Here is a 141,622-nt window from a genome sequence, read left to right on the forward strand (position 1 = left end):
GCTTTGCCTAGATATGAAACGACAAGCACTCGGCAAAGGGTGTCGGTGTGACCTGAGTAAGCTCTTTACCGAGTGTTCTTGTTTGTCGAGTGCTCAACACTCGGCAAACAAGAGCTTTAACGAGTGCCTTTGTCTCCCGAGCGTCTGGCACTCGGCAAAGCTTTCTTTACCGAGTGCTATACTTGACTAAGTGCGGCACTCGAACAAAGAGGTGCTTTACTAAGTGCCCAACATTTTGCATTCGACAAAGATGTTGTGTGCGGTAGTGCAGGTACGGTATCCCCCTGCAGGAGAGTTCCTCACGCCATACATGTCCATGTCCCTCCACAAAATGATGAGGCCAAAGCATGCCCTGCCACCTTTGCATGGAAGCTGCTGCAGCAACACCCGGAACCTAAAAGGGTGCCGATCGACATGCGAAATGGTACGGGAACATCCTTGATGCAGGCATGGGGGAGTCGTTGGCCCTATAGAGTCGCGGTGAGATTGGCAAGTTAGAGATAAATGATCTTAGGCTTACCTTTATGGAGTTTGTGTTTAAAGTATACGATTTTGTAATAAGATTGTTCATGTGTTAGCTAAACAAGTCAAACACGCACTAGTCGGAGATGTGACATGTGTAATACCGACGTGTGTGCGTGATTTAGTCTTGTTTGAGGTCCGGCTGTTTTGATATGAAATGAAGCCAAGCTTGTCTAAAAAAAACGACAATATGTCGATATACAGGGAATATTATACACGATAACGTATGGGAATGCATGTTTCGGGTCTCCCCAAGAATATCACTATCTTTACAACCAAATAATACGAGTAATAAAAAAAATCTGCGTACATTCAAGTGGGCATCAGACAAAAATAATTTCGCTATTTATATTAGGAGTTAGGAGCTTAAAAAACACTCAACCTCCACTAGAATCATGTCCGATCTGTTCCCTACCTGCCTTCAGTGAATCTCCACAAACAAGATCCATATATACATATACCTTTTCAGAAAAAAAAAAGATCCATATACAAATGCGCTCCCAGCGGCCAGCACAATTGCCAAACAATGAGACAAATGACCACTTTACTGCAGTGGCGTACAATGAGAGTTTGGAAGTTTGGACTTGTATGTGTATAGTAGTAGGTGGCAGGGTTGTGCCTCCGAATTCAGCTGCTGCTGGTGGTCTCGTCGCTAGGGTTCGCCAAGTGCCGCCCATTGCGCTTTACCATACTCTGAACCAGCCGTGGCCCTCAGTTGTTAAAGGGAGACCTAACCTAGTGCTTTCTGTAAGTACTGGCGGTCCCTCGAATCATGATAGTAGTTCAGTCTGAACCCTGTTCACTTCGGATGGTTGGGACTTCACATTCAGGTACTCCACTAAAAGACACCTTTTTTCTCATCTTCTTCCCTCACCAAATGATATAATAAAGGTGGAAATATCAAGCATATACTACAGCAAGTTTTAAATTATAAGTCATTCTATACTTTTTTAATAAATAGATTTTAGTACATATCTAGACATACATATATTATGTTTAGATACACAGTGAAGAAAGTACTACTGTTTTTGAGGAAAAAGTAAGTACTATTGTGATTTTTACCGTTCGTCCACTTACAGAAGCAAACATTTTTTATCCATAAAACATGCATGGTCACGTGTCAGGCCTTGTTTAGTTCCGAAAAGATTTTGGATTTCGATATTATAGTATTTTTGTTTTTATTTGACAAATATTATTTAATTATGGACTAACTAGGCTCAAAAGATTCATCTCATGATTTACCGTCAAACTGTGTGATTAGTTTTTGTTTTCGTCTATATTTAATGCTTCATGCATGTGCCGCAAGATTTGATGTAACAGGGAATCTTGAAAACTTTTTGGCTAAACAAAGCCTCAGTTCGCTCCATATATAAACAAAAATCGGTGGGCAGATCCTTCGTGTGTGTTTGTTTGCCTACAATGCAACCTGCTATGTTTGTTTACAGTGACCAGATAAGCGAGACTGGAGATGATGTTTATTTGCCTAGTTTATATGGAACTCATCCAACAAAAGAGTCAGAAAACAACTACAAATTAAACGGCTTAAAAAAGGCCTAAGAGAGCCCAGCGTGTGACCAAGTCTATGAGAAACGAAAGGCTCACAGGTGCTTTAAGCACCATGCATGCGGCCAAGCTCCACATTGGTCCAGGCAAATAAACACACGCTCAGTTGCACCGGGGAGCCGGACCAGTTCTTGGCTTTGGTTCAGGGCAAACAAAGAGCGGGCGTCCCACGGCCTGTAAGAAATGAAAGTCCTGATGTGCATGCAGGCTCCATGCTAGATCAGACATATATATATATATATATATATATATTCATTGACATTTCCGAAAAGTCTCTAAAAATTCAGATAAATTTTACTACGGAACAAAGGGGAGGACGACGCTGGATCAGCGAGCCTGTGATAGTACGTACTCCTCTCTGAAAAGGCATGGCATTGTTTCAACCAAAACGCATGATTGTCAGAACCTTTTCCCTACAACATCCTAATGCCATCAGGACAGGCCTTTAAGAGTTGATAGAAGCAACTTCTAGGCTGATGCTGATGTGATGAGTATATATCATATGTGGCCCAGACCAGGATGCTCCAAATCCACACGTACCCCACACGTCGGGCCCTCACCAACCAGCGGTCTAGCAGCCCATTTCAACGGTCCCGTTTGGATCTCAACACGTCGGGTCCACACTACCTCTTCTTGACCGGTATATATCAGGTCCAGTTTGGATCTCAACGAATTTCAAGAATCTAGGGGGGGGGGGGGGGGGGGGGGATCATAGAATCCTGTTCATCAAAAAAATCATAGAATCCCAAAATCACAGTATTCACAGCACTGCAAATTTCAAGAATCACGCATGGTATGTTTACTTGTTTAGCGTAGCTTAGACTCTCACTCTGCTAATGGCTCTAGCAGTGGAGCCAAAGGAGCCACAACAAACAAAACGACCAAGGTGGAGAAACACTTGTGTAAGGATTGGAAAAGAGCAGGAGCCGCTTTGCATGTGTGGACTATGAAGGCGAAAAGTTAGTTTTTAGGGCTCCGCCCAAGTGTTGTGGCTTTGTCAATGGAGCTACAGAGTAGACACCTTGCTAAAGGGGCTCTTTAAGCGTGTGTTTGGTTCATACAAGGTTGTGTTTATCCCGCAAATGGTGGCTCACTTGTGCGGGCAAGTAGGGGGTGCAAATGAGTGATGATTAGGTGCACTTCTAAACCTCTTTAGTTCAAATATTTATACTACTTCTCCAAAAAATTTAAGAAGTAGTACAAATATTTGAACTAAAGAGGTTTAGAGGTGCATCTAAATATTACCCCTTTGCACCCCTACGGGCAAGTGAGGGATAGCCATGGAGTCCGACGTGCAAGGAGAGGAAGAAAGCATGATGAGAAAAAGAGAGAGTGACATACGGGCTCCATGTACCTTCATTCTCGTCTAACCAAGCCAAAAATGAGGGATGATCCTAATAACCCAATTAACCAAGCACGAAATGAAAGCAACGCAATAAAAAATAAAAGGGAGTCAAACCAATCCACGTAAGGAATTGTTGTAGAAGACATGTTATGAAAACCCTGACCTTCATACAACTTCATACAACTAGGACCTGGACCTCACCGTTTGGAAGATGTACACCTGAGCCCAATTACTCGCAAACGTAGCATACATGTACGCGTACGTCGGACCAATTTATTGCAAACTGAGCCTCTCTGATTGATACAGGTACAGGTACTGGTACTGGTACTGGTAAAGACGTGGCAATGACTACATGTACGTACAAAACCCAAGTACACACACCGTATGCATGTATGTCTACCGTTGTCCTCTGATACCGCTGCTAGCGTTACGTACCGCGTCGTGTAGCGGCGTCAGGCAGACACGTTAACGTCATCGCCCACCACCAGGTGTTTCCGTGTCTGCAGTTGCAAATTATGCTGCCCTGTGTACCCTGTACCGTGTACCCGGCCAGATGCATTGCATGCATCATCTCTCCTTTTTTTTTCAGATTGTTATTAAGGCGCGTCTTGATTTGATTTTATTTGGTTGGGTTGGATTTTACCTGTTTTAGTCCATCATATCCGTCCTAAAAATGTAATTCTCATTTTGTAGACAGTAAGATGATTTTAAGTTTGATTAAATTTATAATAAAAAATACTAATATTTATAATGCCGAATACATATTGTTAGATTAAACATAAAATAAATTTTCTCGGTAGTAAACTTATTTGAAAATATAAATTTTAATATCATTTTTATATATTGAGTTAAACTTAAGAAAGTTTGATTTGATTCGAATATAAAATTACTTTTTTAGTGGAAGGTGACTAGGTGAGTATATTTTTAATATAAAAAGCTTGGCTGGGAAAATACTAGAGCCATTTACGAAAGGAAATTTCAACTCGATGCTACATAAGAAAGTTCAAAATTTCCATTGCCTTATACGGAAGAGTGATTTGTTTCAGTACCAAATATATAATTCTCTCTTTTCTTTACGATGTCCTTTTATATCACTTGAAGATATCATGATATCAATCTACCTATAGCAGAATATGGATATCTACCTCTAGCATCAGCAATGAATTACAGATAAAATATAGATATTTTGGTTTTGTTAGCGTGTGAGCTTCTCGTGGATATATAGTATATATAGTTTTTTCATAAAGAAAACTATTTGTTTTTTGGTCTATTTTTTGGAACTTTTAAGGCATTATGTGTTTGTAATTAGGTCTCAAAAAAGAGGCATTATGAAATCAATGTAGCTATAGGCCCCACATTTCTATCTCTAACCATTAATGTAGTGGTTTGATTTGTGACGTCTCAATAGATGTGTAAGTTTGTGTGAATCGAATATTATTAGATCTACAAACATATACAAATATATTAGGAATCCTAAAAGACTTTTGTATTATCATTTTATATATTATATATAGAACTTGGAGAAATTATGGCACCATTACATCTAGCTATAGTTGCAGACCATGTACGTCTATCTCTATTGGCAACAACTTTTAGCTAGAAGACCATGCCATAGTGGCAACAACATATTGTAGCCAATAAAAAAACTAAATGTGGTAGATTGGTTTATGAATCTTTTTTTAACAAGTCCTACTAATTTATAAACCTCCTTTCTTTACACTGTCTTTTTTGTAGCACTTGATGATATCATGATATTAGTCTTGCATGTCTATCTCTAACATCGACAATTTGATAAAATATGACTCTCTTTCTTTGCATTGATGTCGATTTAGCTATAGCAGACCATACATATGTATCTCTAACATTAGCAGTAAATAAATTGTAGATAAAAGACAAATGTTTTGGTTTAGTTTTAAGCGTATACAAACATATTAGGAGTCCTACTTATTTAAAGACTCCTTTTTTATTGCCATTTTTATATAGATAGAACTTGGAGACATTATGACATCATCACATCTAGCCATTTTTATATAGATAGAACTTGAAGACATTTATGACATCACTACATACATATAGCCGCAGACCATATATGTGTATCTCTACTGGCAGTGACTTATCTAGCAGCAAAAAAAATAAATGTAGTAGATTTAAATTATATGTGTATTATATTGGTTTATGAATCTTTTCTCCAAGATATTTTTGTATGACTTGAATACCTTGCCTCCCACGGATGACCATATTTCTAGTAGTAACATACAGTAGCCATAACAATAAATGTAGTAGATTGATTTATAAATCTTTTCTCCAATATACGCTTGTATGCTAGTAGTAACAACATACAGCCATAACAATAAATGTAGTAGATTGATTTATAAATCTTTTCTTCAAGATACGCTTATATACTAGTAGTAACAACATACAGTAGCCATAACAATAAATGTAGTAGATTGATTTATAAATCTTTTCTCCAAGATATTGTATGACTCAAATACTCTGGTTGGAGATGGTCATATGTTATATAGACGACACTACTAATATAATAAAACCTTTCTTTTTATCGACCATATCAACACATAATTGTGTATCTGCTAATTGACTAGTCTGGACAGAACAACAACCATGGTGAGTTTCGGTAACTCGATGGCCTATTTTTCAAGCATTTCGCTTGCTGCCTTGTGTGAGGCTGCTGTGGCCAAAACGTATAGTAGACCAGATCCAAGCTATAGAAGAAATTAAAAAGTTACTACTAGAAGACACTAACAGAAAAACAAATTTTTTTGGAAGCACTTAAAGAAGAGTTACTACTGCTATCACTAGAGGACAATAACAAACTAAGAGAAAGAAGAACAAAAAAAGAATCTTAGACCAACTGATAGCGTAGACGCGAAGATAATCACCGAGAGTTTGTTTGTTGCCCACTGTTCACTTCTAAAAACTGACGCTTTTATGGACGTCGTGTGATGTCCGCTAGCAGTAGATGGTGTGTGCTCCGCATAGGCTAGGGTGGACCGTGGCTAACCATCGGGGACTCGGGGCTGCACTGGTTGCGTGGCGAGCCAGAGAGATAGAGATAGAAATAAAAATAAAAACAAAAAGATGTCACGTCTCTAGCGCGGCATGTGTATCGTCGCATGCAGCCATGCAGGAAGGGTGAGTAACACCACCACGCCTTTTGCCTGGCACACCACAAGAGACAAAGATGGTTAGAGCTACAGCAAACTGTAGCTAATTACCATGGTTTGGTGTGGGTTGAGTCATCATGTGTTGCTGTGTGCTGCAACCTATGGGCTGATCTGTTATCCTCCTGTATTTTTTTTTGCAACTAAGCCCTCCTCTTATGGGACTTTTTAGTCAAGTACTTTAGTCATTAACCTGTCCACCCTCACCACCAAAGTAAAAAAGTGGAAAAATAAAAAAATATCCATATTTGAAGAGTTTACCCTACTTGTTAGTCCATATTTTTTGAGATATATATTATTTTTAGTAATCTGAAAAATAACCTAACAAGTGGTAGAAATGGTGTTCATATATTTTATGTCATTTCTATATATGTTTTCCGTTAAAGAAATCATATGTCTAACAACATTGACCGCTTATTGTCGTGTGTAAGAGAATAAATTCTTCTCGATAATTGAGGATAACGGCTATGTCCCCATAGAGAACATTGTCTGTTCTGACTCCTTGATCGGTCATTGTCGTATATACACTTTATAGCAAGAGCATCTAATGTATGTTCCGCCAATTTTGGAAACGTAGCAGAACATAGAGCTAACATGCTTTGTCATATACCACATTCTATAACGAAAGCATCTAACGTATGCTCTGCTAATTTCGGAAACTTTGTAGGTAGAGCTAACATGGTTGACGTAGTTATTACAAAGACTGCTTTGCTTCGATCAAGAAAAACCAATGCTCGAAGAACATCATAATGGCAACTAATGGATCTCCGTCACGTGCTCTCATCACATCGGCATAGTAATAGTAATTAATGTAGCAAACGAAATGTGTTACTACGTTAGTTGAGCAGATTTGCCTACCACGACGTTGGTACGTTGCATGGTTTTTCCATGCAAAATGTAACGTTTCGTGCGGAACACGTGTTGATACGATAGAGGTCCTCTTTGGCGGGAGTTTTTTTTAAAAGCTCTAGTTCCGGTTCCACTACAACTCTAAGTAGATCTCTGCGGTATGTCAGAGACGGCTCGTTGAGTGAAGCTCGTGTGAGCGCCGGAGTCCTTTTTAAACGCTATAGGAAAAGCCTCTCCATTGCGCGGCTTCTCCCGCTAAAAAATGGATCATCTTCTTCCATAGTTTGGTTTTGTATACCTTGATTTAACAACACTATAAACACTATATTTTTTCTTTCTCACACTCACTGCCATATACTTCTACCTCTTCTCCAGTTAGACACCTGTTATTTTCTCCAAAAGCTTAAAATAATAATTACCAGCCAAGTGGAATTTACATAGGGACCTGTTTATAAAACTAGAATTCTAAAACTAAAATACAGAAAAACCACCGTATCAGAGCCTATTTAAACCACACTTTGGGCAGTGATCTTTCTCACAACACAACACCATCTCGGAGAAGAAGAGCCTTCTCCTCCCCTCACAAAAAAAAAGAAGAAAAAGAGTCTTCTTCTTTCTTCTCAAGAACAAGAAGAAGAAGACGACGAAAAGGGCTTCCTTCGTTCCGCTTGCAAGGCGACCAACCTCAAGGAATAGAGGTACGCATGGACTCCACTCCACTCTTTTCCTACATGTGCTTCGCTTTCGTGTATAGCAGAGTCGGTCATAGTCTCAGAGAGAGAGAGAGAGATGTGAGGGGTAGTCAGGATCCAGGATCGCATCTTTTTTTTTTTTTTTGTGGGGGCGTCTCTCTCCTGGTCGTGGACCACGCCGCCGAGTGCCGATTGACTGCAGGCGCTCGCTTAACAGCCTTGGTTTTCCACAGACACGGACTCTAATAAACAGCCGAAGGTCTGGCCTGCTGGGTTTTTTTTTTTTTTTTTGATGAGATGGCCTGGCCTGCTGTTAAGTCCGTCTCATGCTCGACTGCTCGTGCGTCTCCAGGAGTAGATTTATTCAATCCATTCCTTGTGTGAGGGGGAGAGTGTCAAGTGACAGTATTTTATTGCGAAAGTTGCCTATATTTGAGCCGATCCTGTGATCGTCCCCCCTCTCTCTCCGCCGAGAGTGGAGTGGAGTCGAGGACGAGGAGAGGCAGACGAGACCGACCAAGAAATGCTCCCTTCGCGTGCCGCCGTCACTGTTCTTCTCCTCCCTCCCTGATTTCAGTGCTCTCCTCTCTCATATCACCAGCAGATCTGAAGCCCATTCCGTCGGAGCCTGCGGCGGAGCGTGAAAAGTCGGCCACCATGAGTCGCGAAGATATCCTCAAAGTCCAGGTGAGTTCGTTTGTTTGGTTGCTTCAGTTCTTCCCAACTCGATCAAGCACACGCATTCCACGATGCATGACCATGGTGATTTGCTGTTGCCTGCTGCAATTTCGTGATGTTTTTTTTCTGTCTGTCTGTCAACAGACCCTCGAGCTCAAAGTTCCTATCCACTGCGATGGATGCCTGAAGAAAGTGAAGAAGATTGTCCAAAAAATTGATGGTAAGTTTCTGGATTAAGATCGATCTCTTTAAAACCGCGAATTTCTTGCTTTTTTTGTTTTTGTTTTTGTTTCCGTTCTTCTGTGTTCGTCTTCTTCCCTCCTGGCTGCTGCTGACGGCGCCAGGGGAGAGTGAGATGAGATCAGAGGGGGTGTGTTCAGTTCAGCTGGAGAGGATGCTCTGTTCTTCTCCAGAACAGAAACGATCCATTTCCAAAAAAATACAATTTTTGTTCTCTCTCGTTTTCGTCTGTTCTGAGTGGAATGTATGCGCTGGAATGGTTTTGTCGTGCAGGTGTGTACCAGAGCAGCGTCGACGCGGCGCTGGGGAAGGTGACGGTCACCGGGCTGATGGACCCGGAGACCGTCATCACCAAGATCCACAAGTCCGGCAAGCCGGTGCGCGTCTGGGGAGAGAAGCCTGGCGTGCCCCTGGAGGTCCAGCTTGAGAACCTCAAGCTTGGCAGCGGTGGGAACGGGAAGGGCCAGCAGCAACCCAAGGACGATGGCGGCAAGGGCAAGCAGCAACAGCCCAAGGATGCTGGTGGCAAGGGCCAGGCCAAGGACGCCGGCGGCAAGGGACAGGGCCAGGGCAAGCAGCCCAATGGTGGAGCGGGTGGTGGTGGCGCCGGTGCCGGCGCGAAGGAGGCGAAGGTGGTGGCGCCGCCGCCGCACCCGCAGCCGACTCCGTGGATGAACATGCAGGGAATGAAGTTCCCTCCGCCGGAGGTCATGCCCATGGGCGCCGGCAAGATGCCGATGCCGATGCCGTTCCCGGCGGCTTCGACGAAGGCGCAGGCCGCGGCGCCCAAGGACCCGAAGACGGTGAAGTTCGACCTCCCCGGGGGCGATGAGTTCGGGGACGACGACAGCAGCGGCTTCGGCGACGAGTTCGACGAATTCGACGACATCGATTTCGAGGATGACGGCCTCGACGACGACCTCGACCTCGACGACGACCCCGCCATGATGACGAGGCCTATGGCCATGCCACCGGCTGCCGGCGGTGGCGACAAGAACGGCGGCAACGGCGGAAAGAAGGGTGGCGGCGCGCAGCAGCCGCCGCAGAACGGCAAGGGTGGTGGCAGCGGCGCCCCGGGCGGCGTGAGCCAGCCCGGGCAAGGCAAGAAAGGCGGCGTCCCCGCCGGCGCCGGTCTCGGTGGGCCCATGATGGGCGGTGGCGCGCCGCCGCATCCGGCGGGAAGCATGATGATGAGGCCGCCCCACATGATGGGCGGCGGCGGCGGCGCGGGTTTTCCCGGCATGGGCCCGATGGGCGGTGGCGGGCCCCTTGGCGGCATGCCGATGGCCCATCCCCAAATGGGTGGCCCCGGCGGCGCTCACGGCAAGCCTGCTGGCGGCATGCCGATGAGCGGCCTCCTCCCCCACATGGGTGGCGCCGGCATGCAGCCAGGCGGTGGTGGCGGGCACGGCAAGCCGGCTGGCGGCATGCCGATGGGCGGCCACCCCTACACGGGTGGCGCGGGCATGCAGCCGGGCGGCGCGCACGGCAAGCCTGCTGGTGGCATGCCGATGGGCGGCCACCCCCACATGGGTGTCCCCGGCAGCGCCGCGCACGGGATGCCTGCTGGTGGCGGTATGCCTGCTCCTGGGTTCTTTCCGGGCAGCAGCATGCCGGCGGGGCAGGAGATGCTGGCCAAGTCCCAGCTGCCACCGCAGCAGCAGCAACAGATGGCCGCGGTGATGGCGCAGCAGCAGCAGCAGATGGCTGCCATCATGGCGCAGCAGCAGCAGCAGATGCTGCTGAACGGGCACGGCCACCACCACGGCCACGGCGGCCAGGGGTATCCACCACCGCCGGCAGCGAGCGGCAGCTACGGGTACGGGTACGGCCGGGCGCCGATGCCGCCGCAGTACCCGCCGGCGGCGCCGTACTACTACGGGATCCCTCCGCAGCGTCACCCGCACGACAACCTGTTCAGCGACGAGAACCCCAACGGGTGCTCGGTCATGTGAGGCGACGTCGGTCGCCGGCCGGCGGCATGCTGAATGCTGATGCTCTCTCCGGATGAGAAACTGAACCAGCTGCAGCCAACCGGAAGGAGGGGAGGAGAGCTCAGGCCGTCGGAGGTGATCACCGTGCGTGGACGTGGATGGAAGCAGGGAGGCGATCGGCAGCCACAACCGCCACCCCAGATTTCCCTTTTCTAAATTTCCCTTTACTTTTCTAGTTTATCATTTTCAGCTTTAATTTACTTTTCTTTTTTCTGAACAAAAAAAAAAGAGAGCAGCTTCCTTGGATTGGAAGGTAGGTATAGTAGAGTAACTATGATAGTGGTGATAAGAGATGATGATGGTGCTTTGGTGTGAGCTGAAGGAGGAGGGAGGTGATGCTAGCTGATAGCTTGCTTCCCTTCATTCTTTCTTGCTCCATATAATGTGATGATGATGATGGTGGTGGAATGAATGAATGAACAATGTGCAAAAACAAGGTTAAATGCCAAGCCATGCCATGCTATTGTCGCTGTGTGTGTGACTTTTTTGTGCTGCTGTGTGGTCTGTGAGTGGAAATGGAAACGGAATGCATCATGCTCTGGAAGGTATAGGTAGAGCTTCTTCTCTACACCTTGGCATGGCGCATGCTAGTGGAATGCAACGTTGTCAACTATAGCGGCCGCCTGCCCTCTGCCTGCCTGGTTTGGTGTGTGATGTTTCATGGTGGTGGTGGTGGTGATAATGGTGGCAGCCAGCAACGAACGGAGCCTGCCGGGCCGTGGCGACCATGATGATGGCGGGTGAGTGGTGATGGCGACGGCAGTGGTCCATGCCATGCCATGCCATGCCATGCTGCCTTGTTGACTGGCCAGTGCAGGCAGCAGCTGCCCTCTCGCCGCAGGGCCATGGCATGGCATGGCATTGCAGTGCTTTCTCCTGCACCCTGCACTCGCATTATTGATGCGGGTAAAGAATTGGCATGCTCCTAGAATATGAAAGAATGTACAGTAAACAGTAAACCCCCTCCATCCTCCACTTGTATGACCCACAGGCCACAGCAATGGTCCCATTGCTGCCTTGGATTACTCCTACATTATATACTGTATTTCCAGTGAGAAAAAGGAGAGCTTTGCAGGAGAATCCATCCAGGGTCTGGACTTTTGAGCCTTGATTGACCATTTGACTCGTTTTGCTTCATCAGGTACCGCTGCAGGACGCCATTAGTTTAGCATCTGTCTGATGGAGCATGATAGGGCAGGCAGGGCAGGCGGCAGCAGCGCTTGCTTGAGATTCGGTGCTGCTTGTCGCGCATGGCCGCCGCTGTGGATGTGGTGGATTCCTCACGCGCCGCTGCTCCCGTATCAGGGCGCCCAATCACTCGCCCCCCGCGCTCTGTGGGCAGACACCCATCATCACAGGCACGGATTAGATTAGATTAGATTAGATTATCCCAACCCCCCACACACACCATGCATCAGTGGACATGCCGTGCCATGGATTAGTGTCGCCGGTAAAGAATGCAGGGATTTTGAGGGAAACTGTACAGGAATTTCACGCGGCACCAGCAGGGAACGCCGCCCTCGAAATGGGGCTTAAACTAGTGGGGATTTCCTTGGACATGCCGTGCCATGGATTAGTGGTTTGCTTTGCTGCTGCCTTGTTGACTCTTGTAGCTCCTTGTTGGTGTCAACTCTCAAGTCTGAACTTGAGGATCTGTTCAGAAACAGTAGGATGCTCTAAAAGCAGGCACAGAGTTGTTGCTACGGCTGCTATGTACTAGAGTGGTGTGGACAGTCCACCACAGCTCCTCCCAAAAGCATATAGCCATAAAAAGGGGAGGAAGGATGGGATCTGGGCATTTGGGCAGACGGTCCAAGGGCATGTTTTGCGGGTACACTGAATCATTAGCAACGTGGGGTCCGCCTGATGATTGCTTTGAATTTGCTTGCTTCAAAGCCATAATCTATCTATCTATCTATTGTACTAGTATTCTTCTACTATAGTAGGCCTGAACTGTGAATGGGACTGGGATTGGGCCTGGGCCTCCGATGGATCGATGCCTCGTCGGCTCATGCAGGCACTAATGCGGCGTGCTGCTGTCTCCAACGCAACGCAACTATGGTAGTGGTAGGGATACTCCTAGGCCACAGCCACAACCAAACATCGTCAGCAGAAGACGGAATTTCTTGAACCGTGAGAGAGAGGACAGAGGATAGCCATGCTTCTGTAGGGCGTAGGCTTGCTGCGGCTGCTTGCGTCACCCACGAATTTCTTGAACCATCGTGCTTCGTGCATGTCGGATGTGAAGAAGAACCTGCAGGCCTTGTTTAGTTCCGAAAACTGAAAACTTTTCGATAACGTAGCACTTTCGTTTGTTTGTGACAAATATTATCCAATCATGGACTAACTAGGATCAAAAGATTCGTCTCGTGATTTACAGCTAAACTGTGTAATTAGTTTTTGTTTTCGTCTATATTTAATGTTCCATGCATGTGCCATAAGATTCGATGTGACGAGAAATCTTGAAAATTTTTTGGTTTTTAGGATGAACAAAATTTTTTGGTTTTCAGGATGAACTAAACAAGACCTGAGCGTTGATCCACCGATCCCGCTGCAGGCCAGTCAGTGAGCAGCGCACCATCAGGGCCTTGTTTAGTTCCAAAAAATTTTGCAAAATAGGAATAGTATCACTTTCGTTTATATTTGACAAATATTATCCAATCATGTACTAAGTAGACTCAAAAGATTCGTCTCGTCAATTCCGATCAAACCGTGCAATTAGTTTTTATTTTTGTCTATATTTAATACTTCATGCATGGGTCTAAAATCATGTACTAAGTAGACTCAAAAAATTCGTCTCGTCAATTCCGACCAAACTGTACAATTAGTTTTTTATTTTTTGTCTATATTTAATACTTTATACATGGGTCTAAAGATTTGATATGACGAAGAATCTCAAATTTTTTTGGCAAGTTAGGCCTTGTTTAGTTTGAGAAAAATTTTGGATTTCGCTACTGTAGCACTTTCATTTGTTTGTGATAAATATTATCCAATCATAGACTAACTAGGATCAAAAGATTCGTCTTGTAATTTACAGGTAAACTGCATAATTAGTTTTTGTTTTCGTCTATATTTAATGCTTCATGCATGTGCCGCAAGATTCAATGTGACGGGGAATCTTGAAAAATTTTGGAAACTAAACAAGGCCTTAAACAAGGCCCAGCAGCGTCGGCGTCGCGCCGCGCGCGATCTATACGTCGCCGGTCACGATCCGGTCTCCAGTAAAGTCAGCCATCGCCGGCACCCATCGGCCGGCCGGACCACATTTTATCTTAGGCAAGTTTGATTAAGTTGGCAAGTGTTTGGTTGATAACTAAGTTTAGGTATAATTTTTTTAGGCTCCACATATCATAAAGTTAAAAAGTGTGGCAAGATTCTTTTAGGCATGGCAAAGTGTGGCAACCAATTTGCTAGCAATACTTTTTGTGGCTTGCCACACTTACCTAAAGTTAATTGTGGTAAACCATGCCTAGCAACCAAACATGCCTTTATCAGAAGACGGGTCACGTGCAGGGATGTACTATACTGCCTTGACGACCTGTTGACACAAATACTGGAAAAAGGACTGCTGTGTGTACTAGGCTACACTGCATTGTTTAAGAAAAGTGCATGTTTGGATTACTGTTATGTTAGGTCTTGTTTAGTTCCGAAAACTGAAAAGTTTTTGGAATTGTAGCTTTTTCGTTTGTTTGTGGTAAAAATTGTCTAATCATAGACTAACTAGAGTCAAAAAATTCGTCTCGTGATTTACAGTCAAACTGTGTGATTAGTTTTTGTTTTCGTCTATATTTAACACTCCATGCATGTGCCGCAAGTTTCGATGTGACAGGAAATCTTGAAAACTTTTTGGATTTCGGGGTAAAGTGAACAAGGTCTTAGTAGTACAGTTTATGTTATGAAATAGTACTCTGTACTACAAATAAATATTATTGTTCGTGTGAGGTTGTGAGAAGAATCTGTCAACCATTTATTAATATTTTTCTTTTATAATAAAAATCGACTTTCTGTCATACCTTTCGAGGACGGCACCAGCTTCGGTCGGGCCACGTACGGCCAGCGGGCGATGCCGCATCGGAATGATGGCCACGACGGGAAGGACACGCACGCACGGGCAGGGGCAGGGGCAGGGACGACACGTGAACGCGCGCCTGACGAGTCATGCATGATCCATGCACGATGAACGCGTACCCGGCCACGGCCAGCGCGCGATGCGGCGACGGTGGACGACGCAGCCACACCGGTGCACACCCGGCTCTACACAACCGTGTAGGGCAGGCACAAATGGGAAGGGAGCAGCCACAGACACGTACCCCACCTAATGATACGAATAATGCCTGGCCCCACCTCTGGACCCCTTTCCTTTGACCCTTTTTTTTTTCTTTTGACCCCTGGCCGGCCAACGTCTCTCGTTCGTACTTCTACACTTCTTCTTCTTCTTGTCGTCCCGCGCTACCGTGCATCAATCAATCCATCTGTTGCACAGTGCTGTCGACCGCGTTCTCGCGTCATCATCCATCGTTGCATGCCTTTTCTTTTTCCCCACAAGGCCACAAGTGGAGGCAGCACGATTTTCTCATATTAAATGTAGGTAAAAAAAAAAACTAATTGCACAACCTAATTATAAAATGGCAAGACAAATCTTTTAAAGCCTAACTAGTCCATTATTAACCATAATTACTATAATAACCAACATGTGCTACTAATCACAAATGAATTTAAGATAGTAGCTATAAATGGACTGATCACCGTTTGGAAGGGGTTCAATCTAGTGAAATCCTCACAGAATTTGACCTTGCCACCGCCCTCCAGGCGAGATTGCTGCCCACCACTCGCTAGACCGACAGCGAGGATGCCTCATGGCTATAGCCGCGGACTCAATGCCAGCGCTATACACTGCATCCTACCTTGCTACTGTTGGAGAGTAACACTCTAGGAGATATCGGTTTTCATGATGAGCTAATTAATTCTCTCCTTTTGTGAATTTTGGTGTTTGAATTCGGTCCTTCATTATAGAAGTAGTACGCATCGTTCCCCTTCTCATAGTGTACATCAACATGCAACTACTATATTCTATTAGACAAACTATTATTATAACTGTACTCAAATCTATCAAGTTTCAAGCATCACAGTTTCTTGTAGAGTTATAGTTTGTTTAGTTGGACTTTTGAACCTACTTTTGTTTTTGCAAAAGCCAACTAAATGACTCAAAATGCACAGCTACTTTAGGCCAAAAATAGCTTTTACTCTAGTACAAAACTGAAAGCAGCTCCTCTAGCTTTTAGCTGTTTTTGGAGAAAAAAACCAATGTGCGACTGGTTATGAAACGACGAATCGTTATTTTCTTCTATTTTTGTTTGCACCTTCGAGACTACATGGGGCCTACGACGCAATGAGCGGCACCGTCCCCTGTGCTTTCTCAACTCTAGTCCGGTCGCCATCTCCTCCCCTTGTCGAGCAGCAGGCCAAGGCTGGCAGCAGATTCGACACCTCCTTCCTCAGCTCTAGTGAAGCCTACACCCAGGTGTGTGGGAGCTCTACCTAGACCAGCTTGCGGGACCTCCTTAGGGAGGCCCAAGCTGCCACGCCCCTCGTCGCCACGCCTAAACGTGCCGAAGCTCTACCCCGTCGCCTAGCCCCAAGCGCATGCTCGTCGATGCATGTGTGTGAGAGAGAGAGAGAGGAAGGAAGAAGGTGATGAATAGGGTCCACTTGTCATTGACAGAGGAAGAGAGTTGAGAGCTGTGGGGTATGGATGACATGTGGGGTCACTCAACATTTTTAGAAGCCGCAACTGCTCTAACCAAACAACCTTCTGCTTTTCCCATAGGCACTTTTCATAGCTACATTTTCAAAACCCATAGCTCACAACTACTTTTTCAAAAGCCACAAGTTAATCAACATCGTGATTAAGTAGTGCCCCAACTTTAAGATTATGCTTGTGCTTCCATTTGTGCATTAGTAAACAAATTTCAAATTTGTTAAATTGCCCGCAAACCTTACATTCTACTATTGATGATCCTAACATTGTTGTAGGGGTCGACCCAGTACACAAAGAGTGGGGGCATGTGCTCCTACCCAAATTCTTGGTTTGCAAAAAAAATATTCCCTCGTCACTCAAATTTTGTGCTAATTTTGTCCCTACTTTGTTGTCTTGGGTTTGGATACTGCTTATAAATTGTAGGCATATTTAGATCCAAAATCTTTTTGGATTTGGGTACTGTAGCACTTTTGTTTGTGTTGGACAATTATTGTCTAACCATAGACTAACTAGGCTCAAAAAATTTATCTCGTAAATTACAGATAAACTGTGCAATTAATTAATATTTTTATCTATATGTAACGCTCCATGCATGTGCCGCAAGATTCAATGTGACGGAAAATCTTGAAAAGTTTTCGGATTTTGGGTGTAACTAAACAAGGCCTTAGTTGTTTAGGGTTTATAGTTTAGGGTTTAGTGAGTAGCCTCAACTGGCAAGACATAACTTTTTATAATTCTCTCATGTGTCATTCGTACTTATCGAGAGCATACCTATAAATTTAGTATTTTATATGTCTATTTGATCTTGCGAGTGATCTTGCTTTATGCATGTAACTAAAGTTCAAGCCGGTGTGAATTTTTGTGTTCATTAAATTATTTGGATTCCCCTCATATTTTGTTTTTTATTTAATATTTTGTTATGCTCAATTGGGTTTTATTTTTTTGTAATTTTATACTTAAGTAAACTTAGATGATCCAGTGGTACATAAACGCTATTCAATTTATGTGTGTTACAGTGTGAGATTGATGTACATGCTGACATTCATGTGTAGAGTAGCAAGTTAGTAAACCAACTTATATGAAATGGTTTCAAACCGGTTTGAGAAGCTAGATGCACTCTAGTTTGGTTTAAACTAGCAAGTGGTTTGGTTGGATTTGGATCAAGGAGCAGAAACGGCCGGTAGGGTGGCCTGGACTATAGGTGCACCTGAACGCAAGAAATTGGTCTGATGGATTTAAGAAATGGTTTCTAGACCATTACCAAGGCCTTGTTTAGTTCCGAAAAAATTTCAGATTTCGATACTGTAGCACTTTCGTTTGTTTGTGACAAATATTATTCAATTATGGACTAACTAGGATCAAAAGATTCGTCTCGCGATTTCCAGCTAAACTGTGTAATTAGTTTTTGCTTTCGTTCATATTTAATGTTTCATGCATGTGACACAAGATTCGATGTGACGGAGAATCTTGAAAACTTTTTGCTTTTTGGGGTGAACTAAACAAGGCCCAGGTTCGCTCGCAGCATGCATACAAAAAATGAGACCGCAGCCTGCAACATTCTCATAGCTCTTCTTCTTCTTTCTTCTTCTTCTTCAACGGATCGCACGAGTGTAGTGTAGACATTGTCTTGTCTAAGGCCGGCTCGACACAGTCCCTTGTCCACTGTAGAAAAAAAAAGCTTTCCCCTTCAGATTTTACCACAGATTCAACGCACGACTGAGGCCTTGTTTAGTTTACCGCAAAACCCAAAACTTTTAAAGATTTTCTGTCGCTTCGAATCTTACGACATATGCATGGGACATTAAATATAGTCGAAAATAAAAACTAATTATACAGTTTATCTGTAAATCACGAGATGAATCTTTTAAGCCTAGTTAGTCTATGATTGGATAATAATTGCCAAATAAAAACAAACTGCTACAGTACTAAAAACCCAAAAATTTTAGGAACTGATTCTCCAAACGTGATTTTTTTCCAAATTCTCGAGCACTACGAATTTTATGGTACATGCACGAAATATTAAATATATGTAAAAAATAATTAATTATACAATTTATCTATAATTTACGAGATAAAATCTTTTGAACGTAATTAATTTATAATTAAACAATAGTTATAAAATATAAATAAAAATAGCACCGTAGTCAAATCTAAAATTTTTCACCAACTCAAATCATGAGACGAATTTTTTAAGTCTACTTACTCTATAATTAGACGATGTTTGTAAAATAAAAATGAAAATAATACAACATCGAAATAAAAAAAAATAGATCTAAACAATGGCGTGTGTCAGTGCAAGCGAAAGGGCAGTTGCTGTGGCCGTGCCTGTATTTTGCGCGCGTGCGTGCGTGGCGTGGGTGCCTGACTGCTGACTTGCCATGTACGGAGGGAGCACTGTACAGAATCTTGCACGGAACCATGCGCGAGTTGCAGACAGTGATGAGTGGACGCATAGTAGTACGCGTCACGTCCATGCCGGGTACGCACACAGCAGCACGGCGGTACCTAGCGATGGCGACGGGCCATACTCCTGCTGCCTAAACCCTGCGACCAGGCCCGTGTTTTTTGGCGTAACAAAACTCCGTGACATCGGAAAAATGACCGACCCCAAACGGTCCTTGTTTTGTTCATCCTACAATTCAAAAAAAAAAATCAAGATTTTTCATCACGTCAAAATATATTTGGTTCCCTTTACTAAATTCAGCTAAAACTAATTTAGCTACTATTAAGCGACCAGTAAGACTAAACTATTCTATCTTCTTTGTAGTTAGTGTGTTTAAAAGTTTAGCTACTAGTTTAACTTGATAAAATTTAGGAAGAGGAACCAAACAAGACATGAATCTTACGGCACATGCATGGAGAATTAGATATAGATAAAAAAAATAACTAATTATATAGTTTGTTTGTAATTTGTGAGACAAATTTTTTAAACTTAGTTCGTCTATGGTTGAATAATAATTACTAAATACACACAGAAACATATCTAAACAAATTTTATAACCAGATACCGAGTCCAACAAAATATATGCTAGCTTCCTCCGCCTCAGAGCAACTCCAGCAGTAGCCCCAAAAACTAAGCCACCACTTTTAATTTGGGTGTTCTCCCTATTTTTTGGGACTTAACTTTTTTACTTCAACTCCAACAGTAGCACCTAAATTTGGGCTTCCGAACCTATTCCAGAGAGAATGACAGAAGGGACCCACTCGTCATTATCTTTTTCTTCTTCCTCTTTCTTCTTTCTTTGGACAGGGACACAATTAGAGCATCGAGCCGGTTACCGTAGGGTGTCATGCACATGCAAGGGAAGAGAGAGAGAGAGAGAGAGAGAGAGAGAGAGAGAGAGAGAGAGAGAGAGAGAGAGAGAGAGAGAGAGAGAGAGTGCGCTGGGGCTAAGACACGCGACGAAGGATGGGGGTTGTCCTGTTAGGCCAACAGAAATGGGGTCTGGGGAAGAAATATGGGTGCCCAACCAAATATGGGGTCTGGAGTAGGGGCTCTGTTGGAGTAATATTTTTAGCCTCGATATCCATATTTAACTATTGGGGTTCAAGTAGAAGCCCTACTGGAGTTGCTCTCACTAACTGTTAGTACCATTGTTAGCTTGCTTACTAGCATTTTGTCAAGCACAGCCATAGCCCATAGCTTAAAAAGACATGCATGCATGTCATGTTATTTATATCGATTTACTAGTTACATAAATTGTCTTTAGATAAGATGGTTTACTGGTTCGTGTGGCTGTCTATCCAAATCAACTAGAATAATGAGTTCGGTGTCTTGTGGCATATTAGTTCAGGTTTACGGATGTCTTTCTAGGAAAGACATGTTTTTTAAACGGCCTATAGCAAAATCCATATTTTGACAGTGTCCTCTGATAAATTTTGCTTAATAAATACTTATAAGGTACTTATAAACGGCCTCTATTACAATGGTCTCTGATCGATCACACAGCCCCACACAAGCCAAAGGACACCCCAAATGCGAATTGAAGCTAGCTGCATAGAATTAGAAGGTGAAGAATTTTCTTTTGTTTAGCCAAGAAAGAATTTTTTTTCTTTGTTTAGCCATGGCTCAGCCACATGGGCCACGGTGGCTCACAAGCCGCCGGTGTGGCTGGTCAGGTCCGGTCGGTGCGTGCCTGGGCCTGAAATGCAATGCAGCTGATGACGGAGGTGGAGCAACACGGGACATCTATGCGTTGGGCCGTCCCTAGTGCGAGTCCAGCAAACAGGGTAAATTCCACAAAAAAAAAAAACAGGGTAATTGTTTCTCAAAAAAAAAAAAAAACAGGGTAAATACCCAGTCAGCAGCCGATTAAATACTCTGACTGTCTTGTGGACATCATCTTTTGCACTCTCCTTGTTAATCTGGAGCACAAATATGTCGATGCTCGTTTAATCATATGGGAGTCATGTAATCAAATTGCTCCCAATAAAACCCTTCAGCAGACAATATAATAGCCTGTTTGCTTGGCAGAAAAAGTCGTGGTAGAAAGTACTCTTTTGCTAATTTGTTGTGAGAGAAAAATACTGCTAAATGACTGACAAATTCATTAGATAAGCTCAAGTGTTAGATTGACACTATTTGCTCCAAGACAAATATGGATATTTCAAGTGCCATGTGGCGCGTTGTTGGTACACTTTGTACTTCAAAATTGGTGACGCAAACCATGAAGGGTGGAGCGTGGGGAGGCCGACCGCGCGCCAGGGTGCTGCCGCTAGTGTTGGTGCAATGTTGGTCCTATGCGTGTTGGTGTCGCAGCAGCACACACCGTTGGGGAAGGGGGGTCGAATGTTGCTTGCTGGTATAGGAGGGAGGCACGATTGTGCCCTGCTGGCTGCTGGCCCCGGCCTCCTTTGGTGGCGATGTAGCTCCGTCCTCTACTGCCAGTAACTGAGGTCCCTCCAGAGTCTCAATGTCGATGGGTCGAGCACCCGCCCTCGTCCGTGCCATCGGGTGACGGCTAAACATCCATACCCCACACGCCAGTAGTAGTAGACTTGTGTTGTGCCTATACCAATACCCCTTCAACCCGAGCCAAGGCCTTTCGCAATGTAAGAGTACAGTCTAAAATATAATAGGTCCATAGCTAAAAAGAAGGCATCACTCTCCCTAGGTGGCAGCGTTATGGCACTACTCGTCGGGCCCAACAACATTAACACATTTTGTCCTTCTCCCCAAGCCTGGACACAACTCTACTAGTAGAGAAATATTTTGCGTGATGGACGAAATGAATTTTTGGAAGTGGACAATCCAACCGCCTCCGATCAAAGGTCGTCTTAAATCATAGTACCATCGAGGCAGTTGATATTCCCGCCTCGACTAATCAATAAAAAACCAAAAAAATGGTGAGCCCATCGATGGAGCCCGTAGAGCCCATTGGTAGAGCCCGCCAAGCCCATCTGAGCACCTCGGCCGCCGCCGCTCTCTAGACGTCTGCGAGCGCCTGCGACTGTGCCGCCGCATGCATTAGCAGTCGCGAGCCCTTGGCGCCAGCACGTCGAGACCACCGTCGGATCTCCGCCACCGCTGTTGGCCTGCTTACTCCATGATCTAGATCCGGCTACCTGCTGCATCATTGGGCTGCCCGCCACCGCATCTAGATCTGCGCCACCGCAGCTCCTCAGGGCCGCCACTATGGTGGAGGGAGCTCGACGCCGAAGAGGGAGAGCCTTGCCCTCTAACTTGACCGCACCGCCAGCCCGCACATAGTTAGTCCTCGCTCTCCACAAGGAGGAGCCACCAGTGCCGCTAACCCACTCGCCTACAAGTGCAGCCTGCGCCACTGCTGGGACGCCGCCTATATGGGCCGTGCGTTAGGGGCTCCGCACCGGGACACCGTCGGAGAGATCGCACGAGTTGCCGAAGGTAGGACAGAGGGAGAGGAGAGGGAGTGGGTGTGTGGGACAGCGGGGCGCCGGTTCGGGAATCGCGATGGAGAAGGGAGGTGCACCGGTCTCGTTTCGATTCGGGAGGGAAGGGGCGACTATGGCCCTTACGCTAGAGATGGAGATGATAATTGAATGAAACCCTAGCTCTGTATATATATACGATGAGCATGATGTTGGGCTCAAATGGGCTGCCTAGGCTACGAGCTAGGCCTGTATTTTAGGACCGTTTAAAAGTAGTCCATGCTAGGCACTTCAATTAGGTTGTGGCTCGGAATCTCCAGCAACGATAATATGGTGGTGTAATAGAGAACACCAGCCATCCTGGTGAAGAAAGGTGATGGTCGGCATGCGCTGATGAACAAGGGTTTTGACACGGAAGGCGCTCCTCCTCAAATCTCAGCTGTTCGAGCGATGCACGATAGTTGTGGTGCGAATAGTGGAGGTGGAGCCCAAGCTCGCACATGTTGGCGAAGGTGCTATACGATATCTGGACTCGGTACTTGCGACGGCAGCGGGCTCCATGGAGCCGCAAAATCTTTGTAGAAATTTTGCCTCTTCATTATTAGGCATAGATTTCTACTTCTCCATTTCATCTCCCATGTTTATCAGTTACTTAAAAAAGTGTTATGCATAACCTTAGAAAAATTAGATCTTAATTTAATACATGTGGCATTTTTGCCCCGTAACAAAGAGTGCTTTTGTAATTTTTCAGCTAGCTGCTTATGTTTTCCAATTATACCTAAAAATTCTAAATAGTCCATGCTCTATAATAATATATAGTACGAAAATTATCGCTAAGTCTCACAGCAACACGCATGAAATCCTTCTAGGCGTTGTTTACTTCACCTTAAAACCAAAAAATTTTCAAGATTCCCCGTCACATCGAATCTTGTAGCACATGCATGAAACAATAAATATAGACGAAAACAAAAGCTAATTACACAGTTTAGCTGTAAATCACGAGACGAATCTTTTGATCCTAGTTAGTCTATAATTAAATAATATTTGTCACAAACAAACGAAAATGCTACAGTACCGAAAACTTTTCACTTTTCGGAACTAAACAAGGCCCTAGTTTTAATGATGGTGTGACCATAAATTTATTGGGAAGGCAGGGATGACAGGAGTGTTGGGGAGCGGCGGCTCGTTTCTGCCCGCTCCGTTCCTCTGCCGCCTCTCCAAAATCCCCGTGCGAAGCAGGCGGCCTGCGATGTGCTGTGCGCCCTCTCCACAACCACCCCACGACCCGACCCGCGTGCTGCTGCAACCTCTCCAACGTGTGTTCCAGCGCCCAGTCTTGTTTGACTCGCCGTTGTGTGTTCGTTCTCCTTCTCCCGCTGCATTTGCTACTGAAATTGACGCTCCAACTGCTACGGCTGCTGCAACCCCACACTACTGCCCAATCCGCTACTGTTCATTGTTTTCCAGGCAGGTACAGTTAACATCATGGTACTTGGTAGTTGGTACGGTGGACAACTGTGCCACTGTAGATTTCATATGGTGATTTAGGCCTTGTTAACTTTTCAAGATTTTCGATCACATCAAATCTTGCAGCATATGCATGGAGCATTAAATATAGACTAACAAGACGTTATTCAAAATAGAGGACAAAAGGCCACAGGGCTGCTTGCCACGGCTTGTTAGAGCTGTTCGGCTGATGGTTTTGCGGTAAACCGGCTGCTATTTTATTGTTAGAGAAAAATACAACAATTGATATGCCGGACTGATACCGAATAAAGAATGTTGAGTCTAAATGATATAGAGTTATCTATAGAAACTATGCATTAGACCTGTCCTTAGCTACCATATCATCCGATTCTATGGACAAAGTTTCTTTGTTGAGGGCTGGGACTTACTAGAACATTATATATAAATATATATTATTCAGTGATGAACAAATATAATAGGAACCCAAACGTAAAGCATTGGCACTTAAAATACCACCATACATGTGATGCGTATCAACGTGCAACCTTAGGTGTTAATTAGCACCGAAAGATAGTCCGCTTACAAATCTAAACTGTAAATAACTTTCATCTAAATTATAAAATACCTTTCATTATGTATTTTCTCTTTTTTTGTGGCCATCCGTCGGCCACCACACAAAACGTTGGTTGTTGCCTCTAATCTCCCAACAGATCGAGACATTTCTCACTATCAAACACACCCTTAACCATTAGATACAAGAATTGTGGTCCGTATCTTCTTGTCCTAGCTCTTATCTTCTTCCCATTTAGGTCAAGATGTTCAGCATTATTGTGTGGTGAGAAATTTGACACCTAGTGGCAACTCCTATTTTTTGACGTCCTTAGCATATACTCCCTCGCCCCATAGAATGCGTGCCGATTAAACTTTTTTAGATTGTGTCTACAGAAATTATATATATATATATATATATATATATATATATATATAGAGAGAGAGAGAGAGAGAGAGAGAGAGAGGATAATTCCTTTTTACTTCCGGTAGTAGTTACTCCCATGTGTATATCTCTAGATTTTTGACATATATGACCCGATGGAGTGTATGTAGACGAAGTATATGATCATAGTAAATTATCTAAGGTACTATGTATGTTAAGTATGCATGTATACATAGAGTATGTGGTTATACTTATTATATATACTACAGTAGTGGCATTTTAGAAATATATTAAAAATATGAATTTCTTTGAAATTTTTTCGCGTGGTAAGATCTAGAGTATATTAATATGAGTATATGAACATACTTAAACCGATAAAAAAATATAAATACATACGTAATGTGTTTTATTGAAGATAAGAGTAATTACTCCTGAGAGTACGGAAAATTATATATATATATATATATATATATATATATATATATATATATATAAAACACACTAATCGTTGCCTGAAATAAAACAAAAATTTAGACGTCTGAAATTTAGCAAATTCTAAAGTTTAACCTAGGCCTTATTTAGTTGCTAAAGAATTTTACAAAAGGCCGTGTTTAGTTCCTCGATAAAAAAAATCGTGACACTGTAGATTTTTCGTTTGTTTGTGGTAATTATTGTCCAACCATGAACTAAACTGTGCAATTAGTTTTTATTTTCATATATATTTAATACTTCATGCATACGTCTAAATATTTAATGTGACAGGGAATTTTAAAAATTTTATGTTTTTGGGTGCAAGTAAACAAGGCCAAAATGGTGAAGATTCTCCGTCACATTAAATCTTACGGCACATGCATGAAACACTAAAAATAAATAAAAAAATAACTAATTGTATAGTTCACCTATAATTTATGGGACGAATCTTTTGAGCGTAGTTAATACGTGGTTGAACAATAATTATCAAACACAAACGAAAATACTACAATAAACATTTTGATTTTTTTCCCAATTAATAAGGCCCTATTTAACATGTTGAAGGTGTGCGGCAAGGACATAATGATTGCGATTGGACAACTTTTTCGAGTTTGCTACACGTGGCCATGCTGCATCGCTACTGTAGCTATTTATGTACAGTACACTCCATGAGCTTCACACCACGAACCAGACAGGATTGGAGTATTGGACCTACCACCATGGCGGCCGCCGGAAGTGGAAACCGGGACGCCGGCGGCGGCAGCAACGCCACGCCCATGCACGTGGTGATGCTCCCGTGGCTCGCCTTCGGCCACATTGTCCCGTTCGCGCAGCTGGCGCGGAGGCTGCTGGCCTCCTCCTCCGCCGTCCGCGTCACGTTCCTCACGGCCGCCGGGAACGTCCCGCGCGTCGAGGCCATGCTGTCCTCTGCCGCCTCCGCCGGCGGGGTGGCCGTCGTGCCGCTGAACCTTCCCCGCGTGCCGGGGCTTCCAGAGGGCGCCGCCAGCACGGCGAACCTCTCGCCCGAGGGCGCCGAGCTGCTCAAGGTCTCGCTGGACGCCGCCAGGCCCCAGGTGGCCGCGCTGCTGGCCGAGCTCCGGCCGGACGCCGTGCTGCTCGACTTCGCCACCCCGTGGGCCTCCCACGACGCCGCGGCGCTGGGCGTCAAGTCGTTCCACTTCAGCGTCTTCTCCGCCGTCGCGTGCGCGTACCTCGCCGTCCCCGCGCGCCGCCCCGACGGGGCCGGAGCGGGGGCGCTGCCGTCGGCGCACGACCTCTTGTCCGTCCCCACTGGCTTTCCAGCCTCCTCCCCGCTCGCCGCCACCGGCGTTCCGGCGTACCAGGCCACTGACTTCACCTACATGTTCAGCAGCTTCGGCGGCAAGCCCTGCGTCCATGAACGCCTGGTCGCCGGCATCCAGGCCTGCGACGGCGTCGTGTACAAGACCTGCGCCGAGATGGAGGGCGCCTACGTCGAGTACCTTGCCGCCCAGTATCGGAAGCCCGTGCTCATGGCGGGGCCTCTGGTGCCGGACCGGCCACAGGGGGAGTTGGACGAGCGCTGGTCCACCTGGCTGTCGGCGTTCCCGGACGGCGCCGTCGTCTTCGCGTCGTTCGGCAGCGAGACGTTCCTGCCGCCCGCCGCGGCGATGGAGCTCCTCCTGGGGCTCGAGGCCACCGGCCGCCCGTTCCTCGCCGTGCTCAACTGCCCGGACGGAGAAGCGGTCGTCGCGCCGCCAGGGTTCGCGGAGAGGGTGGCAGGTAGGGGCGTGGTGTGCTCCGGCTGGGTGCAGCAGCAGCACATCCTGCACCACCGGAGCGTGGGGTGCTACGTCACCCACGTCGGGTTCAGCTCCGTCGTGGAGGGGCTCGTCGCCGGCTGCCGCCTCGTGCTGCTGCCCATGAAGGGCGACCAGTACCTTAACGCGGCGCTGTTCGCGCGCGAGCTCCGCGTGGGCGTCGAGGTGGCGCGCCGCGACGAGGACGGCTGGTTCGGGCGGCAGGACGTGTGCGACGCTGTCGCGGCGGCGGTGGCGGACGGAGGGGAAGGGGAGGCGAGGAAGTGGGCCGACTTCTTGACCGACGACGGCGTGCAGGGAAGGTTCGCCGACGAGTTCGTCCGGCAGCTCAGGGAGCTCGTCAGTGCGGCCTCGAGTTGATTGAGCGCTCGACGCCTCGACCTTGTGTTAAATGTACGCTTTATTCTCTTGTGTAACGCGCTGTCAAGTGTCAACTGTGATCACCGCTGGTGTGCACTTGTATGTTCCCTTTCTTTTCCTTTCTTTTTGTGAAGTTTTAAAGTCTATACTCCTTCACATATCATATTTCAATAAATCAATTAATTATTTTATGACTCGCTGAATTCATAAAAAAATACTATTCAATATTTATACATCTAAATAATTTTACTATAAAAAGACATGGCATGTTGACTTAATTATTCCGCCACGAGTTACATAAGGCCTTGTTTAGTTCACCCCGAAATCCAAAAAATTTTCAAGATTCCCTGTCACATCGAATCTTACGGCGCATGCATAAAGTATTAAATATAGACGAAAACAAAAACTAATCACACAATTTGACTGTAAATCACAAGACGAATCATTTGATCCTAATTAGTATATGATTGGATAAGATTTACCACAAACAAACGAAAGTGCTACAGTGCCGAAATCCGAAATTTTTTTAAACTAAACAAGGCCTAAGTTATTTTGAACAAGACGGTGTCTAAAGACATGAATAGATATATGTATCGTTGGGGTTAAACACTCTAAAATGTACTGTGAGGGCAGTCTTAACGCACTCTCTCTGTCCCTGAAAACTTTAATTTTTAGAGTTGTCTTAAGTTAAATTTTTTAAACTTTGGTCAAATTTTAAAAAATGCTAAAATTTATAGTACCAAATTAGTACCATTAGATTTATTATAGATATTTTTATAAAATACTCATTTTATGTCATGGATATTGATATTCTTTTCTATAAAATTGGTCAAACTTAAAAAAAAAATTTGACTGACACGAATTTTAGAAATTGAAGTTTTTAGGGACAGAGGGAGTAGATTTCACGGGGGTTTATGCACATTAATAGGATGCCATATGAGCAGAAATTTGAGTTTTTGTATGTATTAAATAGGAGAGAGAAGGAAAACATTTGCTAGAGACGAGATGAGCGAGCGTTATTTCTAAAACCGAATGAACCTGGCTGCGAGCCTTTCTTCGTTTCATCCTGTGCGCGAAGAGCTAATCATGGACATAGCCACCGCTACCACAGGGGATGGCGGTGTGGGAGGCCTCTACCGAAGGGGAAGGCGGGCTCTGCCAACCGCACGCACAGAGATCCGCCACGCACGGCTCCGAGGGGATGGCGGGCATGAGATCCCCTGCTCCTCCTTGCCCTCACAGTCTCTCTGCTGCTCGTGGCGGCCGTCTAGCGAGGCATGGTCAAGGGGCATGACAACGGTGGTCATCTCTGCAATTGGGTATGGGTACATGATACTAGTGTGGGCATCCCACGGCGACAACTAGTGCGCGGCTGCGCAGGCTCCTCACCGTCTCGCCGCACGCGCCGCTGACCACCGCTCTCGTCCGTAGCCTGCGCGATGTCGATCTAGTGTTCGCCGCCGAAGTCATCGCTAGAGATATGCCGACATGGCTGACAGTACAATGGCATGGCTCATTTTTTTAACTGAGAAGCTCCGTGTCGTGTCTCCTAGGTGACTCGGGGCGACACGCCACGCCGCCACTCGCCCAGCCGCCGCAGGCCAACTTTGGCAGTCGTCGTCGCGGCTCCGACTAGCGATGGCAGTGGCCCACCGCGGTGCCCCAATTTTGCCTGGATCTACGGACTCGCAGAAAATGGATAAAAACCCTACCTGGTTCATTTGGGCTGACGGCGGTGGACAGGCTTGTGTCACCAACCTTCTTGAAGGCATCGTTGAAGTTTCGGTCCATCGAGGGAAGGCTGAGGATGAAAGTCCTGCTCGTAGGTTCTCCAACATTGATTGGCGTCTGGGGCGTCAATTTCCTTCATGAAGGCATCGCTAGAGCACCATGGCAAAAGAAGAAAATCTGCCCATCGCTCTTTCCCATGTGGTAACCCCTGGTCGTAGTGCTGTGCCTAATTGTACTTCATGCTTCTCCTCACTTGGTATGTCCAATTGTTGCTTGTTGTAGCTGTAGTCGTCGCTTAGGCCCCTTCTCATGCAGATGCTTTGCTACTGGGAGTGTGTTGGCCCCGCTCGCGGATGTTTTTGCCGTGTGGATGGTATTATTGCTTGTGCGGATGCTTTGCCGCCGGTGTTGTAGAGGATGTTGTCGTGGAGGTTGTGCTGCCATCGACGTGTGCCTCCCATGGAGGTCCCCCTCGCTCGTGGTCTTGAGGGCCACCTACCCTTAGTGACTCGGAGGAGTGCATGGCGCTTGCCGCATTGTTGGTCATAGCCGTTTCGGTGGATGCTTTGCCGCCGAGGTGTTCTGGTGGATGTTTTGTCGCCAAGGTTGATGTGGTTGCTTCGACGAATGCTTTGCTGTCTAGAGTTCTTGCGGATGCATTGCCGTTGTTTTATTTACGGATCCCACCACCGACTGCTACCAATGTGTTGAGTTTTTCTATATTAGGCTCGGTTGTTGGGGTTAATCATGTAGCTTGACCCCTCTCTCGTGCTTCTGAGCCCATTTTTCTTCTGTCACGTGTGTTAGTTTTTAGTGATGTATGTGGGGTGGTTTGCTTAGGCTTACCAAGGTTCACCCACTGTAATGTCTTTGCTCTTCTCTTTAATGAAAAACGTGTTTTGCACAATCTCGAAAAATGACCTAACTCTTATCGGCTGTGTCTAAGCCGTTGCTGCAGCTCCTAGGTGGGCATGACATGGTCCGATGCGTGAGTCGAGTCGTGCCAGAATGAACTAAAGCATGGATACATGCTGAGCATGTGTTATGTGGGCCATTCACATAGCGTATCGAGATATGTGTCATTCAGAACAGTAGGATTTGACATTGGGTAGTATGTATAGCACGAATCTCAAAACAATTTTGAATAGTGCAGATAGGGCATACTGAGCATGTACATACTATATTGTGATACGTTATTGACCATGAACCCCTCAGGTCATGTCTTAGGCCTTGTTTAGATCCAATTTTTTTTGGTTTTTGACAGTGTAGCATTTTCGTTTTTATTTGACAAATATTGTCTAATCATAGAGTAACTAGGCTTAAAAGATTTAGCTCATGATTTACAGGCAAACTATGTAATTAGTTTTTGTTTTCATCTATATTTAATGCTTCATACATGTGCCGCAAGATTCGATGTGACGGAGAACCTTAAAAAAATTTTGGTTTTTGGGTGAACTAACCAAATGCCTTAGACTGCGTTCGGTTGCCATAATTTTGCCCCTGGAACTATTCCAGCTTATCTAAACTATGTAAATTAGTGAAGCAAATCCATCTGGAATCATTCCAGTGACCCAAACCGGATCAACCGAACGAGCCCTTAGTCGGGCCTGGGCCGTGCTGGGGATGATGACCTATTTGGCTCCCGTGGCATCGCTATCCACGTGTTTCCACGCGTCACCCACTCCCGTTCAAATAAATATTTTGCCGTGCTTACGCTGCATTATATAGCCTGTTAAAGGATCCACCCCACTCCATCAGTTTCGCCACAAACAGGAACCGGACAGGATCGGAGTTGCACAGCCATGCCGACCGGCGGAGGAGGCAACCGCGACGACGTCGCGCCCATGCACGTCGTGATGCTCCCGTGGCTCGCCTTCGGACACATCGTCCCGTTCGCGCAGCTGGCGCGGAGGCTGCTGGCCTCCTCCTCCTCTGTCCGCGTCACATTCCTCACAGCCGCCGGGAACGTCCCGCGCGTCGAGGCCATGCTGTCCTCCTCGGCGTCGTCCGCCGGCGGGGTGGCCGTCTTGCCGCTGCGCCTGCCTCGCGTGCCGGGGCTTCCCGAGGACGCCGCCAGCACGGCCGACCTCTCGCCCGACGGCGCCGAGCTGCTCAAGGTCGCGCTGGACGCCGCCCGGCCCCAGGTCGCCGCGCTGCTGGCCGAGCTCCGCCCGGACGCCGTGCTGCTCGACTTCGCCACCCCGTGGGCCTCCCACGACGCCGCGGCGCTGGGCGTCAAGTCGTTCTATTTCAGCGCCTTCTCCGCCGTCGCGCTCGCATACCTCGCCGTCCCCGCGCGCCGCCTCGACGGGCCCGGGGCGTCGGCGCGCGACCTCATGTCCGCCCCCGCTGGCTTTCCCGGATCCTCCCATCTCGCCACCGCCGGCGTCCCGGCGTACCAAGCCGCCGACTTCACCTACGTCTTCACCAGCTTCGGCGGCCAGCCCTGCGCCTACGACCGGTCGGTGGCCAGCACTCGGGCTTGCGACGGCGTCGTGCTCAAGACCTGCGCGGAGATGGAGGGCGTCTACATAGACTACTACGCCGCCCAGTTCCGGAAGCCCGTGCTGGTGGCGGGGCCGCTGGTGCCGGAGCCGCCGCGGGGGGACCTGGACGAGCGCTGGGCCACCTGGCTGTCGGCGTTCCCGGACGACGGCGCCGTCGTCTTCGCGTCGTTCGGCAGCGAGACGTTCCTGCCGCCCGCCGCGGCGACGGAGCTCCTCCTGGGGCTCGAGGCCACCGGCCGCCCGTTCCTCGCCGTGCTCAACTCCCCGGACGGCGCGGCGGCAGTCGTCCCGCCGCCGGGGTTCACGGAGAGGGTGTCAGGGAGAGGACTGGTGCACACCGGGTGGGTGCAGCAGCAGCACATCCTGCGCCACCGGAGCGTGGGGTGCTACGTCACCCACGCCGGGTTCAGCTCCGTCGTGGAGGGGCTCGTCGCCGGCTGCCGCCTCGTGCTGCTGCCCATGAAGGGCGACCAGTACCTTAACGCGGCGCTGTTCGCGCGCGAGCTCCGCGTGGGCGTCGAGGTGGCGCGCCGCGACGAGGACGGCTGGTTCGGGCGCCAGGACGTGTGCGACGCTGTCGCGGCGGCGGTGGCGGACGGAGGGGAAGGGGACGCTAGGAAGTGGGCCGACTTCTTGACGGACGACGGCGTGCAGGGAAGGTTCGCCGACGAGTTCGTCCGGCAGCTCAGCGAGCTCGTCAGCGCGGCGGCGTCCAGTTGATTGAGCACTAGACCTTGTGTTGTACGCTTCTTTGTCTTTATTTATTCTCTTGTGATCACCGTGCTGGTGTGCACTTGTATGTTTTAAGTTTCTGGACTTATAAAACATATTAGAGGCTGGCCTAACACACCTACAGTATGCTGATGATAGAGTTATTTTGATGGAAAAGTTAGATTCCAACATTTCTCTCTTTCCTGCTATGAACTTATGTCAGGCATGAAAATCAACTATGAGAAGAGTGAAGTTTATGGGGATAATTGGTTTGGTGATACAACCTTGAAAGTTGAATTTTGGCAATTGTTTCAAATCTGTTCAGATCCTGAAGTAGAGGTGTCTAATGTGTGGCAAAATGGACAATGGTTACTAAACTTCAGAAGAACCCTCGATGATTTTCTACTACAAGAGTGCAATAGGTTGCCGATGTTGTTGAGACGGATCCAATTATCTTCAGGCAGAGATGAGGTTGTTTGGGAACTAGAGAAATCAGGTAGATACACAATCAGATATTTATACAGATTATTATCATTTGGAGGGATCAAATGCTCATCTCAATAAAATTTGGCAATGTAGAGATTCCCTTAAGGTCCAAATCTTTCAATGGATGGTTTATCATCACAGGATAAAAATACAATGTCGAGTGCAGCTGAAGCGAAGAAAGTGATCTGGGTCACCATATTGCAAGAGCGGTGATAGTTTAGAAACATCTGAACATATTTTGTTTCATTGCCCAATTGCATCTTTCCTCCGGACATTTTTTCATTTTGTGCTGGGTGGTCTAGATCACCCAACTCTCTTGAAGCTCTGTTTGTAGAGGTGATAAGCAACCTACATGGAGGGTTGAAGGGCTTGACTTTGTTTCTTCTGTCTGGATAGTTAAGTTGGTTTTTTTTTAGTTTGCTGTAAGAGGTTGCTCAGTATTTTCTGGTGTCGAACGTTGAGGTTAGTCGAGAGCTATTTTTTGTTGGGTTCAGGCCTTTGATCTACCCACTGCTACTTGTGCGTTATTGTAAACTGGTAACCCCCGTGATGAGATCGGGGGTTCAATTATAAGCTTCCTAACAAACCTGGGCTGAGCCTTTGATCTAAAAACAAAACATTTCATCAACATTTGTACATCTAAATAAGTATACTGTAACAATATATAGCATGATAAATCTAATGATCCTTATTTGATGTCATAAATATTAATATATTTTATTACTTCTGTTAACATGTTATGAGTTATACTAGTTGATTGTCAAAGATTATTGCCTAAAATTCAGGCAATTGAAATATAGCAACTCCCTTATATTTGGACAAATCTGAGACTGGTTGACTTCTTGACATATGAGATGTACGCTTATTTTGAAATGGATGTGGTATCCATTATCTTGATATTTAGTCAATAAAATAAGCATCCATGTTCGTTAATTAAGTTTAGAAATTATCATGATAGTAGAAAATAAAAACAAAATAAGCATATAATATATACGTGTGTCTACGTGTATTGTGTGGTGTGGTGTGTGCGAAAAACTCTAGCATGGGCCCTACTTAAACCGCATAGATAAATATAGATGCTTAGGCTTAAAAGACAACTTCATCAAGATCCCTACTAGAGACCTCAAATTTGGATGGCCAGCCAAATCCTTTCTCCAACCCACATTCTTGTGGCTCTAGGCCAAGCCCAAACCACTGGTTTCACGCGACTCCGATCCTCCGGTTGCGCGGACGGCTCCTCTAGCGTCGCGGGGCTCGCTCTCACAATGCACGTGACTTCCCAACCGTGCTTCTCCTCCCGACAGCGCGAGTCCGTCCCCTCCCATGACGACATGATGCCCCCGACAAGTCACGCTTGTTTTGGTGGAGAAAGTCAATGCCAATCAGTCCCATGTGTCATTTTCAGTTAGGCCTTGTTTAGTTCCGAAAACTGAAAAGTTTTCGGAACTATAGCACTTTCGTTTTTATTTGACAAACATTATCTAATTATAGAGTAACTAGGCTTAAAAGATTCATCTTGTGATTTACAGATAAACTGTGCAATTAGTTTTTATTTTCGTCTATATTTAATACTTCATGCATGTGGCGTAAGATTCGATGTGACGGAAAATCTTGAAAAGATTTTGGATTTCAGGGTGAACTAAACAAGGCCTTAGAATGAATTTGGTGGAGAAAGTCAATGCCAATCAGTCCCATGTGTCATTTTCAGTTAGAATGAATTTGAGGGCTCTATTTTGAGGGCATCCCTGGAGTGCAGTCTGGAAAATATAGTCTTCAAATAAAAAATAGGAGCCCTATTTAGAGGACTAGTTGATCTGATATCATTTTATTTAATATTTACATGCTAGACAGTTACTCGCTCCATATAGGATTTAGATATTATTTAGGATAGCTACACGGTCTCCAAAATACAACTTTGACCTCTTATTTAAAAGTATTTAGGAAAAAATGATACAAGTATACTTTTATGAAAGTATTTTTCAAGATAAATCTATTCATATAATTTTTATATTTGCAAACTCAACAATTCAAAAGCTATTGATGATTTATATTTCCAATATTTGACTCAAACCTTGTTCAAAATGACTTCTAAATTAAAAAAACTTTACAAGTACAACTGAAGTGCAGTTATAGGGCGTTCATAAATACCAAAATATTTTTTAATACATAACCAACAAAGTCATCTTGGAAACTACTCCCTCCATACCAAATCATCATTTCAACTTTATTTGAGAGTTAAAACATCTCAAGTTTGATCAAAATTTTAGAGAGAATTACAAATATTTATGACCATATGAAAAGTATAATTAGTAAATAATTTAATTATATTTATTTGATATCATAAATGTTATTATTTTATTATTATATAAATTTTATCACACTTGAAATGCTTTTACTTTCCAAGACTTATATTTAGGACAGAGGGAGGTATTTTGCTCAACATACTCCCAAAAATTTGTATTAGTTATTTAGAAAAAAATCAACAAAATATAAAGGAAAAGATTCAAAACTAAATACGGTTGGTATTGACGAGAGCTACATTTTTATATAAATTTCATCTTGTTTGACTCCATACGAAGATATATTTTTTCTAGGTAACATAGACACTTGCGCTTAATATGCTATTGAAAGTTTGTATCAATATTTTAAACAATCTTAACGACCAAATGAGAAAACTGGTATATCTTATTGGCGGGCTACAGTTTCGATATAAAAAATCGGTCTCATCCTCATTGTACGAGTTAACTACTTTTGTTTTTTTGCATGCTGAACCAATTCTGGGTTCAATCCCTTTATGTATTCGGTTAGTAATTGCTGACAATTCAGTATTGTTGTAGTAATGGAAATCCCTATTTCCTCTAAAAAAATTATAATTTTTTAAGGTGGGAACAGACCCTTCCTTCTTGCACGCCAGCATAGCACACCTTGCCACGCTAATGGTAGGGTGGTTATTTCATACCACGCTATTCGGCATGCCAAAAAGGTTAGATTCGGATAAATTATTTTTAAAATATTAGAAAAAGGTTAAATAAAATCCCCCCTCTCTTCTCTTCTCGTAACAGACTCCGTTTCTCCGGTGAAGGTCGGGATGTTTACTCCGTAATTAAAGAAAAACTCCATTTCTCCATACTATCGTATCTGGGCTAACTCCATTTCTCCATTTCTCCTTCACCGAAGAAAACACCGCGTGGGCCAAGCTCATGGATACCCATTCAGGGCCCAAGTATTACTGGATGGGCTTGCCTGTCGCTTCTGCTTGTCATTTCCATTACTCGCTTCAGTGGCTGTACTTCCTCAGCTGAGCCCTCAGCTAGCATCTCATCTGATACAGTAAGCTCTTCGATGTTTGATTTAGCGTATATATAAGGCTACGGCTACCATCTCTCTCTCCGTGTTGTGATAGCTAAGGTTTACGAATATTTGGAGCCTGTTCGTTTAAACTTATGGGCAGGAACAATAATCTGCATCCATGAGGGAGAGGGGCCATGCATCACACAGTGTGACAAGGAAAATGGAGAAACAAAGCTTCGTTATCAGTACAGATTACAGCACTTCATCCATGCATGCAGCTATGCTCAGCACCTGGTCTCAGCTAAGCTCTCAGGTTGTTCCATGTAAGTCGAACAAACTAGGGATACAGATGCACACACAACAACCAACAGCTAGCACAGAAGTCCTGACCATGCATGCCGGCAGTACGCACTTCTCTTTTATGGGAGGGAGATGATACAGATAGATCAGCATCAGTTGCATGCCTTGCCGTTATGTTACATTACACCACCATGGCTCCATGTACAGAGCTTTGCATTGTCCTCCCCCGGCCGTCCACGCCTGGAGACGGAGATGTGATGATCTCCTAATGCAGCGCTGCAAGCACTGTAGACCCTTCCACCTGCAGGTACAAACAAGTTCATGTGGGTTAACATGAAAAACATTGCACCAGACAAATGTTATAGGATTTTGCGGCAAAGTCACCGAGCACAATCATTCTCATGCTCAGCTCCCCGTTCTTCAGTTATGCTTCGTTTTCAACTCATGGGCGACTAAACTGTGTGTCCATTTTAACCTCTGAATCTTAAATGCCCCTTACTCATGCATAGGTACGGTATTCTGCAAACAGAGTTGTACGTAACTCTGAAACCCATGTTCCTTCTTGTGAGTGCCCTGATATGATACTTGTATTATACACTCCCTAGATATTGCGTGGCCGATGCAGGTCTGACGAACTATATGTAACTGGATTATTCTTCGAGAAATGAACCGAAAAATGTCTTGTTTACCTGGAAGGTTGCACCACAGACTTCTTCTTCATCTGCAGGAACAGCAGTCACCTTGTTCTTGGGGTTCTCGTAGCACTTCAATCCTCCAAGAGCATTAGAGTAGAAGCAACCTGCGGCCGGCGTGAGATGATTATGATGAGTGAAAATGACCACACTAATTGACAACCCTCTAAATGTGAATGCTGTGGAGTCACTGCTTGATGATGAGCTCGATCACAATATACTACCTTGTGGGAAAGGCGCAAGCGATTTGCCACACGATCCTTTGAGCATGTCAATGTCATCAGAGAAGGCGACGCAGCCATCAGCAGTGATGCCCCAGAAGAGGGGCACCTTGCCCTCCGGGTCAGAGGCGACGAGCAGGGAGTTGGTGGACTTGTCGAAGAGCACGAAGGCGTAGGTGCCGGCGAGCTGCGAGAGCATGAAGCTGGCCGGGTATGGCGCCCTGTCGCGGAGCGTCTTGTAGGCCTCGATGACGAGGAGCACCTCGTTGGCGCCCTTGGACAGCCCGTACTGCTGGCTCAGCCGCCCCAGGTTGTCCAGCACCCCCTCGAACAGGCAGAACACCTCGTCTTTCGCCGCGAACGACCTGGATGCATGGTCAAGCACAAAACAAACAATGTAACCCTCGCTCCTGCCGTGTCAGTGATGCTGTCACTGTTAGTAAAGTTAATTACCAGCAAACCATGAAGTTATGGACACTAGTTAGGCCCGTAAAACGGCTCTGAAAATGGCATGGTGTCTAGGTGTTTGGTTGAGGTTGTTAAAGTTTAATCGGTATTGTACTATTTTCGTTTTATTTGAAAATTAATGTCTAATCATAGACTAATTAAGCTCAAAAGATTTGTCTCACAAATTACTCTCTAGCCATGTTTTTAGCTTTGTAAATACTCTACATTTAATACTTTATGCATGTATCCAAACATTCAATATGACGAGCGGTCAACTTTACCGCCCGTAACCAAATAGGCCCTGTGCTTCAGTAGCTTGAGCTTCATTAGTATATACTTGATTAGTTTGGTTGTTCAGAGTTTAGATTAATTGGGTGGGACATGACACTTGACTTTGATGCAGAGATGTGCATGATGCACCTAACATCGAGAGTTTAAGCTTTGTTCTTGACAATATGGAACAGTTTACAAATGTTAAACTTGTATGGGAAAGGGCTAACAAGATGTGAAGTGCTCACACTGAAAGAAAAGGCAAAAACTGCTGGATGGAGTAAAGGGGAAGGAGTGGGAGTTCCTTGGATGCTACTTCTTCAGTGAAGCAGGCTAATACGATAGGATAAGGGTACAGGGCAAATCAGGCCCCACAAATAATCATGAACCAGAAAGCTTTATACTTTTTTTTTTCCAGATCTGTAAGCTGGGTGCAGTCCACTACCATACCAAGTGCCTGCTCAAAAATGTCACATCTCGTTGTAGAAAAATGGTGAAAAAAAATGTTTAAGCAGCAGTAGGTAGATTACAAGGCGTACGCGTCGCTTTCCTTAAACGACGATTAGCTCACTGATCGGAGAATATGAGGCAGCAGGGCTGCTCCATCGTCGTCGTTTGTTGGCAAGTCAGTTTGACAGCGACGCCCCTTGTGTATGGAGGAGGAAGCATGATAGATGTGGACGTGCAATTTGCACCCTGTCCATTTGTTTTTCAGAAAAAGTATGGCCTCCGTTCATGGATAAATAATACTACTCGATCGTAGTACGTGATATTTTTTTTATGTCCACGTCAAACTTGTAGACACTGGAGGGTAGTGTAGCTAGCTTTCTTAGACCTTGTTTAGATTCAAATTTTTTTTTAGATTTTAAGACAATAGCAATTTTGTTTGTATTTGATAATTATTATTAAATTATAAAATAACTATGTTTAAAAGATTCGTCTCAAAAATTACAACTAAACAGTGTAATTAGTTATTTTTATCTATATTTAATACTTCATACATGTACCGTAAATGAAGAGAAATCTTTAAAAGTTTTGGGATTTAGACATATTACTCGTCCCATCCGTCATGGGCCGGCGTGGATGGATGTATCCCTAGGATAGACCACCAAGCTCAAAATCCTTTGTCTCGAAGCCAAATGTTTAGTGAATGGTAAAAAGACCACCCAGTTCCTTAAAAAAATTAATGAGTGTATTTTCTTTTTAAAAAAGAAAAAGATAAATAACCACACTACTAATAAGGAATCTAGATCGCTTTAACCGATGGTTTGGTGTGGTACCATCATCTGGTTGGTCATTTCGCTATAGTAGTTAGCGATCGAACACTTCTGAAAAAAGAGAGGGGGAAAAATATCATGCCTTGAAGCTTTAAAATCCCACTGAGATTGGCTAGCCTTAGCCGTGAGCCGCAAATCCAATCAAGTGCAGTGTCGTTTTCTCACGATTATCATCGGGTCAGAAACGATGAGGAAGGAGGAGGGGTCGGTACTCGGTAGCTTGGTCCTACCTACAGCAACGGATCAGGTAGTCCGTCCATATATACAGTCCATCAATATCAAGGTCTTGTTTAGTTTGTGAAAATTTTTAGCTTTAGCTATTATAATATTTTTATTTTATTTAGTTAGCTATTAGTATTTAATTATAAACTAATTAGACTTAAAAGATTCGTTTTGTAAAATATATAATTAGTCTGTTTTATTTATATTTAATTCTATATACATGTGTCAAACTCGGGCCATGTTTAGTTCTTAGAGAAAAAAAATTTATGATACTATAGCACTTTCGTTTGTTTGTGGCAACCATGGACTAACTAGGCTCAAAAGATTTGTCTCGTAAATTTCGACCAAACTGTGTAATTAATTTTTATTTTCGTCTATATTTAATACTTCATACATGCGTTTAAAGATTGGAGAATTTTGAAAAAAATTTGGATTTTTTAAGTAAACAAGGCCTCGATGTAATGAAATGAAAAGAAAATTTTTAGAGCGGCCAATTTTAACTCGATTTATTTATTGCTCACTCTCTCCAAGAAAAAGGAACACGCCAAAACTGCCCAATTATTGCCACACTAGTAGTGCGTGGTTATTCAGCGTGGATAATTGATTCATCATCTCTGACTCTGTTTCATAAATCCTCTAAAACTCAAACTTAATTTAGCTGCATAATTGTAGTATAATACTGGTTGTTAAACAAAACAAATTCACTCCATGGCCTTGTTTAGTTCCAAAATTTTTTGAAAAACCGACACCGTAGCACTTTTGTTTGTATTTAGTAAATATTATCTAATTCTGGACTAACTAGGCTCAAAAGATTCGTATCGTCAATTTCGACAAAACTATACAATTAGTTTTATTTTCATCTATATTATCTATGTATGCGTATAAAGGCTCCTGTCTATTTGTCTCTACTGTGCGTGTGTGATGTGACGCGTGGACGGACGCGGTGGGTGCGTGGGAGTGCGTGCCGTCGTGTGGGACCACGTCTGTCAGTGACAACACCGCTAGCGTTCATGACTTTGGCTGCTAGCCTGCTACTACAGGACAAGAAGAACAAGAACAGACTACTCTGTTTCTCCTCCTCGTAACGACGACGAAACGAACCCGGAAGTAATTCAATCTAGCGACGCAATCAAGCAGACAGAGACAGAGCTCATGGTTGGGGGCGGTGGGCGGTGAGCTCGTGAACCGACGACGAGCAGGAGCAGGAGCAGGAGCTCTGCATCCATCCATGGCAGGGCAGGGGAAGGCAGTATATAGTACCTTGGGCGGAGGAGGGCCTGGTTGGCGTTGGAGTAGGCGAGGTGTCCGAGGTCGGCGGCGAGGCGCACGGACACGGCGGCGGAAGGGCAGGTCCCCAGGAACCTGGCGACGAGCTCGGACGCCTTCGTCTTGGGCGACGGCGTCCGGCTCCCCGCCGCCACCAGCTCCGCCGGCACCTCCACCACCTCGCCGCTGAACACCGCCAACATCCTCACCGGTCTCGATCGATCGGCAACCAGCCACCACCTGCACCCGCCAACACCCTACGGATCCGACCCGATCGCACTGCTCAAGGCACCAGCAGGCGGCAGCAGCAGCAGCAGCACCGGACGGAGTGAATGCGATGCGAGGGGAGGAAGGCGAGGGGAGGTGGCGTTATATAGCCGGAGCCGCGACCGCGAGCCTGAGAATGGGTAGCCCGGTAGTACCTCTCATCCCGGCCCGGCCCATGCCGCTTTGGCTCCATCATCTAGGTCTACATGCGAAAAGATTTTGGATTTCGCTACTGTAGTATTTTTGTTTGTTTATGGTAAATATTGTCTAATTATAAACTAACTAGGATCAAAATATTCGTCTCGCGATTTACAGATAAACTGTGCAATTAGTTTTTATTTTTATCTATATTTAATGCTTTATGTATGTGTCCTAAGATTCGATGTGACGAGGAATCTTGAAAACTTTTTGGTTTTTAAGGTAAACTAAACAAGACCCTAGTGACGTGGCGTTGGCGCGGACAGGTGGGGCCCAGCTGTCATTACATCGAATTCTATGCATATATGTATGAAGTATTATATATATATAATAACTAATTATACAGTTAGTTTCGGGTACTCTAACATTTTCGTTTATATTTGATAAATATTGTCCAATCATGAACTAACTAGATTTAAAAGATTCGTCTTATAAATTACAGTCAAATTATATAATTATTTTTTGTTTTTATCTATATTTAATGTTTTATGCTTTTTACGACAGGCCTAAATAGAGACCTTCTTTAGTTTGCAAAAAATTTCAAGATTTCCCGTCACATCAAATCTTTGGTCGCATGCATGGAGCATTAAATATAGACGAAAATAAAAACTAATTGCATAGTTTACCTGTAATTTGTGAGATGAATCTTTTGAGTCTAGTTACTCTGTGATTAGACAATGTTTATCAAATAAAAATGAAAGTGCCAAAATTTTTGCGAGCTAAAAGCCTCGTTGCCACCTGCCACCTGCCGAGGACGGAGCCAGCGGCGGCATCAGGCGCGAGTACGTACGTGTGAGTGTGTGGCCCCGCACGGCAGCAGCCAGCAGACGCCACGCATGTCGTGCACGAACAAACAGCAGAGGCCACGCGGCCGGCCGGATGCGGGAGACGACGACGGTACGCCTGAGAGCAACGGGCCTCGTGACCGCGTCCATCGTGGTCGGGTCGGGGAGCGACCGAGGCCGCGGTGCACGGCGACGTACGTCGTACGGGTGCGCCGGGCCGCCGCGCGCGCGTTCCACTCTCTGTGTGCGCGTGACACGCTGACACGTCTCTCTCTCTCCCTCCCTCACCGGTTCCACCCGGAGGTGATACACAAACACAAGTACTTCCTCCTTCCTAAATTATGAATTATTCTAATAATCTTTTTAAAAAATAAAAAACAAATTAAATTTGACTAAATTTATATAATAAAATAATAACATTTAGAATGACAACTAAATATCTTTAGTTTGATTCTTGATCAATTATATTTTTACGGTATACCACCTATTTAAAATAATATATGATTCTTTTTATAATTTTTCAAATTTTGGAATGGAGAGAGTAGAATCGGAATAATCGACCACCTAGCTTCCTTTGATTTGCACAAACTTTGATGGATTTGGTGAATGTTGGAGGCCAGAGTATTATATTTCTTAATTTAAAAAATCTCTCAAAAATTTGTAAATCTGCCGAAACAAATATTTTTCATATAAATTTCTCAAATAAAGGTTTTGGTGTATATAGTATAAAATAATGGTATACTCCATCCGTCCCAAAATAATTATCGTTTCGCTTCTTGAGAAATAACTTTGACTAAATATATTTTAAAAAATATTAATATTTATAGTATATAATTAGTATTATCGGAAAGATCTTTGAATACAATTTTTTAATAAATTTATTTAAAGATGTAAATAGTATATATATTTTTTATAAATCAAGTCAAATTTATAACATATTTGAGGCGGAGGAGCACATTGCGGAAGAGAACCAATGGATAGGATCCAGTTGCTGTTAGCTAGGTCCCCACGACGCCAAAAGATGCAGCCATCGGTTAATCAGATGAGCATCTATAATTGTTGTCAGAATAACTTGAGCAAAGCCGGTCGTATGTTTACATCAAACAATCTATTTCAATGATTTGGTTAGCCAATAACTTCTGAAGAACCAAGTCAGTCAGATTATGTGAATAATTAGGGTCTGTTTGGTACGACTCATCTCCGGCTCTAGCTTTGCCTCCTTCGGAGGAGCTCTGCCAAACGTTTTCTAGAGAAGCCATTTTTAACTAAAAAAACAGAGAAACCGGAGCCATTTTGACGAAGCCATAAATTATAGCTTCTTTAAAACGGTTCTGACTCCTCTAGAGAAGCCTCTCGGAGCAGTGCCAAACACCCTTTTAATCTCATTGTTGCTGGACGTGACATGGGAGCTTAGTAGTGAATTATCTCGTAAACACTATAACTTTGGTATGTGCATGGCAGGGCGTATCTCTATCCAAAACTGTTTGGAAAACTTTAAAAAATAATTTCAAAATCTGAGAGCTTAAAGTGTGTTTTTAAGAGTCTAAACAATTTAAATGGCCAAAGTTTCAATGGTAATTTTAAATCCCGTCTAACTATATTTTGATATAAAGTTTGGCTTCATTTGACTTTATATTTGAAAACATTATGATTTTTGTGCAATGCCTATTTCTGGAGGCAAGTCACAATTACCATTACCAAACGTTTCTGAAATTGATCTCTAGAGGTCTAACACCTCTGAAAACTGAAAATAGAGGGTATCTAAAGGTAGTGCGTCTCTAGAACCATATATAGAGATTTTTTTTACTTAGCCATGCTAAGAAAAAGAGTGACACACATCTAAAAAGTCGTTTTTTATAGTAGTTTATGTTCATGGTTCGTAAGAACAATAAATTACTCCATTATTTTGACCTCAAATGTTCAGTATGATTGGCAGTGAATGACTAGGCTAAGAAGGTAAGAACAAATGAGCTCATGTCTGGCATGATATATGCTGATAGTTACATACTCACCGCTTAAAGAAAACCCAATGTGCCACTGTGCGAGATGGAGTGGCGTGCTGCATCAGCACCGCTTGCTAATTGATCAAAACAAAAGGAATCTTGAAGAATATTCTTGCGGTGACCAAGGAGCAAGGATTCATTGAGACACGATGACGTGGTAGGTAAAAAAAGATAAGATTTAAATATTTGCACTTTTCATTGAGCTCATTCGGCTATTTCTTGTGGCTATCTAGGTTAATTCTGGGTGGTGTGTATACTTCGTCTAGTCACCACGAAAGTGATGTGTTCTTTTTTTTTAAAAAAAAAGTGAACCAAACTTCAGTTGATTTTGCTACCATATGCTATTCATCTCATACATATGAAGATGAAGCGCAAACTGTATATAATACTCCTACCTCACATTGTAGTTTCCTCACCTTATAAAACCCAGCTTATTTTTTCTGTAAACGTTTGTGAAGTTTTTCTCTCTTTTTGTTCAAAATTTCGTCTTTAACAAGTTCAGCTATATGTGTCTACTTGAAGAGTACACCCACTGTCCAAAATAAGTGTTGTTTTAGATTTCTTACCGGCCAAATTTTACTAACTTTGACTAGATTTAAAGAAAATATTAGCAAATTTATATTTCCAAATAAGTACATTATGATTATATATTCAAGAATTAATATAATAATACATATTATACACTATAAATATTAATAATTTCTTAGACTATCTCCAACAATCGTCACCCAAAATACAAGACCCATTTGTCTTTTGGTAGAGCTACAGATAAAAGGTTCCATATCTATTTTTAGTCTTCTCCAATAACAAGACCTGAAAGACAACACTCTCTGCAAATGAGTCTCGAGGAGAGAGGATACTCAAATTTGGGTTATGCCTCTCCTGATACATGTCTTCTGTATAGGTACTATGTTGGAGGCTATAGGTATTGTGTTGGAGGGTTTGAGTTCCCAAATGAGTGTCCTATTGGAGACAGCCTTATATATGTTTGGTTAATATTAAAATTATTTGATTTGTCGGAAAGTGAGAATGACACTTATCTTAACATAGAGGGAGTAAGAGTGAGCATCTAAGTTAAATTAATTGGTTATCAGTCGGGTCGTACTGAACATACAACGGAAAGATTTAAACCAATGGGCGTTGTTGTCAAAAATAAAATAAAAACAATGGGCGCCCTGGATATGTGATAAGGCAACGGCCCACAGTTTGTGATATTTTTTTGGTACTCGTGGAGGACTACAGAGAGAATCTGGCAGCCACATGTGCAGTGTATGATTCAGTGCCGTTCTGAATTTTGTTTAGCTTCGCTGATCATGTTCATCAAGTTTATTCGGTGGTCTAGTAGGTAGTATATGTACACACTGCAAAGTATCGGAATCAACGTGATGCAGCACCGTCGCGTTTAATTGCTGTCCCCCATCCCATCTATGGTGGTTCCTAATCAAATCAAATTCCAAGTGCTTCAACTTTCCATCTCCGACTCTGCAACCACAGTTTTAATTTGTTCTTTCGTCGTTTTATATATATAATACTTGTCGAACTGACCGTGGTACCATGGAAATGCTTTACTTGAAATGCGACAAATTATAAAAAAAAAGTGCTCTAAGTAGAGGGAGTTTAATTCTCATTTTAAATGAATTGTTTATAGTGTGGTAAGAGATTAATAAACAGAGATGAAATAAGTTTTATCTAAGTGAAACCATTTCTGCACTATTTTCAATACAGCTTGTGTCTTGCATTTGAAATAGCAAAATGAAATAATGCATTGCAAATAGTACCATCATTTCAATACCTTACGCTTATATATGTGTCAATTTTGAAAATATCAATACAAAACTCTCCACTTAAAAAATGTTCATTTCTATTGATAGGCAACTCCGTCCTTTTTCGCTTGTCGGACCTAAAATTCATCCAAACTAGGGGTTTGGAGGAGCAACTTGACAAGTGGCACGGCTAAGAGCAACTCTAACCCACCTTCTAAACAAGTCCCTATTCTAAATCTAGGGACTTGATCAAAAAATCAACTCGAATCCACCTTCTACTTGGACTCCCATTTTCCATGCCCTCCTAAATTATAGTTTCAGCCCCTCACATCTAAAACCCCCTATCCTATTTGTTTAGGAGGTGGGTTGGAGTTGGGTCTTAATTTAAGCCCCTACTTTTTTTATCATAGCATGTAAATAAAAATTTAAGGGCTTAATTTAGGTATTTAGATTGGAGTTTCTCTAAAGTGATTATTAGCCTATCCAATCACCAGTTCACCACAGGGCCTCCAAGGTGATGATTGCTGCCCTCCGGCTGTCCGGCAAACGCAAAAGGTTAGAGACAGAAAAATAAAAGCGAGAACCTTTATATCATTTATTCATTTTTCAACATGTGTATTCATCAATCAGATAGGGTATATATACAACTTGGAGTTGGAATGAATTAGAAAAAACTTGGGAGTTGGAATGTGACTTGGGCCTTGTTTAGTTTCGAAAACTTTTTGGTTTTCGGTACTATAGCACTTTTGTTTTTATTTAGCAATTATTGTGCAATTATAGACTAACTAGACTCAACAGATTCATTTCGTGATTACAGGTAAACTGTACAATTAGTTTTTATTTTCGTCAATATTTAGTGTTTCATGCATATGTCGCAAGATTTAATGTAACGGGAAATCTTGAAAAGTTTTTGGTTTTTGGGTGAACTAACAAGGCCTTGACGACTTGTACTGCATTTCCTTGCCTAATTTGGCGAAATACGTTACTGCTGTATTCGAGTAATCACAAGAATAAGCGACATTCTAGACATCGACGCTGTTATAAAAACACAATTTGGACCACTACTCTCTTTTTTAGATGCTCCTTCTATCTCAAAATAAATTAGTTCTAGAACCATCCGAAGTCAAAATATCTTGAATTTAATAAACTTTATGAGAAAAAGGACAACAACATCTGTAACACCAAATGAGTATTATTATGAAAATATTTTACACTAATTTGTGACATAAATGCTGGTGTTTTTTAATAAATTTGATCAAACTTATTTTAACTTAGTATAAGTGTTTAGAAGTCGATTTAGTTTGAGACGGGTGGATTCATTTGTATAACTAAATCGACGTCTAAACACTCGAGTTTGCATGGTCTTTTTTGCATCTCTCTTTGGCAATTGATATTCTCAAGGAAATATACTCTTAGAATCATTTTAAAAAGCAAAACATTTTATCTAAGTATCTTAAAAATAATTCAAACCAAATATTTCGATGTATCTAAACTAAATAATTTAAATGTCATTGATGTGTGTATTTTTTTAATGCCCGATCAAAAATGTGAACTGAGCGTGGTTGGGTTCTACCCAGGTTCAAGTCTCCGACTTGGCATGAATATTCATATTTTTCTGGATTTATTCTAGGATTTAACGGTGTTATTCTTTCTATGATAGGCAACATGTCCGTCGACAGCGAGGCGTCTGTGGTGACCTCATCAATTTCGAGATTTGTTGGACCAACTTGGTTCTTCGAAGGTGCCCATAGGGGTAAGATGAGTGTGCGCTCGTGTCTATGAGCGTCTGCGTCGGTAGCTGAGTCTCGCAAAAAAAATATTATCTTAAATAACATGTTTTTTATAATAAAATGGAGTTAATGAAACTAGTACACTTCAAATACCGATCTAAATCATAGCATCTTCAAATATTGAAAGCAACACATAATTAAGAAACAGCCTGTAATTGTGGACTTGTGGTTGATTGGCTTGAGACAAGGAAAAAAAAAGGCACTTATATATTCTAATAACAAGGTACGATGTCTGTGAATGCTATGTGCCCATAGTTTTCAGCCAAAGGTTCCAAAAACCAGACCTTTCCCTAGCTGCAGTCCACGATTATCCCAAGGCGGCGCCGATGGTTACGAATCCTACAATGTTTCTTCTGCATGTTGATTCCTTGTGGCATGCATTACTTTAACCCTCTCTTTAATTTTCGCCTACTTGTAATCTGCACTTATAGTACGACATGTTTGGGTTTGATGCACATGCGTCCTTGTGGCAGGCAAAAGAAGACTTAGCAAGTCAGCATATCATTTGGATGCTTATTAGGAGTGGAAAGGGACAAAACAAGCGGACTGAAGCAACGAAATGCTCAGTGCCTCAGCCCTCAACATTTCAGCAGCCTGTAATCTGTTGCTAGTTTATGCAGAAAGTAAATTCTGAAGAGAGGATGCACCATATACTAACTTCTTTGTATTGTTTGAACTAGCGTTCTGGTCGATTTGTAAACTTTGGCTTTCTCTATTTATTTTCTCCAAACTTTATAATAATTGGATGTGTACATCCACGCATGTAGAGGCCGGATACTTTATATCCATTATCTAAAAAAACTAACTTATTTGTCTCAGAAAAAAGATGTAACTTGAGGTTTCATCTGAGTTAAATTTATTTAAATTGAACTAACTAACTTCTTTGTCTCAGAAAAAAGATGTAACTTGAGGTTTCATCTGAGTTAAACTAATTTAAATTGAACTGAATTTGTAAAAAAACAATATGCGATAGATAATATTATGAAGATGATGTATTAAATGAAAAATCTAATAACATTTTTCTAATACGATGGGTATTGAAATTTTCTATACAAAATTATTAAGATAGTTTAATTAAACACTATTATAGATTTGCATCTTCTGACAACGGGGTTTGCAGGGAGCTAGGATATATGCCCTGAAGAACAGTGGCACGGCAAACAAAGGCCTTTGAGAGACAGATCTGTGGGTGGCCACGGCCCACTGCCACTTGCGTGCGCTGGCGTTGAGAAGGCCGACAGGCGACAGGGCCGCGCGTGACGCGTCACGTAACAGGTGATCGATTGGCCTGGCCCAAAGTTCGTAAGCACACAAGCTGGCCCAAGTTTCTCCAAAATCGTGCGCCCAGCTTTGACTTTAGTTCCAATTTTTTTATTTGTATTTAATAAATACTGTGGACTAACTAGCTCAAAAGATTCATCTCATAAATTATAGGTAAATTGTGTAATTAGTTTTTATTTTTATCAATATTTAATGCTTCATGTATGCGTCTAAAAATTCGATGTGACAAAAAATTTGAAATATTTTGTAAAAATTTTTGGAACTAAACAAGATTACAAGACCTTTGTGTGCTTGTGTTAGCTAGCAATTTCTTTTGATTTTTTTTTGCAGAAGATTTGTTTGTTTCTTATGAGTTATATATATGCCCGCAGCAAGAGCCATATGTGCTCTACACAACTCAAAAGCATGGTTGCTAAATGAACTTTTACAGAAATGTCACAAACTCTGAGTTCTCTTCTTCGGCTGTAACGTTTGTCTTTTATACCAAAAAAAAACATTCTGAAATACTGTAACGCTAGGGGATGTGGAATTGTGGATCGTGACCTTGGGGTTTGTTTACTTCCACCCAAAATCCAAAAACTTTTTAAGATTTTCTGTCACATCGAATCTTTAGACACATGCATGGAGTATTAAATATAAACGAAATTTAAAACTAATTGCACAGTTTGGTCGAAATTTACGAGACGAATCTTTTGATTCTAGTTAGTCTATGATTGGACAATAATTACCACAAACAAACGAAAGTGCTACAGTATCCCGAAAAAATTTCGTTGAGGAAGTAAACAAGGCCCAAGAATGAAGTCCTTTTTGACCCATAGCTATTCTAAAAGTTTGATTTTCCTCTGCCATCTTTAAAACTTGACAATACTGGCAGCGTCATTTGTCGGCGCCATAGCTCTAGGCACGATGGGTTAGTTTTGAAATAAAAAAATCTAGTGTCAGATTTAAAAATTATTTTAAAATAAAGTGTTAGAAATAAAAATCTCACCCGTCTGCTTGGTTTCGTTCGTCATGTCGCCCACGCGCCGCGACTCAGTGCTTGTTTAGTTCATTTTTTCCAAAATGAAAACGTAGCAATTTTGTTTATATTTGACAAATATTGTTTAATTCTAGACTAACTAGATTTAAAAAATTTATCTCACAAATTACAGATAAACTATATAATTAATTTTTATTTTTATCTATATTTAATGCTTAATGCATATGTCTAAAGATTTGATGTGATAATAAATCTGAAAAATTTTATAAAATTTGTTGGAACTAAGATCTTGTTGACTTGATGAAATGAAAAATTTTCGACCATCGTAGTATTTTCGTTTATTTATAATAAATATTTTTCAATTATAAACTAACTGAGTTTAAAATTTTTATCCCACGGTTTACGCTATATAATTAATTTTTATTTTTAACTATCCACCGCGGCAGTTGCACAAGCACCACAACCGACGGCGACCCCTGCCAAAACTTACCTCCCGTGTCGCCTCTCCTGTCCTGCCACGCACGGGTTTCGGTTGGGCTCCCTTCCGTCCCCGAGGGGAGGGAGCCAAGCGACCGGCCGGGGGAAGCAGAGGCAATGGCGCCTGGCTCGCCGTTGAAGCGCCCGGAGCGGCGGGGCTACAAGGGCCCGCTACGCGAGAAGGCCGTCCCCACGGCGGGGCTAGCCGTGGCCGTAGCGACCGCCGCGCTGCTGCTGCTGCTGCTGCTGCTCTGCGCCGCCGCGCTCCGCTGCTCGCCGGCCATCGGCTGCGCGCAGTCCGCCGGGACGACGCTCTGGGCCAGCGGGGTCTCCGTCGCGGCTGAGGCGGACGTGGCGGCGTCGGCGTCGGCGTCGGCGTCAGCAGGGAAGAGCGACGACGAGGGGCAGTGCGACCTGTTCGATGGGGAGTGGGTGTGGTCCGACGGCGGCGGCGCCGGAGGCGGCTACCCGCTCTACAGCTCCGTGGACTGCCCCTTCCTCGACGTCGGCTTCCGCTGCGCCGACAACGGCCGCCCCGACGCGTCCTACACCAAGTGGCGCTGGCAGCCGTCCCGCTGCCATCTCCCCAGGTTGGTTGGTTGGTTGGTTGCTCGCTCGCTTGCTTGGATCCGATTCGATTCCTATCACCTTTGCTCGCCTCAACTCGATGCCGGTTGCGGGTTGCCGCACCCCTTCCATTTGCTTGCTTGCTGAATTTGGGGGTTCGACGTATAGGTTGATTTGATTAATTTCAGAAATCGCGGTTCGTTTGGTATGCTAGTAAGATTGTCACAAGGATCAACCTGGGACACGCTACATTGGTTGAATTTTCTGCCTGCATTGTTTGTTCAGTCCGTCTAAACTTGTCGGTGCTGAGTCTGACCTACCAACTTCCAACAAGGATCCTTCAGTGCTTACTAGGAGATCGAGCACTCCGTACTTGATGCTAGTGGAATCTGGATCGTTGGATGCCCGGTTGCCATTTGGTTATTGGAACACGAGACTAGGCTGTCAACGTCTCAATGGTCACCTCACGTGGGACATCATAGCAGGATTAGGAACTCGATGCCATTTGCCTGCCAATCGGTCACAGAACAGTGTTTAGTTTGTCCTGGGGAAGATACTTAGTTAATCATACGGTATTCTTTAGTTATTCGGCCTGTCATATGATTTTGCCATCTTCCAGTGCAACCTTTCATGGGAAGGTGGCCTCTTCTTGTTATTGGTTGATCCTGTCTGTTTTCCTTTTTATTAGTATTGTTATTATATATGTTCAGCTCTCCTTCCTGGCACACAAAGGGTTCTTGCTTATGTCCTTGGTGACATGCAATTCTACCTGTACTACTGTGTTACTTATGTTTCACAGAGCTAATAATAGGGACTGATCGTGTTGGCTGCATGCCAGCAACTATGCTAGCGATGTGGACTGATGTAGCACAACTAAAGCTAACCCACACCGGATTATGCTGCTGCCTGCTATCTGGTACCAATAATTGGGCATGGCTTTAGTTTCAAACTGCTGATCGTGACATTAAGTACAATTATGATAGAAAAAAGAGGAATTACAGTAGTAATCTGTGTGCTGTTATTCGTGCATAGTTTTGTGGCCTTGTAAATCATGTCTATCTGGTGCTTGTGGTTTAGGGCCAAGAAACTACAATAATTCGGTTTTTTTTTTTTGCCCTGACTTTGTCATATTCTTTCTTTGGTTTGCTAGATTTGAGGCCAAAAGCATGCTGGAGAGACTACGGAACAAAAGAGTAGTATTTGTCGGTGATTCAATTGGAAGGAACCAATGGGAGTCTCTACTTTGCATGCTCTCTACTGCTGTTCATAACAAGAGCACTATATATGAAGTTAACGGCAGTCCCATCACGACGCACATGGGTTTCTTGATTTTCAAATTTAGAGACTACAATTGCACCGTGGAATACTACAGATCTCCATTTGTAGTCCTCCAAGGTCGTGCACCATCTGGAGCCCCTGAGATTGTTAAGTACACAATTCGAGTGGATGCCATGGATTGGATGTCTGACCGGGGTAAGTGGAAGGATGCTGATGTATTGATCTTCAACACTGGGCACTGGTGGAATAATGAGAAAACAATCAGGGGGTAAGCTTAATGTCTTGGTATACAGTGATGTTAAGTTCAGCTAGTTCTTATGTTATAAGTAGCTATCACGATTTCTTGCAATATTGTTTGGATTTAGTTGAAATTTGATCATCCTGTTCAAGAATTCACCTTTCAATTTCAGACCTAATGTATTTCACGTATGATTCGCTGCTAGCTTTTGGAGCAAATCATGTGATCCTCAAATTACTAAGAATATGGAATGCTGGGATGTTGTTATCGATTTCGGATCACCATAGTCACTTGAAGCTACGTTTGCTGACTCACTGTTATGTTTCTTTGTCAGGGGTGCCTACTTCCAAGAAGGAGATGAGGTGAAAATGGACATGACTGTAACAGATGCTTACAGAAGATCGATACAGACATTGTCAGATTGGCTTCGCAAAGAAGTTAACACAAGCAAGACTCATGTCATATACCGCACATATGCTCCTGTGCATTTCAGGTCTGTACAATCACCAATTCACCGGTGATCTTTCCTTCTCTGTTTGCTTGCTGTCTAATGATTTGATGACAACATTTGAGCTTCTTTATGTTCTAAACTTAACCATCTGACTGAAGAGTGCTTGAAGCCTTGAATAGTACATTACATGCCTTTTTACTTTTTTGTCCTATAAAAAATTCTATGGATGAGCAAGATGTGTTTCTGGAGATATGTTAAATTGCCTCTTTAACAAGAGTGTATGATCTGCAGAGGTGGTGACTGGAACACCGGAGGGAGCTGTCACCTAGAAACTCTTCCGGACTTGACGCCGGTCGAGTCGCTAGATGAATGGGCTGAATTTCTTCAACCAGTGGATGATTTTCTAGGGAACAACAACCTCAGATCCAAGGTTGCTGGTTTAGACCTGCTGAACGTGACGCGGATGACGGCTCAGAGAAAAGACGGCCACCTCTCGGTGTACCTGAGCCCTTCAGGAACCGTCCCCCGCTACAAACAGGATTGCAGCAATTGGTGCCTGCCTGGAGTCCCTGATGCCTGGAACGAGCTCCTTTACGCCCTCGTCATGAGGAGACATCCGAGGATGGATGGAAGTGTTCCCCTCCATGGCCGTATGACTCTGAACTCTGGCTGATGATGTGTTCCACTGAACACCCTCCTAAAGTCTGAAGAGCAAAGAGGGAGGTGGCAAACCCATTGGCATAGCAAGCTAGGATGCCAGAATAGCGAGGCGCTTTTTTTTTTTTTTTTGGTTGGTGGGTGTTGGTATGCAGTAGTAAGATGCACCTCCCTGCTGTTAGCTGGGGCTAGGGGGCTACAGTGAATGATGTAAATATATATAGCAGCGGCGGTGAAATTAGCAAAGGATAACGCTTTTGACTGAAGCGAATCTGTAAGCTATATTTGCTTCACTACTCAACCCCATATCTGCAAGAGAAACTGTTTCAGGGGTAAAGTGTGGTTTGTATTTGAAGGACCTATCGCGAGGCATGAAACATGAAAAGACAACACGACGCCATCCCACCCGATCCAGTTGTTTAGACTGACAGCGCCTCCCGTGCTTCCACGTACTTAATAAAGAAAAAAAACACCAAAAAAAAGATAAATATAAGTACTCAAATTATAAAATTGTGCAATTAATTATTATTTTTATCTATATTTAATGTTTTATATATGTGCTGCAAGATTGTATGCGAGGAAAATCTAAAAAAAATTATAATTTTTTTTTATTTTACGATAGATGGGTGCTGTTGGTTGTCAGCTGGCCTATAAATAAAAGAAAACAAATGGGCACGCCTTCCAATGAGCTCCAGCGGGCTTTGTTTAGTTTTCAAAATTTTTTAAATTTTTTTGTTAAATCGAATTTTTAGATGTATGTATATATTAAATATAAATAAAAATTTAATTAACTATATAGTTTGTCTGTAATTTATGAGACGAATCTTTTAAGCTTAGTTAGTCTATGATTAGATAATAATTAATAAATATAATAGTCAAACTCAAAAATTTTCACCAACTAAACGAGCTTGAAAAGTTTCGTTGATTTGTTGTAAAACTGGTAGATTCGGCTATACTACATAATTCTAAGCAAATTAGGATTCTGATCATTTGAATTGCAAACATCAATTCCTATGTTTCTCATTAATCCCCATATCACCCATCCTTCTATTCCTCCATTCGAAACAAACAGGATACAGCCCAGCCCAACAATAGTATCTCTTAATCCTTTTAATTACACCTATATATTTTGAAAATTCAGTGTTATAAATTATGCCTCTATTTATTTCTTCCTGCGTTTTTTTCCTGCGTTTTTTCATTCTACTGTTTTCTCACAACATTCCTACTTTTCTCTGTTTTGCATTTCCTGTTCCAAGGGCCTGTTTTTTTTTCCTACCCGGCCCGGACGCACTGCGCCGCCACCCACGTGCCTGCCACCCCGCCTGCACACCGCCCACACCGACCAGCGCCGCCGGAGGACGCACCGGTGCCGCGGCCCGCCGGCGACGGACCTCCATCACCGCCACACCAGCGACGATCTGCAGCTCCGACGTGCCTGCAATCAGTGTCCTCCATCACTGCCACAGTGCCACGCCTGCGGTGGTGACTCAGCGGCAGCCCGGCGACCTCCAGTGAGTTCAGTTCCTTCCCCTTCGACTTGTTCGGCAGCCGGCGGCCCTAACCTCTATCGATCTAGTCTTGTTAATCTTGTTCTTTGATTCGGTTCTTGTTTGTTTTTCCTTTCTCCTTCGGTCTTCCATGATCTTCCCCCAAGGCCCCAAGTAGTTGGCAACAAGAAATTCGAGCAGTGGGTAGTGCCGCTGCCAGCGTTAAATTCTGTCACGCACAATCTGCTGATTGTTGATTAGGTCCGCAGAGACGACCAATCAACCGTGTACTTGTTATAACTGTTATTTATTTATTTATTTATTGGAAAAATGCCGTGTTCGCGTGTCCATATCCGTGCTGGATCCGATCCAGCCAAGGAGCACATCTTTGCTGATGTTTGGCAAGTGCTTCTGGCGGTTGTTATCAGTGTCCTGAGAGGTCAGTGGTTCTGCTGCTCTGCTCCTGGGTTCTGTAGTGACCCCAGTGGCATAGCTAACATCCACAGCAGGAGTGGAAGCCTATGATATACGGTACTCTATTATCTCTTCTCCATCCCAGAAGCCAGATATCCTACTCCTTCTGATTTTTGGAATTAGTTGGCATCCTTTGTTTGTAGGTATTATCAACTGCAATGACTGAATGACCTGAGTGCACTTTTGATCAATTAGTGCAGCTAACATTTACTCTGTGCAGATATATTACAATATAGTCTGCTGATGTATATGTTCACTACAATTTATGTGTAGGCTATTCTGATATGGGCCTCTGGAAGATGTTTGCATTGTTTGCCAATCCATGGTAATGAACAACCTAGATCATGGGCGACTTCTAATTTGGGACACTGATCTGGGGACAATTAGCAGAATCGTCACACTACATGGAATTATCTTAGGCAAACATGATCGGATCATTGGGTCACGCAATCTGCTATCTGGGGACGATCACCAGCACCATGACGCTGCGTGGAATTGTTTTAGGCTAACATGATCAGATCACCGAATCATGATTCTACAATCTCTTCTCTATGTTTGATATGATAAATCACATCATATAGAAATTATTTAGTATGGATTTATCATGACATCATGCTGTTATTGTTACTTAGCTCAAGCAGGGGATTGAGAGCCCCTAGCATATTAGTAGTAAGGACTGCACAAATAGCTGCCAATTTTCAGTGTTCACATATGGGTGAACAATGAACACACTAGTGAATCCTCCACCACAACACCCGCACTCCATCTCATCATTGCTTATTTCATTCTTTTTTACTTGTTTCTGAGGAAAATCTTTTTTTTTTATTTCATTTTCACTGTGCAGATAGAAGTGGGGCTTGTGTGGATATGAAGGAATAAGTGGCCATCTTAGGAGAATTTGGAATGACAGAGGGCATGGAAAACCTGCTACCTGAAGATGTACTCACCAACATCATCCACCGTCTTGCACCACGCTACCTTGCCATATCCCACTGTGTTTGCAAGACCTGGTGTACCATCATTGATGCCCACAACCTGCTCCGTGTAGACCTCCTCCCACGGTCGGTGTGTGGAATCTTCATTAACTTTAATGAGTTAAGCATGTCAGAATTCTTCTCCCGCCCCTCAAAAGGCCCAACGGTATCTGGCAACTTTGACTATTTGCCTCTCAGCTCCCGCATCATAGGCCACTGCAATGGGCTTCTCTTGTTTCACAAGTATGTGGTTAACCCAGCCACACGACAGTCAGCGCCACTGCCCCCATGCTCAAGCCCAAATATTGTCGTAGAGCACTTTTTCCACAGGGAGTACCTTGTTTTCGACCCCACATTGTCACCGCATTATAAGGTATTCATGATCCCTGAGGTCCGACGACCCAATGTGAGGTATACCATGTTGAATTCAGATGACAAGTTAGACCCTGCAATAGAGGAATTAGAATGGCCACCGTCGCCTTGCATCCTGCGTGTGTTCTCATCAAGGACAAAGGTGTGGGAGGAGAGGTCGTTTGTTCGAGAAGGGGAGGCTGCAGGGAATGTTGCTGACATGTGGTTGGATCACCCATATGTTCCAGACACTTCTGTGTATTGGCGGGGAGTACTTTATGTATATTGCCAAAACAAGTTTGTTATGAGGTAAATACTCACTTCATTGGCATTGTCATTCATCTTTGTACCTAGTAATGAAACGAAAATTCAATTGTTGTTTATTAATATTTCTCAAATATTTGATTCTTGTAGAATATCATTATCAAATGGGAAATATCAAGTAATCAAGCCACCTTTAGATTGTAAGGGGATGGCATACACAAATCTTTATTTGGGGAAATCAGTGAAAGGGGTGTATTGTGCTGTGCGTCACTTGGCATCCCATTTTTCGATCAATATTCTTGATGAATCGAGTGGCAAAATGGAGTGGGTATTCAAGGATTCGTGTAGTATTCAGCCATGTGAAATAATTGACGGGCCTGGACCCTGGACTTTACAAGATATTAACAATCAGGAGCAGGGATTTGAGTATGAAGATGGTAACAATGAGGCAGTGGTAGAGGACAGGTTTGAATGGGACTCGGATAATGATAATGTTATTGAGACCAACAGCAGGGGCAAGTATAACTCTGGTGGTTATATTAATTTTCTTGTTGACACCAAAAGGAGGGGCAGATATAACTCTGGTGGTTATATTGATTTTCTTGGATTTCACCCTTACAAGGAGGTTATCTTCTTGAGTGATACGTTGAGAAGAGGATTGGCCTACCACTTAAATAGCTCAAAGATTCAAGACTTGGGCAACCTCCGTCCAACAAATTATGGAACAGAGGTGGGCATTCAGCCATTTATACAAGAGTCTTTTCCATACACACCTTGGATGGGATGGTTTCCAGAAGACAATTAATTTCATCTGGAAGATTACGATGTATTGCATATGAGGTATTGGTGCTCAGGACAAGCTGTGAGGTGCAACTTGAGAGTTCGGACCAGCTGAGTTTCTCAAGTTGTTCATTGTATCCAATAAGAAAATTATTTGTTGTTAGACTACAGAACATGGAACCTGTCTGCTGTTACTGTTGCATGGGCTCCTGCTATTTCTGCCTCCGTATGCTTGCTACAATGGAAGTTTAGATGTTACAAATCAACAATTATGGTCATTCTTTTTTTTGAATCTTTTTTTTTTGCAAGACCTAGTTACACATACAGACACTCATATAAGTACATTCATCTCTATAAACGCACACACGTACCTTTTACCCCTATGAGCACTTCCGAAGAAACAAGTTGGACCGGTATATTTTAAAATTGACAAAGTCATCACAGGCGTCTTGTTGTTGATGGATACATCGCCTACTACTGAAAGGATAACACCATTAAATTTCAGAATAAATCTATAAAAATACGAGCACTCGTGTCAAGTCGTCGTGTAAGTCAGAAGAGAACGTCGCATTCATGATGTGCGATAAGTCCCATACTCAATTAAAAGTTGAACATGGTAGTGTTCAAGTTTCTAATCCCACGTCTAGCTACGTAAACATGTATCGGTTTAGTTTTATTTATCCAGATCAAACCTTTTAACTTGACTTTTATTTATGGAAAAATGCATCATTAAAATAGTTTGTTAAATCCATCGTTCCATATGGTGCCTTCCTGTTAGAACCATTCCAGATGATTCTTTAATTATTGGATGGTCTTGCTTCTTTTTTCACTTCAATTTTCACTTTACTTTTTATGCTCTTCTTCTTCTTCTTCCGTTTTTTAGAAAAAAAAGTTTGCACTTACTTAAATGTCATAAAACAAGAAGGAATATATGGTTTTGCATGAAAAATCAAGCTGATGATAATCAGTTTGCCAGAGATGCATGCCTTGTTTAGTTCCCAAAAATTTTGCAAAACTTTTCAGATTCCCCGTCACATCGAATTTTTAGACATATGCATGGAGTATTAAATATAGATGAAAATAAAAATTAATTACACAGTTTGGTCGGAATTGACGAGACGAATCTTTTAAGCCTAGTTAGTCTATAATTAGATAATATTTGTCAAATACAAACGAAAGTGCTACTATTTACATTTTGCAAAAAGTTTTGGAAGTATACAAGGCCATAACGAGAAACTCGAACAAGGGTGTATATACTCCACACTCCACAGCTCCCTGCTTCTCAAGGAAGCGGCTCCAGAGGGGGCCCCGCCCCGCCCAAGTTCACTACCCGACCCGCCGCGCCGCAGTCTAGAAGTCTCCGCCGGCCGTCCGCGCTCCGCTCTCCCCACCCGCAACCCATGGCTGTCGTCGAAGAAGACGCGGCGCCGTCTGCAGATCCCGCCGCCGGTGAGCCCCCCACCCCTCGCACCCACGCGTGGCTGCATGCTGGTGCCCAGTGAATCGGGTGCTGTTGAATTCTTCTTACTTTCTGTTGGGAATTTGGCTGGGCCATTTGGGGGATCAGAGCAAAGTTGGGGGGCGCTCGTACTTTACAGCAAACGAGGCAGTTTCGGATCCCGCCCGCGGTTTGGCAGTTTGGAGTCCAGCGCTGCCGCAGTAGCACTGCGCTTTTTTTTTCCTGAATTGCAGACTCTCCTTGCAGTGTGGCAATTCGGGATCTGTTTCAAGACGGAGAGTCCCTGGTTCTTGACTTCTGCTGCTTTCTGATTCTCAGGTTCCAGTGATAACGAGATCACAGTGGAAGAGGCTTCTTTCGTGCATTCTGAACCTCCCCAGGATGGCAGCGCCCCACCCGTGGTTTCCTCTGACATGGAGGTGCTTCATGACAAGGTTAAGAAGCAAGTCATCAAAGAAGGCCATGGCAGGAAGCCGCTCAAGTTCGCGACGTGCTTTGGTGAGTATGGCGGAACTGGTTGGTTCGGTCCATATGCTCATGCTCCGGACGTCCAATTTTAGGATGTATGCTAATATGTTGTGCCTTACATGTTTCTTACTCCTATAATAATGGTCTCTGGTATGTGTTTTGTTTGAGCGATCATGGTCATGAGATGCTTTGGCCTTGTTCACGCTCTGCAAATAACAGCTAATGGCCGAAATGTGCATATGTAAACAGATTCTCTTGGTTGCTTTCTCACCAAAAGACAATACCTACTTTGCATGTAAACTTGTGGAGCTTTATTGTGCCTACGCCTTCCTGATACTCTTTTGCATTCATTGAGTGACAGTATCTTTTGCCGGTACCTGTTCAGTTTGTAGCTCAAATACTGATGTCAAGTTTCAAACATCAGGTTTCATAATTTTTCTATTTACCCAAAGTGACCGATGTCTCTTTTCTCGTTCATTGAGTACTGATACAGCAACACCTATTTCAAAACTTTGGATCTTATCCTGTTTTGTCCAAAAAGCCTAATTCAGTCGTCACACGCTAATTTACTCATCTGTTTGCTATCGGGTGGAAGCACACACATCTATTTTGATTTTAGCACAAGTGATAAGTGCTTCAAAGGAGAACAGCGGTGAATTAATTTTTTTCTTTTCTAAACTTCGTGTTGCAGTGCACTATAGAGCATGGGCTCAAGGATCGTCGCATAAATTTGAGGATACCTGGCAAGAGCAGCATCCAATCGAACTGGTACTTGGAAAAGGTGCCACAACAATGACTTCACTTATGTTATACTCAATTTTGCTCTGCTTCATGCATTTCATCCATCAATTCAATAAATTCAAACATTTTACTTTGTATGCTATTATGGTTTTCTAGTACAATGATGATGGTTCTTACTGAGGATTCTGTGTAAGCAGTTATGCTTCCAGTAACTTGCCATGCCTGCTACTAATGGTTTAATATGTTGTAAGATGAAAGAGTGAAATACGCATAGTTCTCATTTGCACCGCACCCTTTTTATGTTGCATTGCCAGTAATCATACTGTTACTTGGTAACTATCTTAGGATCATATGGGCAACCTCAATAGTACAACAGTGTTTGTCAGTGATAATTGCCTATGGGGTAACTTTCTAAAGCTTTTTCCTCCGTCAACAGAGAAAAAACAAATGTCTGGTTTAGGCATTGGTGTTAGCAGTATGAAAAGCGGGGAGCGGGCACTGTTGCATGTTGGTTGGGAGCTAGGCTATGGCAAAGAAGGAAGCTTTTCATTCCCAAATGTCCCTCCAATGGCAGACCTGGTTTATGAAGTTGAACTTATTGGATTTGATGATGTTAAAGAGGTAGGCAAACAAAGTTCTACTGCCTCCACCCCACATAGCACTTCAATTATTTTGAAGGGTAGGCTGAGATTATTCATATCGGTTAGCATTACTTTTTCAAGTTGGAACTTCCAAATCATGATAAACTGTGAATCAGGGTAAAGCCCGAAGTGACATGACAGTTGAAGAGAGGATTGCAGCTGCAGACAGGAGGAAGATTGAGGGCAATGGATATTTTAAAGAACAGAAGCTTGAGGAAGCCATGCAACAATATGAAATGGTTAGTGGCATGCTATACTTTGGACATGATTATACTAGTAGGATCCAGTAGATTGTAGCCGTTGGTAACCTGGTTGTTACCAGTTTGTGGGTTGGTTGTACTCTTTTTCTGCTTAAGGAAATACACGTCACTGGGCGTGCTCTCTCTCTCTCTCTAAAAAAAAAGCTTATTCTGATTTCAGTTGAACTTTTCTCTTTTACAGGCGATTGCATACATGGGAGATGATTTCATGTTTCAATTATTTGGAAAGTACAGAGACATGGCCTTGGCTGTGAAAAATCCATGCCATCTCAATATAGCTGCATGTCTGATCAAACTGAAGAGATTCGATGAAGCTATTGCGCAGTGCAGCATTGTATGTTACTCTACCATGCCCATGAATAATTCAGTCTTCAACTCACGATTTACATTCATGAGAGTACATTTTTGCAGTTTGCATAGACCTTCGAAAAAACTATACATGATTGTATGTTCAGATAGTAAAAGCATGTCTTTTTTTAAAAAATGACGTTAAAATACCTGTAGCAACTAAGCTCATATGGCCAAAATGAATTCAGATATCAACATGCAAGTTTCTGCATTAGAATTTCAAACTACTGATTTGCACCTTTTCAGCCCTTTTTCAAAAAGGTGTTGGTTTCATGATGATTGATCAATTGAACAATCCCATGGTCCTAATATAAAATTACCCTCTGTTTTGTCTGAAAGAAAAAGAAAAATTTACTCTTTGATGGATGATCCTTTTTGTAACCATATTCTTCAGGTTTTGTCAGAAGATGAAAGTAATGTGAAAGCACTGTTCAGGCGAGGAAAAGCTAAATCTGAACTTGGCCAGACAGAATCAGCGAGGGAAGATTTCCTGAAAGCGAAGAAGTACTCCCCAGAAGACAAGGAGATCCTTCGAGAGCTTCGTTTGCTCGCAGAACAAGACAAGGCTCTGTACCAGAAGCAGAAGGAGCTCTACAAAGGTCTCTTTGGGCCAAGACCTGAAGTGAAACCAAAGAAGGCAAACTACCTGGTTGTTTTCTGGCAGTGGCTGGTGTCATTTTTTCTTTATCTGTTTAGGATGTTCAAACGAAAGAAAGAGTAGGATGCTTTACCAGAAAATTGTGTAGAACTGGTGGTCAAGATGACCAAACTTGTACTATAAGATTGAATTTTCTGTAGAGCTGTCGATTGATCGGGATAAATAGTTGTTATGAACTCTCCACGATGTTGTGTACTGGCCACCTTGGAGCCATACTTCATGCGTTCTTTAATCTGAAGTTCAAAGGCCTTGTGTATTACAGTTTTCACATTTAGATTTTGCTAGTAATAATGCTGGTGTCATTTAATTCTTTCATCTGGAGCTCTAGATTTCATTCTCTTGTTGGATGCTGTTGCGATAGAAACTGCTGTTGCTTGCAGAGGAGCACAAACTCTCAGTTCATTGCTATGGCATTACAAACATTTGAGTGCAAAAGCAGCAGGCATATGTCTGAACACATGCTCCTGATGCATCAACAGAGAATATATAAGATCAATGTACCTTCGAAAACATCTAAAGAATAAAACAATGCAGAAGATGAACGCATCGAGTTTGATTCCAGTATCATCATTATATACCAAACAAACAGTAATGCACTCATTTGAGTTTTCTTCTAATCTCTTGATCCACGGTATATGTTAGATTTACTGATGCATGTTTATTTTATTTTATTTTATTTTGAAACGATACCTGATGCATGGAATCACAGACAATAAAATGCTGTGAACGACAACAGGAAAACACAAAAGCTTAAAGTGTAGTAATCATCTCAAACTCAAAGATCAGTAGTTTAAGATGATTGATTTTACCCCTCGGCGTGCAGAATTTCTTAATATATTATGCAACAAAATGCAGAAACTTCTATGCTACATATTGATATGTAAATTGTTTGCGGCCATAGTATAATTTTTGACTTCCTGATGAAAATGATGTACCTTTCAGGCAGGGACTTTTTGCTTGGTGCTCATATTCCTCCCTTGAAAAGACTAGCATTAGTGGAAGCCTGAAGTGAGCAGTTCTACTCATCAATTTTGGAGAGACAAGCCCCAGCCCTCATTATCTCACATCCTAGCTAGCATCTGGAACTATGGGCATACCTGAGTTTGGAGTGCATCCACTCTTTTCCATTTCAAAAACCAGATTGTCAGACTCTTCGAACAACCCTTCTTTTATGAAATTTTCAACAGTAAGTTACAACATCTGGGACTAAACCATGCGCAGAAATAGTAGCAAACAAATCAATGGCAGCTTTCTTTCTGCCACTTCGGAGCAAAGAACAGATCATATTTGAAAGTAATAATAAAATGTCAAGATGAAGATCCCTACAACATACTCTTCAAACATTTTGAATACATCAACACAATTATTATTGCCAAGCCCATTTAAAGTTGTGCTTTGCTGCAGGTACTCCAAAATAACTGAGCCATCTATTTAACTATATCTAGATGGCTATGATAAACCATTTAGCGTCGATTCACAATGGTCACTGGCTACCGTCCATGGAAACACTGACAGAATAGTATGTTAATAAACTTTCTCCCAATTAAACCTCATCAAATATGGCAAAGCTACAAGGTCTAGGAAATGAAGCAAACGTGCAATTAGCCCCATCAAATAAAAAACAGAGGTGATAAGAAACAAAACGAAAAACAGGCTCAGATAAACAATAGCAACGGATAGAGGGTACAGTATGATTTCATTATCCCATCTGCCCATTTGAGTGGCATATAATATGACAACTCCCAACTGCATCGCAGGAGTTTTAAATTGCTAAGCAAGTCCTATGATAGCACCATAGGAAAAACTGCTCATTTGGCAAAGCTATAGGATTATACATAGCCAACAATTTTCGGCCTAGTCAAAAATCGGCAAATGCCCTAGTAGACAAGGATCTAGTCATCCAGCTCAATGATCTTCACAACTGACGAATCTCCCACTTTCTGGCAAACAACGACACGGTCATGGGACTTGATCACACCAGAGGCTTTGCCATGGTCTAGAGCAACCTTCAGAACTGACTCATTTGTAGAGTTGGTTGATTCAGCCTGAAACACACAATGAAGATTGATTAATACCATGTAACCAGACAATCATACCAAAACAATTTGCAGCGCATAATAGAAATTACACAAAAACACAGCAAACAGAAACTTGTCTCTGCTCAGGAGACTAAGACATAATAAAGGTCTAAGGTGCAACAAGAAGCTAAGTGTTTGCGTCAAAAACAAGAAGCTAAGTGGGATTGTCACTTCAAGCCTTCTCAGTGTACTAGGGGTCCCTAGCCTTCTCCTATAAGTTATATAGACAAATAAACCAGCAGAGATTTTTTTACAAAAAATGGATATATTTTGATTAACCAAGCTATCAGACCATGTTCTGTTTTAGAAGTGCAGTGAATTGCATTCTAGTGTTCTTGCCTTCAACCCTTTTATGACATACAAAATTTTACATACTCAACCAACATAGATGAATAGGAAAAAAAATGCTAGTCCAAGAATACAAGGGCTACAGGGATGTGATTGCAAAATCTTTTCACCCCCGACGATGCTAGAAATGGGATGCTCATGTGTACAAGTTGGCAAATCCAGCCAGTATGTGTTGCATACACACTTAAAAGTAGTGAACTGAAAAACTTTTGTTTACTTACTGGATGCCGAGGATCAGCAAGCATCGGAAAGAGGCCTCTAACTATCAGTGATTGTCTTGCCTGCAAGAAAAAAAACAACAAATGAGTTAAATGGTGCCAAATATCGGCCTTGTTTAGTTCCCAAAATATTTTGCAAAATTTTTCACATTCCCCATCATATCGAATCTTGTGGCACAGGCATGAAGTACTAAATATAGATAAAATAAATAACAAATTACACAGTTTATCTGTAATTTGCGAGACGAATCTTTTGAGCCTAGTTAGTCCATGATTGGACAATATTTGTCAAATACAAACGAAAGTGTTACTGTTCATGTTTTGCAAATTTTTTTGGAAGTATACAAGGCCACAAGCCTTTCTTCTCAAAAAAAAAAAAAGCATTCAAGGTTCTTAATTCTTCTCAAACAAAGTAATGTCTCTTTTAAGCATTGCATGACATGTTCAATGTCTACAAGAGAAACTTCACAAGACCAATGTTACCATTCACAAAAGAAATGATCAGCATGCTAATAATAGACAAAATCTGCATTGCATAAAAAGGAAACATCTAACAGGAAAGATCACAAAGAATATAGGAGTTCACGTACCTCAAAAGCACCAGTGAAGCTCCATTTCAGTTGGTTTGTCTTCAGACGAGGAATGACAACAGAAAGAACAGGCATGCTGGGCCTGTACTTGGCGATGAGCCTGCGATAATATATAGATATACATGAGATTAATTCCCACTAATTGCAGCCCTGTATAAGCATATTCGTTTCTACTGACCTTGCAGCCCGTCCAGAAGAGGTGAAGCAAATGATCACTGAAGCCTTAACTTTGATAGCAGCTCGCACCTAAAAAGTAGCAAATGAACAATCTTAGACTACAAAATCTGTGTTTTGCAAACATTAATTAAAAAAAAGACTGGAATCTGAGAAGCACATAGATCTTACTGCTGAGGAAGCAATGGACTCCAAGTGGGTCATGGGTTCTCCCACATATTTCACAGTTCGCTTGAAGTATAAATCTTGGTTGAATACCTTCTCAGCCTATAAGACAATTGACAAACATGTATAACTAAATCAATGACGACGCCAAATTTGCAATTAAGTAGCAATAGTTGTTGAAAATGCAACCCATGCAACCCTATCTATAAAACATAACAGAAATTTCACCTCAGCACAAATTCTGCCCACTGTTGAAATAGTCTCGACTGGATATAAACCTCGGAGAGTCTCAGCACCAAGGAGAATGGCATCGCTCCCTGCAATTAAAACCATTGTGAGTCATGATTGAACTGCCCTTTTCAGTGCACTAAGGACCAGCTGCATATCAGGCCAAAAGATCTGAGTATACCCAAGATTTTTGAAAAGCAACAAAAAAATTTAAACAACTTACCATCAAGTACTGCATTTGCCACATCAGTTGCCTCCGCCCGAGTAGGCCTGAGGTTGTCAGTCATACTGTCAACAACACGAGTGACAACAGCAGGCTTTCCAGCCATGTTGCACTTGTGAAGAGCAGATTTTTGAAACAGAAAGACCTGCAATATGGAGAGTTGGAGTGATAAAGATCAATGGCTGAATAAACTAGTAGTAAAATATATACAATTATTGCACCTAAAACGAAACAGAGAAAATACTAAACCAGAAGTAAATTTAAGGTTCATGTGTGTTCTGTCATATCTTTTCTCGATGCCAGGTATGGCACTCAATTCAATTCTGGTAACAGAGCCAAAAGTCTTTGAGTATAAGACCATGCTAGGACAGTTTTAAGGAAAAAAGAATAGTTGTGGCCCTGACCCACTTCAAATCCACATAATACCCTAGGTCTGATGGAGCCCAGATGTGAGGGGGTCTACTATGTGACCACAAAGGCACTGAAGCTTAAACCCAGTGTTTAAATTGTGTTATCCTCAACTGCTAAATTAGTAAAGGTAAACAACCTTCTCAGGTGGAAGATCAATTCCCAGATTCCCTCTTGACAAAATGATACCATCTGCCTCAGCCAGTATTTCATCAAAATGGTTCAGGCCCTGCAAAGAGATAAGGAGTGTATGTGTATTTGAAGGGCAAACAAATGGTAGCTAGCTAATAATGTAATAAGATTTACTTGAAAATACCTCAACATTCTCAATTTTGGCAAAAATCAGAGTTTGGCTTAGATCGCCCAATTTTGACAGGAACTCCCGTGCCTGTGTTAACAAACAAATATTAGCACTGTTGACATCATTCTTATTAAGAATCGTACCCAAACAAACAGTAGATAGCGCATCAAATATAGCAATGATGCCTTTTCATTACAGAAATAAAGGCGCTGCTTAGAAGCACAGCAATCAGAGAGGACAAACAGAACTCAAAATGCATCCACAATGCAAGTTGTTTACCTGCCGCACATCCTCTGCATGCCTTGTGTAAGACAGAGAAAGGAAGTCAATCTTATTCGGAGTACCCCATTTTCTGATAACCTGAAAGTAATTCATGCATGTAAGTCTTAGGATGGGCAACAGGACAGGGCTGCAACTCTAGAACAAATCTAGTTGCGTCCACAAATTTTCATGTTGCTAGAGGTGAAATTCTTGAAGAACGGGGACGGTTTCGATTTTTGAAGCAACAACTACACAAGGACTTTGAGAGTAGTTGCTTACATCCTTATCCTCATCAGACAGGGTGGGCAAGTCAATGTGAATCTGGGAGCAATGCAGTGTGAACAGTGACCCAGCCAAGGTGGCTGTGTTCTTGATTATACAGACCACATCATCTCCTTTCACTTCAGAAACCTACATCGTCAGTAAGATAGAAGAGTTTCTTTGTTATCAGAAAATGCCAAGAGCAAACATAATCCTACTGAAAGACATATGAAACAAAACATACAAACTGCTCAAAGATACAGCATGCCAAAGGCTTTTTACCTCCAACCAAACTGAAGTAGTCTCACTGCCAGTGAACAAGTATTGTCCCACGAATATTGTTGCCCCCGGTGTCACAGCCTGTTAGGAACAAAGTTTTTTTTTGAAGTTCTCTATGTATGTGGAAACAAGATTAGAACACTAGACTAATCGAAGGACATCACAGCGACATAGTGCATAAAATTAACCCCAAAAAAATCTAAACTTGGTAGTCAGGGCATGGTCAACTAGCGCCTGCCACTGATCTCGTCAAACAAGTATAAATGGAGCATAGGATATTAGATCTGATGATGAGTAGAACAGCATCAGCACGTGGTAACCTTGGCGAGTCCAGAGAAGTTGATGGGCAACAAGCTGGAGGAGGCTTCTTGGCCGCGGTGAGGGGTGAGAACAACCGTGCCATTCTCCTCGAGGGAGATCGTGGTCTCCTTCTTGTTCACCACCTGCAGCTCAGGGCCCACGGTGTCGAGCATGACCTGGTAAGCAAAGAGAGATCGAACTGTCAGCCCGTCGCGCGCGCGCGAGAGAGAGACCGCATTGGCCACACTGTTGGTTCGTTCGTCCATTCATTCAGAGCTTCTTTTTTTTTTGTAGAAAAAAAATACAGAGAGTAAGGTAAGCTTACAGCGCAAAGCTTCTTGGTGGACTTGATGGCGAGCTTGAGGTTCTCCAGCGTCTCCTGGTGGTACGCGGCGTCCCCCCACGAGAAATCGAACCGCGCGACTGCAATCGTCGTCAGAAGAGGAAACCAAACCAAACCAAACCAAGTAACAAATCAGCTCCACTGCTCCATCGCGAGCTTGGGAACGGCATAGAGAGAGACAGAGACAGTTACCGGACATGCCGGCCTTGAGGCAGGCGGAGATGGTGTCGACGGAGCGGGACTTGGGTCCAAGCGTGCCGACGATCTTGGTCATCGCCGGGAAGAAGCTCTGCTCCAGAGACCAGACAGGGATCCATCCGCCCGACACCAAACGAGACCCCCCCCAAAAAAAAAAAAAAAGAAAAAAAGTCGGTCAGTTTTCTCAGTTGATGTAGGGTTCGTCGACCGATTCATCAGCAAGGAGACGAATCTGAACATGACGGCGGAAGGGGGGTGGGATGGGATCGCGCTCGGCGCCGGTGGTGCTTACAGGCTTGGAGGGCTCGAGGATGGACGCCATCCGGATGGGCTCCTCGAGGAGGAGATTGGTGGAATGCATCCTGACGGCGGCGGCGGCGGGCGGCGAATCTTCCCTCTCTTCTTCTTGTGCTGCAAGGAAAAGGAGGCGGAGGCGGAGGCGGCGGTGGCAAATGGCGGAGTGCGGTCCTCCTCGGCTACCCTGGGCTCGCTGGGTTAAGGGTTGATTGGGCACAAAAGGAATCTGCTTAATAGGCCGGGCGGGCGACGTGTCCCTGCTTCTCGAGCGGCGAAGCGCCTGCCCCTGCCCCACGGCATTTTCCAATGGGCCCAGCTGCGGGAATCGGGAACGCTGACACGCCGATGGGTCCTGACCGGTCACCGGCGGCCGCCGCCGGTTTCCTGCCTCTGGGGTCCGGACACATATTGTTTTTTTTTTTTTTGATGAGACAAGTCCGGCCACATGCTGTGTCGTCGTATCGTATCCAGGCCCGGGTTGGCCCGGCCCAGACCAGACCAGCCCAACTAACAGCGGCACTGTCAGGCCCGGGTTTGGCCTTGTTTAAATAAAATTCTTTTTGAATTTTGACATTATAACACTTTCATTTTTATTTGATAAACATTGTCCATAACTAGTTTAAAAGATTTGTCTCATGGTTTACAAAAACTGTGTAATTAGTTTTTTATCTATATTTAATGCTTCATTCACATGCCGCAAGATTCGATGTGACGGGGAATCTTGAAAAGTTTTGGTTTTTAGGTGAACTAAACAAGGCCTTAGCCCTTTTTTCGCTCACATAGAATTTTCGGCCTTATTTAGTTCCCAAAATTTTTTAAAATTCTTCGTCACATCAAATCTTACGGTACATGCATGGAACTATAAATATAGATAAAATAAAAAACTAATTACACTGTTTTGTTTATCTGTAATTTGCGAGACGAATCTTTTGAGACTAGTTAGTTTATAATTGAACAATAATTACCAAATACAAATAAAATACTATAGTAGTAAAAATCTAAATTTTTTTCATGAACTAAACAAGGCCTTCGTTTTCATCAATCATCACGTGCTTCATATGTTCCCATGTCCGGGTCAATTCCAGTCCTCGGCTGCTTTGACGATTCTTGGGCCTAATTTAGTTTCGAAAAAATTTCGAATTTCGGCACTGTACTATTTTTATTTTTATTTAACAAATATTATCTAATAATAGACTAACTAGGTTCAAAAGATTCATCTCGTAATTTACAAGCAAACTGTGCAATTAGTTTTTATTTTCGTCTATATCTAATGCTTCATGCATATGCTCCAAGATTATATAGTTGCATGTAATTTGCGAAACGAATCTTTTGAGCCTAGTTAGTCTATGATTGGACAATATTTGTCAAACGAAAGTATTGTTGTTTATATTTTGCAATTTTTTTCCAAGTAAACAAGGCCAAAAGAGGCAGCAAAACATACGATTCCACACCTGCACCTCAAGATACTAGGAAAAAAACACCTTTTGAAATTGATTTTTTATTTTAAAAAATGTTTTCAATTTGAACGAGAAATTTAAGTCAATATCATTGAGAGAGAGACATCCTACTAATGTCGGCTTAGGCTCTGTTAGTTCCCCACCTAAAATTTTTTCATCCATCTCACCGAATCTTTGGACACATGCATGGAACATTAAATGTACATAAAAAAATAAACTAATTACACAGTTTGGTTGAAAATCGCGAGACGAATCTTTTAAGCCTAGTTACTCCATGATTAGCCTTAAGTGCTACAGTAATCTACATATGCTAATGATAGATTAATTATGCTTAATAGATTTGTCTTGCAGTTTTCTAATGAGCTATGTAATTTATTTTTTTATTAGTTTCTAAAAACTCCTCCCGACATCCTTCCAACATATTCGATGTGACACCTAAAAAATTAGCATCTCCAATCTAAACAGGGCCTTATGAAAGAACTTGTAAAGAGAACAGCATAGCTAAATGGCTACGAGATTTGATAAATAAAAAATAGAGGCATAGCATCCTGCAGTCCTGCCCTCCTGGCTCCTGAGCACGGCAGCACAAGCCCGCGACCCAACCCAACCGATCATGTCGGCCCAGCGTGCTTGTAAAGCAGCCCAGAGTGTGAGCGGTGGTGTGTTTGCATCTTTTACACCTAGTTAATCTATAATTAGACAGTAATTATCATAAATAAAAGAAAATGCTATAGTGTCGTGAAAAAATTTCGGAAAAAACTAAACAAGACCTAAAGAAATTTACAAGACGACGGCAGCGAATTTGCAATTCAACTTTTGAATCCTCAAGCCATTCATCGCCAAACTTTGAATCTGCTTCTCCTATCCATGTCTCCTTCTTCCTCCCCAAATTAGCCACCGCTAGTAACCTGGCATCAGACTAGCAAATCCTGGGGTACGTCAACTCCAAATGTCTTTGCGATCTTTCATGAACTCCATACGACAGCAGGCCACTAGCCGAACAATGCGAAGAGAGGCCTTGTTTCCTTCCAATTTTTTTTTAGATTTTGATATTATAGTACTTTTGTTTGCATTTAACAATCTCTATAATTAAAAATTATGGAGAGGACCCGTCTACTACACTCATGGTGAAGCCACAACTTCCAACACTTTTACTGTGTCATAAAAGGTTATCCCATCAATCCAGGCCCCACTCACCCATGCATGCAAAATTGTTTTAGCGAATTAAAAAAAATCACAAGTCTTAAACCGAAGATATAAATTAAATTTCGATTACACCATTAAATTTCTTATAACAAATCCTTTAAAATAAGATCACACATGGATATATTTAGATAAAATTTTATTAAGGAATATTTATCTCTACAACTAAAAATTGTGGAGAGGACCCGTCCACAACTCACATCCCTTTGGTGGTCTTTTTTACTGCGCGATGACATGTTATCTCATCAACCTAGGTCTCACTCAACAATGCATGCAAAATTGTTTTAACGAATTAAAAAAAGTCATAACTCCTAAACCAGAGATATAAATTAAATTCCGATTGCACCATTAAATTTCTTATAACAAATCCTTCAAAACAATATCACAAATGGATATATTTAGATAAAATTTATTAATGAATATTTATCTTATAAAGATAAAATATTTTCTTTTATTAAGTAGAGACAATATTCTAGGTTCAATAGACAATGTTTTGTCTTTGTAAAAAAATGTTATCGATTTAGAAGAATAGTATTTTGGTTTTAGGTTTATGAAACTGATATTACAGTATAAATACATAAATACATGACATAGATAAAAATAATAATAAAATCTAGAGTAAAAAGCATAAGATAAAATAAAAACATAAAATAGAGAAAAATTTCAATAATATCAAAGGGTTACTTTTCAAATATCGTAAATATATTTATAGAACATTAATATCACTAAATACATCATACAACATCATTAAATATATTATAGAACATCACATATATTATAGATTACATGTATACTAAGTAAACACCATAAGAAACATCATAGAACATCATATATATGATACGTAAACATGACATAACACAACATAGAACACTAAATATATACTACATAAATATCACATATATATAGAAAATAAAAATAAAAAATAAAATTACTAAGACGAAAAATATAAAAACAAACATGATTAACAAATGATAAAAAGTGCATAGAGCAAATAAAATAAGTGAATTATTTAAATAAGGATAAAAAGAAGATTAAAAAGAAATAAAATATAAAACAAGAATGAAGAAACATAGAAAACCTAAAAAGAAAAAAATGAAAAAGAAGAACAATGAAAATAAAACCAAAAGAAAATAAAATAAAAGGTAAAATTAAAATAAAAAAAAGGAAAGAACAGAAAATAAAATAAAATCAAAAACCAAAAACTAAAAAGAAATGAAAAAGAAAGAATATAGACAAAAAAATGAAATAACAATGAAAAAAACAGAGAGTATATGAATTTTAAAACCTGTAACAACGTACGGGCATTAACTTAGTTATTATTCTATTATAAACTAAGTAGGCTTAAAAGATTCGTCTCGTAAATTACAGACAAACCGTGCAATTAGTTTTTGTTTTCGTGTATGTTTAGTGCTCCGTACATGTGCTGTAAGATTTGATGTGCCGAAGAATCTTAAAAAGTTTTTGAAATTTGGGGTGATCTAAATAAGGCCAGAATTGTCTTGTTTAGTTCACCCAAAAACCAAAAGCTTTTCAAGATTCTGTCACATCGAATCTTACAACACATTAATAAAGCATTAATTATAGTTAAAAATAAAAACTAATTATATAGTTTGTCTGTAAATCACTAGATAAATCTTTTGAGCCTAGTTAGTCTATAATTGGACAATATTTAGCACAAACAAACGAAAGTGGTTGCATATCGGTCAAGATCCATAAACCATCTAACAAGCAGGGAAACTGCATGTTGCATCAGCTGCAATAGTGCGCAGCACTCCATGAATCCATTCTCCTCAATCAGACGCGCAAAAGCCGGAGGAGAAGAATGTGTTGAAGATCCAAATCCATACATGGGAAGAAGATGCCAAGATCACACAAAAGAACACAGAATCTGGCCCATGACATCGGACAAACTAGTAGCTGCTGAGGCGACCACCGTCCCCGTCGTCCGTGGTGACACCGATGGACGGCGACGTGACGGACACGTCCCTGTCTTCCTCCTCGGGCGCCGGGGACTGCTCCACGGGCACGCTCTCGATCATCCTCACCACGTCGCCCATGGACGGCCGCTGGTCTTGCCGCGGCGCCACGCACGCCAGCGCCACGTGCAGCAGCGCCACCATCTCCTCCTCGATGTCCCTGTACCGCAGCAGCTCCACGTCGAACACCTCCGCCGTCCACTCCTCCCGCACCACCGACCGCACCCACTCCGGGAGACCCATAGCCGTACCCGCCCCCTTCTTGTGCGCCTCGGGCGGGGCTGCCGCCGGCGGATGAAGGTGCTGCGCCGGCGCCTTGCCAGTTAGCGCCTCCAGGATGAGCACGCCGAAGCTGTACACGTCGGACTCCTGCGACAGCCGCTTGTTGTCAGCCTGCTCGGGCGCCATGTAGCCGCCCAGGCGAGCGATGGCGTGCGCCGGGCTGAGCAGGAGCGCCAGCCCGAAGTCCGCCACCCGCGCCGCCCCGTCCTTGTCGATCAGGACGTTGGTGGACTTGACGTTGCCGTGGGGCACCCCCGACGTGCGGTACTCCCGGTGGATGCACGCCAGCCCGCGCGCCGCGCCCAGCAGCAGCCTCACCCTCGTCGTCCAGTCCAGCGCCGACTCGCCCGACATCTTGTGACCTGCATCGTCGTCGTCGCGATTGATTCGTGTCAGGTCCAGGTCGATCACGCAACGGCAATGACTGGCGGCAAACAAGGTCGCCGGAGAGGGGACGGTAACCGTACCGTGGAGGCGGTCGTGGAGGTTGCCGTTGGGGAGGTAGTCGTAGATGAGGAGCTTCTCCTGCCTGGCGTAGTAGAAGGCTCGGAGCGGGACGAGGTGTGGGTGGCGGAGGCGGCCGATGAGGTCCATGTACCGGTGGAACTCGTCGCGCGCGCAGGGGTTGGCGTCGCGGAGCCGCTTCACGGCGACCATGCGGCCGTCGCTCAGCACGGCGCGGTACACGGTGCCCAGGCTTCCCCTGCCCACCATCTCGGCCGACGCGCGCAGCAGCTCCTCCAGCTGGAACCTGCAGCTTCCGCGCTGCCGCCCCTGCTGCTGCAGGTGCGACGTCAGCGGCGCGCCGGCAGCGCTGCCGTCGCTGTCACCGTCGCCGTCGTCGTCGTCGTCCTCGCCGCCGTCCGCGCCGAAGAACACCAGCTTGCTGCGCGCCCCGTCGCTGTCGCCGCCGTCGCTGCACCGGCCAGCGCTGCCCGGACGACCCGGCTGCTGCTGCTCCCCCTTGAGGTGGCCGAACAGCGCGCCGCCTCCGCCTCCGTCCTCCAGGCCGACACGGCCGCGCCTCTTCCTCTTCTTGGCCGCCGCGGGCTCGCCGTCGCCGCCGCCTCGGCCGCAGCAGCAGCACGCGACGAGCAGCGACGCCAGGGCGAGGAAGAAGAGCGCGTTGCCGACGGCGATCCCGGCGACCGCGCCGGGGCTCAACCCCCCCTTACTACGGCCGCGTGCCCCGCCAAGCGACTCCGGTGTGGCCAGCGCCGGCGACGACGACGCGACGGAGGACGACGCGGCCGGGTTGGACGGCACCACGGACGGCAGCACGGACGAAGACGGCGGCGTCGGGGCAGGCTCCCGCGGGAGGAACGAGCAGGGCGGCAGCGGCGGCGCGGCCCCGCAGAGTCCCGCGTTGCCGGCGAACGACGCGAGTCCAAACCTGGCGCGCATGGCGTCGGGCACCCGCCCGGACAGCTGGTTGTTAGACGCGTTGAACTCCGCGAGGCGAGGCAGCGCGGCGGCGACGTCGGGGACGAGGCCCGTGAGGAGGTTATCCTGGAGCCTGAGCGTGACGAGCGCCGTGAGCCCCGCGAGCGCCGCCGCCGACGGGACCCCGCCGCTGAGGCTGTTGTCGGCGAGGTCGAGGCGGACGAGGCGGGTGAGGCGCGCGAGCGCGTCGGCGGGGACGCGTCCCGAGACGTCGTTGCGGGAGAGGTAGAGGAGGACGAGCCCCGGCGCGCCGCGGAGCAGCGCGTCGAGGGTGCCGTTGAGGCGGTTCCCGCGGAGGTCGAGCGCGCGGAGCTCGGCGAGGTGGGAGAGCGGGTCGAGCGGCCCCCGCAGGTCCAGCGAGGGGAGTGTCAGCGAGGTGACGCGGCGGCCGTCGGCGGAGCAGCCGACGCCGAGCCAGTGGCCCGTGCACGCGTCGCCCGTGCTCCAGTTGGACGACAGGATGCCGTGCGCGTCCGCGCCGTGCCGGAAGATGGTGAGCGCGTCCGTGTCGCTCGGCTTCACCTCGGGCTCCGGAACCGGCTGAGGCACGTCGGCGGACGGCGTCGGCGTCGCTGCCGCCAAGATGGCCAGGAATGCCGCGGAACGGAGCAAGAAGCGTACGGACATTGCCGTCGCCGATGGTGGGAGGTTGAGGTGTGTGTGTGTGGATGACGACGGGGCGGCGAGTGAAGCATGGGAGGAGAGGTCCTCACTGGTCAGGCAAAGAGAAAGCCATGAGTGATCTTGGCTGCTCCATCGATCTGCATTGGGAGGAGAGAACTCCGTGCAACTTTTGATTTTTGAATCGAGCTGGTGCTTGGAGATGAGCTTGGACTGATGAGGCAGTGGCCACTGGCCAGTGGGACCCATTGGCTGCTCCTGCTCTGTTTGGGCGGTGTAGACCAGCGTCAGGTTGTCAGTACTGGAGGCTTCCACTTTTCGCTTTTGCTCTGTTTCTGTCTGCCCGTGGGGCCGTCCCTAGGCTAAGGGTCTACTAGGGCCGGAGGGGAGCAGCCTTGTCCATCACTCTACCGCCACTGTGCAATAGGGCAAGCGAGCAGGGAGATAAAGGTCAACACCAAGCAATGAAAGGGAAGCAAAGGGCTACCTAATTTTACGGAGGCAACAGGGCCTGATTGGAACGCAATGAATTTTAACCACAAATGGCTGTGATTACCACATGAATCAGTACAAGTACCCATGTTCCACAGTCGACGCATGGCCTGCCTCTGCCTACAATAGGGCCTTGTTTAGTTTTTTTTTTTTAAAAAAAATTTGCAACTTTTTTATTCTCCATCACATCGAATCTCTAGACGCATGCATAGAGCATTAAATATAGATAAAAATAAAAATTAATTGCTCAGTTCACCTATAATTTGCGAGACAAATCTTTTGAGCCTAGTTAATCTATGATTAGACAATATTTGTCAAATATAAATGAAGGTGCTACAGTATCTATTTTGCAAAAAAAAAAGAACTAAACGAGGCCTAGGTTTATTTTCATAGAAAACACAAATAGGGAACCTACATTTCATGATTCTGATTTTTTTCCTTTTTCTTTTTCATGATCTAAAATGCTTATCTTTTTCGCTTGGCTAATCTATGGTTGAAAGTACTATTTGTTGATTTGTTGTGAGAGAAAAATATTATTAAATAGTTAACAAATTCGGCAAATAAACTCAAACGAATAGTTTACCTAATATTTGTCCGTGCTTATATTATGCTGGGAACACAAGGCTTAGCAGTGGGCCAAATCATTACCCTCCTCCCGCGTGACAAGAAAGATTCAACGAAGCATCATGTGCCGCTTTACCCTCGTCCTCCATTCTTGCTTTGCGCCTTTGGCCTCTTTGCCCTCTTCTTTTCATGCTCGCCCTTCTCGTCGGCATCATATCCCCCCCTTCTCTCGCGGCGAGCTGATCCCAGGAGTAGGACAGATCGGCAGCACTGTAGGAGGCCAGCAGCCAGATGCCTCGACCATTCCACGTACTACGTTCATTAGCATAACTGCATGATGACGATGGTGACTATTCTTCGTCCAAGTAATTCACCCCAAAAACCAAAAAATTTTCAAGATTCCCCGTCACGTCAAATCTTTCGGCACATGCATAAAGCACTAAATATAAACGAAAATAAAAACTAATTGCACAGTTTACCTGTAAATCACGAGACGAATCTTTTGATCCTAATTAGTCCATAATTGGACAATATTTGCCACAAACAAACAAAAGTGCTACAGTAGTGAAATCCAAAATCTTTTCGCATCTAAACAAGGCCTAATTGCCAAAAGGGAAAGGAAAGGCATATGTTCCGTCCAGATCATGCCAAGAGTTTTATGCAACTATGCAAGTGAGAACAACAGACGGATCCTAATCCGTGACATGAAAAGGAGGGCAGCAAACTCAGACGCGGGCCAGCTAAATCATTTCTGCTTAGCCAAGAGCCATAATCTCCAAGCACAGGTTGGTGTGATTCAAATCTAACTAAACAAACAATGACCTTTTCCACGTTAAATACCAAGTTCATTCTTATTGCTCATACATAGGGCTGCCTGCTAGCAGCAAACTAGTTCTCGCAGGAAGCGATGAATACGTCCATGTGATGTCCGTCCCCTCATGATTCGCATGCTACTATTAGCTTTCCTGCAAAAAGGAAAATTAAATCGATGCCCATTAGTATCATCAGCATCAAAGTGTCGCAAAAGTAAGAAATAGCCATAAGATAAGAAGAAACCAGAAAGGAAAGCTCACTACATGATTTTTCCCACTGCATTTTCCACTATAGTACAGAAGTGGATAACATAGTGAAGTTTTATACCGACTGTCAATAAGGTGACAACCACAAATCCAAACGATGCCATTCCCAGGGGGATGCAATCATGCAAACTAAAAACCCACCAACCGCCAGTGGCATATCTTCCAAATCTCAAACCAAAATGTATACATTCTAGTGTCTATCAATCAGAGTTTAGCTATACAATTCTTACAAAAATAATACTCCTAATTTAATAGCAAAATCCACTTGATGTAAAAAAATGTCAACATGAAGACAACTGATGCAATCTGAAAATCACACACATTCACTAGTTGCGTCTCAAAAGCTGTATTTTAGGAAGAATGGACATTATAATCTTTTGAACCATTGTATATTGTTCTCGAAAGCTGTATTTTCGAGTTTTGCACATCACAATTTTTTTGAACGTATGTGGCAGGAGCTCTACCTTTCAATTAAGATAGAGATGAACTTTTATATTATTCAGGATGTGGCCTCAAAAAACAGCCCCAATACTCGAGACACTCGAACAACCTATTGGCACCACCACACCATGGGAACAATACAAACATGAAAACTAGAAATTAACTAGGATACAAATCCAAAAGCCTTCTTACGTTGGTCAATGTCATCCTTCACCATCTGGGCCACTTGCTGGGCGCGCATCACAATCACATGGATATTTTGATGCGCTTCTTGTTCCCTTGTTGTTATTGATGTTAAAAGTCTTAATTAAAATCTTAGACCAGTGTTTGTAAACTCAGTTCCTAGTGAAATCAAGTGCTGCTCTTCTGCAGTCCCTTCAAATATCCTCATTGCAAGAAAAAATTGAAGAGCCAGAACTATCAGCTTTTGCAAAGCTCCATCTATGCCATCCTGACTAGCTAACAACTTAACATTAATGGGCGGCATGACTCATACTGTATCTATTTGGTGCATCCACTTGCCCGTCCCTAGCAGTGAAACTCAAATTGGTGCAAATATTCGTAAAGAGCCAAATATTGTATACAGAATAGCTATGCATCCATTCAATAGTCTGCTGGCATTCTACTAGTACTAGTTTATCTTACATGAGTAATGCAAATTAATGTTTAAGCCTTTTGATGTGGGGTCTCTAAACGCCATGAGCTTGGTATTATTTCATAGAAAGTTGTTACCAATGTGGGGCCAAATATTCGATGAGATGTACAGCTAACCAAAATTACTGAACTCCAATGTAAACAGCACCAGATGCTTCTTCTGCCTTATAATAATTGTCCCTTAAATTTAAGAAGTCTGCAGCATGTAATACACTTTATATGATCTGTCTAGCTAAACAGGGGGATATTTTAGCCATTAGCATTGGCTTTTCTCTAAGATGTATGAAACTTCATGTAAAGCTTAGCGAGCCATATGTTCATAATATATGATGCTAAACTGAACAAAACTACAAATTCATAAGCGGGCTACAAGATGACTTAGAGTCACTGTGGCTCCAATACTTACAGAAAATAATATTCCAGTGGGATCGAAGACAAAAAAAAATCATACAATCTAAGACAGACTTGTAATATATGTAGAGATTCATATATTTAAGAAGACTTGATTTTGGATTCTGCACTTAAATAGGTTATAGCTATACATGTATAGTTTTTTTTAATCCAAACATGTTAAATAAAAGTTAAACATGGATGTCCTTCCTCTTCCAAAATTAAGAGGGGTGAGAAAAGATTGCAACACCACAAAAAGAAAGACAGTACAACTCACCTCACAGAACCAACCTCATAGAGGAGTGGTTTGCATGATAGCAGTGAGTATTTGTTGTTCAATTTTATCTTCAGAAAGCCACATACTGCTCTTCCTGCGCAGGAGCTCCTTCTGTTCTGCCTTCTTCTGCTCTTTGAGCTTCTCCTTTTTTCGCCAGCTCTCCAGCTTCTCAGCTCTTTCTTTCATCTGCACATTACATCATCTCAGTTACAAATCTATTTGCTACATATGTTTTCACTTCAATGCATAGTTGACTAGTTGAGTGTTCATGGTGCCTAGCCTAGAGACGCTGTTCTTAGGCATGCTTCTGAACTGAACCAAGCAGGTCTACGAACACATGTCCACACAATCAGAAACTAAATGTCCATAATCTCAATGGAGAGTTTCATAGTGTTGTTTCCAAGAATGCCACATCAGATTGAATGTAATGAAACTTGAATGAAACAATCACTCCCAATGCATAGTTTCATTGACATTTAATTCCATGACTCATTGTGAGTTGGTAACTGTGCTAAGAGAGTTTCAACCCATGAAACTCATTTCTTCCCTCTCTGCTTAAATATGGTGCCACATAATAAAAAATGCTTACATGGCACCTCGTTAAATACGGATGACACCTGGATGAAACTCCCATTGAGCCTGGCAAGTCCGAATGGGCGACGCAAATAATCAAACAAGTTGTGTGCAATGGAAAAGTGTGCAAGCCTGCATGTAATGCGGGCAACGGGATGGAAGGAGACATGAGGGATCGAAGCCTACGAGGGTCTGGCGGAAGTCCTCCTCGAACGCGCGGCGCTCGGCGGCGCGGGTCTGGGCGGCGGCGAGCTTGGCGGCCTTGCGCTCCTGGTTGGCGATGCGGGCGGCCTCGGCGCGGGCGTCGGCCTTCCGCTGCCGCTCGGCGTCCATCAGCTGCACCTCGTAGGCGTACTGCCGCCGCAGCTGGCGCACGTCGCGCGCGTACCCCTTGCGCAGCCGGTCCAGCCGCGCCCACGCCTCCCGGGGCTCGGCCGCGGGCTCCCAGCTGCCCAGGTACCCGCTGGGCTTGGCGAACTCGTGCGGCTCCGCCCGCGCCAGGGCCCGCGCGGAGGCGTGGAAGCCCCGGAGGAGGTGGTGCGGCCGGGAGGAGGAGAGCGCCATCGCCGCCGCAGAACTTTTTTTTTTTTTTTTGGAAAATGGAATCGCCGCCGCAGAACTGAGAACAAGATCGCGGTGGAGGCGGAGTGGGGGAGGATGCCGGCGCGGAGCAAGCGGAGGAGAGAACAGAACCCTTGTACGGATGGGCCGCATCTTTTCCCGAACGAAATACAGCCCGGCCCGTGTGTTAGATGGAAGAGCCCAGTGAATGGAGGAGGAGCTGCTGCAGAAATGAGCAGCAACCTGCTGAGGAAATGGCAGATCGGGCCGTATTAGACCAAGTTTAAACGCGTGTTTTATTAACCGAACGAGTTAATTAAATTTCCACTCTAAAAAAGAGTTAATTAAATTTCGTAAAAAAATTTAATTAAAACACAAATAAAAGCAACTAAACACCCACAGGAACATTATTTTTTTAGTATTAATAATTACAACTTACTAGTAGACCAACTTATTACTTAGTACTCCCTCCATTTCTTTTGCCATCGACTTTTGAAAATATATATAGGTTCATGACATAAGATTTATATTTTTAAATTCACTATATATATAGGATGTCTAAATGGTTGACAAATTCAGCAGAAAAGCTCTCTCGGATGAGTTTTGGCAAGCTATGAAAGCAACCAAATAGGTCCTACTCCTCCATCCCAAATTATAAGACAGTTGACTTTTTTTTTACTCTAAGTTTGATCACTCATCTTATTCAAAAAATTTGTACAAACATAGCTAAAATTAAATTATTCTTGAAGAAATTTTATTAATAAACCAAGCCACGATAAAAGAACTGGTATTTTACACAATTTTTAAATAAGACGAATAATCAATGTTAATTTAGGATGCATCGAGTACATGCGAGAGATAAGATATGTTGCCTCTTCATAATAAAGAGCCGACATCCACACACAATACAATGCCTAATAGACTTGTCGAGAGACAACACTAACAAAATTATTTTTTTTAAAAAAAAAGGTCAAGAAATTATATGGTTTTTTTATTATGAAGAGAAATAGGAAATTTGGTCAAGAGATGACTTGAACCTAGATAGTTGGGTATATGACCATACCTCTCACCCAACCATACTAACAAATTATGAAAAATACATAGTGATAGACAGAGTACTTCAATTATCGACGCATAACTTAACAACCATTATTCCATTTGGATTAAGCTATGTTGTACATGCCCTAACATAGGTTGTCTAAAACGCCGTGTGTTGATGACTGAGAGTAATTAATTTAGAGGAAGAATGGAACTAAACTGCATGCCATTTAATTAATTAGTTGATCTAGGCAAATGCAATAATAAGCATTTTTCACAAATCGAGAAACAATTAAAAAACGGAAACTGTAGGCAATATATGGAGCATAGCTGCATAGACTTAGAAATGGCCACTGTTGACCAAGAGACACTTCTATCTCAAAAGGAGAAGAGAGAACCCAAGTTTAATACAGTTACATTCCGACGACCCATATACCATGTTGTTATGTGCTAACAGCATCCTAGCTCTAAAACTCCCCAAAAATAAACAGCCTAAAGAATGGAAAATGGTCGCTGTCGACCCATCCTTTTAGTATGTACAGTGTAACCTCCCAGCAGTAATTGCTCCTCTAACTGTATAATGGTTAAAATTAGGTCAAATAATCAAATGATCTGAACAAACTGTAGCACAGTATGACAACAGCTTGGAGAATTTTCATCCAGATTCATGGAGGACGGCTCTCTTCAAACTTGTACCTTCCACCTAAACAGAAAGCATGCTCAGTAACTATAAACTCAGCAAGTGATAACAAGAAATCAGTATCTAAATTGGAATATCGGTAGATTACCTGCCATCACAACTGGCAGTCGCCACTCTAAACAGAGGCAATGAAGTTCAGAAGTGTATCATTGCCATCCGCGGCAACCACCACAACTCCAATTGCTGCTCTCAACAGGCTCTACACCTTGGTCCCACGGTGAGCAATACCGGTGTATGCGCAGGCCACAGACAGAACATCTTAGATCAGGTGGCGGCTGAGTACGCTTGCAGTTGCGGCATGCTACCTCTTCAGGCGTGGGACCATTTGTTGAGAAATTCATATTTGAAGCTCCATCTTCTACCATGAAAGAAACATCATCAAAACCAACTCCTTGTTGAACAAAGCTTCCGGTGCCATTAACATCTTGCAGACCAGTAGCCATCCCAAATGCATTGTCAAGGTGTGTGTCATCAGCTTCAAGCAGCTCAGTGAACGAGAAATAAGTTTGGGGCTCATACTCGTCCATCACAAAGCTGCCACAGCTAGTGTCATTCTGCTGGTGATTAGAAGTGAAATCAGGTGGGGCAGCATATGTAGTGCCTTTGGAAAAATCCCACCCCAATAGTTCTGAAGCATCCACGCTGTCAGCCTCCGAAAAAGAAATTCCATTCATATGGCTGAAATTGATGTTTCCATTGCCTGAAGGTGTATTCTGGATATAATACTCATTCACAGGTTTACCAGCTTGATCAAGGTATTCAGAACTTTTAGTTTGCGCTCTTCTTATGGACAGCTTCTGGTTACTACCTGGGGCAATGCTTCCCATGTTCGCTGATATATCAACATCCCTTGTTTCTTCCCCAATTGGTTCAACTATTCCATATGAAGCAAGCAGTGGGTCCTGATCTGCTAAAGCAAAAGTCTCCGCACTAGATAGCATAGTTGACAGTGATGATGTTGCAACTGTTTGCTTACTAAATTCTGGTTCAGGCTTTACATAATTATCTGAATGAGGACATGGGGGTATGGCTCTCCTTCGGCACCTACAGCATCGGTATCCAAGCAACTCACCAAGCTTATCTTCATCAAGTTGCAAGGAATCACCATGAAACCAATCTGTAAGCAGGGAACTTCAAGGTGTTAAAAAAAGGACTGAAACATAACATAAAAAAGAGAATGCTCTAAGCTACAGCAGTGCTAAATATACTTACTTGTGCACTTCTCACAGCGTACATACAGGAAATCCGGAGAATAAGCTTTGTCACATAGACAACATTTTGGTTTTATTGATGAACCTATACCATCCTTGCTTTTAAGGATTACATTATTTGCCCTGAACTCACTTCCATCATCATTGTCATTCTTATTTTTCTTCCATACGAGACCAAAATATGTGATCGGTTGAACTTTTTTAGCCTTTGTTGGTTTTTCTGACGTTGACTTTTTAGCTTTTTTCTTTTGGACACCAGTGATATTCTGAGTTGCCACTTTAGCGAGTGGCTGGGCTTCCACCTTCACGAGTGGCTCGGCTTTCACATTCACAACTGGCTGGGTTATAGCTTCCACCTTTCCAACTGGTTGTGCTTTAACCTTTGTGACTGGCTCGGCTTCAACTTTGGGGGCAGGTTCAGCAGAATGGGAAGAACTAACCTTAAATGCAATTCTGGGAGCGGCCACTGGCTGTTGGCCATTACTCTTCTGTTGATGCTGGATATAACTTGCATTTATATTTGTATTGTAACTAGTGAGCATAAGAGTCCGCTTCTGGAGGCATAACTTGCATATCAAACTGGAAGTAGTACTGCCTCCTTTGCTAACAACAGATCTTGATGTACACTCTTTATGACAATTACCTGAAAGTTATTTTTAGATAGCAACAATGTGACTAAAGTATTTAAAATATCAGAAATTGATCAAATAACTTCTTGGATATTACAAGGAAAAAAATTAAAAAACAGATAATCTAAAGAGCATGGCACATATCCATACCTTGACAAGAGCTGCATTTAACAATATCCCTGCATGTGATCAATCAAAATAGAAAAAGTCAGTATCTCAAAAAGAATAAATGTATAATTATTAATCAGTATATGAGGCGACATAGAAAAACCTGTAGAGCACATCCTTCTTGCATGAGGTGCAGGGATAGACTTCTCCCTTGTGAAAGAGATAGGAAAAGACATCTCCGTCAAATGCTTTTACTCGCCTTGGGTACAAATTGGTAAAACAGTTAGAGTCCAGAATTCCTGGAGTAGGCAAGGAGCTAGCCTCAGCATGCTGCTCAAATTCTCGTAACATGTACAGTGGCACATGGTTTTCAGAAAACCAAAGTTTTCTGCTTTCATCCTGATCACTTTCTGCTTCCAAGATATTTTTTGTCAGACGGACAGAAAGATGCTTTTGGTTGGGAAACTTAAGTGCATATCTTATCTTATTGTCAATTATTTTTTTATCACAGAGTACAGCATTTCTGAGTGCAGAAAAGTCAGCATCAGAACTTTTTCCATCTGAAGGAATTTGATCAGGAGGGATGAACTCCTTCCATCTGATGTGGGCATCAAGATATCTAACCTGAGAGAAATGATTATTAGGTTTGTGCTAAGGTAGGTTCTTTGCAACATCAGGACAAAAGTGCAAACCTGCAGAGCAAGTTGAGATGAAGTCTGGCTTAGTACAACACATGCTCTCCAGAAAAATTGCCGAGATCGTCTTGGATAATTGGAGCCTTCATGGTAAGATAAACCTGCTATCCTTTTTTTACCACCTAGTAGGTGACAAAAACATGGCAACTTGTTCATGTCCTGGATACTGATAGATGATCAAATAAGACTTCTAATAGTTAAAACATGCAATACCTTGGAGAGCAGCTTTTCTTATGGCTGAATGTAGAAGAGGCCCCCTCTGCAAAGTACGTCTTATTATATTTCCTCCTCCGGACCACCAAGTCCAGCTGTTGTCATCGTTAGTAGCAGTACCAGATTCAGATGCCAACAAACGTTTTCTGCCACGCTTTCCACCAGCCCCACGTTTTTGGTATTGTGCAGGACGAGATGCTACCGTCGATGGACCAGGAGATTCCGCAGGCCAATCGTCTATTGGCTTCAACCAGCTTGCAGAAAATGCTACTCCACGGATGTTGCTTTCCAACTGCATATAATATGTAACAATTTTTAATACAGCAATTGAATTCATTTTTCACTGCTATTTGTATGGCAATAACCTTCTTCAGCTAGGCTATTTATAGGAACAATTTTTGTTAGTTTCTAACATTAGAGTTAATTTCATTTACCATGCAGGGATATTATGTACCTAGCTCAAGCTGCATAAGAAACTGAAAAATATTATTCTATTCGATGCCACCTTAACACTGCTGGCATTCACAGCGATATGCTTATCACAACTTAGTTGTAGAATATTGAGAAGTACCAAAGGATGCCAGAAAGAAAATCATGTAACTCACCTCAAGCAAGAGGGGTATTATAGTTCTGCAGTTGGAAGCTTCTTCTAGTTGTTGACGCCACCGTTCTCTCTGCTGCACGTCTTGTAGTGAACCAACCAACAGGGCACGCAAGCTTTCCTCCATGTTGGCTAAATAAGCAGCAATACTGGGGAAGTGGCTGTCAGAATTTTTTATTACACGCATGGTGCTAAGAACTCGAGCAGAACTTTTAGCAGCATTTGTCGTGGTCATGTTAAGAAAACAAGCCTTTTTGTTTCCACTTGCTGAACTTCTGCAAGCAAGGCACCAACCACATCTATCTCTTGGAACTTCCATAAGCTTCTTTTCAGTACTCGGCCAAACAAATTGTGCGACTGCTGAGGAAAATGCTTTCAACTGCAGAGCATTGTCTGCAGCCACTTTCCTCTTTGGTTTTAAGGTCAGTTGGGACGCGGAAACCTTACCTTCATCGGATGTTATAACAGCTAGATTGGCAGCAGCAGACGCTGCAATGTTGCCATGATTGTAGAGATTCATGTATGCTTGTGGTTTAAAAGAAGACGATTTTGCTGCCTTGCCACAACTCATGTTTCCAGATCTTTCAGTAAACAGCTGAAGGTGGTGTTTATCTTGCAAAGATGGACGAAATGATTCTGCCTTTGCAGAAACAGTGGATAAATCTGGACGATATATACTATGAGCTGGCTGTGGTTGTGCTATGTTAGAGATAACCATTCCAACAGATCCATTCTGATGAGAAATGGAGGATGGCACAAATGGTCCAGAATTTCCATTTCGAGGTGCATTATGTATGTTCTTCTGAGCTGACAGAGCTTCCTTGCAAACTTCAACATTCTTCTCGGTTACAACACCTAAGCTTGACATGCATCTTTGTTTCTCCAGGTGTTCAGCAGAGCACACTGTATACTGATCAGCGACAAATTTCTGTTGTACGTTTGTTTGAGGAAGTGCTACTGTTTTACTGTCCCCACCATCTTTTGAAGTTGTCCAGCCACTTCCATCTTCTGACTTTGTTGGAGTAAAACTCAACATACTGGATTGTGGAGTATGTCTTGTACCAACTTCTTCCAATATTGTTGATCTCTCACTCTGAACTCTACCGAGTAAATGTTTCCAGTATTCCATTATTTGCCTGCATATATCCACATATGCATCTGAGGGAGCAAGTCTCTGGAGGACCTTGACAACATCATAATGATTGTAATATCTTGCATAAGACTCTACATCTGAAGAAGTTTCGATCCTGCAGTATTTGATGGAACAAAACATCAAAGGAAGTATAGGACAAACAATAGCAGGTCATGCAAAACAAATCTTTAGTAGACATATTGCATGAATAATAAGCAAGAACTTACACCAGTAAATAGTTGCAGGTTCCTAAGAATAGCCTCCCACACATATCAACGCCAAACATTTGAGCTCCTCTTGCACCACGTTCAATTCTTGACGAAGTTGGTCCAAGCTTGTTGACCACACATTCTGGACAGAACCAGTCTCCATGGGGAAGGAAAGCTTTGTTTTGACCAATACATCTCGAATGATATGCCCATGGGCAGCCATCACAGCACACCAAAGTCCCATCCATTCCACATATTCGGCAATCATCACTATTGCCGTCCTGAGAAACATTTGCTACAGCAACATCTGGATTTGTTACACTTGGAGCACTTTCAAAGTTCTGTAAATCATTCATCATTTTGTAAGCTGAGGCCTTTGAGGCTCTAGTCGAGACTGCTCTTGAACCAGCCTCCCAAAATGTGCTAGAATCTATCTCATATTCCATCTCCTCATTGTAGCCTACTCGATCGTCCAGTACAGTTTTGAATTCTTCTGATTCAAGGACATGGTCACAGAGTACTTGCAGCACCCTCAACTTCATGGCAACAGGAAGTTTATAGTACTCGGCAGCTAAGAGGTTTCTAGCAAAACTCTGCCCCCCTAGATTCTTAATGCACCTCATCACATACAGGTACTCTAGTAAGAAAGTTGGCCAAGTCAATGCATCTAGTAATGTCCAATCCAGATACCTGTACACAGATCAAGGAAAGTGAAATATTGTCAGAACTTTAAGTAAAAAATAAATGCAACACCTACAAAATAGTTACTGTATTTAAAAGGGGGTTGATAGAGTATATGTACTTTAAGCAATTCGAAGCCATCTGAGATCCTTGAGCAGATTTAGATTCAAGATGCCGCTTCAGTGCTCGCAGTAGCGAGACATGTACGGCATCCAACAAGTTATTCTGAACAGCGCAATTAATGGCTGCAACAAAATCATCCAGCCCAAACGGACTCAGGAACAGCTGCACGCTGAAGGATCGCAGGAAGTTATAAACCGAAAAGAGATAGCTTATGGAATCTTCTGGCACAGGAATGTCTCCCGATGACGGGGGCAACTCCACAGCCTGTACAGGAGGGCACGGCTCGGATGGTTCTTCTTTAGTGAAATCCGATGAATTACTCGAAGATTCGATATCCTCAGACACATCCGAGCCAGACCCACTACACTGCAGCGCATCAGGGTTGGCAGGCATCTCGCATCCGTCAACCCTCTGCCTTGTACTTGCTGGCTCTTTCACCTCCGAGGCACTCCCCGACAAAACCAGCAGGTCCAGCTTCCTCTTCCTGCAGCTCACCTTCATGCCTAACGCACCATTCTCGTCGGGCATGAGGAACTCCTGGAGCCGAGGAAGCGACAAATCCTCAGCATGTCCATCCTCAAACACCACGCTGTACACGTCAGCTGTGCTATCATAGGACGCAACCTTCCCAATAAGAACGCTCGCATGCCCTGGCGCGTGGCGGCCAATGTAACGGCCGACCAGACATTCCCCCGCCTCCTTGGCGCGCACCTGAAGCCCCCCAGCAGATGTGGCAGCAGGCCCTTGGTTCACCACCCTTCCATCAGTTTCCACCGCCTTAACCTCTCCCGCCACAGCCGTTCCCGCGCATCCTTGTTCCTGAACACGGCTATCATCCACCTCCACTACTCTTCCATCATCTTCCTCCATCTTAGCCTCTCCCGCCACAGCGGCTCCCGCGCACTCTTGTTCCCAAACACGGCCATCAACCACCTCCATCTTCACTTCAGAGTCCCCAGCCGCTCCCTTCCCCTCTTGCTCCCCAACACGGCCGCCATCCACCTCCATTCCCACTTCAGTCCCCACAGGAGGCAAACCCTGCGCTGCCCCCGGATCGCTCCCCACATCCACCTCGCAGGCCGTACAAGACGGAGAGCCCTGCTTCTGCTTGCTCGCGTCGCCACCCTCGTCCACCACCATCTTCGCCTGGGCCACCGCGGGATCCACACCTCGCGATCCCCCCGCAATGCCGCCCAGAGCCACCACCACCTCACTCGCCGCGCGCACAGCATCCCGCCCTACGCCCGCGCCGCCATCCCCATCCGCCTCAGGCACCGCGGAGAGGTTTCCGCCCGCAGTATCAGCAGCCGCGCCGCCGCCGACTTGGGTAGCCTCCGCCGTGGGCACGCTCGCCGATGCCTCCGCGACCGCGTCACCCGCATGTCCCGGACCGCCTCCACCCGGCTCGGCCTCACCGGCCGCGCTTACCGCAGCAGGCTCTTGCGCTTCCGCCCCACCGGCGGTCTCCGTCTTCACGCCACCAGCGGCCGCCATCTCCGCGGGGGAGGCGGCGGCGGCGGTGACGGGGGAGTCCTGCGGCGGTAGCGGCGCCCGATCGGGATCGTCCCGTGGGGCGATGCCCGCGGCGGGGTCTTCCATGGGCCGACCCCCCCGGGTCGGGCGCTCGAACCCTAGCTTTTCTCGCACGCGCCCTACCGAGACATCCTCGCTCGCGACTTCGCGAGTCGAGGGCGAATGGTATTGGTACGTGGCCGGTGAGGCGGCGCCGCACGAATCTGGGATGGGACCCGCCGATCTCGCGGCCGAGGCGCGCGATTGGAATGGGATGATCCGCTCGGTCCGCAAACCCTACGGTGAGTGGCGGCGGCGGCGAGGTCACGAGGAGAAGGAGGAGGAGTTGGGGGAAGGGAAGGGAAGAGAGGTGGAGATGATGATGGATGGAGATGGAGGAAGGAAGGGAACGGAAGGGGAAGGGAAGAGAAGCACTGGGACACACCACACCACACCACACCACACCAGTGCACGAGGGAAGGCAAGTGCAGGAGGGGGCCGCGCCGGGACGCACCCGACTCGTCGCACCCCCACGCAAGCCTGCTGGCTGGCTCGCCTCGCGTCGCGCTTCCAGCGGGTTGCGGCGGGTGCGGGTCCGTGTCGCGCCGGTGCGGACCGACCCGTGTTCCGGGGGGGTGGCGGTGGGACGTGGCAACGTGGTGGGCTGGCCGGGTGCGGGTGCGGGTGGACGGACGGACCCGGGAGCGGTTCGAGCGAGCGTGTGTGCAGGTGGGCCTCGTCGTGTCCGCGGATGGGTCGGGTCGTGTCCACGGCTCGGCGCCGCGTACGGCGGCGGGTCGGTGGTCGACGGCCGCAACCGCGTGGCGGTGGTGGTGGTGGTGGAGGGAAGGGGTGCTGAGAGTTTTTTCAAATTCAAAACCGGTGGAGGAGGGGAGGGGGGTCGCCTGCTGAGGTAGTAGGGTAGGGCAGGGCAGGGCAACGGTTTGCTTGCTCGCGCCAAGTCGCGGCGCGCCCTTCTTGGGCACTTTGCTCTCGCGGTGGTGCCGTGGTGGTGCTTTTCCTGGTGGCCGTAGCGTAGCGTGTGCCGCCCCGCTGCTGAGAGCTGAGCTACGCAGCGCCACAGATTTCCGCGGTGTCTGTGTGTGTGTGGGCTTCGTTCTGCTCTGGTGTGTCCACGGTCCATCTCTCTTTGTTGGTTAATAAGTTCTAGGTCCATATATATATATATATATATATCTTTGCATGTAATAGCAAGCTAGCAGCTGACTTTTACTCTTGGTTGAGTCGTGGCTTGTGTACGTGCTTCTTTTTTATTTAGCTAAGCTAATTAAGATGGCATCCTCCGTGTATATATTTAGTTGGGAGTGTAGTAGTGCAGTTGAACACGTACGATGCCTGTGCTGCATCTAATTAGTATACATGAAGCTTTGGTGCCAAATCGTGGTCCTTATGTAGTGTATATAGGGTATATGTATGTTGACATGTTGTAGGATTTATGTGTAGCATCTTCCCGGAGCTCAAAGGATTTGGTGTAATTGTTTATATTTATATTTACTAGGAAATATGCCCGTGCGTTGCTACGGAAGAAAGATTGTATGGTTGGAAATTGCATGATGCACCTCCCAGTTGCCTTCCTCTCTATTGGGCTTCTAGCACCCACAATCGGCACCTCACACAGGATCACTGCCTCACCAACCTTCCACGACGTCCTACCCTAACCATAAGGTTCCTCTCTACCACTCCAGCATGACGCCCCGTCGCTCACCCTACGCAAACTCTTACAATTGTTTGTTGAGGATTAAAAAAAAGAAAAAATGGTTTTAATTATGTTCTTGATTTTCTAGTATCTAGTTAGATTTTGGTTCATCAGGTGTTGGGTTCAAGCCCTCAGATTTGCATAGTTTTTTTCCCTAATTTGTTATTTATGGGCGGACAGAAAAAGTGGACAGACTAAAATTATTAAATATTAGGTAAAGATTTACATGTTCTCTATTACAATAGATTTTTTATTATTAGTCGGGTCCGTCGATGTCGTGATCAATTTGTTGCATTGTTGGAATTTGGAAACGGATCGGACTCTGTATTCTACTCGAACTCAATTGACCCGGCCGAGCTGTGTTCATATACTATGGACGGAGAGAAAAAGTGAGCAGACTGATTTTTTCATGATTAAATATTAGGTAAAGAATCATAGTCGGATGGACTGGTGAACAGAATTTTTTGGTGAACAAAATTTTATGGTGAACTAAATTTTTTACAATTTATTATTAAGTATAGATTAATTTTTTTATGCTAAGAAACCGTAGAAGCTAATAGCTAGAGATATCCCCAAGATAGCTGCTAAATAGGCCATATTTCGCGGCAGCTAAAATCTTATCAGGCCAAGAAAGTCCACCAGCAGCCCAACTAATACGTCCCAACCCACCCAAAAGGCCCCAAGGTAACCCTAGCGTGTATCCAGTCTTCCACTCATCTCTCTTGATAAAAAACGATGGCGGCGGCGGCAGCTTCCGGTCCCCGGAGCCCCAAGCCGCCGGCGGATCGACGACCTTTGTGCAGTTAGTGGAGCCACCAAGCGCGGCTCTAAAGCTCTCAGAGGCCCCAAGCGGCACCAAGCGACGGCAGCGGTTAACAGCGACGCGGTCCTCGGAGCCCCCACGCGATGGCGACGGTTCTGCTGCAGACCTGCAGTCCTGTAGCACGAGCAGCCACCGATCTGCTGCAGCATGGTGGCAGCGGCGCCCACGACGTTCTACTGCAGCACGGCGGCGGTGGCAGGTCTGCTCGAGTTCTCTTCTTCAGATCTGCACTTCTTCTCCAATACAGCTACAACACTGAATTGAAGGCAGATGTGGTCTTTGTGAATTTTGTGGATGTTTGGATCGCTTTGTTAATATGTCCATCTACGGACGTCTGTGATGTGTTGGATTTGGATGCAATTTATTTTCCTTCCTTTTTTTGCAATGGCTATTCTACTTTGATTTTGGAGTGGAGATTGTTACGAAGTAGGGAGAGGCCAATGTATTACTGACTGACAGAAATTTGTGGCAGACTTGAAATTTTAACAAATATATATTAGGGATAGATTTTGCCAATTCCGTCTAGTTGTCCATGGTTGATTCGATTTGGTTAGATGTTTTATTTCCTTTGATTTGATTTGGATTTAGACTTGGATTTGATTGGTTGGATGTGATTTCGAGTCTGATTTGGGAGAGAAGTTTCTTTCTTGTCTATGTTGGGTCGGATGCAATTTTTTATCCGATCTTCACCATTGATATAAGTAGCCAGACCAAAAAAATCCATACCAAAAAAGTGGCGGAAATTTACCGTAGCTTTACCCGCTCTGCCTGTATTATCTGTGTTCTATATGGATTTTCATACGGACCGGAGTCGTGGCGGATACAAAAAGAGACGGACAGACTAACAAAGCAGACTCCGAAGGCAGAAGATTTTTTTGACAGACTGAAATTTTCACAATTTAGTAGTAGGTATAGATTTATACTAGGAGGATGTCTCGCGCGTTACTATAGGATCACAAAGTGATTTAGATTGAAAATCAGATGACCTACAATTATATTTACTTGAAAGGACAAACTATGTTTTTAACTGTTGTTATATTTTTTAAAAAAAATTCTCGTGTTTTTGATGTGTGGCTCGCTGAGGTAGACAACTAAATACATATGTTACACGTATTTGTAAATACAACAAACTTGTATAAAAATATACCTAATTAAGAAGGAACGGAAATGTCTTTTAGGTCTACAACTAGAGCGGTTGGTCACCTCATGGTTGGTGCAGTTGATGGAGTGTTGCCGGCTCCTGGTTGGCTACCTCTTTATTTGGTATTCAGAAATCCTTGTGTTTGTGAACAAAATTTATACTACTGAGATTTTTATCATATAAACCTTTATTTTTCTTTCATGTGTTAGAGAGTATTATTGCACCAGAGTAATATTAGTACTAGCCTCGCCCCTGAATGTCCCTGCATAGTTTAGTGGAGGACCAATGGACCTGTGACTCATAGAATGAGAGAATAAAAGGTGAAATTTATGTGTATGTAGAGCAGGGGAATTCCTTGGATACTTTTTTTTTTGAATTGTTATAGTTCATGCAAAGTTCTATGAAGCTATTGCAATTCAGATATGCCCATAGTTTGTCTTAAAAGGTGAAAGAATAACATGGAAAAGGTACATGATCAAAGAAACTATAAAACTTGAACTACACAAAAAAAACTAAAGTGAATAGAAATTAGTTCTTACTTAGTAGGAATCCCATTTATGGAAGAAACATTTTTGTTGGAAAACTGATTCTAATTCTCTTGAGAAATAGTTTTTTGTGGTTTATAGGATGTGGTAGAGTCCAGAAAGCATTTTTTAGTTTTGACATTGGATGTCTGAGTCATTTGGTAGGGATTTATCCTTTTTTAGTGTGAAGGTTTGGAAAATTAATCCTTACCAAATTGGGTCTTAGTTTGCATACAACCACTATAGTTAAGATTCTCTTAGATAGAGAGTTGAGGATCGCTATAACTGCTGTTAAGATTCTCTTTGATAGAGAGTTGAGGATCGCTATAACTGCTGGACAGGCTTGCCGCTAAGTTATTTGTATTTTTTTCCACTATCATAACTTTCACCGCTATTACGCGCTATAGCGCCACTAAATTACATTTACTATGATAACTTTATTTGCTAATACACGCTATAGCACCACTATGACAAATCTTCTCGGTGTGACTCTCAAAACTCCATCTTAGACTAGATTATCATTTACTATTTGCAACTAATTCGGTATTTTAGACAATTAAGTTTTCATAAACCATGTTGTAATGTTACATTCATATTTAGTAAAGTTATCTAGACTTATAAAATATATTTTTATTTATCAAAATTCATATTTACCATATCTTTTTCATTAATTACTCATGTTTTAGTGTATTTTTTATAAAAATGCTATCTGTCATAGCGCCGCTATAGCTGCATAGCTGCTGAAAAAAAGTTGCCGCTATTTTCAATAGCTTGCTATTTTAAACTTTGCTCTTGACATGTAAGATGTTCACCTCAGCAAACCAGTATCAACTCCACTATCTATTTCCTCTTAAAATGCAAAGCGTCCACCTCAGAGTCCCCTATCATTTAGCACTATTAATTTCTCTTCACATGCAAGGTGTCCACCTCAACAATCTACTATCATTTGCATTAAAGTTCACTAGCACAAGAATTATTGTATCCACATCAGCAAGACACATAATCCACTATGGATAAATCTCTATAATTATGCTAATAAAATAGTTATATATTTATATTTCTCCTTCTTACCCGCGGTAACGCGTGGGGAATCCTCCTGGTATGTTTAATTTCATATACACCCTCTCTCCTAGATTGATAAGTGCATCTTATAAATGAAAAGTCAAATTTTATAAACTTTGACAAACAATTATTCACATATTCACAGATTTGGGATATAAATTTTGCATCAATAAATTGGTATTCAAAGCACCTATGGGGTGAAGTTGATTCTTTAGCAAATGACAAAACATTGGAAGATAAATTAAGGGTCAAATTTTATTGCATCAAGACATCTCTTGAACTCCAGTCTCATTACATCAAGCCATCTCTCGAACTCCAGTCCCATTACTGCCTCCATGTAAGTTATAGGCTCTTCATTGTCAAACAATAAGATGTCATGCTGGCTTGTAGTCACTAACGTGTACTTTTTAGGTGCTCGACATGCCTATATTGACCTTCTTGTTAGGGGTTCAGCATGTTGGTCAACGACCATCGCCGACTCATCTTGCTATACCTCCTCGTTAGTGGAAACTAGAATATTTTCTTGTGTTTCTCAAACCTCTTCGAGTCGCACCGCGCTTCCACTAACTTCTTTTGAGAGAAACTTTTCCTCAAGAAAGACCACATTTCGAGCAACAAACACTTTATTCTCTTCATGATTATAGAAAAAATATCCTTTGGTTTCCTAGGATACCCCACAAAGATACACTTATCAGATCTGTGCTCGAGTTTTGTTGGCATCAAATGCTTCACTTAGGGATCTCAACCCCAAACCTTCAAGAACGGCAAACTTGGATGTTTCCTGGTCCATATATCATATGGTATCTTCTCCACATTTTTAGATGGTACATGGTTTAGTGTAAATGCAGCCGTCTCTAGTGCATACCCCAAAAGTACAATAGGAGATCAGTTTGACTCATCATTGACCTCATCATGTCCATCAAGTTCTGTTTCTCCACTTGGACACCCATTCTATTTTGGTGTTCCCCGCGGAGTTAGTTGCGGAAAAATTTCACAATTATTTATATGATCACTAAACTCAAGTATATAAGATGATTGCTTATGTTTAAAAAAGTCTGGTTGGGTGATCAACTTTAAGGGTATGCTTGTTTTCACTTTTTAGCTATTCTCATTTTTTTGCTAAAAGGTTGTTGTCTGTTGGTATAAATTAATTGTACTCCATTTAAATAGATTTAAGTAGGATTATCCGCAAGCGCACAGATATCATACCAGTGTCATATTTTACTCGGAGGTTTTAAATATCGTATCCACAGGGAACAATTGTGATGATGACAAAGTATATAGACTTAACCCTACAATTAGGCTAGATCATATCAAGAAAAAGGAAAATAGCTAATGCACTCTGGTTCCAATTTCGGTAAACTTTGTATAATATTGTCTTATCGGGCAAGTAACTTAATAGGAGAAGAAATAGAGTAATCTCCTACGACACTTCTGGGGGCACCTATCAATCCTATCAACGAGAAGTGGACTACAGAGGAATCAACGCAGCTGTCACCTACGCGAACTACCACTGTCCGGCTGATCAGGGGACATCCACAAGTAAACCTAGCCTAGGCACCACGCCTACACTATGAAATACTACTTCAACCAAGTAATGACTAATATCAAAGCACTCAATATGAGTTGTAAACCAAAGAACGAATAAGAACAAGTTGCTTACTTGAATCAGAAGGGTAAGTACAAAAGTACCTCAAAACGTAGCTCCGGGCGAGGGAACTAAATCCAGAAGAATACAACCACGAAGAAGCGTCGACATGCCGGAACTCCTCAGAATCTCTACTTCTCTACTTAATCTCTCTAATCTCTAAACAAGACTAGATCTAGAAAAACTAGTCTCTCCTAATTGCTACATCTAGATGAACTAGATCTAGATGAACTAGAACTAGATCAACTAGAGGGGCCCTAACCCTAATTATGTAGAGAATATGAAGCACCGGGGTGTAAAATGCCTCCAGGGAGGGGGGGGTCTGCCCCTTTATTTATAGCCCAGTGGGATCGACGAGCGCCGTAGGATCAAACCGACTTAACCAAGGACTGAGATGCATCAAGAGAGGTGGTGGAGGAAGCTTTCGGAAAGGGGGAGCTAGAAACCCTAGGGGGGCGCCGACCGGCGCCAGGATGGGGCCGGCCGGCCCCACCTTGTCTCCTCTGCGGGTCTCGTTCCTTCGTGTGTCTTCTAGAGCCTTCGTGACCCCATTGGTGGTGTTGTTGCGTCGCGATTACGTTTCGTGTTTATTTTGCACTCAAATACCTCTTTTCAGCTTTCTGTGCCCTGGAAAACACAGTATATGCAAAACTCGTGGAAATTGTCAGTTTAAACCTTAGACTAATGTGTTTTCATGTTTTCTTTCGAGTCTAAAGTTCTAATAAAAATTGATGTTATCGACCGTTAACATTGTCTAATTCTGATATTGTATCTGGTAATCATGCTCGGTATTACTAACTCAAATATCAACCTTTGAATCTGTAGAGGGTTGCGTTTAAATGTCTTCGAATGAGTGTTTTATATAATTTAAATGTTTGTAGTTGCAAAGAAGGATTGTCCACATACGTTCAATATTGATTTGTGTGGGGTTAGTGGAAGCAACAAACCACATTTTAAGAAAGACATTCTGCTAATACCAAAGTTACTCATGGAAGAACACATGTTTATTGGGCCCAAGGGCTATCCAATGTCTTTCCTTGGGGTTGCTCAAGGTATAGGTCGGACTTTTGACTTCATCCTCGAGATCGTGCGCCATTTTTTTCCAACTATTATGGCCATTTGATTGTGTTCACTAAACTAGAAAATCAGTTTTTACCCCATCCTCATCATATTTTAAAAACATTTATTTTTGCAGCTTGGATATTTTTTCGATGGTTTTGCGAATATGGTGGAGGGGCGGATATGGAGCCAAATATACTTTTTATGAGATTTTTCTGAAGTGGATATAACCTAATTTATCATAGTTTTCTGAATTGTTTGAAACCCAACTTCAATTTGAGATTAACAAGCCAAGCCAAAGTCAAAAGCTACTTAAAATTTACTCGTATTTATATTTTTTAAAAAATAATTGAGTTCAATCGAAGCATGATGCGCCACGCCAAAGAGGCTAAATTGGACTAAGTTAAAAGCACTGGGAGGTAACTTGGTCTAGAAATGTCTTAAAAAAATATATAATAAATTAATAATAATAAATTTTGAAAATTATATAGATATTTTTACATGGAAACATAATGTTGGTAAAAATCTTTAAATCTAGTTAAATCTTAAAAACCATAGAGAATTTGTTTTATCTCAAAAAGCTGTGAAACTAGTTTCAGATTTTTTTTTTCTTTCTAAAATATTCTACCTAGTTTGAAATCGTTTGAATCTTTATAGACTTATATTGTGTTGCTTATTTGCTAGTAGAAGGTCTTGTTATCTATATCATCACTGCCATGACCCATCTCAATAAGGCAACATCAGTTAACACCAACGGAGCAGAGGGCCACTACCACTGCCATGGCCCATCTCAATGATGAGGCCCACTGGGCCATTGGCAAGATCGCAACCGCAATTGCGGATGAGGTTGGAGCCGGCCGACCGACGACCAGTCCGGCACCGGCGGCGACGTCGGCCGATCTCCTCAAGCACGCCTCACCTCGTCGGTCAGAATCACCGTCCCCATTCTCTCCCGGCTCAGGTAACACTTCAGGCTCTACCCATGTTCTCCGTTTTGTAGGGCAAAATGGTAGGTTCTCTGCCTTGTGATTTAAGCAAGAATACAAGAAGTTTATGAAGAGGGAAGGTTCCAATTGGAAAAAAAAAAGGGATCAAATTGGCAGACCAGTTTTGCCTGCCTGCCTACTACGTACTCTCCCTGCACTTATGCCTCTATATATCTCCAGGCACCGTGTCATGTTTGATTTTAAATACAGTGCTTTGTTTTTTCTCATTTCCTTTACTAGCGTGCTTCAGTGTCTGCAGCTCTTGATTATACTAGTAATTTATCAGAGGTTGATTGGGACACGCGGCAGGACTCGCCCTGTCGTCCGTACGTTTCCCCATCTGAATCTTGTCCTAGCAAATGCAGTTCGTTCTAAGCATTTCATTCTGAGATTTTCTATCAGAGTTCGGATTCCCGGTGCCGTACTGAACCTTATTATGTTCTGCTTTGATTTTTTTTTTTCTGAGATGTTCGGCTTAGCCTGTAGACTGTAGTTATTGTTTGCAGGATCATAAACAGAGAATGGACCAATGCTGAATTCATGATGACAGCATGTATCTCCTTTTCTTTCTTTTTTTCTTGTAGTGCTAATTAACCTAGAGATGGGATAAGATAAACACATGCCTTCAGTTTGTTTATGTTTCCTCACATGTTGCTTGTATTGCGCATTACGGTATCTATCACCTTCAGTGCTCAACCTTATGCCTCAGATTTGCTTCGGCTCTAAGAGATCCTTAGTCTTGATCTGCATGTCTGATAAGAGTTGCTATAAAATTTGTCCTTCAGCTAAGGCACAAAAGTCTTTACTCAGTATTTCCAGTCGGTCATATGTAATTCTCCTTCTTCATTTTTCTTTAGTTATTATTAAAGTTTTGGTCAGCTATAATATAATCTTTCTGAAGTTACCTGTACAAAGAATTTTCAAACTAATTTTAGTCAGCTGTCATGATTCATGAATTCGTCATGATTAATAAAAAGCTGCATCATGGTCCTCAGCCTATAATTGCCATATTAATATGAATTCAGTGTTAATGTAGGGGCTCTTGCTCCATTGAAGCCACTCTGTAAGTACACATAGCTCTTCAATGCAATTGATTCATTTAACAAAATGTTGTTCAATCAAGCCCCAACATTTTGACTATTATGTGTAGTTCTGTGAAAAAAATGGGCCAAGACCTTGGTTTGCGATGAAAATGTTTGAAACAAATCAGAAAACTGTATGCACCGCATTTTTATATTTTAGTTGGAGGTATGAACTTAACTACTTATGCCCAATGACATTGTTATGATGCAACCAATCCCCTTTCTTATTTCTAAGCTACGACATTATTAAAGAAGTTATGCATCTTCTCATCTATATAAGCATCAATATTTCTGTTAACATGGGTGCGTTCTTTTTATAAAATCGTAGCACTGAAGTTGAATTCACACACGACATGGAACTCAATAGATTGTCTTGCTGCTTGTCCAGTGTGCTAGATCCGTAGGTTAGTGAGTTAGGTTAGCTCCAGTGCATAAATTTCTTGGCAATGTGCAAGGCTGGTCATATCACAAGGTGTTTTTACTAGTTAAATAAGTTTCAATATATAAATTTGTTACTTCATACTAAAGTGGGCTCCAAATATATAGTATCCTAACTTTCCCTACCATGGAGGGTGGATGAAAGAGAATAAGTGGTAAATACTGTTTATTTATCCTTGATACCAAATGCAAAATTAAACATGTATAAAAAGGTTCTAACCGAGCACCTATACTTCTATTCTTCTCTCTCACTCTTCAGTCTTCACCGTGGCTCCTTAGCACACATATTAGAGCTGTCCTCAGTCCATGAAAGGGTGCTCCAAGGCCATGTGCATGGGTAGATTAGGTGGCATATTATTTCACAGTCTAAGAATAGAAAAGGTCCTCTAGGCCTGAGTTCTCTGCTGGTTTACTTTAATTATAAATTTGGCAGCTTTAAATTTTGGCTCCTGTTTTGCTTTTACCTGTTTATCATATTGAAAGTTGTGACACAGGAAAGAGCGCGTGACCTGCTTTCCCTTTCTCCCATTTGTTTTATACCCACAAGAAGCCTGCAAAAACGTTTGATACAAGAATACCCATTTTTTTTTGGCTTAATCACATGGCACCACCATGATGACTCTTTAATCAAAGCCTCATCGATAATCAGCTCTGTTATATTAAGCCTTGGGAGACGAGTTTTGGTTCCTTGTGGGGTGCTCTTGAAGCAAGTACAGCTATTCATTAACCCAAACTCATTATCTGACAATATCTTGAATGAAGGTTGTTACTACAAGTTTGTTTTTCCCTTCATGACTATAAAGTACAAAAAATGGATTCTTCAAGATATTTGTGTTGTCGTTTTATGGTTACATGTTTGAATTTTGAACACAAGATCGTTCAAAGTGTATAATTAGATATACTTTATCATGCTTGGTTTGTTCTGATCTGTTCCACAACTACAACTGAATGATTTGGACTAATTCAATAACAAGTGAACCATGTTCTTCTTTTAATATACTCTTCCTGGTGTTCTTCCTAGTGATCCTTCAGCATTTGAACTCACCAACTGAATACAGGCTGCTCCGAGTCTCTGAGTTGAGATTATAATGTTCAAAAGGTAGCAGGTAACCGAACGGTCTGCCCTATTTTCAAAAGAAAAGAGAAATTACTTTCAAACAATGATGATCATTAAAATGATCGTGCTAATGGTTAATAAAGTACCTGACATGTCTAAACTTTCATTTTATCTGATGACCATGCATTTCACGATGATATCAATTGAGCAAGACTTGGCCTGTTTGGTTTTCCTTACTAAATTTTAGTTAGCTAAATTTTAGTCACTTTAGTAGCTAAAGTTCTAAACATATTGACTAGAAAGGTGCTCAAATAGTTTAATCCCACTAGTCATTTAAGAGTAGCTAAAATAGTTTTAACTGACTAAAATTTAGTAAGAGGAACCAAACAGGTCCTTGGTCTTTCTATCTTTCTATCGAAAAATGTCCCTTGTGCTAATAAAGACATTCCACTATCTCACCTTGGTAATAAAGTGACACCTTTAATTTGGCCACATTTCTCTTAATGGATGTATGATCTTTTTATAGGGCATTTTTTCCTTATCATGAGTGTTCTAGTTTATAGGCCTCCTAATCTGTGTAACAAATATTTAGCACTTCAAATCTCTCAGTGTTGTTCACTGAACTAAGGGCCAGGAATAGGTTGTCAGGTTATATCAGAACTCATACGCTTTGCTCTGCATCACAACCGGTGAATCAACATTTTTTGTGGAGTAGACCATATCAAAATGCTAATTAAGCCCCAGAAGAAAACAAATAAGCAGGTGACAAGTTTTTTTTTACTTTCTTTTTTGTGAGGTCTTCCAAGTTTTCTTTCTTCTACATATATCTACCAAGGCCTTGTTTACTTCCATCCAAAATCCAAAAACTTTTTAAGATTTTCTGTCACATCAAATCTTTAGACGCATGCATAAAGTATTAAATATAAACAAAAAAAAACTAATTGTATAGTTTGGTCAAAATTTACTAGACAGATCTTTTAAGCCTAGTTAATACATGATTAGACAATAATTACTATAAACAAAATGAAAGTGCTATAATGTCAAGAAAACCCAAGCTGTACGTTTTTGAACTGCCTATTCTCCATATCAGCTTTTTGAAAAATGCAATAAATGCAATAGCTTCTAGGAGTAGTACGTTGTGTATCCAGCTTTTGATCTGCTGCTCACACATTTCCATCTTTTGCAGCGGATGTTGCGGAAATTTGCATACAGATACAGGCCTACCTACAGCTGTGGATACTGTAAGCTTTTATTTTTCCAAGGCAAGGGACAGTTGAATTGGGCTCTCTCTTTCTTGCTCCAGTTGTTTACTGTAGCATCATGTCCACTTGCTGTATTTTCTAAACTTCCCTGAACATTTATAGGCATATTCTTCTCTATTTTTATTTTATGAAAATATTCATAAAGTTTCAATATTTCATACCACTCCGCTATTTTCTTAAGGGCCCACCGCTTTTGTCTGGATCTCCCTGTTTATGGTTGGAGTCATATTGTTAGCAGAAGCATTACTTTTGTTTTCTGATTGATGAGGACACTCATATTAAAATGGGTCTGCATAAAACTATTGCCTTGTCTATTCAAGCACCCATTGTTTTATGATAACGAGGATTTCATTCAAGCTTTTACAGTTCCATCCAGCACACATCATTAATTTGACTGTCTTTTTTATTTGCCTTTTGAATTTACTCTCCAGCTACTACTGATTTACCCAAAAGGCCCAAGCTTCGTTCTTATCCCCTCACTCCCTCATTTGGACAGCTGTGTGCTGTTGTGCATGGCAGGCTGAAGTGTCCAAGCAAAACAGGCACATGTTCAGGTTCTGTAAATTTGGGTACGCGTGCTTGTTATAAATTTTCTGCACGGGCACTCCTATTCCCCATCTCCTAGAGCTTTTCTTGAGAAATAAAAGAGCAAGGAAGTAACAAGAATCTGGCTTTTTACGTGAGTTTGAAGGTTCAAAAAGAAGAGAAACATCGGGAAAGCTGCATAGAAAGATGGGAAATGAAATGCTTTAGGAAATGTTTGTTTGAGTTCATCTACCACTATTTTTTAGTTATAGAATATTTTTTTTCTCAGAACAAATTAGTATTAGCAACAGTAAAAACCATCATATGGACAGAATTTTATTAGGTCTATTAATGGGTATTAGTAGTAATAATAACAATACTAATTGTAGAATTATAACTTATCAACGGCATGAAATAAGCAAGCAAATGCTCCTTGTATATCTCAATAAATGACCATTTAGAATATGTGCTATCTTTTATATCAGTTGTTAAGAAAAATCAATTATTTCTTTAAACGCATAGTTACATTTTGCTCATTCTATGTACCTTAGTGTTATCACTACTTTAAAATATTATTGCAAAAAAAAGATAATCTGAAGTGTGTAGTGTGGACATAGTAATTTCAGTTGGGAACTGCATGGTACAATCCCCAATGTGATTCCTTTTCTCTCACCAGCTGGATCATCTCTTAGGCCTTGTTTAGTTCCGAAAAAATTCCGGATTTCGCTACTGTAGCATTTTGTTTTTATTTGACAAATATTGTCCAATCATAAACTAACTAGGATCAAAAGATTCGTCTCGCGATTTTACAGACAAACTGTGTAATTAGTTTTTATTTTCGTCTATATTTAATATTTCATGCATGTGCCACAAGATTCGTTGTGATAGGAAATCTTGAAAACTTTTTGAATTTCGGGGTGAACTAAACAAGGCCTTAAATAAAATACTATCAACATGCAAGAAAAGACTTAAAGGAAAAAAGCAGAGAGTATTCACTTCAAATCTGAGTTACCAACTTACCATGATGGTGTTTTTGTTTTTAAAAAAAATACATTTCCATTTTATTACTAGTACTGACCACTCAGGCTCTGTTTAGTTTCGCACCCAAAATTTTTTCATCCATCCCATCGAATCTTTGGACACATGCATGGAACATTAAATGTACATAAAAAAATAAACTAATTACACAGTTTGGTTGAAAATCGCGAGACGAATCTTTTAAGCCTAGTTACTCCATGATTAGCCTTAAGTGCTACAGTAACCCACATGTGCTAATGACAGATTAATTATGCTTAATAGATTTGTCTTGCAGTTTCCTTACAAGCTATGTCATTTGTTTTTTTATTAGTTCCTAAAAACTTTTCCCGACATCCTTCCGACACATTCGATATGACACCCAAAAATTTTCATCAGCAATCTAAACAGGGCCTCAATTTAGACACTGCTGTTCTTTAAAGCGGTTTTTATTTCTCGGAAAAAAATGTTTGTCCCATTCGCTGCTTTACTGTTCAATAAAAAAAGGGAAGTTATGTTGGGCTGCAGTGTATAGGACACTTTTGCAGTCCAACCAATCAGATGGTTGGTCAAAGGAGAGAGGGGATCGCAGTCTCGCAGAGCAGCAGGAAACCCGCCATTCTTGTGCCAAAATCTCCCATTTATTTCATTTTTTTTTATCTCTGTCATTTGCCCATATTCAAAATCCTACTATCCCTGATGACTTGGGTATAATACTGGCATAACCCAGCTGCTGCTTGCTGGTGCCTGGTAGTAACTGGACACACACCCAAACTAGAATAGGGTGTCTGTTCTTGTCTGCTGCCGTTCTCATCCCTGTTCAAGTCCAAGAATCGCAAGAAATTTGCGCAGCAAGTGAGGTCCAAGTTGCAACCAAGAGGATAGCCCTTTGACATGCAGATGGAGGGAGGAAGGGAGGGTATTGCAGTGGCGCCCGGAGGTGGTGGCCATGAATCCGGCGGCCATGGCATGTTCAGAGCAGCAGCAGCAGCAGCAGACATCGCCATGGCGGAGGCGCAAGAAGAAGCAGCAGTGAAGGGGTACCAGTCCTCTCCGTCGACGTCCCCCACGCCGTCGCCGCCACCACCGGCTGCGGCTGCGGCTGGCCACGCCGGGGACGCCGCCGCGACTCCGCTTGCCTGGAGCTTGGGCGGCGAGGAGAAGCCGAGTGGCGCCGCGGGGGACAACAACGGCATGCAGACGGCCGGGCAGAGCGGCGAGCACGCCAGCCTCAGCTCCGGGCGCCGCCGCGGCCGCCCGCGCGGCTCCGGGAGGCGCCAGATCCTCGCCACTCTAGGTCTGTATTCTGCCTCCGAAATGCAAAGCTTCCCTCTTTCTTGTTCAGCAACCAGAAATTTCCAACTTTTTTTTGCTCTAGACTAGAATTTCTTGCTGTGTTTGCTCTCTTTGTCGATTTCTGTTGCATTGCTTGGATGGGATGGGGTCCAGTAAGGGTGATGTGTGCAGTGCATGTGGTGTCCCCTTTCTTTCACAATGAAGACAAGTCAAATATCCGTTACCTCTTCTGTTCATCATTGTGTCGCATTCATCACTGTGCTTTGTACAACTATTGAAGCGATTCATATGTTTTTATCCCCCTTCTTCCTACCAAATACCAATATTTGTGGTTGGGAGATTTTTGTTTTCCTCGTCAGATTACCTAATCGACCTAATCCTTTGGCATGGTTTAGTTAAACTTGTTATATATATGTTGGCCATGATTTAGGCCTGTTTCTCATCACTTAGTAGCAGTTAAATCAAGTTACATAGAAAATGTTCATTTCTCTGTCTGATTGGTGTTCTTCAAATGCAAAAGGGGAATGGTACGCGATGTCAGCCGGAGGGAGCTTCACGCCTCATGTCATCATCGTGGGTACTGGGGAAGTAAGACATGTACTCAGCATCTTGTTTGTCTGCAGCTAGAGCTAGTTTGGCATTTGCTTGGCTTGCAGTGTGCTTGTCTTAAGGGTGTCACTGATCTCTCTTTGTCCAATTCGTTGGTAGGATGTGGCGGCGCGCATCATGTCGTTTTCTCAGAAAGGTCCACGCTCGGTCTGCATCCTCTCTGCCAACGGGACAATCTCTAATGTAACACTGAGGCAGCCGGATGCATCTGGTAGCACCTTCACCTATGAGGTACGGACTGTCAAGCCTTACTATGTACTGTATCTTATATGTCACTCTCCTACTAATGCTCCATTAAGACTTAGGGAATCCTCGCTGCTCTGGACAAATTCGGTGTATATGTAGTTTTAGAATTGTCTATGGGCACATGAAGCATAGCAGTTTCCTTGTCAATGAGTTCTTGTACAAAGACAGGTTCATCTCGGAGTTGTTTCGTCGCGGTAGTATCACAAAGATGTACACAACACTGTCCACATGTACAATTGAGTTTTATGCTCCTCATGTTCAAACGGCACTGGTGTGTTTGTGGTCTTCAGGGCCGTTTCGAGATTCTGCAGCTGATGGGCTCCTTCACAATGGCTGAGGAAGGTCGGAGGAGAACCGGCGGGCTCAGTGTTTCCCTTGCTGGCCCTGATGGCCGTGTAGTTGGTGGCGTAGTGGCTGGGATGCTGCGTGCTGCAAGTCCTATACAGGTAAAACTAACCGAAACATGAACTAATTTCCAAATGCAGCCACAGACACACTGAACACACTGTTGATTAGTGCCAACAGCCTGAAGCAGCACGGGTGACACTAACATAAACCTTTGGCAAATTGACATGGCAGGTGATCGTTGGAAGCTTCCTGCCCAACAGCCTGAAGCAGCATCAGAGGAGGATGAGCATGCAGCAGCAACCCTCCCCCGTTTCACCAGCGTTACCAGCACTTGTGGCGCCCCCACCGGTGCTCACCACAGCCACACCAATCTCTCAGGCAGGTCCGGGGAACGGGTTCCACGCACCGCCACCCTCGGCCACACCTCCCCAGCCCCACGCCAGCGCCATGAACCTGAACTCGACGGGCTTCACCATGGTTGGTTGGCCTGCAAGCTCGCCGCAGCCCTTGGCATACAGGGCTTCACCTGACATCAACGTCAGCTTGACTCCCCAGGAGTAGGATCACTGGTCGCGACAGTTCGTCTTTGGTTTTTTTGTTCACCCTCAGTGCTGACACATTTTGGGAGGGAGGGAGGGAGGAAGTAAGCTAGAATGATGAACTCATGTTAAGTAGTCAAGATAGAGTGTGGCAGATGCTCTGAACGAGAATGAACTAATCTGTGTTACTTTAGGTAGGAGGTGCCAACTTGTTGGGTTACTGCTGTTGCTTTTGGCCATGACTGGCAGTTGATTTAGTTCTAGTCCTTTTCAATTTTTTTGTCTTTCTGCCCTGCAGCCGTGCTTGTTGGATTTGTGGCGTCGTGCTATTTAGCCTGTTCTGTTAATGGTGAATCTGCTGATGATAGAGGAACCAACTGATGATGATCAAATAGCCAGTTCTGCTCGGTGTGCGTTCAGTTGGATCATTAGCCAGGAGTTTTGAAAACACTGCTTTGCTGTACATTTGTTGCTATTTCAATCGTATTCAGTCTCCTGTTTGATCGTCGTGTGGTCAATTGTTCTGAAAACCGAAAAAAATGTGCCTCGTGAAAATGTTGAATTTTGTTGTACTTATTCTATGGCTTCTTACTTTCTTGAGCACTGAATCTAAATTTTCGACTAATGCAGCGGCGTCTGCAGAAGCTACGATGGCATGCGTTTCACAAGATGGGACAAATCTTGGGCCTGATACAAGCCCATGAGAGGCCCCACGGATCGGACCATGTTCAGCCCAGGTCTAGGGTGCGAAGCCCAGCCTCGCGGCGGCAGCTTTACGTGTTTATATGGGTTATAATGCTTGGCTTTTTTTGCTTGGGCCGGATACCGTAGGTTACTGGATAGCCTAGGTATCTTTATTTTTTTATTAAAAAAAAGGTAAGGTATCCTTATTTTTTACGTATGTTTAACTTTTGTACCACATTGGCCGCTATAATCAGTTTAACTGCGTTCATGTGCCCATGTCCACCAATCGTTATCAGACTGCGTGGAAAACGTGGTTAGCAATTTCAAAACCTCATATATATAACGAAGCTTAAACGGAGGCACGCTACATGACGTGCTTTAAGCATTTTAACCATACCTTTTTGTTTTCCAGGCAACATATGCCTGTGTGTTAGAAAACTCTTGGCAACAATACCTTTACCGCGTTCATGAAAGATGTTTTGCCATTTCTTGTTGCAAAAAATTCTGGTCACTAAAATCTTTGTTTTCTTTTTATGGTAGAAGAGAATTAAAGACTTCATACCAGCCGACCATTCATTTGTCGCAACGCATGCACATGGGATCGATCCGTGTGCGCACCACTCCACACCATACCTCCTTCTCCAACTCCGGCATGTGGTGCGCCATCTTTCCTCTATCTATCTATCTATCTATCTATCTATCTATCTATCTATCTATCTATCTATCTATCTATCTATCTATCTATCTATCTATCTATCTATCTATCTATCTATCTATCTATCTATCTATCTATCTATCTATCTATCTATCTATCTATCTATCTATCTATCTATCTATCTATCTATCTATCTATCTATCTATCTATCTATCTATCTATCTATCTATCTATCTATCTATCTATCTATCTATCTATCTATCTATCTATCTATCTATCTATCTATCTATCTATCTATCTATCTATCTATCTATCTATCTATCTATCTATCTATCTATCTATCTATCTATCTATCTATCTATCTATCTATCTATCTATCTATCTATCTATCTATCTATCTATCTATCTATCTATCTATCTATCTATCTATCTATCTATCTATCTATCTATCTATCTATCTATCTATCTATCTATCTATCTATCTATCTATCTATCTATCTATCTATCTATCTATCTATCTATCTATCTATCTATCTATCTATCTATCCCTCAACTCCAGCGGGTTTAGAAGATAGGCGGGAGGGCGACATTAAGGTTCTGGCGGCAGGAGAAGCGGAGGTGCTAGGTCAGCATAGGTCGAGGCGGCCATGGCCGTGGTGGTAGCGGAGAGGGGAAGAAAGAGGTCACGTGTGTGCTAGGCAACGGCAGAGCAAGGACGAGAAAGAGGATGGAGTCGAGGGGCAAAGGGATGTGAAGGTGGGCAGCACGACTGGCCGGTGGCGAGATAGCCGCTGGCCGGGGATGGCCGGTGAGGAAGGCGGTGGTGGGGCGCCTGCAGAACCGCTGAATGTTCATTTGATGTAGCGGCGTCTGCGGAAGCTACGATTGAGTTTTTTGGTACCTGATATAGCCCAGAACAGACCCATAGACTGTGTGGAACACGTGGTTAGCAATATCAAACCCCTATATATGATCATGATGAATTGGAGCACACTATATGTTGTGTCGCTAGCATTTTCAACACTTTTTTTTTTTGCTTTCCGGGCAACGTACTTGTTTGTGCACGTATATGGATGGACTTGTTGACACATGTTTTGTTGATTTTTCTTTTTTCATGTATTAGACGCACTTGGAGCACGTATGGATTGATTTGAAAGATGTTTTTGTCGTTTTTTTTGGTCACTTTTACTTGAAATCTTTATTTCATTTATTAAATATCTGGGTAAAATGGAATCACTTGGGCTCTAGCGGGGCGCCAGGCTCATTGGCAAAGTGCAAAGAAAAATTTACTTTTTATTATAGAAAAACAGTATATTTTCTTAGATAAACATTTTCTGTAAAATGGGCTCCTAAAAGTTTCTAACGGGTTGCTATAAGTTTCTGTCTCCACCACTATTCGCCGTATCTCTGGGCTCGAAGCAGCGAGAGCACAAGCGAAACAGAGCTCTGATTTTGAGGGATGACACCATCGTCGGGAACTTGGACGCCGCCTTGGCCACTGCTTGAGAAAAAGGAGACGGCGAGGAGGCACAAGCTAGGCGGAGATGGCGAGCGAGCATTGAGCGGACATCAAGCAAGATTACATGGTGGCAAGTAACGAGCGAGACTGCACAGTGGCAGCGAGTGGACGTGGGAAACAAAGATGACAATGTAAGAGAGGGAGGAGCTTTTGTCCCTTGAATTCAGGGCATCCTCAATGGTAACCAAATAGATAGCTTTGAGCATCTCCAAAACATTAGCCAAAAACATTAGCTAAATTTACTGATTTAGCTACTCTCTAAAATAGATTTGACAAAAAAAATATTAGAGTACTCCAACAGACTCGGTAAAAGGATGGCTAGTGAGATAGGCTACCTAAAAGTAGAGAGCGAATAAGGTGAGATGGAGAGCTACTAAATTTGAAGAGTCAGTCTGTTAGAAACATTTTCCTTCAACAATAGCTAAATTTATCTTTAGAAAATGATTTAGCTAATCTCTTGGAGATGCTTTTAGCATAGTTTTTATTGGTTGAAAGAAAGATCGAGGATAGCGCTAGCGAGGAACCAAGAGCTAGGCTCCCACGCGCGCCTATCAAAAAGATTTCTCTTAGGGCGTTCGCAATGGTGTTCAAATCGCTATCTATTTGACCTTTAGGAAGAATGTTATTGGCGCTCAATAGTAATTTACAAATAGCTAGCTTAGAAAGTCGCTAGCTATTAAGAAGTCGCTAGCTATTGTGGAGAGTATTGTGAGATAGTTATTTCTAGAAGATCATGCTAGATTAGTTATTTATGAGTCACTAGCTATTTGATCTCTCTTCTCGATAGCCAATGAGAGTGCTACTTTTTTATTATTTTTATACGTCATCTCGCTAGCTATTTGTAAAGTGCTATTGAGAGTTAATAGAATTTCTCCTAGTTAGCTACATTGCGGATGGCCTTAGAGGTCGCTCTGCTCTGCACTTGGATGACATTTTTTTTATTGTTTCTAAAACTTAAGTCACTAGTGATTTCTTTCCTTCCATTGAGGAGGCCCTAAGGGATGAGTCTGCCCAAAATCTAAGGGAGTATTACTTTTTGTCACATCGTCTAAAAACCAAAGGCCACCCAAATTGTTTTTTTTGTCGCCAGTATGATCAGTGTGCCGTCAATTCTTTAGCTAGAAAACGTTGTTCCATGAAAATGTGGAATCACGTGATTTTTTTTTGCGAGCTCTATATTTCTATTTCATCTAGCGTCTTCCGGGGCACGATTGCATACGCTTATTAACGTTTTGTAAAGGGCCGTAGAGAAATAACCTAGGCCCAGTAGTTTGAGTTGATGGAAAGCATACAAATTGTACTCTAGAACTATAGGGTAGTTTTTTGTTTACCCTTTTTACCACATCGGCTGTTAAAATCAGATTAACAACGTTCATATACCAATGTGCGGCTACTACCAACAGACCGCGTGGAACATGTGGTTAGCAATCTCAAACTCAACGAATTATTTGAAACAAAATTTATTCATGCATACTACATGATGTGCATGCGTTTGCATTTTATTATTTTGAATGTTATTGCTTCTACTAGCAAAATATGCCCGTGCGTTGCTACGGGAGCAAATAGACATTTGTAGAAAATGAGCACTTTGTTATATTTATTTGTGTTTTATTCTTTGTATTAAAATTGACAATTTTTAAGCTTTTACAACTGACTTTGAAGCAGACTGTTTATATATAGTTTATATACATGCTCTTAGACTTTTTAGGGCTTTTATTTCACGCACAATGACACCTTATACTCTCTGGTTGAAAGGAGCCTAATAAACTTTTGAATTATAATTTTTAGATTTGATTTTGATTTTATATAGATTGTATAAGTTTCTGTCAATTTGTGCATTGTTCGTGAAAAGACAAGAAGCTAACAATACACTTTTTATTGGTAAGCCGAAGTCTATATATATATCTTGAGATTGATTTTTATTGTGCGTTGCAACGGGGGGAAAGCATCAAATGGCCATAGAAAGTTATGACATAATGTTACATTCTATTTATGTTTATGTTTTTTATAAAATTTAAAGTCTATAATTTATTTTATTGATAACCATGACATCTATGGTATTAAATAGTTGATACTTAAACTAATATGTAGCTTGGAGACATATTTATTTAATAGTAAAAATAGAAATTAGTCAAACCTTCTCTTACTTTAATATTACCTCTTCATATACCTTAGTATTATATTAAAAATAAGAAGTTTGTTGGTAGCTTTATTTTTTATTTAGATTAGGATTTGTATAAAATAAGATACATCAGTTAAATGTATGTAGATTATAAACACATGGACTTATAAAGTGTTCACATAACATAACAACACATCATGCAAAGGTAGTGTAAGCATCCCCAAGCATAAATTTAGTTAAATTAGTAAATCAGTGAGATATACAGGAATTATGCTAAAACTTTTACCACAAATCAAGCATCACATTAAATAGGCTATTATAAAATTTTTATAATAATTGGAGCAAGATAACTACAATTTTAGTTTTACACTAAAAAGCATAGGCAAGCATCTACCAACAGAAAAATATACTAAAATTTATGATTTTTTTGTTTACTATATAGATCTAAATATGTGGAGCTGAACAAAATTTGTTTTATAATTTTTAGTTTTTTCTATGAATTACTATATATTTATTAATTTTATAGAAGATTTTGCATTAGGAACCTAAAAAAACTTCTATTCTTTCTCCTCTTCCGGTCTATCTACGGGCCGAGTGTGGATAGATTGGCTGACAAATTTGCACTTAAGCCTCTGTACTTTCTTTAATTTTAATATGTTCTAATGTGTATAGGAAATTTTACATTGGGAACCCTAGAAAAATTTCTATTCTTTTTTTCCTCCTCTACTGATTCCAGACGGAAACGGACATAGGGAGTAGCGGATAGGTTGGCGACAGACTGAAATTTTCTCTTTTTATAAATAGGTATAGATATAGATATATATTCTTAAATACGCACCACGCCATTTGTTATGCACACCCTGATTTTTTATTTTTGAATCTTATTGCTTCTATATTCTTAAATACCCACCATGCCACTTTGTTATGCACACCCTGCTAGTGATCAAAGTGGCACAGATAATTTTCTGATCGGACGATTCAGAATTTGGACGGTATAAAGAAGAGTTTTTCATATCCACGCAGATGCAGATAATTCGAATTTAGTTGTGCAAGGATGCAGAGTAGGATATATAATCGTGTAAATCCTATGAATATGTATTATTCGATAGTGGTGTAATCCTATGAATATGTATTATTTGATAGTTCGCGGACTATCGGAGACTTATAATAGGCCAGATAATCTGACTCTCTTTAATGAGTGTTCAATGTGACAACATAGTTTAAACTGAGTCAGTCTAGTCCAATTAAGTATTATTTGTAACCCATAAAAATCCATCTAGCATAAATACATAGAGCATGTCATGTACTGAAGTGAAGAGGATGCCAAACTTCATGCGTTTATTATTGTTCCTAGCTTAGAAAACAATACAACAAGATTTTAAGGAAAACAACGGAAATGGTTTCATTTTTCCTAGGCTAAAACATTTTTTAATAATTTTTCTAGTATTAAATAAGATTTTAGCAATTTTAAATCTATACTATTTTGATAGTTTTATGAATTCGTCTCCTTAATTTATCGTGAAAGTCTGAGTTACCTCTCTCGTGGGGTTCGTGGCTGACATGATGCCACGTAGGACCATGTCAGCTAAAATCGCTTTCTAACCCACTAAATCATATTGTTTCAAGAGTTAGAAGAATCTAAAATTCTAATTTTATGATTAAGCTCATCCAATAGTTGAGGGAAATCCGATAAAATTTTGCCCATTATAAGCAAAACTCACCAGCTCGTTGGGAGTATTTTAATTGGAGCTCATGAAGCGGAATAGACTTAGCAGGCTCCTAAACTAGCTGGACTCTATATATGGCCATGTAGCCCGTGGCCCGGTGGCCTAGCCCGAGCATGGCCCGAGGGATCAGGCTGTGCCTAGGCAGCCTCCTAGGCACGCGGCACGGCCCGAGCATGGTCCGTTCTAATGGTGGTCCCCGTAGCGGCCCGATAGCGGTCCGGTGAAAATAAACTGCCGTGTGGTTGTGATTTGTATATATATATATATGCTGTTAATTGTTATATTGGTAAAAATAATGAACAATCGGTGAAAATAATGAAATGTTTCAGCACTCGGTGAAAATATTGATGAAAATGAGCTGTTTTTGGTTTGACAAGCCGTGGGCCGGCACGACAAAAAAACGGTCCATAAGCCGTGCCATGGGCCGAAGGCCAGGCATGAAGCCTGTAGAGGCACAGGCCGCTAGACACGACGGCTCGTAGCAGCCCGACGACCTACGGCACGACATGGCACGACATCGGGATGTGCCGGACCAGCCCAGCCCAGCCCATTGGATATATATACCGGGCTCCAAGCACGTAGCCTAGCATCAGCATACACGTAGAGACTATTTTATTCTTTACCCTTTGTACCACCTCGGCCTCTAAAACCGGTTTAACAAGGTTCATATGCCATTGTGCGGCTGCCATTACCAGACTGCGCGGGAAGCGTGGTTAGCAATCTCAAACTCATTCAAAGCAATTCTTGAGTCCAAGCACACTACATGTTGTGCGTGGCTTTTTGTTTCCAACTATTTTTTTGCCTCAGGAAACCAGTGTACTGATATCTCTGCGGTAAGAGAATCATGAGCCAGTTTTCTTAAATCTTCTGTTCTTTTTTTTGAGAGAGAAAACAGGAGCACTCCTCAAGCACTTACTTCGTTTCTTCTGATTGCATCTTTGTGACATGGTGTCGGTTGGATCAGTGAAGCGTAAATGCATGCTGGACTCCGTTTTGCTGTACAAACCAGTAATGCAGTGTGAAAGAAAGTCTAATTAACTGTGTATCTGCTTGTATTTCAATCTCGCTTTCAGTGTGATGTCGATTCTCCACTCACGACTGCCGTCATCAATGATGCATGATGATACGTAAAAATTCGTTATAGTTATGTACTGTGTGTAATAACACGATTTTGCTTCCTCACTAAGAATTAGTCATAGTGTTGTGGTGGTGGTGATTTCTCGGTGTTGTTGGCATTCTTGATGGATGTCAATTTGAGTTGTGAAGGACAAGGGTGGTGGCGAAGCTAGAACAAATTAGAGGAAGGTGTACTTAGCTTGTGTGTGCATAGATATTTTTTATGTAGGTGTATATATGGTGAAATTTTGAATCTAACAACTGTTTTTACAATTTTGAGAAGTACATTTACACCCCCTAATGACAATGTAGCTTTGCCCCTTGTGGAGACCAAGTCGAAGACTCGGTGCGCAAATATCCTCGATGGAGGAAGATGACGAGGTACATGTGTTGGCGCATTGAGTGGAGAATATGGCTTCTGTGCCAGTGATTACCGCAAAATTGGCAAGAGGCCGTCATAGAAGGAGGTGGCTAGTGAAAGTGCATCATCTAAATGATATTTGTGTGGTGCGACATCGGGTAGTCCTGCTCATCGGTGGCCTCTACAGTGCAAGGTGGCTCTCTTATGGCTGTTGTATTGGAGGATCTGAGTGATACTTCTGCTACTTTCGATGAGACTGCTAGGTTGCCAAGCCACAGTGTCTGCAGCCAGCTCTCAATGGACATGGCATGGTGAATGCTTGAGGCAGTTCCTCGTGTTTCCAGGTTGACAACTTGCAACGTTCTATGATTGCTAGCCTTGCGCGGTGGGGGAAGGGGGGGGGGGGTTATTTCGGTGTAAGACAATGTCGAAAGGTGGCACAAGGGGACCCAATGACTCAGTGACTACATAGTTTGTAGTGGATCATGACGACTAGCTCTGCATAGTAAGGCTAGTTTAGTGTGGGGTAGTGTTGGTGACAATGACATTGTGATATTGTCGTCTAGTGGTGGCGGTACAGGGTAGCCAGTGGTGTGGAGCTTGTGGAGCGCTAGATTAGTGGTATACAGTTTGGCCACGTGTTGAGGTTCCATTCCAACCCAGCCAAAACTTTTGGTTGCTTGATTTCTTATGTTATTATTGGGTTTACCCTTTGGGTTAGGCACAAAGCCAGCGATGGGGCTGCCGTGGCTGTAGCCCCCTACGGCTGCCGGACCCATGGAGCCTCCTCTAGGAAGTTTTATCATGGATGCACTTTAAGGAGAGGCAGTGCCGGCCTAGGGGGAGGGGCAGGAGGTGCGACGACCGAGGGCCCTCGCGAGATAGGGGCCCAAACCTAAGTATATAATACAACATACCCTTTAGTTATAGTTTTTGTTTATTAGTACATGCATATATATATATGGTGCAATGACTTATCACCAAAAAAATCATGAGCTAAAAGGAGTCAAGTCACCAATACTTATACACGAGTTGCCACACATAGCATTCACGAGTCACAATTTCTAGACTTTTGGTGACACGGCGAGACCGTGAGGAGAGACACAACGGCATCAGCGACACATTCACCAGTTCACCACGCGATCACGAGATGCAGTGGATAATACAAAAACCTCTGCGCCCGAGTTCTAGCCTTTCAAAATCCAAACGATAGCGGCGACCAGCTGGCCGGGCTCGACGAGGACTACGGCATGTGATCTTGGTCATTTCCCTCTACCCTTTTATTTTTTTTTGTGATTTGTGAATCTTAGTTCTGTTCATGTCCCAATTGCCTAGGTACTAGTTTTTTTTGTTTAATTTTTGTCTAGTACTTTATACTTATAAAGTTATATTTTTCTTGTAATTTAGGTCAGGTGTTAGAATTTTAGAATGGTACATAAGAAATATTTGTCAGGTACCGTGAAAAGAAAATGAAAAAGACAAGAAAATCAGTTTGTCTATATATGATTGGATTTGCTTTCTCTTTAAAAAAATTAGCTTATATTATTATAAAATTTTATAGTTTAGGGATCGTCGCAATGTATTCGGCAGGACCGACACTGAGGAGAGCCTGAAGGTGTCTCGAGATTGAAGAAAGCTCTCCCTAATTGTTTTCCTAAATCCATCCCTGCTTTGGATGGTTATTTTGTTATAATTCCTTTTTTATTCTGTATTAATATATGCCTCACATTTTCTTGTCATTGGCTTTCTAAAAAAATTATAGTGATGTCCTCAATAGTGGAGTGGTCTTTAACCCGTTTAGAACGACCGTTGACGACTCAAATTCTATACAAATTCTAAAACTTCAATTCGGACCGGCTAGTTTGCCCACAGAAGCCACTGCCATTTGTTTTGATCAAAATAGTTTTGATAGATGGACGTGCTTGTGATCAGTGGCGGAGCCAGGAATTATTTTTAGGTGTGGCGGGTTTGTAAAGGGCAATTGGTTAACTATGCATACACACCCTAAAACATTATGTATATATACATATAGAGCAAATATAATAGAAATCCAAAAGTAAAGCATTAATACTTAAAATACCTCACTAAATGAAGATTCTTTATATTCTACCTCTTGAATATCCACCGGAACGAGCTTAATGCCTGCAACCTCTACCTCTTCTTGTTGTCCAGCAACACCATCTACTGGCATAGCTGGGTTGGAGTCTGCTAATGGTAAATGCTTTGGAAAAAAAGTGTCTTTAAATCTGTATAAAAATCACAAGACAAAAAAGAAAAACCATACATGATTGTTAAATAAAATAACACTTAAAGATAGACTTTTTAGAATTCTAATTTATGAAATATAAATTACCTTGCATCACATATCTATATTTGTTGCACATGCAGAGCAACAGATGCAAGTATCTCTAACATGCAATTGCAATTTGCAAGCGTTCTGCTCGGCGCTCGTGCATGCACCGCGTCTCGACTGGTTGTGTCGTTGTCGGCAGTGGCGAGGATGCCGAAGCCGTACGTGGCCGCCACCGTCTGCTGTCCGCGGCGTGCCGGCGTCTACCGTCTATGCCTAAATTCGCCTGATCTGATCTGATTTAGTAGACTGGAATAGGAAGAGTCGAACCAGCCAGACTTCTACGAACTGACGTCGATCCCTATTCCCCCACCGTTCTGGCCTAACTAGGCTTATGGCCCATCAAGTGTAGTTAACAGGCCAGCCAGCGAGATATATAGATAGCTTAATTGGCAAAGCAGGCAGGGACGAATGAGTCATGTACTCATGTAACTACTCATTACATATTTGTGTATACACGTATATATATTCGTTTTTATGTGATTTATTAGGTATGGCGGCTGCCAGACCACGCCAGATTGGTGGCTCCGCCACTGCTTGGATGACTCTGTTGATTTGATAGGGAGGCTGATGGCAACAGAAGTTGATATTGGACTATGGGCCCGGCAAAACTCACCGGCCAGTATAAATTAAACTGAGCACTTAGCAGGCTCCTCAACTGGTTAGGCTCCAAGTACGTTGCCTCGAAATATACTTATTCTATTTTATTCTTTAACCTCTGTACCGCCTCGGCACCTAAAATCAGCAAGCGTGGTTTTGAGCTATAAGCTGGCTAAATGCTGAGGTGGAGGAGAAAATGGATGAGAGAGAGGAGAGTTTAGGCACAAAAACCAAAAAACTTTGTGAGAGAGATAAGTGTGCCATATATTAATAGTAAAGAGCTAACTATTGTACGTGAGCTGTATTATTAAACTTGCTCTTAGCAATCTCAAACTCATTCAAAGACTACATGATGTGTATGGCTTTTTGTTTAATTTCCTTCTATTCTTTTTTCCCCTTATTATGAACTGATGAAGCTGTATCTGTATTGATAGGTATTTTTTTTCCATCTATTTTTGTCTTTTTTCTTCGTTGCCCTCTGTACCACCTCGGCCTAAAAAACCAGTTTAACAACGTTCATATGCCAATGTGCGGTTACCATTACCAGACTGCGTGGGAAGCGTGGTTAGCAATCTCAAACTCACTCAAAGGAATTCTTGAATCCAAGCACACTACATGTTGTGTATAGCTTTTTGTTTCCAGGTATTCTTTGCCTCAGGAAACGAAGCTGTACTGGTTATCTCGACGAAGACATCGCCTTGAGCCAGTTTTCTTAATCTTTTGTCCTCTTTTTTGGAGAAAAAAAAAACAGGAGCACGCAGTCATTCAAACTTTCAAAGAGTTCACTTTGTTTGTTCTGATTCTGATTGCACTACCTTTGTGAGGATTGCATCAGTGAAGCGTGAATGCTGGACTCTATTTTGCTGCACAAACCAGTAACAGTAATGCAGTGTGAAAGAAAGTCTAATTAACTTTGCATCTCTGCTATATCATTCGTTTTCAGTCACCAGTTTGAACAGTGTGATGTCAATTCTTTCTCCAGAAAACGCTGTTCCATAAAAATGTTGTTGAATCTTGTGATATGGTTTTGTACTATGAATTTCCGTTTGATCCAGCAGCTGTGTCCCAAAAGCACGATTGCACGGGCTTGTGAACTTTCTGTATAAGGCCTCCATGGTGGGCTAGGGGCCGTAGAAAAACAACCTAGGCCCAGTAGTTTGAGTTGGTGAAAGCCTATAGATCGTACTCTAGAACTACAGGTAGTTTTTTCTTTACCCTTTTTTACCGCATCGGCTGCTACAATCAGATTAACAGCGTTCATATACCAATGTGTGGTTACAACCAACAGACCACGTGGAATGTGTGGTTAGCAATCTCAAACAAATGATTGACAGTAAAATCAAATTCACGCACACTACATGATGTGCCTATGCATTTTATTATTTTCTAAAATTTTTCATTTTTTTAAAAAAGTTTTTTTAACCTTTTTCTAGTAATTGAACTTAGATTATCCAAGAGACTTATATAAAGAGGTGGCACTTTATTTTCCAACCTTTTAATTTTTTTAAAAAATACTTTTCCAACCTTTTCCTAGTAATTGAACTTGGATTATCCAAGAGATTATATAACAAGGTGGTACCTGTGCGTTGCTGTGAAATCTTTATAACATTATTTCGAAAAGGAATCGTAAATTTAGAAACTCTAGGCTTATATTTTCTATTATATTGTTTATTATGTTGCATATTCTTTTGTATTCAATAGACGTGTAGTCATAAATTATGCTAATATTTGTTTAGATATATTTTTTAGGCCTTCCAAAAAATTTTGCAAAATTTTTTAGATTCTCCGTCACATCGAATCTTTAGACGCATGTATGTAGTATTAAATATAGACAAAAATAAAAACTAATTGCACAGTTTGGTCGAAATTGACGAGACAAATCTTTTAAGCCTAGTTAGTCCATGATTAGACAATATTCGTCAAATACAAACGAAAGTGCTACAATGTCGATTTCCCAAAAAATTTTGGAACTAAACAAGGCCTTAGAAAAAAAGCACAGTTCAGGTCCAAGTCGCAAAACAAAATTTAGGCTGAATTTCATGAATTTCCGTAACTTTGGAGGTGGCCAAAATTTTCAAATATCGAAATTGAAAACCCTGGTGGGAAGACAACCCGTTTTGCATTCCTAATAATCAGGTTTGCTTTGCTTCACCAACAAAAAGAAGATATCCTTGCCTTGCAACAGATCGATCGTATTCCATGCCGTCAGGCTGGCTTTTACCTTTATATGCCATGGCAGAATCTGTTCCTAACTTCCTATACATCTCGCGGGGTAACCGATCGATCACCGACCGCACGTATTCTGAATTTCTGATTCCTCTTTTCCATCACGTTATGTGCCATGCATGCTTAATTAGCTTCCAGATGCAAATTGCCAACTCGATCAAAGGGGTCGTCTTTATTTATTTGGGTTGGCATCGATCATTGGCAATTTGCATCGTCGGCCGGTGGTGTGAGACTGAGAAGCTGCTGCAGGCCGGTGGAAGCATGGCGGAAGCGATCATCGGTCCCCTGGTGGTGAAGCTGCAGGAGCTCGCCGTCAGCGAGGCGCGGGCGATGGTGGCGGTGAACGACGACATCCGGAGCCTCCGGGACAAGCTCATGTGGATGCAGGCCTTCCTGCGTGACGCCGACCCGCGGCGCCGCGTCGTCCCCGACGAGGCCAGCCGGGTGTGGCTCCACCAGACGCGCGACGCCGCCTTCGACGCCGAGGACGCCGTCGACCAGTATTTCCTCCTCGTCGACCTATCCAGGTATAGTATATATACATGTGTGTGCATCGTGTTTAGTTCGTACGTACGTGTCGTCGATCGGTGGCCTTCCTTCCTGTGGGTTTGTTTAACTATTTCGTTGTTGCATCCTATCCTTCGAAAGATCAGATCAGCTTTACTGCTTCTGCTAAAGAAAAGAGATCAGCTTTAGTGCTTTGCCATTTCTTCTATGCTTGAATTTTGTTACATCCTTATATTCCCCTCCAAGTTGTTTCAGAAATAACACGTTTACTGAAAACCACAATCCACGACGATTAAAGAGAGTACAGAAACCAAAGTTCCTTAGATAATGGATATAAAAATCCGACCTCTACATTCAAAGATGCAACACAACCAATTATTATAAGTTTCCGAAACAAAATGAAAGAGCAAGCCATGGTCTTGAACAATGACCAGCATACTAAAGCAAACTTCTATCCTTTATTTGAAATGTCTAAGGCAATAATCTCCAACTTTTTGCTTATCGTCGAAAGGATAGCTTTAGCTTACTCATCATGCTGCAGCGGGGCCTAGAAGCGAAGCCAGAATGCTCCCCTGCAAATAACCTGCATAATAGAGTTAGTTTTGAGTTCGTTAAAAATAACATCATTCCGGCATAGCCAAATAGCCCAGCAAATGGCAGCAACCCCAACCCAGATCAAACTTCTCATCCTCTTATTTTGGTTGCGAAGCCAAGTACCAAACATATGGTTAATAGATCTTGGTTGGGTTAAATTAGTAGCAAAGAAAATAATCCCCCAAATTGTTTTGGTTAAAGGGCAATCGATGAATAAGTGTTGGATAGCTTCATTCATATTACAACAGATACACTTTTGATTCCCTTTGCAGTTTCTTCTGGCGAGGTTGTCTTTGGTTAGAATAACACCCTTCTGTAGAAACAAAAGGAAATTTTTTATCTTTAGAGGAATTTTCAGTTTCCAGAGTTTCTTATGATGAAAAGGGGGGTGTGTATAATAATATGGAGATATAAAGATCGGACTGAATATAACCCAGATGTGGTTAGATTCCATTTAAAATAGTCCGATCCCTCCACCAAACCCACATTAGAATAGTTCCTTGCTTGAAGTGATAAAAAAAGTTCCTTGCCTTTTTTTATTACACAGTCCAATTTGAAAACTCACAATGCATGCACACTCTCCCTTACAAATATATGCACATAAACCCTACTCTTATGAGCATTTTATAAAGACTGGATACACACACTCACCCCTACCCCTATGGGCATATTTTAAAAGACTAGACCCCTATGGGCATATTTTAAAAGACTAGACCCCTATGGGCATATTTTAAAAGACTAGACCGGCAAATCCTATTACCACCCAAAGCACAATTGTCGTTAGATTCTAGAATATTTACTCCCAGGGACCTGAGGTGTTACTTAGGCTCTTCTCTAGGCTACAAACTCTTTTGCAAAAAGTTCCTTGCTTGAAGATATGTAAAACCTATATGTATATACGTTGTTTGAATAATTTTAGACAAGAGTTCTAGTTTATCCGCTTATTTCAGATTTATTTCTAAATAAAAAAAATATTTTTTTTAGAGGGAGAAACATGTCATGCCTATGAACTGAATCAAATTTGAATAATAATTGAATCAACATTGATTCATTTCTGAATTAAATTTGGTTTACTTCACTGGCACCACCGGCAGCACATGCATTCTCACAAAATTCATCTAGCCACACAAATATAGTCACCCACATACAAACATCAAATTCATCAAATGTAGTCGACGCATGAATTATTATAGAACTTGACAATGTCCTAATTTATTAAGAAAAGTAGTAGAACTTACCTCAGATTTTTGTGATCTCAGAGTGAGCATAACTAGAACGTAATTAGACATGGTAATTAACAAGCACATGGCAAAACTATGGTTCTACTAAGAGGGTAATTAGACTTGGCAAGATTAACTTGTAAGATATAGTTAAAACACAATAATAAATACAAGAGCAACTAGGTGGTTAAACGATCATTAGAACATTTCTCCCTCTCTCCATTGTCAATTGATGAGTTAATTATCACAAACTGCTATATATGGATGTATAAGAAATAGACTAATCGTTTAATCCAATACTCATCAATCCATATAGTGGGAAAATATAAGATCATTGGTAATCCAAAATGAACTGAAAGCATATGTGTCATAACATAGCATAAACAACTCAATTAGGGATGAATTAGCATGGCCATCAGTGTCTAATACAAGATCATTAGTAATCCATAATGAATTGGAAGCAACTCTAATCAGTGAATAATCAAGATACATAAGAAGAGTCCGTGACACCTCTAATCCTATTGAATTAATTAGAACATTGCTTGATTAGAGGCATATAATTCTCATCGAATTAAAGTTCTGCAAATTTGGAAGTGTATACATTTTCACCTAAAGTTAGTATATCATTTCTCTGAAGGTACCCAAGCTGGACACGCACCATTATAAGGTTCATTGCCGGATTAACTACACAAATACGTGTGCGGCGCAATCTTTCTAGCAAGATCAATGCTATCAACTCAAGACTTGAGAATATAATTAAGAACAAGGAAGCATACAAGCAAATCGGGGACACCAACAAGACAGTTGTTCCATGGAGGGCTTCCACGGCCATCTCTGTTGCTCCAACCAAATTGTAAGTTGGTATAAACAATACATTTCTCAATTTTTTTACGTTGATAATAGCTTGTGTGCCTTATCCTTGACCTAGAGGAGTGATAATATATGTGTGTTCAACTTTATTCTTGGTTGCTTCCTCACACTTGTTGATGTCTGAGTATGCTTCTTTGGTTTGTTTAATTTTCTTCTATTTGCTATTATTGAGGAAGATGCATACGCACCAAGTGCACATGTCAATTTTTGAGAAAGAATTTGTTCTTGTAGTGCTATGGGCAAAGCAAAAATTCCATCCTAAGATAGATCAGTGGCTGCAAGAGCTTGTGTGTAATCTTTTTAATCCTCTTTGTTTCTTTTTTCGTCTCATGAGACAAGCTGTACAGTCTTTTCTTTTATGTTAATAAAGTTCAGTAGGGGGCTGGCACCACTCCCGTTTATTCAAAAAAAAAAAAGCTTCAGTCTGTGCAATAACTAGAGATGCGCACATCCAAGTATTTCTGTTTGAATGAATACATTTGGATGTGAAGATGCTTCTACAGTTGTATTTGTAGAACATAGCTTTGTCCTTTTAATGCTTCTATTTATATGCTTTTACTCACATCTTGTTTTTCATGGCATTTATAAACCCAAGTGCTAATCTGCAACCTAGGGTAGAATGCGTTCTACACCTATCATGTACTAGTGGAAAAAAATTCAGTAGCAATTACCGACACCTACTTGACTCAGTTCATCAGTAATACTTGAGACTCACATCTTGTTATATTATATCATGTTTGAATTTTTCTGGAAGTTTACTTTGAAAACTTATTGCTTTGCTATGCAATAACCTTTCAATAAATAATGGACTACAGGGACAATTTGCTGCAGCCTCCTCTTGTTAGTCGTGAAGACAAGCGCGGACAGCTCATTTCTGCTCTGCTTGATAGCACTCATCAAAAGGTTATCTCTGTGATAGGGCCAAGTGGAGTGGGCAAGTCAACTCTAGTGAGAGATGTGTATGAAACGTTGGAAATCAAGAACCATTTTGTTGAGCAGGCTTTGGCGACTTTCCCACCTTATTCCAGTGCTTCCGATATCCTGAAATTAATCCTTAGGGATCTCAAAGAAGAAGACTTCACATTATCTAAGATGGAGGTCACCAAGGAGCTGCTTGATAAGAAATTAAAAGGGAAGCAGTACTTGGTGGTGATAGATGGGGAAGTGAGCTCCACTGAATGGAAAAACATCCTAGGTGCCCTCCCTAATGTAGCAGGAAGTAAAGTTGTGAGAATGTCAAAAGAGAACCTAGAAGATCCTCCAACAAACTATGAACATGTTGTTATCTCCCTTAACCGTTTTGATAAGATTGCTACAACAGAACTGTTCCAGCAGAGAGTGTGCAAGAAAGAGAGCAATCCTGAGTACAACAAAGACATCGAAGATGGTGTTCGAAACAAGTACCAGCAAGATATCTTTGACACCACACAGGGGCTACCACTTGCAATTGTTCTTCTTTCAGGCCTTCTACGAACAAAGGAGTTTCCAGTCGAGTGGGAAGCTGTGTTTGATCATCTTAAATCCAAGCAATCAAAGAGGCTTGACAGCATACTTTCCCTGTGCTTTGATGATCTTCCATATGACATAAAATCTTGCTTCCTCTACTTTGCTGCATTGCCAACAAACATGCTGATTGAAGCACAAGATTTGGTGTGCATGTGGATGGCAGAGGGCTTCCTGAGGCCAAAGGAAGGGTTGACAATGGAGAAGGTTGGTTACCGGTACTTGAAGGAGTTGATTGCAAGGCATTTAATCAACCTAGAGCCTATGGATGAGAATACCCCCGAGGAGGAGCTTGTGACCATCCAAAGCAAAGTCCACGCATTTCTTCAGATTGAGGCACAAGAGGTAAATTTTGTGGAGATCCACAACAGTGATGACATCCCACCTCTGTCAGCTGCTCGCCGCCTCAGCTTGCAAAATCGCATGGAGAAGTATGCTGCACTAGCCAACCCTATGCCAAAGCTTCGATCCATCTTGTCAAATTTTGAGAAGGAAGAAACAAGCAAGGAAGACGAAGTCGCCGACGATGAAGAGGAAGCCAAAGTGCAACAATCTCCAACCTGCCTACATTGCTCACCACATGGAACCACAACCAAGTGCAAGGAGGGCGATGCCAAGTCTTATCTGCAGCAACTTCTGCAAACATCCAAGTTCCTACGTGTGATTAACCTGCAAGGCCTTGAAGTTGGTGACAAGTTGCCAGATGAAATTGGTAATGTTGTGCACTTGCAGTACCTTGCTGTGACATCCTGTTCTTTGAAAGAGGTACCGCCATCAGTTGGAAGGCTCTCTAGTCTTCAGACACTTGATGTCCGAGACACAGAAGTTAAGGAGCTACCGGTGCCATTCTGGGAGATTAGAACCCTAAGGCATGTGTTTGGCCATCGCCTCATCTTGCCAAAACGGGTTGGCGTCTTGAAGAACCTACAGACCCTTGATACTGTGAAACCTGATGCTAAGTATGGTTGGGATAGAAATACCCTTTCAAAAATGATCCAGCTCCGTTCCTTGTTTATTTGGGAACTCTCCAAAGGTCATGAGAAGGGGCTAGTTGCTGCTCTGAAAAAACTCAAGTACCTTGTCACACTGACCATACACGGTGACAGTATTCCATCGGCTGTTTTCACTACTAAAACCTCGCTTCAACGACTTGAGGTGATGGAACTGGATGGGATGCTTATTGACATGCCACGTGTAGTGGACATGGACATCAAATCATGCTTGCCCAATCTACTTCTTTTGTCATTAGAGAACACAATGGTGTCACAGGACTTCATCAACAAGTTGGCTGAGTTGCCCTTCCTTGCTAGTCTCACTTTGGATGGTGGATCATATAAGGATGAACAACTTGTATTATCTGCTGGTGGATTTCATAGTTTGAGGAGGTTGACAGTGGACTTAGAAGAATTGAAGAAATTGGAAATACATGAATCAGCACTGCCCAAGCTTGCAGATTTGGATATTTTGATCCACTCTAATGATCTCAAAATTGTGATACTGGGTAAGAACGATGTCGTTGAGAAGCTCCTTCATGAGGATAAAATACTCTCCAAGAAAATCCAACGGACTACGAGGAGTGAACGAACTGCCCGAAGGATCGGAGTTGAATGAATGGGTGCTCACTAGTGCTACCGGTAAGTACTTTTAAGTATATTAAGCCTGGCAATGTAACAGTGTGTGCGCACAATTTAAGATTGAAGCATATGTATCAATGTATCATACGTATGTATTGTAAATTTTCAGTTTCATGGTGTTCACTATGTACATAATGGTGTAACAAAAACTAGTTAATTGTATGGCCCTAATATGTAATAAATGAATGTTCAATTGTGTATATATATATATATATATATATATATATATATATATATATATATATATATATATATATATATATATATATATATATACTAAAAACATTTGCCCTAATATGACAGAGCTTCATTAACTAAATTGTTTTATTACAATCATCTCTGCAAGAAGCTAGGTGGTGAGATAAGCCATACATAATTTTGCCTTATGATACATGTTGAGCACACGTACAAATCAGCCGCAAAATTCGTCGATGTCCTAGTGTGCACTACCTTGAAGGAGGTGAACACCATCACCGTCTCCTCTACGTCCTCCATAATTGCAGCAACTTCTAAGCGGAGCTTCCCTCGGTTCTTCCATAGACAAACCATTTCCTGGGCATCTGTCTCCAATAAGATGTGTTCTTCAGTATCTTCCGGGATTAAGTGAAAACCATCCTATAATGCCTCCGCTTCTTCCAGCAATGGTTGAGCCAAAAACTAAATGGATCCATCGTGCAGAGGCCACCCAGAAAAAGCTTCGCTGCCGCACACCACAACCCCAGTCCCTCCTGTGAAAGTTTTATGCTGAAAGGCACCATCTACATCTATGTTAATCTTCAGGGTCCGTTGTTTTGGTGGTCACCATCTTAGCAGCCTGGGAACAAAAACATGACCCATGTTCCCGTTCCTATGTTCCACGTTTCGGGAACGTCTATGTTCCAAATGTTCCCGTTTCCATGTTATAAAATGGCATCCTAAGTTCCCGCGTTCCCGTTCTAGAGATGGGGATGGGAACATGGCTGCTATGGTCACCATCTTATTGCCTGGCCATTCTGACTCTCGCTACTAACTGATCGGTTGGTAGTAGATAGATGAAATCCTCCAACTTATCCCGCGTTTGTCGTTCGGTAGAAGAAGTGATCGGGCATCTCTCGCCATCTGGGGTGCCCGGTGTTCTCCCTAGCTTGTCCCCACACGCCCTGTCCATCTTGTGCACCTGTCTCCATTGTCATTGCCTCTGTTTCATCGAAATGGCAGCAAACACTCAGGTGGAAGTCTCACTGTCCCAGCCTCCGACCCAGCCGAGCGCCCGAGTGACATGACGCGGCCGTCGTCCTAGCCACTACCCTCCATGCCTCCCCGTCCATGCCCCATGTCTTGTCAAGCGCCGCTACCATTCCCGTGCGGAAGCACGACACGGCTGATAGCCGCCTATCAGACCTTGGCATGTCGGGCTGCTCCACCGCAAGGCTTCGGTGGGCATAAGGCCCGATGGCACGGCCCACGGCTCACCCTTTTGGCACGGCCCAGGCCCGGCATCGCCCGCTGGCTGTATGGCCTGGGCTGGACCAACCAAACCCAAGGGCCGTGCATGGGCCTCACCTGGCATTGGCACAGCATGCCAGCCCAACCCGGTCTGAAGATATCCTATAATATATGTATTTGATATAAAAAATGAAACCCTTGCTATCCTCTCTCCTCGCAGCTGCCACTTTCCTCTCCCCTCACCCTATCCCACTGCTGCAACTGCAGCGGCTCAAGCATAGGCGAGGAGGCGGCACACTGTGGCTAGTCAGTGGCAATAGGGCGGCACACGGTAGCCAACTAGCGGCGGTGGGTCGATGCGCAACTGCCGCTGCTAGCGAGTGGCGGCATGGCCACCCGGTCTCGCGCTGCCGTGGCGGCGCCTCCCGATACGGCGTGGAGGCATTGATAGCGATGGTGCAGCACCGTCGGCATTGGATTCGATTTATTTTTTATGTGTGTGAACTTAGATTCGATTTTTAATTGTTTTTCCCTTGTGAATGGTAATCGGGCCAGCGCAAGCACGATGGGCTCGTCGGGAACCTAGGTTATCTTCTACAGTGAGTAATAGGCTAGCGTTGCATCGTGTCGGAGAGCGATTGAGCTTCATTGAAAAGATTTAAGCCATCCCCATTGTAATCAAACTATTCTCTCTTAACAAAAAAACACGCAATTTTTTTGACAAAACTGGAGGGTTTGAGGCCCCCTACAGCAAACAAACCAGAGCTTCAAAATAGGGGGGGAGCGGGAACACAACAAAATTAAGAGATAGAAAAGGAGATTAAGAAAATAAGAGTCAACCAACAGATTATTCTAGACTCTGAATCCATGAAGAAAATTGATCTTGATGGCCTGCCTTCAGTCTATGCTTCAGGAGATTTAACTCCATGTGAAGGATTCTTTGACAGCCAACAAAGTTTAGACTGATTCCATTGAAGAGATAATCTCATTTCTTGTTGTCCAGATGGTCCAGCAGAGGAGAATAATTTCCTCCATCAAGAATTGATGTCTCAACTGTGCCTTTAGCTCAACCGTTAACTCTGGAAACTCAGCATTTAAGGGTATGTCAATGTTTATAATATCCCAGCACATTCTTGCAAACGAGCAAAGGTGAATAACTGATTCTTCCTTCAACATATTGCATAGAGCACAGTTATAAGAGGCCAGGGGCATAACCTTTTATGTGACCGAGAAAAAAATAATATGAATAAAAATTAACACCTTATGATTAATGATGGCCACCCAATGGATCACAGTCCAACAAATTGAGAAGCGAATCTACATGAATATGTAATGAGTATCAAGAACATCACGGGATCTAGTGTCCCGGGGTTCAATTATGAATGCAAACGGAGTTTAGAATAGTTGGTATACATATGAAAATGGAAGGGAAAGGTAAAGGAAAATTTCTCTTAATAAAGTAATAAAAACCAATAATTGTCTTATCGCACCATGGGCGATGAGTGCATACGAAAAGGGAAGAAAAAGGTAATGGAAAAACTCCAAATTGAAATGTATCATCATGTATGGTCAAGTTATGTACGCTGGTTACGCATCAGAACTCGACGATGGTGCTTCCGAGGAGTCTGGGGACGAGGCGGCGTCGGGCCCCGGGGCGGGCGCGTCGGAGGCTGGCGCGTCGGCGGACGACAGGTCCCTGCCCTCGTTGTCAGCGACGTCGCGCGCTGCCCCCGCAAACGGTGCTACCGCGACAGCGGCCAGGAGGAGTGCGGCGATGAGGACCATGCTGCAGGTGCGGGCCATTGCTGCTGCTGCTGGTGGTGGTTGCTCTGCGTGTCGAGGTGGTGTGTTGCAGTAAGCGCCAGGGCCATGCACGATGGTCGGGCTTATGTACGAGAGCCCATGGCTATTTTTGGGTGCACCGGTGGTTCTCGCTTGTGTCTGCAGAATGCGGTGCTACCGCGTGGATGCGGGGAGCGCTCGCGGAGGTCACGGCCGGCGCAACGCCTGTGGGGGTTCGAGGGAGACGCGGCTGTGGCTTTTTGTGGCATGCTGCTCGTGCCCGGCTAGGAAATTGGAATGGCCACTGGTTGTTGCCACGCGGCTGGGGCATAGGATTTGACTAACATCCTCTAGGTTTGCCAGGACTGATTTCCGTTACTTGAATGAGTTGATTGCAAGGCATTTTTTTTTGTCAACACCAGGGTTGCTGACAGGCTCCACCTAATATATTTTCTACTGATTCCGGTAATAATGAAGTGTGCAAAGCACCTAATACTTGGCCGACCCTTTTAGGGTCCAACAGGTTACAAAGAGAAAGGGGGTGGGAGTGGGGGTGATGGCAACCACATTAACACCAACAATAATTCAACAACATGGTACAACCACAGCCTTAGCCCACATCTGTACCGCTATAGCCTTAGCCTACATCTAGAGCTAGTGTGAGCAGCCTAACGTGTGCCACCACCAACGACGCTGAAGATCTCAAATCCACAAGCAGGTGAAGTGAGTCGGGCTCGATCGACATATGACAGCTATGTAGTTGCAAAGCATTGAGTTAGAACAAACAGACAACAAATGTGAGTTGCATCGCCTGTGAGAGCATCTGGGGTCGATGCCCACCTACACCATTTGGGGAAGGAAGCCTAATTTGTTAACTTACCACCGGATGGTTAAATTTAACATGGTCATTTGGCACCTCCTTTTTTTGTGTACTTCTGTTTTTTCGATTGTTACATTTCAAACATGTTCTCCCCTTACATTTTAAGTGCATCTATTTGTTGATTATGAGAATACCACAAGCCAATTTGGTGAACTTTGATTCAACTAAAACCCATGGCCACGATCTAAGATAAAATTTTTCTTGTCCAGCTGCGCAGGACTACTGGAAAACTTCTTAAGGTATTGCATCCATTGTTAATATCTGATTATATATTTGCTATATTTGTACCAAATATTTCTGCCAGCTAATCTGTAAGAAAATGGATATTTGATTAACCAGATTATCACAAAATTCTATATTACTCCTGTGTTAGAAAGGCACAGTATGATTTATTGTTCATTCACATAGTAATGACATTATTTACCATATTCTAATAAGTACATTTTTGTTTCAGGATTGGGTGGGGAGCCTGATCTCACAACAGCAGCCAAGATGGCACTTCATGACTGGCAGAGGGGTAAAATTTTCTTTTTTGTACCCCCTCTGCAGCTGTTGAGTATGTTATTTAATATAATGTACACAATATTCTGAAATGTGGATACGAAAATGTCTGAAACCACTTACAGCTGGACTTACCTTTAGTGGCCTTTTATATGGCCTTCAATGTGCATACATCTATAATGCAAGTTTTTAATTTTCTTGACTGAAATATATTTTTTAATCAAAGTCGTCCTTACTATCGCAAACAAAAATTATTTATGCATTATTTACCAATTATATGTAGTTGCCAAACATGGCCTTAGATGTGAATCATTTCAGCACATGCAGTTTTATATGTCATTATTCTATATATGGATCAGTGGTCGAGCCATAGTTAATTTCTCACTATTTAGAGTTCGTTTTCAGGTTGTATTTTTGGTCACTGACAGCATCGTGTGGAAGCATAGCATTATCGATTTTGGCAGGAAATGATCCCAGGTATATGTCAAAATTATTTTGTTATATCTAAAACTTGCTAGCAATATATTTATTGTGCTTGTGCGGATGCCCATGCATGTCGATACATTCTTAAATTGTTCAGCTTAAATACCAAATTATTTTGCATTACTAAAATATCATGCTGAATTGCTGATACTATAGCATGTGCCTGAATTTTCCAGGCTATGTCCCACTGATGATGCCTTGCTTTTCGGCTTTGTTTAAGGGTAAATTTGAGTTAGCTTCTTGGGAAGGCTCCGAAGAACCATTTGCACATCATGTGAAGTTCGGATAGCCACACCTAAGCTTCTTTAGGCTTGTTGTTGAATTGGAAAGCGAGGTGAGCATTTGAGTTCAGATTTAGTTAAAACGGCAGGTTATTATGATAATATTTGGTTGTATATATGTATGATAATTGTCAATGCCTGTTGTTAATTGCTTGACAAAGAGATGCATCTCAAGTTTGTAAAGAATTTGATTGCTAAATGAATGAAACATGTTGTATACAAATTTTTTTACATCATGTGTATGAATTACTAATCTAATTGACTAATATCTCAACCTTATTCTTTCGGTGAATAGGTGGACAAATTTTGTGTAGGAGGCTCAGAATCTAGCTAAGACAATCGAGATCATCGCAGGTTACATTGCTAGGAAGTCTACAAGTGCTGCATAGATTTTTAGGAAGTCTTGTACTACTGTTGGTTTTAAAATAATCATGAAATTGTATGTACTGTATATTCATTTGTGATTTTAGATACTATACTTCAATAGTATGTCTACTTATTGAATACTGATTATAACTAATATATATGAGTGCAATCCATTCTATTATGGTCTATTATATATTTTTGCAACAATGATTTATTAAACCACAAAATCAGACGCTACTAGTGTTGCAATACAAACTATGCCAACAAGTTGCTATGGGTGGCAATATGATCTTTGGCAATGAACTCATTTGCGTGGCAATATGATGTATGGCAATGAATAAATTATGTGACAAATGTACTATTGCCACGACAAGACTATCATGGCAATAACACATGGTCTTTCGCAACAAATAAAAATATGTGGCAAATAATGATATTGCCATGGTACAACAAGTGGCAATAACGTATGATCTCTTGTAATGAATAAAATTGTGTGACAAATGGTGCAACTGCCCGACATGATGGTCATGGCAATAACACATTAGGCAATAAAATTCTTGCATGGCAACACAGAAAATTGCAATGACGTTCTATGTGGCAAATGTCTCTACTGCTATGCTATTGATCATTGTATGTACCACTTCTTGCTATGAAGACGGGCGTGGCAAGTGTTTATATTGCCACGAATGTGAACATTGCGACAACATCCTATTTGCCATGCTTGGCAACGGACAACTATGATTGTAAGAAACCTCCATAGTTGCAACGCCAAACTATCCATGGTTGCAATACCTTCCTGTAATGTGACTTTCTGCAACTATTGCCAACAAACACAATTTGGTTGTAATATATATCTACCTTTTGCAACCAAATTGAACCTACTGCAACCTTTTTTCGTCGTTGTGCAAGGGTTAGAAGTTAGTAGTGGGTGTGTAATGATTATATTTGTGTGGTGTGTGTTCAGTAAGTTATTATGGTCTAGCTGAATTACTAAATAAATTATGAAAACCGGATGCCATCACCGCTGCTACTGCTCTGATGTGGCATGTGTCAGTAGTGTAACACTGCCGAATATAGTGACCTGACACCGACTAAAGGACCGTCACGGGTGGATCATAGTGCAACGTGATGGTGACCATGCCCTACGACCAGATGGTTCGTACGCTAAAGCGATGGTGATGTTCACCTTGACACAGGCGTGTCGTGCTCCAAGCGATAGAAACAAGGACATGATCATGGACGGATCATAAGCCAATATGACGGTGTTAGTGTATACCCATATAGGTGGGTCAGGCTCCAATGACGAAAATAAGGATCTGATCATGGATGGATCATAGGTCAATGTAGCGGTGTTAGTGCATACCCACACAGGCGGATCATGCTCCAATGCTACAGAAGTAAGGACCTAATCACGGATAGATCACAAGCCAATATGACGGTGTTAGTGTACACCATAGTCGGTCTTAGATGTTGTTAGTGAGGGCTATGACCATCACTGTCGACAGCTTATTGCTGAGGCTGAAAATTGGACGGCGATGGGGTTACAACGTGGATGTGATATGTTTGAATGTAGTATATATTTCCTATCAAAAATGAAACCCTAGGTATCATCTCTTGTTCTCCCTGCACCGCCACTTTCTTACCCCCCCTACACCATCCCTCTCTCCTGTGACTGCAGCGACACAAGCATTGGTGAGGGGGTGGCGCACTGTGGCCAACGAGCAATGGTGGGTCGGTGTGCGAGCACTGCTGCCAGCGAGTGGTGGCATGGCCATCCGGCCTCGTGCTGGGCGGCGCCTCCCCATACAACACAGAGGCATCAACGGCGATGGTGTAGCACCGTTGGCGTCGGATTTGATTCGATTTTTTATGGATGCAAACTTGGATTCGATTTTGATGTGTACCTAAACTTGGATTCGATTTTTCATTGAGTTTTCCCGTGTGAATGGTAATCGGGCCGGCGCGAGCACGGTGGGCTTGTCAGGAACCTAGGTTGCCTTCTACAATGAGTAATAAGCTAGCATTGCATTATGTTAGGGAGGGCTTGAGTTTAACTGGAAAGATTTAATCCATGCTGTTGTAATTAAACTATTCTCTCTTCATACAAAAATGCACAAATCTTTTAAATAAAAAATGACACCTTATGATTAGAGAGATGGTCACCTTGATTGATCAGTACAACAAATTGAGAAAGTGAAACTGGAAGTCTAGGTTCCAATGCTTTTTTAATATTTATATTGGAAATTAAAAAAGAGAAAAAGTGACAGATTAAAAATCAATCGGAAGTGACAGAACCAATGGATGCTGAAAAAAAAGACCATGAAAAATTTAAAAACAAAACCCAATTAAATATTGTAAAGCAACGAGAGAAAAAAAGATAAAAAAAACTTCTCTATGCTAATAAAAAAAATGGATAGAGCGTGCACAAGAAAAAAATCTCAAAACCTCAAATCCCACGCCAGCTAGTAGTTTGATTTCAAAATATATTGGATCAGAAACTGGATTTCTAAATAAAAATAAGCGTCCGATCAAGAAAAAAAGAAAAGGAAAAAGACTAACAAAGGAAAAAAAAACTTTCCAAAGATATCCTAGGTAACCAAAATAGTTAAGAATCCTACTCCTAACCCTAGTAGATCTCTCTAATCATGAGTAAGTTGAATACAAATGCGAATAAACAAATATAAAAGGATAAAACAGAAATCAAGAACACTTTTTCTGTCCAACTCAGTTTACCTCTAAATATTAAATTATGAAAAGTTTTTGTCCGACTCTATTCATTTAGCGGCTTTTTTAACTCTCATTTTGTTTTTCTTCATCATTCTATTTCATCTTTTGGAGTAAGACTCTCACCTCTATCATATCACAGATGGACTTGCTGTCGTGGGTCGGCTACCCTGTGGCCGGTTATTGTCGTCACATGCTCATATATGAATGGAGATAGTATGCGCATGCATGTAGAAAGATTTTTTGACCACGCCTTTTGTTTTTTCATTTTATTTGTCCTTCTCTATAAAACAAATAATAATATACTTATTTTTCTTTAAAAAAATATTCATACCGCTAAGTTGTTGATATAGTTTTGATTATGAACAAAACTTATTTTTGTTAGAACCCATATCAACCAATTGTCCATTTAATCAAGTAATGAGCAAATTTTGAACAAGGTGTACGTAAGTACCAGTGCAATCCTTGATAAGGGCTGTGACTCAAAATTAAACTCTACCTACATAGATATTATCAAATGTAAAATTACAGTGTGCCTTACAATGGGTGAAATATTTCTATCAAGGTATTATTTTTGGATATAGATTTAATATGATATAATCATATTATTGCCAATATTAACTGATATCATGTATTTCGTGCTCATAAAAACAAAAACTTTAACTTTTATGGAAATAATAAAATATAATAGATATGTAACATTTCTATGATATTTTTTCTTTCATTGTAACATATGGGCATTTACAAGTAAAATAATAAAAAATCAATAATTGTCTTAACGCACCATGGACGATGAGTATACATATGAAAAGGGAAGAAAGAGGTAAAGAAAAAACTCCAAATTGAAATTTGAAATGTATCATCAATGTATCATTAATAAACTAATCTAGCCCGCTATACGTCTCGAGGATGAGGAACGAGCATGCCGGCCAAGATTCTCTTGTGCGTACGTAGATAGGTCTCTATACCGGCGCCGATTACGCGTCAGAACTCGACGACGGTGCTTCGGAGGAGTCCGAGGATGAGGCGGCATCAGGCCCTGGAGCAGGCGCGTCGGAGGCCGGTGCATCGGCGGATGACAGGTCCCTGCCTTCGTCGGCGGCGACGTCGCGCGCCGCTCCCACGAACGGCGCTACCGCGACGGCGGCCAGGAGGAGCGTGGCGATGAGGACCATGCTGTAGGTGCGGGCCATTGCTGCTGGTGGTTGCTTTGCGTGTCGAGGTGGTGTGTTGTGGTGCCGAGGCCATACGCGGCGGTGGGGCTTATGTATGAGACCCCGCAGCTATTTTTGGGTGCACCGATGGTTCTCGCTCGTGTCTGCAGAATGCGGTGCTGCCGCGTGGATGCGGCGGGTGCTCGCGGAGATCACGGCTGGCTGGACGCCTGTGAGGGTTCGAGGGAGATGCGGCCATTGCTTTTCGTGGCATGCTGCTCGTGCTCGGCTAGGAAATTTGAATGGCCACTGGCCGCTACCATGCAGCGGCATAGGATTTGACTAACATCTCCAAGGTAGGGGGTGTTTGGTTCACCTATCAACTTCTAAATTTAGTCACATTTCGTCACCTTTTATCCAAACATTATGATTAGATGAGACTAAATGGCCATAGTCCTCTCTAGTCACTTTGGAGTGACCAAAATGGATTAAACCATTTAGGAGCTACCAAAATTTAGGACAGCAAACCAAACATGGCCTTAGCCGAGACTGATTGCCATTACTTGAACGAGTTGATTGCAAGGCATTTTTTTAGTCAACACCAAGGGAGCTGAGAGCCCCCCTGAATATATTTTCTACGGATTCCGATAAGCCAGTAATAATGGAGGATGCAAAGCACCTAATACAGAGCCAACCTTTTTTTTAGATAATGGATATAAAATCCGGCTTCATCTATCCAAGCATAGAATCAGGCCAATTATTACAAATCTCCAAACACCACTCAAAAATTCAGCTAAAGCACAAAACACACACGCGCTAGATAACAGGAAAGTGTTCTTGTCTAAGCGAAACCAACACGTCTTTGATGTAGCCATCCATTAGAACCAAAGAAATCTAAGGCTGATGTCTCCAAGTGGGTGGCTACAGAGATTAAAAGACTCTTTCAATCTTCATGCCGCTGTAGTTGCGCCCATTGATGTAGCCAGTGGGTTCCCTGAATAGTACCTGCAAGAAAGTTTTTGGTTTGCATTTGTCAAAAAAACAATGTCATTCCTTGTTAACCAGATCGCCCATAATAGTACAACAACATGGTCCAGCTACATGCTTAGCCTTCATCCAAAACTAGTGTGAGCACCACAAATCCTGACTTGTGCCACCATCAATGACACTGAAGATCTCTAATCCACAAACAAGTGAAGTGTGTTGGGCCTAACAGACGATAGTTATGTAGCTGTAAAGCATTGAGTCAGAACAAATAGAAGACAACCGTGAGTAGCCAACAACATTGAAGATCTCTAATCCACAAACATGTGAAGTGTGTCTGGCCTGACAGATGATAGTTATGTAGTTTTAAAGCATTGAGTCAGAATAAATAAATGATAATCGTGAGTAGTATCGTCTGTGAGAGCATCTGGGGTCCAACCGACACCCACCTATACCATTTGGAGGGAAGGAGTCCCCAAAGGGGAGGACCATCAAGAGGAGAACGAGGAGATCTAGAGAGAAGATCAAGGTCCCTATAACATATGATGAGGTGAAACACTCATGTACTAGAGGATGGCAGAGCAAGCCGCTGAGGGGAGCACTGGACAACAAATAGTGTGTGCAAAAGACAAGGGGTAGGAAGGTAGTCATGCCAAAGCAAGATGGGGTGGGAGAGCAACCGAAGGGAGCACAAGGATGCATAGAACATGGATGAGAGCAGGTGTGCTTATATCGGTGCCATCAAGAAGCGAATTAACATCCACAGACCTCACCATCAACAACCAGAGCACTAGGCTCCAAGGGCTTTCACCCCAATATCCTAGCTAATGCAGGAAGCTTGGAATGGCTTTCACGAAAGGAGCAGCTGAAATCTACAATGACGCTTGCAGGGAGGGATATGACGCTATTTGCACTATCGTTGCTAGCCGAGTGTAACAGAGTTTTCACCCTGACTCAAGATGCCTACGGAAGCCCGGAAAGCACGAGTTGCCATCGACGAGAACTAACCTCCTGACCATCAAACATTCGTCGTTCCAGTCAGCCACGACCGGCCAGGCAGTTGGCCAGCCATGGCTGGCACTATACCACAGCCAAAGTATAGCGTCAGCAACTGGTGGAGCCCCTATCTAGCAAAAGCCCCGCGAGCCCAAAGTTAGTAGAACCAGGACATGTCTACTGCATCTGCAACTCAATACTTGTGCGCACTTGCAGATGCCTAGTGTGCACGCTAGATCTGACTGCCATGGACTAGCCACCGGCCCGACCAGCTAGTCAGGCCGTGAGCCAGCTGCCACTCTGGCCAACCACGTCCCAGTAGCCACAGTCCACGGACGCTAGATCTGGCTCGACTGCACCACTTGCAGGCCAGTGCACTTGGGAACACAGTTTTTTTTGTCCCTAAGGGCACATGTTCTCACAATGTGTGCACTGAGGCTGCTGCAGTTCCTCGGCGACACGTAGCACCATGAGGGAACAAGTCGACGGAGAGCAGTGCGAACGAGTGGCCCATGGGACCTTTTCCCTGGCAGATCCATGTGGTGTAAGTGCCGGATCTAGCCTCGGAGGTTGCTAATTCGGCTTGTTGCTGACCATCGCAAACATGATGGGAAGAGAGATGAAAAGTTTGGAGAAAATGAGGAGATTGGGGAAGAGCTGCAGGGGCTGCCTTGTTGACCGCCCCTACAGGCCGCCGCCACCCCTTGTCGGGCAGCAGCAGCGGCGGCCGGGGAGCCACTACTACAAAAAATCTTTACGGAGGCGGGCAAAATCGATTAACCGATGCGGTTTTTGCAACCGCCTCGGATCAAAGATCACGGTAAATGACCTATTTTCCGAGGCGGTTTGCTGCCCGCCACGGCTAATCAAATAAAAACAAAAAAGGAAAAAAATCCATGGACAGGCTCGGTGAGCCCAACCATAGGCCCGCCGAGCCCATCCACGGTTAGCCGTCGCCGCCACCATCGCTCAGGTCTGCTCGATTCGCTCGATCCGCAGCGCCCATCCTCGCAGTAGTTGGGGAGCTACCAGCGCTGTTGGGGAGCCGCGGATCTGCACGATCCGCTGCAAGAAGGCACCATCGCCCTCGATCCCACTGCAAGGAGGCGCCATCCCGCTACAAGGAGGACGACGGCGCCCTAGATCTGTTGCAAGGAGGCGCCATCCCGTTGCAAGGAGGACGGTGGCGCCCTCGATCCGCTGCAAGGAGGCGCCATCGCCCTCGATCCACCCCGCTGCAAGGAGGAAGGCAGCGTCCTCGATCCGCTGTTGTGGGGCACCACTGCCCCTGATCCGCTTGAAGGGAGGTGCCACCGCCACCAAGCTGCTCGTGCGCACGCTGAAGGGGCCTCCCCGTGCCGTCCCGCAGCCGTGCAGGTCGAGGAGGGGCCTTGCGGAGAGGAGAGGGGAGGGCGAGCGATGGGGAGCCGCCAGCGGGAGAGGGAGGGGAGGGGCGTCGCCGGATGGGAGGAGAGGGTCGCTGGTGGCGAGATAGGAAGGGGATGGTTGGGGGTGTCGGGCTAGGGGATGGGACGGCTTATTGGAGAAGGATGGAACCCTAACTCCCCATATATATATAAACCCAATATGAATTGGATATGGGCTTTTTGTTGGGCCTCGAAAATATTAACCGAGGCGGGCCAAGTGGCCCGTCTCTGAAAATGGGGGTATTTTTGGAGGCGAGCTACTTATAAGGCCCGCCTGCGTTAATACATTTACGGAGGAGGTTATTTTTTAACCGCCTACATAAATTGATTTTGCGAGGCGGTTGACCTTAACCGCCTCGGTTAATAAAAAAAGATCGCCTTGGTTAATCCAAGGCATTAACCGAGGCGGATGAAATGTTTGCCTGCCTCTGAGGCACATTTCGAAACGCCTTGTAAAAGACTTTTTGTAGTAGTGAGCTGGCCCGTGCAGAGGGCTGGTTCAGCGTTGGTGGTGCGTCGCCCCTGAGTCACCTGGAGGAGATGACGCGCGGTGACCTACAAGGCATTTAATCAACCTAGAACCTATGGATGAAAATACTCCCGAGGAGGAGCTTGTGACCATCCAAAGCAATGCCGATGCATTTCTTCAAATTGAGGCACACAAGAGGTGAATTTTGTAGAGATCCACAGCAGTGATGAAATCCCACCTCTGTCAGCTGCTTGCCACCTCAACTTGCAAAATCGCATGGAGAAGTATGCCGCATTAGCCAACCCTATGCCGAAGCTTCGATCATCTTGTATAATTTTGAGAAGGAAATGAAGAGGAAGCCAAAGTGCAACAGTCTCCAATCTGCCTACATTGCTCACCACATGGAACCACAACCAAGTGCAAGTAGGACGATGCCAAATCTTATCTGCGGCAACTTCTGCAAACATCCAAGTTCCTACGTGTGATTAACCTGCAAGGCCTGAATTGGTGATGTCGTTGTACGTGCACCTGCAGTACTTGATGTGTCATCCTGTTCTTTGAAAGAGATATCACCATCAGTTGGAAGGCTCTCTAGTCTTCAGACACTAGATGTCTGAGATACAGTACCGGTGCCATTCTGGGAGATTCGAAACCTAAGGCATGTGTTTGGTCATTGCTTCGTCTTGCAGAAACGGGTTGCAACTTGAACCTACAACCTTGATATATACTATGAAACCTGATGATAAGTATGGTCGGGATAGAAATACCCTTTCAAAAATGATCCAGCT

At 43.0% G+C, this 141,622-nt stretch overlaps 13 protein-coding genes and 1 long non-coding RNA gene across 15 annotated transcripts; 8 read left to right on the plus strand and 6 right to left on the minus strand.

Annotated features, from left to right (window-relative positions):
• On the plus strand, positions 8,285 to 11,515 carry LOC8069308 (heavy metal-associated isoprenylated plant protein 33). Its single transcript, XM_021460826.1, has 3 exons — positions 8,285 to 8,837; positions 8,973 to 9,048; positions 9,342 to 11,515. The coding sequence occupies exons 1-3, from the start codon at positions 8,808 to 8,810 to the stop codon at positions 11,021 to 11,023; spliced, it is 1,788 nt and encodes a 595-aa protein (XP_021316501.1). The 5' UTR covers positions 8,285 to 8,807; the 3' UTR covers positions 11,024 to 11,515.
• LOC8069309 (anthocyanidin 3-O-glucosyltransferase) lies at positions 26,276 to 27,892 on the plus strand. Its single transcript, XM_002448937.2, has one exon. The coding sequence runs from the start codon at positions 26,319 to 26,321 to the stop codon at positions 27,699 to 27,701; it is 1,383 nt and encodes a 460-aa protein (XP_002448982.2). The 5' UTR covers positions 26,276 to 26,318; the 3' UTR covers positions 27,702 to 27,892.
• LOC8069310 (anthocyanidin 3-O-glucosyltransferase) lies at positions 31,202 to 32,905 on the plus strand. The gene has a single exon (XM_002448938.2). The coding sequence runs from the start codon at positions 31,235 to 31,237 to the stop codon at positions 32,657 to 32,659; it is 1,425 nt and encodes a 474-aa protein (XP_002448983.1). The 5' UTR covers positions 31,202 to 31,234; the 3' UTR covers positions 32,660 to 32,905.
• Positions 36,649 to 41,545, minus strand: LOC8069311 (stem-specific protein TSJT1). The gene is made up of 4 exons (XM_002450223.2): positions 41,117 to 41,545; positions 37,644 to 38,005; positions 37,417 to 37,526; positions 36,649 to 37,028 (listed from the first exon to the last, which is right to left on the minus strand). The coding sequence occupies exons 1-4, from the start codon at positions 41,323 to 41,325 to the stop codon at positions 36,993 to 36,995; spliced, it is 717 nt and encodes a 238-aa protein (XP_002450268.1). The 5' UTR covers positions 41,326 to 41,545; the 3' UTR covers positions 36,649 to 36,992.
• Positions 50,684 to 54,211, plus strand: LOC8085656 (protein trichome birefringence-like 10). Its single transcript, XM_002448939.2, has 4 exons — positions 50,684 to 51,255; positions 52,383 to 52,778; positions 53,083 to 53,241; positions 53,491 to 54,211. Exons 1-4 carry the CDS (start codon positions 50,783 to 50,785, stop codon positions 53,870 to 53,872), a joined length of 1,410 nt encoding a protein of 469 aa, XP_002448984.1. The 5' UTR covers positions 50,684 to 50,782; the 3' UTR covers positions 53,873 to 54,211.
• Positions 55,104 to 58,472, plus strand: LOC8069312. Of its 2 annotated transcripts, XM_021461795.1 has the most exons (4): positions 55,104 to 55,367; positions 56,091 to 56,142; positions 56,662 to 57,451; positions 57,557 to 58,472. In XM_021461795.1, exons 3-4 carry the CDS (start codon positions 56,721 to 56,723, stop codon positions 58,209 to 58,211), a joined length of 1,386 nt encoding a protein of 461 aa, XP_021317470.1. In that variant the 5' UTR covers positions 55,104 to 55,367; positions 56,091 to 56,142; positions 56,662 to 56,720; the 3' UTR covers positions 58,212 to 58,472. The 2 variants fall into 2 exon arrangements, with proteins under 2 accessions (XP_021317470.1, XP_002448985.2); XM_002448940.2 differs by lacking the exon at positions 56,091 to 56,142.
• Positions 59,457 to 63,017, plus strand: LOC8069313 (peptidyl-prolyl cis-trans isomerase FKBP42). Its single transcript, XM_002448941.2, has 7 exons — positions 59,457 to 59,635; positions 59,964 to 60,143; positions 60,805 to 60,894; positions 61,291 to 61,475; positions 61,612 to 61,734; positions 61,937 to 62,089; positions 62,498 to 63,017. The coding sequence occupies exons 1-7, from the start codon at positions 59,587 to 59,589 to the stop codon at positions 62,822 to 62,824; spliced, it is 1,107 nt and encodes a 368-aa protein (XP_002448986.1). The 5' UTR covers positions 59,457 to 59,586; the 3' UTR covers positions 62,825 to 63,017.
• Positions 64,393 to 69,649, minus strand: LOC8069314 (pyruvate kinase 1, cytosolic). The gene is made up of 16 exons (XM_002450224.2): positions 69,429 to 69,649; positions 69,131 to 69,227; positions 68,921 to 69,018; positions 68,616 to 68,771; positions 68,299 to 68,376; positions 68,035 to 68,166; positions 67,774 to 67,854; positions 67,510 to 67,581; positions 67,333 to 67,422; positions 66,786 to 66,930; positions 66,563 to 66,651; positions 66,341 to 66,436; positions 66,174 to 66,241; positions 65,996 to 66,095; positions 65,409 to 65,468; positions 64,393 to 64,806 (listed from the first exon to the last, which is right to left on the minus strand). The coding sequence occupies exons 1-16, from the start codon at positions 69,495 to 69,497 to the stop codon at positions 64,654 to 64,656; spliced, it is 1,584 nt and encodes a 527-aa protein (XP_002450269.1). The 5' UTR covers positions 69,498 to 69,649; the 3' UTR covers positions 64,393 to 64,653.
• On the minus strand, positions 73,762 to 77,019 carry LOC8085657 (leucine-rich repeat receptor-like protein kinase PXC1). Its single transcript, XM_021461000.1, has 2 exons — positions 74,819 to 77,019; positions 73,762 to 74,713 (listed from the first exon to the last, which is right to left on the minus strand). Exons 1-2 carry the CDS (start codon positions 76,662 to 76,664, stop codon positions 74,004 to 74,006), a joined length of 2,556 nt encoding a protein of 851 aa, XP_021316675.1. The 5' UTR covers positions 76,665 to 77,019; the 3' UTR covers positions 73,762 to 74,003.
• Positions 78,061 to 81,537, minus strand: LOC8085658. The gene is made up of 3 exons (XM_002450226.2): positions 81,072 to 81,537; positions 80,313 to 80,498; positions 78,061 to 78,436 (listed from the first exon to the last, which is right to left on the minus strand). Exons 1-2 carry the CDS (start codon positions 81,447 to 81,449, stop codon positions 80,328 to 80,330), a joined length of 549 nt encoding a protein of 182 aa, XP_002450271.1. The 5' UTR covers positions 81,450 to 81,537; the 3' UTR covers positions 78,061 to 78,436; positions 80,313 to 80,327.
• On the minus strand, positions 82,777 to 90,722 carry LOC8085842 (DDT domain-containing protein PTM). The gene is made up of 10 exons (XM_002450227.2): positions 88,785 to 90,722; positions 88,001 to 88,672; positions 86,646 to 87,888; positions 86,041 to 86,332; positions 85,825 to 85,949; positions 85,296 to 85,756; positions 85,175 to 85,203; positions 84,397 to 85,038; positions 83,273 to 84,301; positions 82,777 to 83,187 (listed from the first exon to the last, which is right to left on the minus strand). The coding sequence occupies exons 1-9, from the start codon at positions 90,383 to 90,385 to the stop codon at positions 83,331 to 83,333; spliced, it is 6,036 nt and encodes a 2,011-aa protein (XP_002450272.2). The 5' UTR covers positions 90,386 to 90,722; the 3' UTR covers positions 82,777 to 83,187; positions 83,273 to 83,330.
• LOC8058533 (AT-hook motif nuclear-localized protein 7) lies at positions 105,531 to 108,066 on the plus strand. The gene is made up of 5 exons (XM_002448942.2): positions 105,531 to 105,933; positions 106,453 to 106,520; positions 106,641 to 106,772; positions 107,078 to 107,233; positions 107,367 to 108,066. Exons 1-5 carry the CDS (start codon positions 105,531 to 105,533, stop codon positions 107,694 to 107,696), a joined length of 1,089 nt encoding a protein of 362 aa, XP_002448987.1. The 3' UTR covers positions 107,697 to 108,066.
• LOC8069315 (putative disease resistance RPP13-like protein 3) lies at positions 120,733 to 127,554 on the plus strand. Its single transcript, XM_002448943.2, has 3 exons — positions 120,733 to 121,561; positions 123,993 to 124,208; positions 125,041 to 127,554. The coding sequence occupies exons 1-3, from the start codon at positions 121,008 to 121,010 to the stop codon at positions 127,337 to 127,339; spliced, it is 3,069 nt and encodes a 1,022-aa protein (XP_002448988.2). The 5' UTR covers positions 120,733 to 121,007; the 3' UTR covers positions 127,340 to 127,554.
• LOC110435493 lies at positions 129,460 to 130,629 on the minus strand. The gene is made up of 2 exons (XR_002453203.1): positions 130,048 to 130,629; positions 129,460 to 129,866 (listed from the first exon to the last, which is right to left on the minus strand). It is a non-coding gene; the product is annotated as an uncharacterized LOC110435493 (long non-coding RNA).

Source organism: Sorghum bicolor, chromosome 5 (genome assembly GCF_000003195.3).
Source record: "Sorghum bicolor cultivar BTx623 chromosome 5, Sorghum_bicolor_NCBIv3, whole genome shotgun sequence".
Taxonomy (NCBI): domain Eukaryota; kingdom Viridiplantae; phylum Streptophyta; class Magnoliopsida; order Poales; family Poaceae; genus Sorghum; species Sorghum bicolor.

Bases quoted from the DNA above. Each gene is read 5' to 3' on its own strand.
- LOC8069314 (XM_002450224.2), bottom strand. From the start codon at position 69,497: ATGCATTCCACCAATCTCCTCCTCGAGGAGCCCATCCGGATGGCGTCC. The intron at 68,167-68,298 runs GTAAAAAGCCTT...CTGACGATGTAG, and splicing joins CTACTTCAGTTTGGTTGGAG to GTTTCTGAAGTGAAAGGAGA. The intron at 66,652-66,785 runs GTAAGTTGTTTA...TTTTAATTGCAG, and splicing joins GGCAAATGCAGTACTTGATG to GGAGCGATGCCATTCTCCTT.
- LOC8069311 (XM_002450223.2), bottom strand. From the start codon at position 41,325: ATGTTGGCGGTGTTCAGCGGCGAGGTGGTGGAGGTGCCGGCGGAGCTG. The intron at 38,006-41,116 runs GTACTATATACT...CCATGCATCCAG, and splicing joins CAGGCCCTCCTCCGCCCAAG to GTCGTTCGCGGCGAAAGACG. The intron at 37,029-37,416 runs GTAAACAAGACA...TTGTACCTGCAG, and splicing joins TCTGTGGTGCAACCTTCCAG to GTGGAAGGGTCTACAGTGCT.
- LOC8069315 (XM_002448943.2), top strand. From the start codon at position 121,008: ATGCCGTCAGGCTGGCTTTTACCTTTATATGCCATGGCAGAATCTGTT. The intron at 121,562-123,992 runs GTATAGTATATA...ATTTCTCTGAAG, and splicing joins CTCCTCGTCGACCTATCCAG to GTACCCAAGCTGGACACGCA. The intron at 124,209-125,040 runs GTAAGTTGGTAT...AATGGACTACAG, and splicing joins TCTGTTGCTCCAACCAAATT to GGACAATTTGCTGCAGCCTC.
- LOC8085842 (XM_002450227.2), bottom strand. From the start codon at position 90,385: ATGGAAGACCCCGCCGCGGGCATCGCCCCACGGGACGATCCCGATCGG. The intron at 85,950-86,040 runs GTATTGCATGTT...GTCACCTACTAG, and splicing joins AAGAAAAGCTGCTCTCCAAG to GTGGTAAAAAAAGGATAGCA. The intron at 85,757-85,824 runs GTTTGCACTTTT...CATTTCTCTCAG, and splicing joins CATCTCAACTTGCTCTGCAG to GTTAGATATCTTGATGCCCA.
- LOC8069312 (XM_021461795.1), top strand. From the start codon at position 56,721: ATGACAGAGGGCATGGAAAACCTGCTACCTGAAGATGTACTCACCAAC. The intron at 57,452-57,556 runs GTAAATACTCAC...TGATTCTTGTAG, and splicing joins CAAAACAAGTTTGTTATGAG to AATATCATTATCAAATGGGA.
- LOC8069313 (XM_002448941.2), top strand. From the start codon at position 59,587: ATGGCTGTCGTCGAAGAAGACGCGGCGCCGTCTGCAGATCCCGCCGCC. The intron at 59,636-59,963 runs GTGAGCCCCCCA...TCTGATTCTCAG, and splicing joins GTCTGCAGATCCCGCCGCCG to GTTCCAGTGATAACGAGATC. The intron at 60,895-61,290 runs GTGCCACAACAA...CTCCGTCAACAG, and splicing joins CGAACTGGTACTTGGAAAAG to AGAAAAAACAAATGTCTGGT.
- LOC8069308 (XM_021460826.1), top strand. From the start codon at position 8,808: ATGAGTCGCGAAGATATCCTCAAAGTCCAG. The intron at 8,838-8,972 runs GTGAGTTCGTTT...GTCTGTCAACAG, and splicing joins AAGATATCCTCAAAGTCCAG to ACCCTCGAGCTCAAAGTTCC. The intron at 9,049-9,341 runs GTAAGTTTCTGG...TTTGTCGTGCAG, and splicing joins GATTGTCCAAAAAATTGATG to GTGTGTACCAGAGCAGCGTC.
- LOC8085657 (XM_021461000.1), bottom strand. From the start codon at position 76,664: ATGGGTCCCACTGGCCAGTGGCCACTGCCTCATCAGTCCAAGCTCATC. The intron at 74,714-74,818 runs GTACGGTTACCG...ACGACGATGCAG, and splicing joins CCTCCACGACCGCCTCCACG to GTCACAAGATGTCGGGCGAG.
- LOC8069310 (XM_002448938.2), top strand. From the start codon at position 31,235: ATGCCGACCGGCGGAGGAGGCAACCGCGACGACGTCGCGCCCATGCAC.
- LOC8085656 (XM_002448939.2), top strand. From the start codon at position 50,783: ATGGCGCCTGGCTCGCCGTTGAAGCGCCCGGAGCGGCGGGGCTACAAG. The intron at 51,256-52,382 runs GTTGGTTGGTTG...TTGGTTTGCTAG, and splicing joins TCCCGCTGCCATCTCCCCAG to ATTTGAGGCCAAAAGCATGC. The intron at 52,779-53,082 runs GTAAGCTTAATG...TTTCTTTGTCAG, and splicing joins AATGAGAAAACAATCAGGGG to GGGTGCCTACTTCCAAGAAG.
- LOC8058533 (XM_002448942.2), top strand. From the start codon at position 105,531: ATGCAGATGGAGGGAGGAAGGGAGGGTATTGCAGTGGCGCCCGGAGGT. The intron at 106,521-106,640 runs GTAAGACATGTA...ATTCGTTGGTAG, and splicing joins TCATCGTGGGTACTGGGGAA to GATGTGGCGGCGCGCATCAT. The intron at 106,773-107,077 runs GTACGGACTGTC...TGTGGTCTTCAG, and splicing joins GTAGCACCTTCACCTATGAG to GGCCGTTTCGAGATTCTGCA.
- LOC8069309 (XM_002448937.2), top strand. From the start codon at position 26,319: ATGCACGTGGTGATGCTCCCGTGGCTCGCCTTCGGCCACATTGTCCCG.
- LOC8085658 (XM_002450226.2), bottom strand. From the start codon at position 81,449: ATGGCGCTCTCCTCCTCCCGGCCGCACCACCTCCTCCGGGGCTTCCAC. The intron at 80,499-81,071 runs GTAGGCTTCGAT...TGTAATGTGCAG, and splicing joins AGGACTTCCGCCAGACCCTC to ATGAAAGAAAGAGCTGAGAA.